The 133,722-nt window shown below is 41.5% G+C and overlaps 3 protein-coding genes across 6 annotated transcripts in view; 2 read left to right on the top strand and 1 right to left on the bottom strand.

Moving 5' to 3' along the window:
• Nucleotides 1-13,009: 13,009 nt before the first annotated feature.
• Nucleotides 13,010-59,920, bottom strand: col5a3a (collagen, type V, alpha 3a). 3 transcript variants are annotated; one of them, XM_089018256.1, is made up of 67 exons: nt 59,457-59,920; nt 46,064-46,231; nt 44,159-44,372; nt 42,235-42,397; nt 37,764-37,886; nt 36,348-36,713; nt 35,385-35,492; nt 35,203-35,316; nt 35,048-35,101; nt 34,912-34,953; nt 33,944-34,006; nt 33,701-33,775; nt 33,502-33,585; nt 33,362-33,418; nt 33,199-33,252; nt 33,005-33,058; nt 32,876-32,929; nt 32,389-32,442; nt 32,130-32,183; nt 31,543-31,587; nt 30,178-30,231; nt 29,866-29,910; nt 29,687-29,740; nt 28,818-28,862; nt 28,451-28,504; nt 27,385-27,429; nt 27,144-27,197; nt 26,457-26,501; nt 26,291-26,344; nt 26,087-26,194; nt 25,748-25,801; nt 25,443-25,496; nt 25,307-25,351; nt 25,102-25,155; nt 24,906-24,950; nt 24,717-24,770; nt 24,380-24,433; nt 24,162-24,215; nt 23,974-24,081; nt 23,618-23,707; nt 23,460-23,513; nt 23,214-23,321; nt 23,018-23,125; nt 22,747-22,800; nt 22,486-22,539; nt 22,299-22,406; nt 22,176-22,229; nt 20,721-20,774; nt 19,826-19,879; nt 19,708-19,761; nt 19,491-19,598; nt 19,354-19,407; nt 18,962-19,015; nt 18,823-18,876; nt 18,676-18,729; nt 18,474-18,581; nt 18,328-18,381; nt 18,117-18,170; nt 17,950-18,057; nt 17,730-17,783; nt 17,604-17,639; nt 17,172-17,225; nt 16,817-17,090; nt 16,438-16,550; nt 16,296-16,364; nt 15,985-16,218; nt 13,010-15,086 (listed from the first exon to the last, which is right to left on the bottom strand). In XM_089018256.1, exons 1-67 carry the CDS (start codon nt 59,530-59,532, stop codon nt 14,940-14,942), a joined length of 5,523 nt encoding a protein of 1,840 aa, XP_088874382.1. In that variant the 5' UTR covers nt 59,533-59,920; the 3' UTR covers nt 13,010-14,939. The 3 variants fall into 3 exon arrangements, with proteins under 3 accessions (XP_088874382.1, XP_088874383.1, XP_088874384.1); XM_089018257.1 differs by having other exon boundaries at nt 36,348-36,710; XM_089018258.1 differs by lacking the exon at nt 36,348-36,713 and having other exon boundaries at nt 59,457-59,919.
• Nucleotides 59,921-66,598: 6,678 nt separating this feature from the next.
• Nucleotides 66,599-75,756, top strand: rdh8a (retinol dehydrogenase 8a). 2 transcript variants are annotated; one of them, XM_089019182.1, is made up of 7 exons: nt 66,599-66,949; nt 72,009-72,170; nt 73,153-73,332; nt 74,508-74,601; nt 74,706-74,889; nt 74,961-75,043; nt 75,106-75,756. In XM_089019182.1, exons 1-7 carry the CDS (start codon nt 66,712-66,714, stop codon nt 75,275-75,277), a joined length of 1,113 nt encoding a protein of 370 aa, XP_088875308.1. In that variant the 5' UTR covers nt 66,599-66,711; the 3' UTR covers nt 75,278-75,756. The 2 variants fall into 2 exon arrangements, with proteins under 2 accessions (XP_088875308.1, XP_088875309.1); XM_089019183.1 differs by having other exon boundaries at nt 66,601-66,949; nt 74,961-75,756.
• Nucleotides 75,757-122,360: 46,604 nt separating this feature from the next.
• The window catches only part of notch3 (notch receptor 3), a 33,976-nt gene continuing 22,614 nt past the window's right edge, over nt 122,361-133,722 (top strand). The window contains exons 1-6 of the mRNA XM_089018174.1: nt 122,361-122,672; nt 123,280-123,352; nt 130,909-131,051; nt 131,123-131,458; nt 133,303-133,425; nt 133,496-133,722. The exon at nt 133,496-133,722 is cut by the window's right edge and continues 7 nt beyond it. Coding sequence (XP_088874300.1) covers nt 122,612-122,672; nt 123,280-123,352; nt 130,909-131,051; nt 131,123-131,458; nt 133,303-133,425; nt 133,496-133,722 — 963 coding nt within the window. The 5' untranslated portion in view covers nt 122,361-122,611. The remainder of the gene's footprint in view (nt 122,673-123,279; nt 123,353-130,908; nt 131,052-131,122; nt 131,459-133,302; nt 133,426-133,495) is intronic.

The following is a 133,722-nucleotide window of genomic DNA, read 5'->3' as shown; positions in this document are numbered from 1 at the left end:
TTAACAACAGCTGAAGCCGTAACAAAGCACTAACATGGAAAAAGGGAAATGCTGCCCCCTTGTGGAAAATAAAAAAACACTGCCAGGGGCCATGGCCAGCGCTTTATCGGCACTCAAGCATGAAAAAAACAAAACCCGGACAAATGGCGCTCTGAGTCATATTTTCAATTCTCGAATAAATTCGTGAAAGGCAATGAATGAGTTAAAATACATTTCTAAACATGACACTTATAATATGAAGACAAGGGCCAGTACTCCGTCCGTTGCTATGCAAAATGCTTCATTGGCTGTTCATCATTTTGGATGTGCAAGCAACTATGGCAATGTCGCCAGTCAACTTGTCATTCAAAATTTTGCCTCCAAAGGAGGCGTGTCCTAGTAAGTACACACAGTGGCAAGGCGAGTTAGTTAGTCTTTGTGCACCTCTGTTTTTTTTTTGACACTGTAGGTGCTTGTTAGTATTCTCCATTTTGTATTTGGGTGTTTGAAAAGGTCCAATTTTGGCTTGGAAAAAAAAACCACACATTCTTTATGTACTAAAAATCCTGCCAGTCAGGTAAAAGATCTCATATCCTAATGTAAACTTTTTAGGGAAAAAAAATAGATCACATGTTGAATTTAGAGCAGGGGTGTCAAACTCATTATTTGCCGCAAGTCATATTGTAGTTACAGTTTCCTCTCCAGGGCAGTAATAAATGAGGAAAACATAACAATGTTTCATCTCCTCCACATATTACATACAGAACAGAACGCACAACAAATTAATGAATAACTAGTTTTCAAATTTGAAATAAACAAATAATGACTGTTATTGTGGTTTACATGGGCCGAATAAAATGATGTGGCGGGCCAGATTTGGCCCCCGGGCCTTGACTTTGACACCCGTGATTTAGAGCAACATGTTTTCAGTCAGATTTGTCAAACAATGGACAGCAAATGATAGCGGCTGATCAGCCCAAGAGGTTGCGAGTGTTCAGTTGTCATGGCGATGTTCATTCGAGAGGCTCACGATGAAGTCGGGTGACGTCTTAATTGATGTTCCACGGCCTTTCCTGTGGTCATCTGCTATTTTCTGTGCCCGGTGGGGATGCGATTGTTTAAAGGACAACCGACACCATTTTTTTGTTTCCTAACTGACATCAGAAAAACGTTTTACAGCGTCTAAAATACCCAAAACACACAGGCTGATATTTTTAGTCAAATGCAAAACACGAATAAAAATGACTTAAAGTGTCCCAAAACTACTTCAAAATGACCTCGTAGATGGCGAGTTTCAGAAGGTCCCGCCACCTTTTTCGTGATGTCACGCCAGGACGTCTTGCCTTGCTCTAGAATCAAAACAAGGGCTTCAGATTCGGAGAAGATGCTTTCTTGTTACTCATCCAGTTATGCATATGATTTAGATAGTTCTGAAGAGGAAAGCATAAATGTTTGGAATCGATTAAAGAAGTCCTCCCATATCAATTCGAGCCGTCAGGACTCCAATGTAGCATCCCAGAAAATGCGCAAGATGGCGCCCAAGCTCTGTTGGAAATGGGCTGATTTGTCTACTTGGAGTTTGTGTCAACTTGTATCAAATACTAGTCTTGGTGCAACACACAACCATTCACCATCGCATTATTTATGTGTTTTCCTTCTAATGTCCCCATCAACACGGATCAACACGAAGTTTTCAGACCAAAGTACCCAAAATGCATTGTGTGTTGCTTTCTCGGTCAGGGGCGTTCCTGACGTGACGCCACGTCAGGAATCGTCACCAACTCGAAAACAAGACTTCCTGAATATTCAGCGCGAGCCTTAAAATGTAAAATACGCTTGTCCTTTAAGGTTCCTGTGTTTGGTGATACAATCGCAATTCTGCTGCTATTCTGGTGAAGCAGTTTTTTGGTAAGAGAATGAAATCAAAGCAGTTTTTCTATTCTTGCCTCTCCTCTGCGCCCCATGTTATATTGTCGAGCCTTTGTTTGCATTTTAATTGGATGAAAATATAATTTAAAATGCAGCAAAGGGAGGAAGATGAAGAATTCCGCGTTGCCCGAGGCGGGACAAACTAGCTGAAATGTATTGTTTACATTTTCTTTCCGCTCCATTGAAAATTGCACCGACTTTGTTTTTTTCATGCATCTGCTGCTATGATTTTTTTTTTGGGGGGGGCGACCGGGGTTGGGGGACAAAAGGTTTGGATGCATTACAATGTTTAAGAATGTCAACAGTCGGTGTCTCATGGTTCTCTTACACTCATGTTGATCCTTTCACATTCATATCACATCTCCATTTTTTTTCTGTCCCCAAACATAAGGACTAACCGGATACAAATAATATTTTTACATCATTAAGAGATAGTGACTACAGCGCCTTCTCCACAGAGCCCAATCTGCAAACATTCAAGCCCATTATGAAGTTAAAGACTGCCACTGATGCCTTTAATTACAGAATAAATTCTTTTAAAAACACAGCGATTCATAAAAGACTCCAGAGATTATTTGTCCTTTTAGTTTGCAGCCCTCCTGCGGATGATTAAATACTCTCGTTTGCCTCTGCGCTGACCAATATCTCGCAAACAGCACTCGCGATTAAGCACAGACCTAGCCGGAAGGCAGTGCCGACTCAGCACTTGTCAGCTGTTGGTGTGAGTGGATGAAAAGGCTCTTTTTATTTTTCCAGGTTCTGCTTTTGGATTATTCTCATGGGGTCAAAGTGTCACAAAAGGACACGAATCGGATTATGTGTGATAAATCAAGTTTGTTGTCACCACTATACTGCTTTAGCAAACTTAGTTTCATGGATGCTTAGTCTTTGTCAAAGCCAGATGTCTAACACAACACTCTGCGTGTCCAGAAGCAGCTGTCGTCTAAGGATCGATAACTGGTGCTGTTTTTTTAATCTTTCTCTATTTGGGATCGAGTGGATCAGAAACTTTAGTAATATTGACATATAAATTCTCCAAAAATGTTAGCCAAAAGTCAATTGTATCCCTCAAAAATTGACACGCTCACCTTAATTTAAGTAGTTGTATATTCCATAAAAGACACTACACTGTTAACACAAATGCTAACAAATTTAGCCTGTTATGCTATGATTCAACACTCATACACTCTACCTACATTTGAATCCGTCAAAAATCAACAGGCTCATAATTTGGTCACTTGAAGTAGTTGTATAATCCATAAAAGGATACAACACTGTTCAACAAAATGCTAACGAATTTAGCCTGCTAAGCTAAGGCGGCTGGCTCATTCTAATTCTACACTTATATAGTCTACCTAAAATTGAATCATTCAAAAATCAACAGGCTCGCCTCTTGGTCAATTAAAGAAGTTGTATAATCTGTAAAAGGATGCTACACTGTTAACCAAATGCTAACATACATAGCTTGCTAAGATAACGTGGCTAGCTTTTTCTGATTTTACACTCATACATTCTACCCACAATTGAATGCGTCAAAAATCATCAGACTCACCTTTTGGTCAATTTAAGTAGTTGTATAATCGATAAAGGGCTGGCTACACTGTTAACCAAAATGCTAACAAACTTAGCCTGCTAAAATAAAGTGGCTAGCTTTTTCTAATTCTACACTCATGCACTATTACTTCCAGTTCACTCTTCTGACTGATTGATGTTGAAAGTCAGCCATGTTATAAAATTCCACACAAAATGCCCGCAATCTGAACCACTATTGATATCCGGAATATACTCTATATCGTTTTATTTCCTTGACTTTTACAGGACACCATGAAAAGTTTACGCGCATCCTTTTTTTCACACTCATACAGTACCGGTATTTATATTTGCATCCGCATTGGGACTCTTGAATACACGATTCACGATAAATACAGTATTTATATGTCCAATCACCCAACCAGATCTGTGAAGACACACACTGGAAGACCTTCATTAGCTAGCAGGGAAAACCTCTCTTTCAAGAGCTCCAGTGCAATTATTCCGTGGAGTCAAGCATGTCTTTGCGTGTCGACGCAAATTACTACCACCCCCTCCCCACTCTAACTCCATGCCCCCCCTGCGATTTTGAGATCCTGATATAGAGATACAGGAATCGCAGCACCACTCCACAAGACACAAGAACCGTTATTTACACTACTTGGTGTGCGCTGCCATTTTCTTATAGTTAGTCTGTACACGTGGCTCTCATTTTGTGAACAGATGGAATTGCTTGGCAGGGTCGAAGAGTGACAGTTGCACAGTTTTGTCCACCTCATGAGAAAAAGTTAGCGGACAACAGGGCAGACAACTCTGAAAATTTGCCTGCCCGGCCATAAAGTGGCCTGCCCCATTTTTCACGACTTGAAATACAATAAGACGACTAATCGCAAAAAAAAATGTTGCAAACTATTAAGGTTTGTTTTTTTATTAAGGATGTACCTTTCACAAATGCACGCTTGCTTTATTTATCGTAAATATCCATTGCTGATTATTTTTCTCCAGTTAGTTGTTTGACATAAACTGTTCATCATTTTCCACAATTCAATGTTTGAGTTGCGTCATCTGCTACAAGTCACGTGAATTCCTCTTTCCACGATGTTTTTAATGTGAGTGCAATTTCTAAGCGCCTTTCAAAACTCTCAAGTACACTTTACAGTCTGGGGAGAATTTACGGTTACGTTTTGTAGCGTCATAAATTTTGTTAGGTTCTTTTGAATCTTTTTTTCTGGGACTGATGTTCTGTGCATCTACTTTGGAAAATAATACGCAAATGCACGACCTTATAATGCTCGGGAAAGACGGATGCATGAAGCAGGCTTCTGATTGGCTGCCGTGCCGAGTTATTGTGGTTTACATACGACAGTTTGAAATTTTGGTTCAGACTTTAGCATCATGGAATTTCACAAGTTTGATCTGCTTTCATGGGCCGAATAAAATGTTGTAAAGGGCCAAGTTTGGCCCCCAGGCCTTGAATTTGACACCTGTGACGTAAAAGTTTGGCATTGCCTTTATACACACCAAATGTGTTAAAATCCCTATTTTGAAGCTCCCCGACTCCCTTCACCATTATTCCTTGACACTGAGGTGCCTCAAGACGGTGGCGCAGCGCTACTTTTGTCAAAGTGAAACTTTTAAACTCACTTCCATTGTTTGTTTGTATCAAAATGGATAGCTTATCGTGTTATCAGGTTACAGGGTGAATGAAAGGGGGTGAAGGGCAAGAAGAAAAGCAAAAACTAGGCTCAAGCTAAAACCAAGTCACAATTCCCAGCATAAAAACAACTTTGATATGTCTAGTCTCTCTGTTTGAGTTCCCCTTATTAGATCTGAAGACCTGTCCTGTCTGCTAATATTCTTTTTGTGGCTCGTGAGATGACAGTGACTCATTCAATGTCTGATTAGCTTGGACTGTCGCCGTCCTCTAGCTGGCAGGACGGTTGGACTGGCAGGAAAGGTTGAAGTGCCGACGTTCAAAATGGATTCCACTATGCATTACAATTTTCACGTTGATTTTCATCGTGAGTGCTTTCCAGATACTTTTTTTGGGCGGGGCGGTTGTGTTTTGATCAGGTGTCAGCAAATTTAGGCGTTTTATGTTTTATTTGGCTTTTTATGGCGTGCCAGTGGAACATTTTAAGTGATCAAATGGCGTGTTAACAGGCGCACTATCTGCGTGTTTATCTGTATTGACCGCCACACTCTTTCCAATTGCTTCTTGGTTTCCATTGTAAAGTGTTTTTGCTTTATTTTAATTGTGTTGTCCTTTCTTCTGCAAAATAAAGATTATGTCCTTATTTTGGTGGAGAAAAGATTTTGGAAGGACATGAAATGTATTTTCTGTTGACTGAAAGGCAGCGATTCAATACACAACAAAATATTGCAAGAATACGACAGCGTGAAAGGTAGACGTGGAGTCTTACAGAGAAGGTTACAGAGTCTCACAGAGAAGTTTCAGGATTCGTCAAAATATGAGACTCGCTTTTGGCGTTCCGCAGCAGTGGGCAAGCGGATTATAGTCACTGACTTCTTATTTGTTTTAGCTCTGATCCCTGCAGTCGGGTCCCAGTCAATTTGAAAGCCAGAAGTGTGACAGATGGCCGGTTATCTGGACAGAGTTAGCGGCAATGGGGCGACACGGACAGAGCAGACTGTAGAGATTTATCCACGTGTCACTTCGGGCCACACACACAGAGTAAATTTCCCACCAAACTGCTCTGTGATTATGAAATATATCAATTGATGGATTTGCTCCCTGTAGGTTATTGATTACCTGCGTGGACGGGTTTTAGTTTACATTGACAGCAGATTAGATTTTCGGAGGGGAGGGCGTAGCAACAATTTTACAGTGGATGATTGAGCATATACTTTTGTCAGAGTTATTCGCTGGACAAAGGCTCGAACATAGGAAGACTGTCTTTTACTGCTGGCAGGGGACGCAATCATTCGTGACCGACGCCCAACTTCTGCAGCCATCTGCCAAGCTATTTATTAAGGGTACGGTATATGCAAATTTAAGTGATACATTAGTAAAACATAGTCTTCTTGATTCCAATACCACGCCCCTAGACGCCCCAAGCACTAATAACTATAAAACAACACAATATAGACATTTAAATCGGTTGCCCTTTCCATGAACTGATAGATTTGTAACCTGGCTAATGAGCTCTTCCTGTGAAGGAGTTGATCAAGTTCTAAATTAGTCCAAGGTCAGATATCCTACATGAAGATGACAGTTTAACAGGCCGTGTCTGTTCACGTCAGATTGACCCCAGATCCTCTGTGCTTCCATTGTGGGCCTTGTGTTCGGCGGCATGAAATTATTAAATATGATAACTTCTCTTCTGTCTATTCTCGATCAACTTTCCCAGATGTTCAATCACCCCCAAGCGAAGTTTGCCAACTTAATCCGAACCACTGCCAAGTTGGTCAACCGGCACAACATTTAAACCTTCCATGCCACCTGCAATCTGATAACACAACAAGCCGTCCCACCGCGGTGACCGCAACAAGCATCGATTAATGGTCAGACCTTAACAACTTGCTACCAGCTCCTCTGTTACCATGGAAACATGTTGTTGTCATGCATGACCAGCACACCTATGTATGCCAACAGAGGGCTGGAAGGTACGAGAATAGAATAAGAACAGAGATGTCGTGGATTATTGGCATGCTTTCTGCTCTCAACTTGTGAGGACGAATTGATGCGGTACAGTGAAGGAGAGTGGGAGAGACTATTAATTGCAGATCTGATATGAAAGTAGAGATGGCAAGGGTGTGGGTTCGTAATACTCACACTAAACCGTCTCAAGTACCTTACATGCGGCCCATGTATGTGCACAGAATATATCATCCAACTCTCCTGTGTGTGCCTCTCAGGCTTCTGGGGTAACTGCGATGGAAGCGGCTGGAAGGAAAGAAATACAAGTGAGTGAGTGAGACGAATCTATGCGATGCACAGTACATGACTATTTTTATTTATTTAAAGAGAGAATTCTGATTACTTTTATGTCTCCCAGCTACAGAGGCTAAATAAATGAACTTGTTGGGTTCTTGTGTCCGTGCATAAGAGCGAATCCAGCACAGGGTGGATGCATGGGTTCATTTGTTGGAGTTTTAATCCCCTTTCCCCATCTGCATTTTTCGGTGTATTGTAAGGGCAACCTTGAGAGTGCAATTTTGATTATTCCTTAACTCATTCATTGCCAGGCGATGTCCAAAAAGTGTGTTCACTCTAGTGCCAGGGTTTTTGTCATTTTCACTCGAATTCCAGGACCCACAGAATATTGAGTTTTAGAACGACATAAAAATGCAATGCCGCGTAAGAAACCGTAGACTGTTTTCTTTCATCAGAAAAAAAAAAGTTTATTTCAAGCTTACTTGATTGTAGAGTTATCTGCATTGAAGGTGGGGGCTCCTCTATAAAAGGTAAATGCTGCCCCCTCGTGGGAGGGAAAAACATTGCCAGAGGTCTGACCAAAGCTTGAAATGCAGCCCCCGTTGTGAATTTGGGGAAACCATGGGACAAAAACAAAACACGGCCATATCAAGGCTTTTGGGTGCACCTTATACACCGGAAAATACGGTACTTATTACCAACTATCACAATCGTCCGACTTCTTACAATTGACGCCACCTTGTACACGATATGTATATGAAATTTTCTCTTTATTTTAGGGTTGTTTTAGTGGAGTTGAGGCAGACAAAAAATGGCCGTTAATCTGGAATTTCACGCCTCTGCCAGAGGCTTCCTCTTTTTATTTATTTATTTTTACGTTCATTTCCAACACTACGGCAGTCAGCTTCTTCGCAGGTGATAGCCACAACGTGCTAATAATGCTAATCGGGGGGGAAGAAGGCAATTTGACGTACTGGCTATCGAACGGAAGCGAGAAGTCACATTTGTACAAATGCGTGTGCTCGTTTATTTTGTATGCTGGTTGGCGATAACGAGCAGCTGTCGGGCCACTCACTCAATCACTATTCATGAGTCGCGACGCTTTTACACCCCCCTTTGTCTTTAAACGCTCACCTCAAACCTTTTCTGTCATTAAACACCCGTAACGTAAAGCTACACGGTTACACATGTGTAAATCGAACCGTGACATATACTACACGCGTCGGTGTTAACACAAGAAAAAAGGACCCGTCGCCCTAGTAGAATTCCGATTGAAGCCGTAAAAAGTGGATATTCGGCAAACAAAGCATTCAATCAGCACTTTGCCACTTTTTCTTCACCGGGTGTAGCATACGAGCCCGTTTGGGAGTCTGCAAGAAGTGATTTGTCTGATGCGTCTTTGAAGACGAATGAGGAAAGACGACAGTTTTACTCAAGAACTTGGTTTCATAGCGTCGCCGGAGGAAATGGAAATGTCAGAGACTTCTCAGTCAACGGCCCGTCGTCGAGTTGACTACGAGATACGAGTGTGAGTTTCTCCCCAAGCGATGTTGAACTTATGATACGAATAATACTGTTTCATTTGAATAATGCTGTATTAATGGCGCAAAGCGAGGTTCCCCAGGCTGCCAAAAAAACCTTCGTTTGAACGATTTATTATAGTCTTGTCGTTGAATGTTAGGACTTTTAACTCCGTGTCTCAGACACAACGCTGTTATTTTGTCTTCATTCTTACTCTGTGTGCGATTTGTTTGAACTGTTTCACGCCTCCCCTAAATAAATGACATTCTAGACTAAATAATTCCCAATTTTTTTCATCATTATTTTCACTCAAATTACAGAACCTACACAATATTGAGTTTTAGAACTACATGAACATTCATTTTAATACTGTCTTATTTTAACAGAAAAAAGAGTTAATTCTTAAGTTAGATGGGTCCGGAGTTCACTGAGGTTGAAATGGGGGCAGGTATACCAAATACAATACAATACTATACAATACAATACGTATACATATTGATTTATATTGCACTTTACCAATAGCTAAAGCTGTCTTAAAGCGCTAATATGGAATAAAGGCAAATGCTGCCCCCTTGTGGAAGGGAAACAATGTTGCTAGAGGTCTGAACAGTGCTTTATCGTCAGCCAAAACACAAAAAAAACCTAAACCTGAACAAATTCGGGAATGGCAGCCAATGAGTTAACATATTTGCTGTTGTTTTTAAATTACAGAAAACCAGAAGAGTCCGCCACTGGAATTTCATCAAACTATTTGCAGACACAATTCCAGGTAAGACAAGTATTTTTTTTTTTCTCTTTGGGAATTTAACGTGACTGTAGATTTGGAAAATGCCCAAATATTGAGAAGCCTCATCAAGGACCATTCATAACAAGTGAAAATATCTGTCAAGTAAATCCCAAGTAGTATTAAAACATGACTTTTCATTCCCGAGACATTTCTAATGCATCACAAAAATTACTCGGAGTGAATCTCATTAGATCCATCTGAACAGATTCCACCACGATAATGAGCATCTTTTGATGAATGATGAATGTGTTTTGCATCCTTGCCCCCCTCAGGAGCCTACTTTTTCTAAGTGGGCTTTTATTGGATGCCACGGTTGCCTTATAACTGACCTCTTATCGGTTTCACTGGCCTTTGCGAGCGCAAGGACAGGAAAAACAAAGACCTCGTGTTTTGGGGTTAAAAACAAATTCTTATTTACCACATGCTTATCTCTGGTTTGATGTCTATGTGAGCAATTTGCTGTCATTGGAACTGAACCGTGTTGGGGGGTGTTATCGATCTTTTGTTGGAGCGGCCATTGAGGAAAACAGGAAACTAAGGGAGAGGAAATTAGAGGAGGAGAAGGAAAGAAGGGGCGTACAAGATGGCTGTTTGATCAAGTGCGGGAGGAGTGTGAATGTTCATTAGCCCTTTCTCGCTCTGGATTTATCAACAGCTGCGAATGTCGAAATCGGTCCAAAGTCATTCTTACAAGCTTCTTCCCTCTTTTGCTTTTCCAATATTCCCTCTAATATCTCCCACACAATGCCAGTTTGTGACAGCCGATCCAGCTTGGAAGTTAAGCCTCACTTTCCTTTTCTTGAGGAAAAGCTTTGCTGTCTGTCCCCTTCACTGGTCTAAATGATTCCCTTTCCCGGATAATCGACCTGTGGCTGAGTACACACGTGGACTCGCACACGCGTCAGCCGCGTGGAAAATCCAGTCTGCTCGTCAATAACGGCGAAAAATTGGATTTAAGTAAAGAGTTCTTTTAAAGTGAGATGAAAGCAGGCATCTCAGTAGTTACGTAAAAGTAAGAAGAGAGAGAAAAATACTTGAACAGATTAACTGGTGAGTAATTTATAATTATTTTCCAACTCGGCACATCAGCTTCAATTGGAGAAAAAAATATCGGGTTCTTCATTATTGTTAAATTTGTTTTAACATTTATGATTCCAGTTAGTTGTAATATTTTTTTCAGAGCAAGGCTGTTTTGGTGAGGTTGTGTATTTCCAAATATGAATTGGATCGGATTAGCCTTTATTAGTCTCACAGTGGAGAAATTTACATTTCACAGCAGAAAAGTCATGAAAGCAAGAGTAAAGGAAAGGAAGAAGTAGAAAAACTTTCCCATTTTTATTTTACTATGCTTAAAATATCTTGTTTTTCTCTCCTTCCACTCCCCTCCATTCCATCCCCTTTCAAATTGCTACTATTGACGGCAAATTTCCCCATTGCGGGACGAAGAAAGGTTTTCTGATTCTAGAAAAACAAAATACAGGAGCTGCTGTAAAGGCAGCCACTTTCGCGGTGCAATCTTGAAGTCAAAATAGCAACTATAAAAACTAACTAACAATGTGACACAGACAGTCATTTAATTTTAAGCACTTTCTGCACCCTCTTTTTTGTATGAAGATGTTTCAGATGAAAGAGAAGATCAAAGTGTCCTTTTCACCAGTGGAATCTGAGATGTCATGGTTGAATGTGTACGTCTGCTACAAGCTAAATGTTGAAATCAGACACGAAGCTTTAGCATACATTGACGAAAATAGACTTACATCTCCCTCCCCACGTAAATCCGCTTCAAGTCCAAGCCGCGACAGTTCCACATAATTTATAATTCTTTTCAAACTCGGTGCATGAGCTTCAAATAGACAAAAAAATAAAATGGGAATGTGCAAATCAGCGTTGTAACACCAAGTGTCGGGTTCTTCATTTTTGTTAATTTTGTTTGAACGTTTATGACTCCAATTGGTTGTACTAATTTTTTTAGAGCAAGGTTTTTTGCAAGGTTGTATATTTCCAAATATGCTTGTTTTTTTTGTGTCGTTTTTATTTGGATTATTTCTCTGCTGGGGCTTGAGTGGAAGCTGAGAAAAGAATCGATTTTCATTTCAGTCTTTGTAAAGCAGTTTTTTTCTCCAGTAAAAGACAAAAAAACTATTAAAAAAAAATAATCGAAAGGACCAATGCGGTGGAATTGGGCAATTAAATGAAAAATTTCTCCATCCCGTCCCCTCACGTGACCAATTTTCTTTGTGTGTGTGCGTGTCTGTGTGATTTACAGGACCAATTTATTCCTACAATGGTTAAATCTCCAATTGTTGCCTTGAAAGGGCATTGTTTTTACTTTTGTCCTTCCAACCTTGGACATTTTTCGAAAATCGCTCTCTTTGAATCCATTACGCCGTTTTTCAGCTTCCATCTTTGGTGTTCGCATTTTTCACGTGGCAGTAACGAATTTCAAGGAGTCTCTCGACGGTTTGAAACGCGCAATCCAACGTGCCTAAAATGCGAGACGGAGCGCAAACAGAAGTGCTGCTAAGTTATGTTGTCAGCTCCACACCGCAAAATATAGACCGCTCCAGTTTTTCGGCAGTGGACAGCAATTCACAATTGATTTAGATGTTAAATTTTTCTATTTTTAATTGTATTTTATTTATTGTGTTCTATTTGTAATTGTATTTTATATTTGGTATAATGTAGACGAAGATGGTCGTTGCTTTTGCCAAGTTTGGTCTGGTTGAAATAGTTCAAAGGGAACCGGAGGGAGCACAAAATAACGCGTTCTTTTTCTCTAGTTTTTGAAAGTGTGTGCCTTGATTTATTGTGTGGATGAAAGGGAAAGCCTCTATAAAGTGAGTGTGTGCTGTGTCTGCAGATAAAAATGTGAGAATGTAGCGGGGGGAGCAATTACTGTATGTGTAAACCAATGATAAATGAACGGGTGGTATTCAGAGGGGAAAATATGATTAAAATCGTATATTTACTGATTTTAAAAATGTGTCATGAGATAGAGCGGGGTGCTTTTGTCATTTATGACCTTTCTCTTCGTCTCAGTTTAAACCGGCCTCCTCCCACATCCCTCTGGAGGACGGAAACGGGCTAATTGAAACAAAACGCAGTTGCGGCGCACAAGACTGCGGACGTTCTCTGGTTGGTCATCTTCGTCTAGCGAAACTGTCTGGCAGGTCAGTGGGCAATCACTCAAATGCAGCCTTTTCCCCTTCGCCTTTATTCACGGCATTTATTCTTCTTCTTTTTTGTTTGTTTGTTTGGGTGACGAATACATTTATTTTGGGTTCAGGATAACATTGCTAAAACCAATGAATTTTTTGTAATTTTGGAAAATTACACACAAAAATCAGAGGAGGTGGAACACAGAGTAGGGTCATCGGACACATATATTTAAAATTATCCAGGCTAGATGCACGGTTTAACATCCCACAATATTATACAGCACCATTTATTCATTTGAAGACATTAACATGGAACGGTCACCTGATGTAACAATGAACTGAGATGCATATAGTGAAAAAAAATGCTCTGCTCAATTTGATGCAAATGTGACGTAAAAAAACAGTTTATATCATGCAACCAAGGAATGAAATAAAATTGAAGAAATTCAACCTTTTTTTTCAGTGTAGGCATGGTTAACTTATTGGCTGCCAGATGTGCAAAAATGTGTCCACTCCAGTGCCAGGGTTTCTATCATTTTCACTCATATTTCAGGACCTGCAGAATATTGAGTTTTACGACTACATAAACATTCAATGCAGTGTAAGAAACCTTAGACTCTCGCCTTTCATTAGAAAAAAAGATTTAATTCCTAAGTTATATGGGCGTGGAGTAATATGAGGTTCAAGCTGCCCCCTTGTGTTAGGAAAAAACATTGCTGGAGATCTGACCAGCGCTTTATCGCCACCTCCTTGTAAGAAAAAACAAAACCCCAACAAATTTGGGAATGGCGCTACACGTCATATTTTCAATTTCCCAAAAAATTCGGGAAAAATGAGGTAAGTTTGGCCCGACCGATATATATTTTTTTCCAGGTTGTTGCCAATTTCCACAAGTTTGTTTTTGGTCTTGTAAAGCTGTACAACTATAAAAGCATTAAACACAGGCAGGTTTTAACTTGAAAGGTGGAGGGGGGGGTTGATTGTGATTATCTTTGTTGTATGTTGTAACATGGTTAAAAAAAAATCTGCAAAAATACTGTCGCTAATATCAACCGATTAAATCGGTCAACCCATGAATCGGTCGGGCTTCAGCTCAGTTTCATACTTAACAAATAGTACAGCGCAACTTCGATGCAAGAGTGGAGTTTCCCTTTCGAGCTACAAACCACACACTGAGCCGAGATGTCCCCAGAGACCTCCCTGTGAAATTGGCACATCACTCATTGTGGCAGCTCCATGTGTATCCCGAAAAATAGTTCGTATGCCAAGGTAGAATTTTCATAAATGTAACGTTCGTAAACCGAAAAGTTTGTAAGCCAAGGGGTTTGTAAACTGAGGTATCACTGTATATAATAGCACCGCCAAAGAGCAAATAACATGTTCATATTCCAACATATAAATAAAACGGAGAAACAAATGCCTGCGAGTGAGGCTCGAAGTTGCATGACATGTCGCTTAGTATAAAAGAAGCATGGCGGAGATGCCCGCTTTTTTTTAACCGGCCTGCTCTTAATTCTTGCCTTGGATTGTCTTCATATGAGTTGACAATAACAGTACATGTGGAAGTCGCTGTCTGTTTTATGGAGAACTCACGTTTACCTACTAAATGCTAATCACGTTTAGCAAACTGCGCTTAAAGAGGAAGCGAAACGATTGATCACTCTCGCGCTAACAGAAAATGAAGAAAAGTACTCGTGTAGAATGCTCGGATAGTTTGACGAAACGATGCAATTTGTCGATATGAAAAACCCCGGTGGCATGCAAATAAATGTATCTGGGGACTCAGTGCTGGTCTTTGAGAACATCGGGTAGCTCATAACCTTGCGTAGGACCATTTGGAATGATAGCCGAGTGTATAAAAACAAAATAACTAACACACACAAAAAAACACAATCTAATATAAACACATCTTATTTTCCCTTTGGTGCTTTGTTTCAACTGACGAATGTTGTAAAGCCAAAGGAATTCCCAACGTAAGCTCTAAAGAAAGTCTTAAATAATATACAACATAATATAACAATAAATATTGCTGTGGGGCAGTGGCAAAACTGCTGTTCCTTTGTTTTTTTTTTTTTGCAGTGTTCAGTTGTCTTATTTTTGTAATTTTGCTTTTCTCTTATTGGTGGTGGTTTTCTGTTCAGCTAGCGAAACAAACGCGTCCAACTTGGAATCCAAACTTTTGGTTGCTGTTGCCAAAGTCTGTTGCTGACACATCCATAATGGGCAACAGCTCAGCCGAAGGGGAGTCTATCTCCAGAATGGTACTTTCCTGACCTTTACGTACCTGAAAGAGAAATGTCAAAACAGTGATTATGTGACCTATGAAATAGTTTTGTCAATTGACATATGTACCCTATTTTCTGGCATATAAGGCGCACCTTCAACAAATGACATATTTAAAAACCTTTTCCATACATTAGGTGCACCGCATTACAGTATAAGGCGCACCTTGAATGATTGACATATTTTAAAACGTTTTTCATACATAAGGCGCACCAAATTATAAAGCGCATGGTCGGCTTTTGAAAAAAATATTTTCTTTTAGGTGCGCCTCATAGAGCAGTAAACACGGTAATTCCATTTTGGTTTGCAAGATATACAGAGTCTGACACCAGTCATGAAGGGGTGTGCATTTCTGCAATAATAGATAGCTCAATGTGTATCTTGATGCACAGAGTCTTCTTCATTTCCTTTCGGCTTTTCCCTTTAAGGGGTCGCCACAGCAAATCAGTGTCCTCCATCTTGGGAGGTTTGATCCGCATGTTTGTTTTGGCCAAGCTTTTACGTCGGATGCCCTTCCTGACACAACCCTCTGTATTTATCCGGGCTTGGGACCAGCACAAGAAGACTTATATCCCTTTGTGGCGACAGAACAAGCAACTTGCTCAGTAAAAGTCTCCCAAACACAAAATGGTCATCGGCACGATACAAATTCAAGACATTTTGACAAAACACTAATTGAATCATAATCACTTTATTTACCGCACTGTCAATTTAAAACACAGTCCTATTTTTGAACAAAGAGAGAGAAACAAAGTATTTTTCTGTCCGATTAATCGACAAAATAGTGAAGATATGATTCAATTAATAAGAATTGTTACCCTGTATAACACGAGCAACCTTTGTCAAAACCCGATGGATAATTTAAAAACGTCATGTAAAATGATAATCCCTGCACCGACCTGGCATCCATCGTACACTGCGTAGATGAAGGAGCTTTTGGCCTGTGTCAGCTCTTCATCATTGCCGGCGCGGAAGCGTACAGCGTGGCGGTAGGAGTGCGACGAGATGTCGTACCACCCCGCCGAGTTCTGGCACATGTATGTGAAGCGCTGCTTGGCAGTGGCGCTCAGTAGTTTGAGGAACGTCAGCTGGACCACTTGCACGTTGTTGCCGTCCATGTCGTTGTAGGAGAACTGGCGGGTATGTGCACATAATCATTAGTTGTGATAACAGAGCGATTTGAGCTTAAGTTAGCATGTCCAATTTGTACCTTCCTGCCTCTTCGGTATTGACTGTACCAGCCTCCTGGTTTTTCTTTGCTCCATCCCGCTAATTTCACCTAAAAGGCAGGGAACAATCATAAGTTGAGTTGCTTCGGCTAGCAAATACGGTTTGCGCTGTTCCAGACGCACTATTTCAATCTTCTCGTCAGGGTCCAGGCAGGTTTCTCCGCCAGCTGTGAAGTTGCAGTAGACCTTGAGGGCATCACGGTTGCACCCTTCATTAGGATCAATCCAGTAGTCTCCTACCACGGACACACAGATGAGTTGGAATGGATTGAAATATTATTCAAACCTAATAAGCAGACTTCCAACCATATATATATGGTATATATATATATATATATATATATATATATATATATATATATATATATATATATATATATATATATATATATATAAAACACGAAAAGACATAATAGTATTTTGGGGGGCATATAGAACATAGGTCTTGAAAGCTTTTGAAGATAAAAGACAGACTAGCAAGGGAAACGAGGTACTGCCTCACCATCTTTGAAATCCGACTGAACCATCATGAGCTCCTTGCAGGTGCGTGCTGGGCTCTCGAACGTCCCTAGCGGCCTCCTCATCTGCTCCACTTCAGTTTTCATGGATGAAAGCGTGGCAAAGACTTCTTCCATTCCATCATCTTCCAAAGTCTGATCTGCTTGCAAGTAGTCTTCCATATTGATAAGCTGCTCCTCCTCTCTCGGCGAGTTGCGTCTTTTCTTTTTCCTGCCCTCCCGGATCGGCAACGGTTGCACCACTGTAGCCGTGGGTCCCTATAGGGTTTAATCCCAATAATGAGAGAAAATAAAGAACTCGTCCACGAGCCCATGATGCTACTTATCACATGTACTGACTGGAGGTCCTGGAAGGCCAATCGGGCCAGGATCACCTCTGGAACCAATGGCACCCTGCAGAACAGAAGAGGCAGAATATCACGTGACAATTATTTGCCACCTGCAGGCTGTGTTTTACAGCGCTCAGCTTTATCCAGGCACACATATCTGCTCCTTGACCAGATTATACAGCTATGTGCATCTGCAGTCAGTGTTTTCTTTCTCTCGACATAGTCTAGCATGTTTAAAAAAACACAGACAATCCTATTACAAGGAGCCCAATGGCCAAAATACATACAAGGCAGTGTGCTTGCTTGTACAGGGATTTATTTGTTTTTTGGTAAACCCGGTGGGAGGACTGATGATCAGATGTGCCCCTTGACATCAATTTGGTTTCTTGTCCGGGGCAACACCTGTCTAGCTGCTTGAACAAAAGCACTCCTTTTGACTCACCATATTGCCCTTGGAACCTTTTTCTCCTCCAGCACCCTAAGAACAGAGGAATAAATGTGAAATCATAAGTAACTGTTGCATTTCAATAGATAATAATTTAGTACATGTTTCAGCAAATGTACTTACTGACAGACCAGGTGGTCCTGGGGGTCCGGTTGGACCGGGTGGGCCAGTCACACCCTATATATATATATGATAGAAGAATGTGCTTTGAGGCAACTTTATTATCATGGCTGATTCCAACACCATATATTTTACACGGACATCGGCTCAGTTAAATATTTGTATCTCAAACTGCTTGTAGCTGAAGGCATCATCTAATATCCAATGTTACAACTGTTCACACCTCATCTCCTTTAGGCCCGTGTGTTCCATCAATACCAGGAAGGCCTCGATCCCCCTTCTCACCAGGTTCTCCCGGATGGCCTACAAGTCCAAGTAGCCCACCATGACCCTGCAGGCAGACATGTGGGTCAACTTTGTCCTCCACAGCATGGACAAAGACGTACTTACTTTTTCTCCATCTATTCCAGGGTCCCCTTTCAATCCTTGAAGTCCCGATGGTCCCTGTGAACAGTATCAGACACTGTACTTAGATTGCTCCATTATGCAGATTCAAATTAGGGAAACGTATTCAACCGGGCATCACACCATTTCCCAGAAACCATTCTGAATTGCTTCTCAATTAATTAGCTCCTTTCCTTGCTCAATTTAAGGCACTCACCATTGGCCCAGGTGGTCCGGTTTGTCCCTGTGGACCAGTTAACCCTTGCTCACCCTAGAAGCCAAAAGAATACATACAAAATACATTTCAAGAGAGATGGGACCAGACTATCAACTGTTTTCTGCCACATGCAATTGTGTTCTGACCGGGGGGCCTGGGATGCCGTGAAGTCCGTCTGGGCCAGACCTCCCTGGTAGACCTTGCGCCCCCACAGGGCCCGTCTTACCCACTGGGCCCTGGCTACCTGTTGTTCCCTAACGAGCGATAAAAGAGACAAAAAATAGACTCGTAAATTAACTCAACATATCATAATCGATGACCACTGAGAGTAAAGCCATCAATGCTCACCTTGGCCCCTTTCATTCCTTGCTTGCCTTCAAGTCCTGAGGCGCCCACATGACCCTGAGGTTGCAAATTCAATAATGTTAATGGAAAGAAGACAGAACTTGTTTACCATCCATGCACATACAAACGCGTATGAAACATTAATCTCACCCTCCGACCCGGAGGTCCTGGAGGACCTGGCTCTCCAGAAGCTCCTGGGGGTCCCTGCAGGTGATGATAGTAATGTGATTACAAAACGTAGGTGTGACAAAACACAGGTCCAAGTTAATGCCTCACCCAAGCAACTCACCGCTTTCCCTGTTTCTCCATCATCACCTTTAGGTCCAGGCCCACCATCTTGTCCCTAAATACAAAATATTTACATATAACTGATTGCAGGAATCATCACGAGAGGGTCTTCTGTATTTGTATGTGACTGTTGAGCACTACTAGGAGACAATTTTTATTCGAGAGGAGTGTAAATTGTGTTGTATAGCAATGTGGAATCCAGCTTTGTGGCACAGAAACATCATAATAAAGTATTTGTTGCAATGAAGAGCCTATGATAAATTGCCCGATTAGATATCGGAGGGGGTTTATACTGCGTCACTATGGTAGGAATTCAGCATTACCTGCTCATGCTTTAAATAGAAAGAGTACTTTGTTGTTGATATTGTCAATCGAATATGTACAGTTGCTTACAGTGACACCAGTTTCACCAAGTGGTCCCACATCTCCTGGGAATCCAACAGGGCCCTAGGGAGGCAGTAAGACAATGAGGAACATGATTGTTTTACTTCATTATATCGATGGCAATGTGGTAAATCAGACAAACGAACAATATTGCCCTTCGGACCATCCTCTCCCGGTAGTCCTCTAATTCCTGGAGGTCCTGACGCACCAGATGCTCCAGAGTCCCCCTTCTCTCCTATGTCTCCTTTAATGCCCTGAAACATCCACCAAGTGTGTCATGAAAGGTTTTAGAGAACTAAAGAGATCTCATTTTAGAGATCTGAAATGAGAGTTAGGGTTTAGGAAGGACCAGTATTGACTCACAGCGGTGCCAGACTTTCCAACTGGTCCTGGATTACCGGCCTCGCCGTCCTCACCCTAGTACAGAAAACATGCTGGGAACGTGTCAGGATTTGTGTTGTCACTAATGAGACATGCAGACCTTCTCTCCAGGCGGTCCAGGTTGACCAACTCCCCCTGGCATTCCAGCTGTGCCCTGAAAGATAAAGCATCTATAAATAAGAATCCCGCTTTAACATTTGGATTTGATGTCCCATTTATTAGCAGACCCTTCTTGCTAAAAAGGATACAAAATGGAATGCTCGCGCTGGATTCCACTTGAGCATGTATCAGTCCATTTATGGATGCACTTGAATGTTGAATAATTGAGCAGAGCAAGAACACTGTACTCAGATGGACAGCCATTACCCGGATAAATATAACCGCCTCTCGGGGTTGACAGTCAAGCAGTTGTAAATGATTCATGAAGCATCAAATGTAACTGTCTGTGGGACTCTTTATACTGTGTGAATAATTCAAGTATCACAGGTAGATTGGGGAAGCGGATGTGGTCAAAATGACAATACCACAAACTGTACAGTTGAATATTTAGCAAGGTGTGTTGTGTGAACACCCTTTTGGTTCATTGGGGTTGAAAACCTTTCTTCAGTTTTGTTCATATTTTGCAATTCATCACTTGCCTTTTCCAGATGTAATTTTCTTCTGGCATCTTATAGTTACAGTTAGTTTGGCATGTCGTTACCAGCCTGGTAATCTTTTTGGTTTGTTTTTTGTTGCTATGACATAAAGCAAATTTGTATGCAACTCAAAATGTGTAGCATTAACCAACCCATTCGAAAAGTCAGGACTACAGTCACTGAACATCCTTTCTAGTGCAGTGTAACAACAAACTACTGCCTTGCACAACTCTTGTAATGAATATCAGTGCTTCCATGACCAGGATATTCTGTTTTGAGGTTTTTATTGTCTGAAATAAGAGAGAAGTGTTTCAAATCTGCTACAGGGAGGCAAAAACTAAAGTAGGCGGGTCCATCTACCTCAGCACCTATTGGCCCATGGGGTCCTCTGGGTCCGTGCTGTCCCGGGGGTCCCTGAGAAGAAAGAAATCATATGTTTTCATCTGTGTTTTATTTCAGAAAAAAGTATAGCATCAATCAAACTACATGTGTGACCTTACTCGAAGAGCACAAAAATTCACCCGGGTATCATAACATTAGCGACACGATTCACATATCCAGACAAGTCATTAGCTTCCCCATGCAGACTTTTTCTCATTTGCCCACTCCGCCACTATCTTTCTCTTTCTTCTTGGTAATAACAAAGCTGTTATGAACAGGACGATATTCCCTGAGCCGACAGTCAGTCAGAACGTGATCGGACTGCTCAATGGCACACTGGAGAAGTGCGAGGCAATGAAAACCCCCTCCTGTGTTTCCATTGAGTAAACATAAGTACAAGTGTGATATCCAAATGGAAGGGGAACTGGCTAAATATGAGATGATACATGCGTCCATCCAGCAAGGACATACCGGTGACAAGTCCAGTTCTGTAACAGTCCGACATACATGAAGGTATCGCAAGTGTCCTTGGCAGCCTTCTGCTCGGTGGCTCTGCCTTACTGTTTTGGCTCCATGTCGCCACATAATCTGGCTGTGGAAGATGAGTGGCCATAGAAAATCTCACGGAGCGTGTGTTCATGGTTGGCGGTGCACTGAGATGACTGTCACAAAGGAGGATGCTCATTAGTCAGCCAAGGCTGAGGCTAATCTGATTAGCAGCTGTCACGGAGTCTTCCTTCCTTCCTCGCAGTCAGCGGGCCGCCTCTTCCTTCCACTCCATTGCTTGGCTGCTTCCTCTCTGTCACTCCTATCTCATATTTTCCCCTCACTTTCACCAATGTGAATCCGACTTTCATTCAGAGAGAGTCTTTCTGCATCTGTATTTTACTCGTGGTCACGTTTGTTACTATCCATAGAGGCTTGGTGTCTAGTGAAGTCCTGTTATTTCCAAATAAAAACAGATGTACATTGATGAAGGGTAAGATGCTTTACTAGATCCAATTTAAGTGATTTTATGAGATTGTTGTAATGTCAACACATGATTGATATTTTCATGGTTACACCCGGGTGTCATTTTTGCAATGTTACGCTGATGTCGGTGCTCACAACAAGTAGTAGTTTAAATTGTGAAGATATTGGAGGAGGCAGACCTGACCTGTTTTCTCCAGCATTGTACCTTTTTTTATTCAGGTAGTCCTGTGCGGTGTCCGGATAGATCAGTGAAGCAAAAAGCATGCCATCTTGCATCAAGTCTGAACAATACGCAGATAAATCTACCCCGGCTAATGCATGCTGCAAGGTCACACAACCTGTCATTTGTCATAATTTTTTTTTCCTATATCAGAATCTTTTTGGATATCATTTTAATCCACTGAACAGGCAGAAGAAAAGATGTCACACCCCAAAAATATTCAATCCATTACTTGTACTCACCAGAGTGCCCACGTGCCCAGTTTCCCCTTTCTCCCCTGGGAGTCCTGGCATTCCCTGCACAGATTTAGATCTGAATTCATGATTGTGTCTTTAGTACGGAATTGTTCGATCTACTGTCCTTACCTGGAGGCCTGTGGGACCAGTTGCTCCCTGAAAGCCTCTCAGTCCTTCATCTCCTTTAGCTCCATTCATTCCCTGCTGCCCACGAGGCCCCGGCTCCCCATCTGCCCCCTGAAACATGCCAAGACGGATCAACACTGCGAGGATCCAGGCATATTCTTGCGATATATTGTTCGCCGTGGTGCCCTACAATCGTTCCTGGCCGGCCCACTGGTCCTTGAATGCCAATAGGTCCTGGGGGTCCCTAAAAAGCAGAGTGACTATTAAATACTTTCACTGAAGACATGATTAAAAGCCATCTGCTCATTATACCGACAAGGTGCATTGTACAGACAAACTGTTATCATAATGAATTAGCCCAAACCAATTATGGGCCAGGATGTCATCTGTCTCCCCCTGACGCAAGGCTCTTGCACAATATTGAAATTATTGAAATGGGATTCACACTTACTGATTCTCCTTTGTCTCCCTTGCTTCCCTTCTGGCCGGGTCCTCCTGTCTCACCCTACAGTGACAGATGAATACAGGATCTTCATTCTCAGAAAGAAGGCTGGTGAAGTAATTACTTTCTTATCCCTGGAGCTATTCAATATTCAGATTTTTGTCATAGGGCTAATTCTAAACTCTGTAAATGTTGAATCTTTGTTGTTACCAACCAAGTGTAGAGTCATGTCAAACGGGGCAAAATGCAACCTTGTGTCTAGCAGTTTAATGTTGATTACCTTGTCTCCGTCCTCTCCTGGAGGCCCGAGTGGTCCTACGGGTCCCGGAGGTCCAACGGGTCCTTGTTCCCCATCATGGCCAGCTGGTCCAGTGGATCCTTTGTCTCCCTTGGGATAAAGAAAGTGCACATCATTGTTTGTTATACGCATCAGATCAGAGTGGCAGTATGTATATTTGTAATGTTTGGGGACTTACTGGTTCGCCTTTCTCTCCCATTGGTCCCGCGGGGCCCACACTGCCTTGCCGCCCTGGCAGCCCAATACCACCCGCTGACCCAGCAGGCCCCCGCTCTCCGGTTGCACCCTGGGGGAAGTCATAAGAGATAGAGAAATGATGTCGTTCAAAGTGGATGTTACATTTCTTGCAATGTACCAACACATGTTAAGTTGGAGAAGCTCTAAAGAAACGGAATTAAATGAACAAGCCCAAAAGCCGACTTACAATGAGTCCCGCAGTTCCGGGTACACCCTCTCCTCCTTTTAAGCCTGCAGGACCCTGGGGAAAAAAAATGCAAATAAACTTCACAATCGAGTGCTTGTGATTTCAGCATTGTGACATCAAGCCAAATGCAGCAACATTCTGCAGAATGTATGCAATACCGGTGCCCCAGGCATGCCTCTGCTTCCCCTAAATCCCTGGATCCCTACAGGGCCACTCTTTCCTTGTGCTCCTGGCGGGCCCAGGTCCCCCTGAAAAATCACATTAACGCACAACACAACTCAAATGAGTGGACAACGAAAAGCATCTGAGTCATCAGGTCAATGCCATACTGACACAAAAAAAACCATACACGTCTTTTCTGTGAGATTTCTTTCTGTTACTACTTAGAAAATTCAAAGCCAGTATCCCTACAATTAAGATAATCTTTCAAAAGTATTGACCACGTCCTTGGACAGAAAATGAAAGAACAGGACCGCAAATTAATTATTATCCTGATAAAATTAAAACTACACACCTTTGCTCCCTCCTTTCCGGCCGATCCAGGTAATCCTTGCTCGCCCGGTGGACCAGGTGAGCCCGGATGACCCCGGTCACCATTTGGCCCTGTTTCACCGGTCTTGCCCTGAAGGGGAATTCGGAGAATTTCATTGCTGATTTGAATAGGAAAGGGGAAGTCAGGTATTAACGAGTAAATCCTCTCACCTGTGGTCCGACAACACCTGGAGGACCAGGGGGACCATTTTTGCCTTGGAATCCCTGATCAGAAAGAATATTTAGGATGTCAGGACTTTTGCATCGCCCATTGTGTTATAGTGACTCTATATGACTCTGAGCTCTTTAACAATTTATTGTTGGAGTCTGAAGGTAACGATATAAAGCTTTCATACAATGCAGATGTCATGAAATAGAAAATGACTAACCGGTTCCCCTCTCTGTCCAATATGACCTGGAACTCCATCTTTTCCAGGTGGACCCTAAACAAATAGCATCTCTTGTTACCGTTAAAAAGACTGAAACAGAATTACAGTAAAGTCTCGTTATATCGATATTCAAGGGAGTCCGAAAAAATATCGATATAACCGGGACTATCGATATATCCGACCCTGTTTGCATGTAATTTTCTCCGTGCGTGCATAGAAATAGTATCGATATAACCGGGACTATCGATATATCCGATATCGATATAACGAGACTTTACTGTAATTCTAAAACGGTAACATAAAAGAATAACTTAAAATCACTGAAATGACTTCTCACATTTGGTCCCTTTGTTCCAGTTTCTCCGTGCATTCCTTGTGGGCCTTGGGGACCCTAAGTAATAAAATCCAGCATCAATAAAATTTAGAAAGCAATTGCAGCCAATCATTTTGTTTTCTGGAGGCTGTTCAACTCCAGTTTGACACAGGAGTTCAAAGCCAAGCCATTGGCCATCTGTCAAGAAGTTACCTGTTCTCCAGGGGATCCTTGAGAACCATCTTGTCCGGATGAACCCTAATGACCAAAAACTTGCTCAAACTTGCTTTATATGTGATCATTTCTAATTTGATAATTCCAGTACATAAACATAAAGCTATATTTTTGACAACGTAAGTTTGAGGAATATGTGTCTTCGTTTCGTTTTGTTTTTCTAGAGCCGCATCACCTTTTCTCCAGGCTTCCCCGTGGGACCTTTTGCTCCTCTTCCTCCTCGGGCTCCCTGTCGGCAAAAACAAAAGGCTAATAAGCATGTGAATAATTTATTTCAGGGTGGGAAAATGCGGAATACGGAAATATATGCCGCCCCCCCTACAATCATATGCTAATTGTGGTCATCTTGAATCAGGTCATCATGGTGCATAAGGACTCACGTTAGGACCTCTTTGACCTCCAGATCCAGGTTGGCCAGCTGGACCCTAAATTCCGAAGTTAATATTTTTTACTGCGCCTACATTTTCATCTTCAAAGCAATAGGATTTGGATTTCAATGAATGGAAGTCCCCTCACCCTTCGTCCTTTCTCTCCTGAGGATCCTCCTGCCCCAAGAAAGCCAATGGATCCCTGGGGAGACATGTGGTGGTTAAACAGTCAAGTGACTCATTAGTATATAATTAACAAATGTATCAAATTAGAGTTAATCTGATCAAAAACGCAACGTTAAATACCCTCATTCATCAGCATGTGATGAATACACGGGCATGAAGACCCATTAATCGAATAGCCAATTTGAAGAAGTCGTTTATCATCATTTTGAGTTGAACCAAACAAGGAAAGGTACGGACGAGGATAACACCTCATCATCAAGTGATTACCTTTGACCCTTGACGTCCTGGGTATCCAGGCAGTCCGGGGACTCCGAGGTGACCCTATGAAAAAACAAAAGTAAAAAGATGGTACTTGATTAAAAATATAAAGTCAGATATGATATGTTTTGGGTAAAAATGAGTACAACCTAATCATGGACCTTTTGGAGGACAGCTTTTGGTCATCAGTTATATAGTTATATAGCCTGAAGCTACGGAGAATCTCTTAGTTTTATGTCTGACTTGAACTAAGAGTTGCTTTAAACCACATGAAGTCTTTTTTTTGTGAAGAATTGTTCATTATCTTCCAAACTGCTGCGTGGTGTGAAACGAGTTGGTTTCATATACCTTTTCTCCAGCAATCCCAGGAGGTCCGAAATCCCCCATGGCTCCCTGTTGGCCCTTTAAGCCTTCTGTTCCATCTTCTCCACGAGGACCTGGAGCCCCACTGTCTCCCTAAATGGGCCAAAAAAATAAACTTTTGTTTTGTAAAATTTTATAAAATAAGTGGGGAAGACTGGTGGGGGGGGGGGGGTAAAAGGATGGTCTTACACTGTCTCCCTTGAGGCCCATGTCACCTTTGAAACCAGGGAAGCCATCTTCTCCCTAATGAGGGCGCATGTGAGGTCTTTACTGATAACTGTGTCACTGGATTCTGGTCATGAATCTGGATGATATTGGCGAACTGGTTTCAAGCAAGCAGACCAAAGTAACTCACCTTTTCTCCTTTGCCACCCTTTAGGCCTCTGATGCCATCTGCTCCCTTCAAAAAACAAATTGATATATTTTTAACTCATTCACAAAATGTTTTCGGGAATTGAAAATATGATAGCGCCATTCCCGAATTTGTTTGGATTTTGTTTTCTTGTTTTGGTGCTGATAAATCAAATGTATTATTATTAGTATTATTATTATCATTTGCAAGCTATTTGCTATCTATTAGCTCTGGCTGGCTAGCTGGCTATCTAGCTAGATATCTATTCACTATCTAGCTGGCTATCTAGCTAGCTATCTATTGGCAAGCTATTAGCTAGCTAGCTAGCTTTCTATCTGTTTGAGTTATTCCGGGTTGAGTGAACACTGGCGCGTGTGGCTGCCGCTGCTCCCCCATAGAAAAACTGATCCAGTGACTGTAAAGTGACCTTGAGAGTTTTGAAAGGCGCTTAAAATGTTGTTACTATTATTATTATGATGATTATTATTATTATTATTATTATAATAAAGCGCTTGCCATGGGCTCTAGCAATGTTTTTCGCTTCCACAAGGGGCAGAATTTCCCATTTTTCTATTTTTTTTTTTTACATTTCCTTAGTTTATTTGAACTTTTTTTGTGTGGAAACATGACTTTCATCCAGTGGCGGTGGTCGAATAAATAGCACAGTCATGATTGCGGCCATTATCATACCTTGACGCCGCGGGTCCCCGGATACCCAATCGGTCCCTGGACTCCTGGCATTCCCTGTATATGACATATCATATTTACAGCAGCGATCAGCGTTTTAATGAGCGCAGCATTGCTATGACGTCCTATCCTGCAGGTTACAATGAGAATGACATTTCCAAGTTGTAAATAAGGTGAAGACACAGAATTTGTTATTTCTGGGCGGAGACGAGCGCGAGTGCGGTTGTGATGTGCTGTTACCCACTTCGGTGCCTTTCTCTCCTTGGGGTCCTTCTCTTCCTGGGTGACCCTGTAGCAAGAGAAGGGATGTAAGCTAGAGTTAGCTGCATTGTAAATAAATAGTTGTTGCACTGCTCCTGCGTCTGTAATATATTCCACCAGGTCAATTTTCCATTCCACAACAATAAGTCGCTCTAGAAAGGTTGATTTTTGTGGTGGAAAAAAGTACTAAATGAGTACAACTCATTCGCTGCCATTCCAGAATTTATTCGGAGATTGAAAAATGTGACATGGAGCGTCATTCCCGAATTTGTTCGGTTTTGGTTTTTCTTGCGGGGGTGCAGATAAAGCACAGGTCAGACCTTCGGCAATGTTTTTCCCTTCCACTAGATGGCAAAAGTTCCCTTTTTTCAATGTTAGCGCTTTGTTCCAGCTTCAGCTGTTGTTAAAGCACTATATAAATCAATATGTATGTTTTGTATTGTATTTTGGACAGCTGCCCTCATTTCAAGCTCATATAACTGCGGATCCATATAATTTAGGAATTAACTTTTTTCTGATGAAACAAGAGAGTCAAAGGTTTCCTGCGCTAGATTGATTGTTTATATAGTCCTAAAACCCAATATTCTGTGGGTCCTGGAATTCAAGTGACAATGACAAAAACCCTGGCACTGGAGTGGACACATTTTTGCACACTGTTTGGCAATGATTGAGTTAATGTTGTTTTGTTGATCAGCAGTTTTGTAACGTCCTTGAATGGGATTCTTTATACAAGAGAGGCCAATTCTGGGGACATTTTTTTGTTGTTGTTTCCTCGAAGTTTTTTTTTGTTGCGTTACGATAGTTTTCAATAACTTTTCAATGACACATAGTTTGCATCTCCAAGTTTATTTTCTCCATATCCAAAACAACATTTTTGTCTTGCTCCCATGTGGCTCCATTCGTAGCACTGATCACTCAATGTGGCACGTGCCTACTTGACATGTTTTATCTCCATACTTGACACCCTTTCATTGCCTTGAACACTATCACTGTCCATTAATGCACAATAGTTACATCCACGGATGCAGTATATCTTCCAGTGTACTTACAGGTTGTCCATCAATGCCCGGTAGTCCTTGCATGCCTTTCTTCCCTTGCGGACCCTGCATAGGACAGAATTGCATCACACATGCAATAAATCAATCAAACACACAAATATTAACAGTGACTCGGTCCCGGTATTTTGCTTTTATCATTCCAGCCTCTAGACGCACAAAGGCCAAGGCCGTCCTTAACGACAGTGCGCATGTATATTTTTTCTTTGCTTTCATTGATTTCCTGTCTGTATCATTCCTGTCACACACGGAGTCAGCGCTAGTTGACTTGTTCCGTCCCCTCCCCGTGGGCGAGTCAGGTGACAGCTCGCAAGGTCACACAGGTTTGATTCTGGGAATAAGTGAGAGGAAAGCAACTCACCTTCTCTCCTGGCAACCCGATGGGACCCTGGGGTCCAGGCAATCCCTGCGATAGAGCAAAGCATCAGTTAGGTGAAATGGGGAGATGAGCGGAGAGATTTGTGTGGGTATGCGAGTCCGGAATTTGAAGTAGGAGGTGTATTGAAATGGAAAACATGTCATTTTACCGACATGCTGATTGTGGCATTGGTCAACAGCAAACTAAAACCCAAGATGATTTCATGTGCCCCTAAATGTATATTGCTGAATTAAATTATATGTTTTTATGAGTATTTTTGCTTGGTGCGTTTTAAGCATTGGTCAGACCTCTGGCAGTGTTTTTCCCTCCCACAAGGGGGCAGCATTTACCTTTTGTACAGCTGCCCTCACTTTCAATGCAGATAACTCTACAACTAAGTAAGCTCGAAATAAAGAAGCTGTTGTTAAAGCGCTGTATAAATCAATATGTATGTATTGTATTTTGTACAACCGCCCCCATTTCAAGATCAGATAACTCCAGACCCATATAACTTAGGAATTAACTATTTTTTTTCTGCTGAAAGAAGACTGTCTAAGGTTTCTTACATGGCATTGAACGCTTATATAGTCCTAAAACTCAATATTCTGTGAGTCCTATCATTTGAGTGAAAATGACAAAAACCCTGGCACTGGATTGCGCACATCGTCTGGCATTGAATGAGTTAATTTATTTTTTCCTTTTTTTGGGGGGGTAAAACCTTCATTGACTGATACATTGAAATATATATATATTTACCCATTCCTGAAAAATTTGAGCTGAGCTCGATAAATCGAACATATTTTGCATTTTAGCTGTGAATAAGGCTTATCAAAATTTCAATGAACATCTGGATTTTTGGTAATTGGCAGTACCAGTGGTCCAGGATTTCCTTGTTGCCCCGCAGGTCCTATTTCTCCGTGTGGACCCTGAAAACAAGCATCAAAATAGATTTTTAAAATAATAACTGTTGTAAATTAATCCAAAAAAGTATTATTACAATGGGGGGGAAATTAGTTTTTAGGATCTTTTTGATTCAATATAACAGCCTGACCTGGTTCCCCTTTGACCCCTGGGCACCGTCTACTCCTTGGACACCCTAAAGACAGAAAAAAAAAATATATATATATATATATATATATATAGTAAAGTCTCGTTATATCGATATCGGATATATCGATAGTCCCGGTTATATCGATACTATTTCTATGCACGCACGGGGAAAATTACATGCAAACAGGGTCGGATATATCGATAGTCCCGTTATATCGATATTTTTTCGGACTCCCTTGAATATCGATATAACGAGACTTTACTGTATATCAATCTTTCCAAATATGGTAGTAGCAATATACTGTCGACTTACCTGCTGGCCATGTGGTCCCGGTGGCCCTCTTGGCCCAAACAGACCTCGTGCACCCTGCATGCATAACACCAATTCATTTGCGGATATAATGACAGGCTGCGAGGAACACCGCTCTGAAAATCTGAAGCCACTCGAATGTAAAAAGAGATAACGTCACATTTGTTTAATCTTGTATTTGCACATGTATACTCGGGTGTTTTTTTTAAGCCCCCCTCTTCCACCTTATTGGAAACTCTTTGTAGGCTGGCCAAGCCACCTGTTCCAAAGCCACATCTGTGATCCCCCGGGGACGTTATTGATATGGAAATATAATCATTGCGAGCATGATTTTTATCTCTTCGTTCTGCCTATACCTCTTTCTCCGCAAACCCAATTTCTGCCTGGCATTTGTCTCTGGTTGTCACCCCTCCCACGTAACCCGATATTTTTCATTCTCACTCGTGAAACAGACTGTAGTTTTAACACAAATCTTCAAGCGTGTTTTATGGCGCTTTATTTCCTCGCCGTGCAGAGTGATGAAGCATTCGGAGCGATAGCCGCCCGCTGAGCTCAAAGCTCCAACTGGGAGAAAGATAGAGTGCAAGTCAATCAGCCACTCTGTTTGCCGCAGAGATGCGCAAGAGAGATGACACGGTCACTACAGGCACTCCCTAGCATCTTGGTTTTTTTTTTTTTTTCATTTCCGCCAAGAGGCACTTTGGAGCGAAGATCAACTAAACTGATAAGATTTTATTTAATTTTTTACCAAAAGCTACCTGTCGTTTTTCAAATAGATTTCATGACAAAAACACTACAGCAAAATCTACAAAACCTTTCCTTCCATGCCCCCCTCTTTTTAAGAAGAGAAAAAACACATACTAACACTTTATCATATAGATATACAATCGAGAGAGAGTTAAATAAAAAAAATAACAATGAAATAAATTAAGACAATCGAAATTAAACAAAAATAGACAATACTAATTTAATAGATAAAAATTGCCAAATGCATAAAAAATACACTCCACCCAAATACAACAAAAAACATGTATACTTATTTTGGGAACTTCATACAAAAAGTGTTGGAAATGTATAAAATAAACTGGAAACACTAGCAGATTATAATTGAAAGGGAAGGTCAACATTGCATTTCTAACCTTCTCAATTGGGAACAATATTTCTCCTCATTATGCTGCAAGATTGACGTACTGCTCTCAAGTAATGTAAAGTAATGTAAATTTCTCCACTGTGAGACTAATAAAGGCAAATCCAATCCAATCCAAGCTTGTGACCATTGACGTATTTCTTTCAGTGTCACATAAGAACAAACTGTCCAATGCAAGTAGGAGTCACTGTTGATTATAATTGTGTTTCTGCTTGACTCACGGGTTCACCAGGTTGCCCTCTCGGGCCAACAGGTCCAACTGGTCCCTAGCAAACACAAAGATCGTAACATATTTTCAGCATCTCAAATCAATTAATACCATACGTCCTGACATAAGTACTGTGTCATTATCTATTTATCTATCCAGCTATCTCGATAGCTAGCGCGATGGCTAGCTGTCTGTCTGTTTTATCTAGCTAGCTAGATAGATAGATAGCTAAAAACAGACAGCTGCCTCGCTAGGTAGGTAGCTAAAAACGGATGGATGGATGGATGGATGGATTAGTTGATGGATTGATGGGTAGGTAGGTAGGTAGGTACGTAGATAGATGTTTTTATGCATCCATCTGTTTATATTGTATCACATCAACTTGTAGCTTTTCTCTTTGTGTTGTATTTAGGAATACTGTAACTTAAATTCAGAGCATGCTGCTTTGGTGTGTGGTGCTGTCGGATTTACACACTCTGTCTTGTTGATCGATTGTATCACACTATTCGGTTTCTTTTAACAATGTGAGATGGAGAAAGAAAAGAAAAAATAAGCTGCATGAGGCATATTGTCGATTTGGAAGAAATAGTCTTTTCTCACCTTTTCTCCTGGCTCTCCGGCTGGCCCTTGAGGACCAGGCTTTCCTCTGTCTCCCTATGAAGACACAAAATGGTCAAAGCTGCAGGAGAAAAATGTTCTCTCCATGGGAGTGATGCTTTGAACAGATGCTACCCTTTGTACCCCACTATGCTAGATTTCACAAGTGGGGAACAACAACAATACGCGAAGTGAATATAGATTTTAACCATTCAATAACGGGCACTGTGTACAAATCTCGTAAAAGGATCAAAGAACTCACTTTGTGTCCCTGGTTTCCTGGCAGTCCTGGTAGGCCATCAAAACCTCGATCACCCTGGGAGGTCATAGCGAAAGTTTGTCAAACTCTTAATGTTAGGACCACATTGCAGTTTGAGTTGGGTTATTTTGTAAAAGGTTTGAGCTTCATGATAGGTCTAAAAAGTGGAGATTTTCTTCTTCATGATAGGTCTAAGAAGCGGACATTTTCTTCTTCGTGATAGGTCTAAATAGCTGACATTTTTGCTCATTGTCAGAATCAGAATCATCTTTATTGCCAAGTATGTAGAACACACAAGGAATTTGTTTCCGGTGTCATGCAGTAAGTGAGTTCATGTAGATGATGAAAATAATTTGGATTTTTTTCCTCTAGAATTTCATTGATTTAGACGAATACCTATTTCTCTTGTGCTCAGCCTAATCCTCAAAATAATTGCTGCCATGAATATTCTTTGCAGCCCAAATAGCATCAATGCACTGTGATGTCTTACCTTCACACCAGTTTCACCTGGAGCTCCACGTCCTCCATCTGTTCCAGCGTGTCCCTAAATGAAGCATGAACCAGTTATTTAAAAAAAATATCATCTCACATGCTTTTATATTTCCATCTCATAGCTTACCCTTTTTCCTGGTTTTCCATTACTTCCTTGAAGTCCTGGTAATCCTTGCAATCCCTGTTATGGACAAGATAAATGTTCAAATGAAGGCATTGAAGCAAGCGAGGGAGCTCGATGAAAGGAAATCAATCCAGCGACAATGGAAGCGAGTGGCAGATGGACGCTTGCGGTGAAGATAAACATGTCCCGCTCATTACCGGAGGTCCCGGGTCGCCAACGTTTCCTTTGTGGCCGCCCGGTCCTGGGGCACCCTGTCAAATAGATAAGCAGCAATTTATTGACCCATGAAGTGCCATAAAATTGAACATTGGTGCTTTGTTAAAGCTTGTACAGCACTGTGTCAGGGTAAATTTGGCTTACCAGGGGACCTGGTCGCCCTGTGAGACCCCTTGGACCCGGAGGTCCATTCATAGACAGCTATTAGGGAGGATAAATAGCTTGAGATCCTGATCAATTTCGCACACGGCATGATGATCAATATACAAGATGAAGAGATATACCTGAGCCTGTTGAATAATAGCTTGCGCTTGGGCCTCCTGGGGGGACACCGCTGGTCCCTTTTGGGAATCGAATCGATACTGGAACTAAGAGGAAGAATAAAGTCAAGGAGAGTCTACTCGGATTGAAAAGACGCTCAGTCAACCAGCCCCCCCTTGTGGTTAATAGTGGTGAAGGAGAAATCTGTGTTAAGAGTCTTACTGGTAGCATCAACAAGGTTCCTTGTGGACCTGGAATCCCGTCAACTCCAGGGAGGCCGGGACGTCCGGTGGGACCCTTAAAGTACACGACAAGCAGACGCGTATTTGATGAAACGCAAAAAAATCAGCCCGTTGAAGCTGAGCTGTTGTATTCTCATGGGTGTTTTTTTGTTGTTGTTGTTTTTCTTGAGGGGGGGGGGGGTCGGTGCTCAAATATGATCCAAACATGATACGTTCCACTCACCACTTCTCCAGTGTCACCAGGAGGTCCTGGGGGCCCGATTGGTCCAGCTGGACCAGGAAGTCCCTGTGAGAGATAATAGGATATTGTCACTTTGATTCACGTACATCCAGTAGTCATTTATGCAAAGTTGTGACTTTTTCTTAATTATACACCGTATGCAAATTAACTCATTCACTGCCAGACGTGCAAAAATGTGTCCACTTCAATGCCAAGGTTCATGTCATTGTCATTCAAATTCCAGGACCCACAGAATATCGAGTTTTACGACTACATCAACATTCAATACAGAGTTAGAAACCTTAGACTCTCTTCTTTCATCCGCAAAAATAGTTAATTCCTAAATTATATCGGTCTGGAGTTATATGAGCTTGAAATGAGGGCGGCTGTCCAAAATACAATGCAATGCATACATATTGGTTTATATAGCGCTTTAACAATAGCTGAACCTGGAACAAAGCGCTAACATGGGAAAAAAAGGGAAATGCTGCCCACTTATGGAAAAGAAAAAATGTTGCCAAAGGCCATGGCCAGCGCTTTATCAGCAGCCAAGCATGAAAAAACAAAACCCAAACAAAATTCGGGAATGCCGCTTTATGTCATATTTGCTATTCCCGAATAAATTCGTGAATGGCAGTGGATGAGTTAAGGAGACTGGTGCTAACACTATGCTAATTGTTAGCCTCACGTGGCTATGGTGTTTCACATTATAAGCTAACTTTAAGGTCGCGGAAGCGTTTTGGTTGTTTTAAAAATGCAACATATTATTTTTGTTTTCTGTTTATTTTGACAAATGGCCTTCAGTTTTGCAGTTTCTTTGTCCAATTCTATCTTTCCCTGTCATGACTTTTCTCTTGCTCAGCTAGAAGAACTTGAACAAAAAACAACAACAAAGTCTCATTGTTTATACATGCCTGTCTTTCTTTATACCTTTACATTTATAAATGAACACAGAACTGTACTCAACTCACCTCCTGTCCTGGCAGGCCTGCCGGTCCTTCCACTACCGCCCCCTATCAACAAAATCACCCAAATGTCACCTCATTTGCATTTTTTTCATATAGCCAAAGCCGCGATGCTGTTCCTGCAACGCTTGCGGCAGCTCACCGGCTCAAATACACCAGGTTCACCCTTTTCTCCTTTCTCAGTCGGTTTTCTTCCCTGTGGAAATAAAGTACAGTATCCAAATACAAAATTGTTTGAGCACTGGAGGGATGGCGGGGGTCAGACAACTGTCTTCAAATGCGTGACTGTCGATTTACCGTTCCTTGCCATGTCTCGGCTCCTTCTCGCAGTGCAAAATCGTAACCTTCGTCGTAGATTTCATACTCCTCATACTCAGACCTTGTTTCATTGTAGTCGTCGTGTTCCAGGACCTGTTTTCAAATTCCATTACTGACATCGATAGTGAATGGAATATATTATGCATGTGCGTTCCACCCACCTCTGATTCTGTAATATTTGTGCCCGCTCTAACGATGGAAACGGCTAGGTCGTCAACGAGGTTACCGTAAAGGTCATCCACCTCTGGGCTATTCGGCAGTTTCGATTCCTGCACGTTAATTGTGAGATGAAATGTTAGCCGTACAATAGGCTAGCGGGCGTAAAGCCAATTAGAAGTGTGCGGATGTCTTCGATTCACGGCTGTGAGGCAGAAACAGCGGTGGAAAATGAGTATGCGGCACAATTAGGCGAGTCGTGACATTTTTTTTTTTAAGAAAGCTGCTATGCTAATGAAGCAGAGCATAGTCGACACATTATACTGTACATCCGAGGGATGGGCATGAGACTATATATATATATATATATATATATATATATATATATATATATATATATATATATATATATATTATTGAGCTGTTAAAAGAATATTTTCTATTGATGGGCTGAAAGAGTCGCTCATAAAAAAATCTTTACTGTGCTTATGACTTTTATGTGAACTCCGTATTTCTTGACTTGAGTTCCAGTGAATCCACTAAACCCTCCAATTAAAGGTTGACGATTGCCTATAAAGGCCACAGGGTAGACCAAAGCACTAGTGAGTGTTTTTGGCAGTGTGTCATCTTTCAGAAAGACCAAATGAATAAGCGAGTTTTTCAGTTAAGATCGATTCCAGAAAAATCTCCAAATTCTTATCCCATGCCCATCCCTTGAACATACCATGCAGATCACTCCTGGTGAAGCAATTTATGTATGCATAGCTTTGAGTGTTCCAAACACATAGTCAGAAAGCCTACTGAACGCTCGAGCCGCTATCGGTGTCATAAAAGTTGCATTCGGGGATGGGGGAGGTTGCTGATGATGCCGGCTGGTTAGTGGCGAGCAGCTGGAGAAATGTGAGATTAGCAAACGGGGAGTGATTGGTTACAGTGGCCGGAAAAAAGGGAGCTGTTAACTGGTCTACCTCAACGTGAACTTGGGCTAGGCTGTCTGGTGAAGGGACTTCCATTGAAGGGGTCTCCACAAGGGGCACGTCCTCGTAGCTTTTAGTGGGACCGACTGTTTCCTCGGCACGTTTTATGTCCATAAATGACTCTTGGGAGAGATACTCGGGCGACATGGTAGACACGCTAATGAAGCCGTCCTCCAAAGTTTCCTCCTCGGGATTTTTCGTGCGAGATCCGTTCTTCTTCTTCCCCTTGCCTTTGCCCTTCCCTTTACCTTTACGTTTGCCTTTACCTTTAGAGCCCTTGTCTCTCTTCTTTTTGTTCTTTTTGCCCTTCCTGCCCTCCTTGGCTTGCTGTTCTTCCAGATGGTCCGGTTGGGACTTCTTGTCATGGAAAAAGGGGATTGTGAGGAAAATATCGGACGACGGGAGAAAGAAAAGCACAATGTAGCAAATCACATTAAAATGCCCGTATAATATATCCCTGTGTTCCACGCACACGCTTAAAATATTTCTATACAAACAACAATCTTTTTTTTCTCCTTAAAAACAACATTAGGGATGTGATTTCGATCTAAACCGGGTCAGCATGTGCAATGGGATGCTATACAGAAGGGAATGTTTTGGCATTCTGAGCTCATCCCAGAGCTGAAATAGTTTGTGTAAAAGCCAATTGGATGACTCTCAGCGAGACGTTCAATTTCTGGATCGCTTTCATTGACCAGATTTTGCGCAGACGCACACAGCGCAAGTGTCCGTGAGAAGTATGTCATGAGCTTGACTTGGCTGATTTCATTGCCTGTCTTGCTCAAAATCGGTTTGCTTCATCTCAGCTGGTATTCCCCCCTAAAAAAACAAAGCGCCACTTGCTTGAAAGGAAATGGCTTTCATTTTATTGTCTGAATGGTTAAAAACTATCTATGTAGGTCAACTTGTTTAAATGTAACCATTTTTTACATTTGGAATCAAGTCATACACTTATTTTTTTAAGTAGCAAAGACACCCCTAAAGTAATGCTAATGGGTGTTGGTGGATATTAAGTCATGTCCTGGAATTTGAGTGACAATGACAAAAACCCTGGCACTTTTTTTGCACGTGTCTGGCAGTGAATGCGTTAATGAATAAGTACTTGTTTGTACTTGTACTGATATTGTGGTTGACATGGGACAATTTGAAATTTTAGTTCGGACTTTAGAAAGCATCATGGAATTTCACAAGGTACATTTGCATTTGCGGGCCGAATAAAATGGTGTGGGGGGGACATCAATGAAATTATCTCCAACTTGTGCGGCAGTGTATGAGTTAATGAAGCTGACATGACTTCCAAGTCTGCTCTTGCAAACAAAAATATCGGTTGGCATTCAAAGTATCCTCACACTGTTTATCTCGAGTTGTTAAATTTGGGATATCTTCCCGATGAGATACAGTACTGACCTCGTGAAGGTCCACATCTTGGCCAGTTTGGTGCAAAGCAGAGTCGCAGTCTCCCATATAGTTGCTACAGTAAGCAGCAGCAGCTTCAGGGTCATTGTCAATCAGCAGTTGTTGAATTTCGCCCTGCAACAAAGGCAAGAAAACATGTCAAATGTGATGCGCAACGCAATATGGTGTCCCGATTGTTACTTGTGACCTGTTCATATCTCACTTACTCTCATATACTTCCCTGGACATATCAGCAACCATTTGCGAGGAACTAAATCCGATTTACCTGCATGATGTTTTGGTGGTTCATAACTCCATTTTAATCTCGTTAATTAGGCTTTAGCAGCCAGGGGTATCACCTTACAATGCGCTGAAGAGGCCTTGTCAGCAGTGTGTGCATCCCCCATCGCACCAAAAGAAATCTTTCTGAAGTATTTTGACAAATTACTGTTGAAGCACTAATTTGCGCATTAGTACAGTGAGCATGAAGGTTATCCAAATTGTTTCTTTTCTTACAGTTTTTGGCCACAGGCCCACGGAGCAAGGGCACTTTATTTGCCCTGTTCCAGCAAACTGCAGTCATAGTGAGGGAAGGTAGGCAACAGGGAGTAAATCCACTCTAATCCAATCACAATTAGAGATCAAAAGCAAAACTCTCACAGAGAAGTTTTCCTCTTATTCTTAGCCGGCGGGGTTTCTCTCCCCTGCTGAAGTGTTGCCCTCGAAAATCATGCGCACTTCATCATTCCCCAATTAAGATCTGGCAGCAACGTCAGAGGCGAATGCCATCTCATTGCTCTCCTATGGAAAGTCGAAACAACATGAAAACGACTTCAACTATGGTCATCTAATAAACTGGAGTTTATCTGAGTTGAAAGTCATCATTTAAGCATTCAACACGATGAGGCAAACTTTTAACGGTCTATAGAGTTCTCGGTCGATGAAGTGAATTGCTGCTCACCATCCATTACTGTGTGTGAAAGTAAAATGAACAGCATCCATCATAATCGCTACTGACGTTCATTCACAATAATGAGTATCCTTATTTATTCATTCAATTTTTCAATTAACATCAGGTTCCTTGAGTATTGCGAACCAATCGTTGCCTTTCCGCGCCCAATGCAACTATTTGGTGGTATCTAAAATACCGTTCCATGAACATGCTAAAGCAAATGCCATGGTGCGAACCCAGACATGGTGCTAAGATTGTTCTTTCTCTCCCTTGACAGATATGTTGGGTGACTGAGATATTCGTAAACTTAATTTGAAAACAAAATAAAATGCTGGAGGCGATCAGCTGGGCTACACTGCTTTCTGGCTGGGCTTTAGCACCTGCTAACCCAGGTGTAGCACACGGTAGCACACGCGCTGTGCTAACCTGAGCTAAGTTACCAATGGAAAGTTTTTTTTTTCTGTGTGTTTCTGTTTATTTGTTTATTTTATTGGGGGAAAGCATATTAATGAACACAATACAATTCATCTTGATTTATATAGCGCAAATATAAACAGTGTAAATGTGTCGGATTTAGCATAAATGCTAGTTTTCAGCCTTAGTCCCAAGGCAGTTTTTTTTAAGTAGTGTCTCACATTTGGGTTGAATGATTAAAATTATCAATAGTATGGCAAGATATTTGTTGATGTGGGAAAAAAAGGTAAATTATGTGTATCTAAAATGGATGCCATTATAAACAGAATAATTCATGCTTATTAAAAAAATTTGAGCTATAGTTAATTGAACTATCATTGTTCATCCTATGTTGGCATTTAGCTTTTTTTAATCGTGTGTTAGCACCAGTATATCAGCAATAAACAGCATCACTCAATGTGACGTGAGATGCTACTTGCATGCACTTTTTAAACAGACCTTAACCTATGAAGTCTGCCTCGGTGTGCTAAATCAACAGTTCAGCAACCAAGCATCGGACTGTACGTGTGTGCCAGAAACATGTTTCATTTCCAGTCCAAGTCAAGGCAGAAGAGATGGGATTTTCCCGACAAATAAACACGTTTTATCTATCTATCTGTGTGTTAAGAGTCACATAAATAATGGGCACAGCAAACCACAAATAAGATCAAGTAGCTGGTTAGACATTTTAACGTTTGCTAATCACTGGGGTGGGGGGTGTCAATCTGGAAGTAATAGAGACATTTGTGGCTCAGCAAAAGTCCCCCCTCTTTGGTCTCACGCCACACAGCTCCCACGCTGGGAGTACTGGGCCGGAACACTGGCCTCCTCCCACAGAACTGGGGCCTGGGAACAGTGGTCCAAGGGTTAGCCCTCTTAATCTGCAGTCCCCTGGTACCAGCATTGCTCACGCTAATGACACTAATGCCTTAATGTACACAAACAGACATGTATACTAATGAATTTGCAGATATATACCAACGTTGAAGAAATCACTTCACTTAGTTCGATGCGAGCGGTAGTGTTTTGATGGATGAAACCAAAGCTACAGTAGATATTGGGGATGGTTGAAGCATGTGCAAAACATTAAATCATAACATTTTGGTGAGAATCCAAATAAAAGTGTGGATGCAATCGTTTATTTCCAATTTTTGGCTTTAAAGTCCACTTGCATTGGGGCCAACTAGGGCATTATCCAGATGGAGCTGCACCTGCAGAGATGATGTGTATTTTTTTGACATTAGCAAGTGAAACGGAAGCGATATATTTTTTTTTTTACCCTGGTGGTTGTTTGTCTTTTGCGGGTTGCTATTGTAGTTGTCATCAAATCAACATTTCATGGTTCGCTTACTGTGTTGAGCAAAAAAAAAAAAAAGGTGTCACCGATTTCCACAGAACTGAAACATGATTTTTGCCACTTTCCAGGGAATAGACCTAACCCTTCAAGTAGGCTGTAAAAAGACCTACATAATAAAAATTAAATATCTATACCTTTGTCTTTTCGGACCTTTGTGGTTCCTTCGACCACTGCCGTATATTCTGATATTCCATGGAGTGAATAGTAAAGTGGGCCAAACTGGACGCTCCCACCAAGTGCTCGAGCACCAACGTTTCTGATTAGATGTCATTTCTTCCCGTAAGCACCGTTTTTTCGTGTTCCTGTTTTAAGTGAGTAAACTATCTAGCTAGCTATTAGCTATAGAGCTCTCTGGGTGGCTAGCTACCTGTTGGCTATATATTAGCTATATATTAGCTGGCTAGTTAGCTTTCTATCTATTAACTTCTGGGTTGAGTGAACGCTGGCGCGTGTGGCTGCCGCTGCTCACCCACAGAAAAACTTACCTGTGACTGTAAAGTGACCTTGAGTTTTGAAAGGCGCTTAGAAATGAAACGTGTTATTATTATTATAACTATTATAACTTTGAAAACAAAACTGTTACATCATAAATTCTGAGAGTCGAGCTAGCTATCAAGCTACCTACGTAATTGCTATCTGTTAGTTATCTATTAGCTAGCAATTAGATGGCTATTAGCGGTCTAGCTGGGTGACTAGATATCTACTGTGTTAGCTATCTATTAGCTAGCTTCCTATTTATTTGAGATACTTCCGGGTTGAGTGAACGCTGGCGCGCGTGGCTGCCGCTGCTCACCCACAGAAAAACTTACCTGTGACTGTAAAGTGACCTTGAGTTTTGAAAGGCGCTTAGAAATGAAATGGATTATTATTATTATTATCAAATCACGTTAAATATCATTTTCTGTACATTAAACTGTCATCTTTACTAAGGCAATTTGTATTTTCTCAGAAAGCTCTTTTAATTCCTCTGGATTTTTCGTACCTATTGATACAGTCTCTCCAGTATCAGTCTCTCCAGATTTTATACTCTCCAGAGTATAAAATCTATACATGCTGTCTTCCCAAAATAATGGGTGGTACAACAGAACTTTTCGAGTCATCGCACTGTGATTTCTTAGCGCAGATAAATTCACCATTCAAGGAGATGATATGATAAAGCCGTTCGTGCTTCGGAATATCTGCTCCTCGTTCATTCCCTCTTAAACGCTTATTTTACCTCTGAAAACACTTTGTTCCTCCTACGTTTGATTGACATGAGACCCACGACACCCTCTGGCCTCTTGAACTATAAATTTTCTTTCAAATCGGATCTCCAGTGGCTTTGAAGCCGCTGCGAAAAATGCCACTCTGTATCAGATGCTTTGCGATGATGAGCTCTTACGGCTGCAAATTCGCACTAGACATACCGAGTAAAAGGCAATGAGGTGACTCTGAGGTTCAAAACCCAGCCCCCTTTGTGAGTCATGCTTGCATTAATCTTGCATTAATGCATGTGCCAGACGGATTTCATTCATATATTCTGATATTCTCCCGAGTGACTCATGCATTAAATCAAGCTAATTCATTTTTCAGTCATTATGCGGCAAACATTAGCCCGGTAAATGGCCTTTCACGATCCGACATTCAAAATGTTCTCTCCCTCTCCTGGAACTTCGTTTTTCTCCAGTCCAAACCGACATGTTGAACCATCTTTTACAAACAAACTAATAGGAGGACTTTACCTGAAATACACCTTCATCCAGTAGTCGTGATCCGAAGACGACAATGCCATCCGTGCTGACGGTGGTTTCGTCCCCTCGTGTAAACTTGAGCGTCTCGACCTTGTGACAGTCCAAAAAGAGTGTGACGGACTGGCCCTGTACGCTATAGGCTATCCTGTGCCACCTGGAAGAGCAAAGAAAAAGATATAAACGTTGTTTGCATTTAAAATGTGATTTGTTGAGGATATTGATTGATCTAGCTAGCTACTTTTATGGTGGAGTTTGATTTTTTTGAAACCGCTGGCAAGATTTGAATGAAGTACTAAATTTGTAGTCAGGGGAATGTTTCTTGCTAGCTTCAACAAAATCTCAACATTAGTAATACAAAGCTAGCATTAGCACTGCAAACAACCCAAGTTTCGTCACGCTAGCTGCCTTGGTAGCATGACTTATTCGTTGAAAGTGTTATAATTGCACTAACTGTTAGTTTAAAGTTTATTTTTGGGAATCTCCAAGTTAGTGGAAGTCAACTTTTAAATTCTGCTGCTTAAGTTCAATACCGCTACGCTTCAGTTGACTAATCTTGTGTCCAAACATGATGTCAATGGCGGAGTCTAGCTAATAGACACCAAATGTCTTCAAAGTGGTGCCAATGAAACACATTTTTCAAATTTCAGAAACTGACAGTGGCTGACTACACATCCGCAGCCCTTTTCACATTTGTTCACAGTGCTATTTTGGTACTCAAATTAGTCATTCTTCCAAAAAACAAACAATAAATAAATAAACAGACTAGGGTATGGCTAAATCTATGACTTTTTTTTGCCTGGCTGAATCATCCTGCTGTGGCTGAAGAAAGAGAGAAAGAGACACCTATCCGAGAAAACACAAAAAGGTCGATGAAACACATTTTAATTCATTCACTGCCAGACGATGTGCAAAAATGTGTCTACTCCAGTGTCGGGACTTTTGTCATTGTCACTGGAATTGTAGGACCCACAGAATATTGAGTTTTAGGACTACATAAACATTCAATGCAGCATAAGAAACCTTAGACTCTGTTCTTTCATCAGAAAACAAGAGTTAATTCCTAAATGATATGGGTCTGGAGTTATCTGAGCTTGAAATGCAGATGGCTGTATGAAGTACATTGTATATATTGATTTACTGTATATAGCGCTTCAACAACGTCGCTTTAACAACAACTATGACCAGTCAATCCCAAACCATTATTTAAACATTCGGAAATTTTAACATTGCATTGCAGCCGTGAGACTTTAAGCCGCGCATGACCGTCCCGTGTTGTCATGGATGGCTTTAGCATCTTATTTTGCCATGTTAATGAATACGTTATTTGTCAATAACACACTGTTTAAAAATAATCATGTCCTCATACTCAGAACTGGATTTGATTAACCGGTATAATGAAAAGAAATAACTCATTCACTGCCAGACCATGTGCAAAAATGTGTCCACTCCAGTGCCAGGGTTTTTGTCATTTCCACTCAAATTGTAGGACCCAAAGAATATTGAGTTTTAGGACGACATAAACATTCAATTCAGCGTACGAGACCTTAGACTCTTTTCTTTCATCAGAAAAAAAAAGGTAATTCCTAAGTCATATGGGTCTGGAGTTATCTAAGCTTGAAATGTGGGCGGCTTTACAAAATACAATACAATGCATACATACTGATTTATATCGTGCTTTAACAACATCTGAAGCTGTAACAAAGCGTTAACATGGACAAAAGGCAAATGCTGCCGCCTCGTGGAAGCGAAAAACATTGCTAGAGGTCTGACAAGCGCTTTCTCCCCCCGCAAGAAAAACCAATACCCGAACATATTCGGGAATGGCGCTCCACGTCATGCTTTTGAATTCCCCCAAAAAATTGTGAATGGCAGTTGAATTAGTTAATGAGATGTCCAATCGCTTGAAAATACTCACTCTCCATTGGCCATGTTGACGTCCTTGAACGTGGGATATGTTGTGGGCTGCCTATGTGCCCGGCGGCCCTGATACAGGAAGACGGGCGAAGGGCCCACTTCAAGCCCCAGCTGCTGTACTCCGTGCTCGTCATATACGGACAATAGAAACGACTGCGATCCCTTTCTGGCTCGCACGGTCGCCAACAGAGAGAAATTTACAGGGAATGTGGACTCTGGAGAGGAAAGGCTTCTAGGTCAACTGGCAGTTATTTACTTTAACCACATAAAGTAGGGCTGAACAATTAAAGGACAACCGACAAGTTGCGTCCATAATTTGTAAAATCACTTCAAATGACTTCTACTGGGCGCATTTTACAAAGATTCCAGCACATATACTAATTTCATCTGTGCTGTATGTCATGCATATTAGCATATTTGACAATGAAGCTGACTTGGAGTAGACCTATAGTTTACGTTTTAAGACTCGCGCTGAATATTCAGGAAGTCTTGTTTTCGAGTTGATGACAATTCCTGAAGTGACGTCACATTAGGAACGCCCCTGACCGACAAAGCGACACACAATGCATTTTGCACGCTTTTTTTCCTCTGAAAACACAGTGTTGATCGCGAAATTAGAAGGAAAACTACATAAATAACGCAATGGTGAATCGTTGTTTGTCGCCCCAAGACTACGAATTGCGGTAACACCATAAAGAAGGTGTTAAGTTGACACCAATTCCCAGCAGACAAACCAGCCCATTTCCAACGGAGCTTGTGCGCCATCTTGTGCATTTTCTGGGACGCTACATTGGAGTCCAGACGGCTCAAATTGATACGGAAAGACTTCTTTAATGGATTGCAAACATTTATGCTTTCCTCTTCAGAACTATTTGAATCATATTCATAACTGGATGAGTAACAAGAAAGCATCTTCTCACAATCTGAACTCTCTTAAGCCATTGTTTTGATTCTGGAGCAAGGCAGTTTGTGGAGCAGTATCCTGGCGTGATGTCACGAACAAGGGGGCGCGACTTTCTGAATCTCGCCATTTACGAGTGCATTTTGTGGCAGTTTTGGGACACTTTAAGTCATTTTTATTCGTGTTTTGCATTTGACTAAAAATATCAGCCTGTGTGTTTTGGGTATTTTAGAGGCTATAAAGTTTTTCTGATGTCAGTTAGGAAACAAAAAATGTTGTCGGTTGTCCTTTAAGCATATTCAAAAAAACATTCTGGTTTTGTAATGAATGCCGAAGATGATTAGTTTGGTAAATTAACCAACGTAATTGCAGACTTTAATCTTAATTCCATGATTCATTTGCCAGATTTAGGCCAAATATTCCCCAATAAGACACTTTATATATACAAACACTCCCCAATTTATGAATGAGATACGTTCCGAATGGTCGTCTTCAGGTGAATTTGTTCATAAGTTGCTTCAGTACTATATTTTGTATGCAATGTATGTTTAAGGATTATATAAGTCTATTTATGGCTTGTATAAATTACCTGTATTGATCTGTACTGACAAACATTTAATAAAATATATGTTCTATAAAGATATGTACAACTGGAGAGAAGACTACATATGTTACTACAAAAATGTTTGTATGTAGCGTTGTTCGTAACTCAAATGTTCGTAAGTAGGGGAGCGAAACCCAATAGTGTGTATTGTAATAGATTGATTTACAGTATAGTCTCGTTATATCGATATTCAAGGCAGTCCGAAAAATATCGATATAACCGGGACTATCGATATATCCGTCCCTGCGCGCATGTAATTTTCTCCTTGCGTTCATAGAAATAGTATCGTAATAAGCGGTACTATCGATATAACCGATATCGATATAACGAGACTTTACTGTATTTTCATTCTTTTTCAAAATTGTTCAGCCATAATACCAAGTAATGAAAAGAAAATCTACCTGGGAAAAATTGTTTGGTCGGCGCACTGAGCTGGACTTTCTGGTCTATTTTATAAGCCTGCCGTGTTCCCGCTACACCTTGATGGCTGCCGCAGTAACCGGTGTGCATCGACACTCCTTCCATGCTCTCTGACAGTCCAAGCACTTGAAGAACATCGATAGGATGAGCTGAGAAAAGATAAAAAACAAGATATGATGAGTACCGTTACACTAGGTTGCATGTACGCAAACGAGTGCCATTGCAAATCAAGCTAGTGGCAATTGTAAGCAAACCAATCCCGTCAATGTCAGCATGAAACTCTCCCACTGATGCTGTCTCACTGTTCAGTGCCATGTACCGTCGAGCCAAAAGAGCAGGATCGGGTGAGGCATTGAGCCAGTCTTAAAAGTGCACAGACTTCCTGCTGCCTAAGAATTGGAAGAGGCAATCTTCCTCTGAGTTTTGCTGGCAGGTGGCCGGGTTTTGTCAGATGTTGTTATGGGATAGTTGTACTCCGCCAACCTGTTGCGGCGCATCTGCCAGCTGCGTGAGCATCAAACTTGGAACACTTGTGTAGCAGAAATAAGCAATATCAAGCCTTTTTTCCATTAATCCGTGTTTCTCAAACTTTATTGGGCCAAAACGTATACCGTATTTTCCGGTGTATAAGGCGCACCGCAGTTTAAGGCGCACCCTCAATGAATGGTGTATTTTCAAACTTTTTCCAGATATAGGGCACACCGGAGTATAGGGCTAACCTTAAATGAATGAAAGGATTTCCAAATAAAATATATACATCTACAAAATTTTTCCAAATATGAGGCACAACATACTATAAGGCGCTACAGTAGAGGCTGGGATTACGCACCATTTTTTTCTACTGGGAAATGGAGTCAGGAGCTGCGAGACCTGTTGTGTCTCAACAATGACACAACCAGTGAGTTCATGGCGTATGAAAAACATTGATTAAAAACAGAAAAGGGTAAATAACACAGCGATATATTTTCTTATGTCGTTAGAATTTTAGCGTTCTGTATTATGTGTTAGCATTATACTGGCTGACATTCAAGTAAAATATGTGTATTTTTCAAAACACAGTGTGATATTTTATTTAACAATGAACATCAATTGGGCATGCAAAACAAGAGCTTTAAGCTTATTTTTGAATAATTGATGTCCTCAAACCACCTCATGCTCATACTGTAAATTTGCTGGCAAGTTCAAGCGAAAGAATTGGCCTACCCGTGGGACATACTGTATATTGAAAAACTTGCATCAAGGCACCATTGTACATATTTATTGAGTTACTTCCGGTTCGAGTGAACGCTGGCACGTGTAGCTGCTGCTGCTCACCCACTGCAAAACGTATGGCTGTAACGTGACCTTGAGAGTTTTGAAAGGCCCTTAGAAATCAAATGTATGATTATTATTATGAGCATTCAATTGTTATAACTGTCATGAGACATTCCTGGCATTCAGTAAATGCATGAATAAAAGCATAATATTCATAAAAAGAAGTTAATTTAGCTACATTGAATTCTATAAATTGAATTGGAAGAATTAAAACCGTTTATGTAACATAATTTTATGTTGCAATCCAATTCATTGTGCTTCTCCTCCTGTTATGTCTGACTTGGCCACCGGGTGGCAGTATAACACTCTACATTCAAGCAGACCCAAAGAAGACCAGACTTGTTTTGCTGTTACTTTTATGACGTTTTGAGATTCTAATCAGTCTTCTCAACTCTTGCGTAAAAACGTCTGTTAGTTCTACGTCATTTTTAATCGACCAGGACCCAAACTTTCATTCATTTCATTTTTTAAATAATAGTAATAATACATTTCATTTAAAAGCACCTTTCAAAACTCTCAAGGTCACTTTACAGTCGCAGGATAAGTATTTCCGTGGCTGAGCAGCGGCAGCCACATGCGCCAGTGTCACTCAAACCTGGAAGTAACTCAGATAGATAGAAATCTAGCTAATAGATAGCTATTAGATAGCCAGTGAGACAGCTAGCTAGATAGATCTATAGCTAATAGATAGCTAGCTAGATGGCTAAATAGCCAGCCAGATAGGTAATAGATAGAAAAAAGATAGCAAATAGATAGCCAGCTAGGTAGCTAGCTCGATAGCATTTTTCTATAATAGTTATATTTGTATTTTTGGAGGAATAAAAGTAGAAGAGGTCAGATTGTGTTGTGAAATTTGTAGCATTATTTTTTTGTAGCGATATTTCCTGACAACCATCGGAATCACGATGCACTGGAACTGAACCCTCAATTCCAAACATGTTATTCCGTTCCAGAAAATTGCTTTCTTCACGCCGCGGACTGGCTAAAATGACCTTTCAGTCAGGCCTTAAGGCACCAGCTGTTGCTTTGGCATGTAAATGCATTTTCATGCCAATTCAGAGCTTTGCCTCCTGCCAGTATTGCAAAGAAGCAATAGAGACCAGGAACACGTTGGCGCGTAGCATTGTAAAACATCTGAAGTTAGCCAGCTCCAGGCGAATTTCCCTAACCGAATGTATCATTCGCTCTTCCTCCATATGGCGTGAATTTGCCTGAGAATTAGCGTGTTACATTTCATGGCATTTGCTCAGCAAACAAGTGTCTTGGAGAGCTCACAATCCCACAAACGCAACGAAGCATAAACGGTGAATCCAGCCAATGAGAAAACGGGTCGAGAAATAGAACATGAACACCTTATGCTTTGCAATCAGACCGCAGCAGCGATACATATTTATTTTTCTTGGGGGTAAGCATCGTTTAAAATGTCATCCGACTGTCATCCGGGAATGTTGATATTCAGCTGGTTTATTAGTCCAATCCACCCCCAAGTGAGCTTTTTGTTGCTCAACATTCGATTCTTGCAAATCAATTTCCCCTTTGGGAAAGAAAAGTTAAATGCATGTAATTGAGTAGAAGGTCGAGTAGCTCATTCAACGATCTGGTCAGCCAAGCGGAGAGATTTTAGGGTCACATTTGTACCGAATAGTACATTGTCTTGCTTCCGCATCTCCGAATTGTCTCATGGAAAGCCCTCCACGTCTTTCTACACGTGCATGACCATTGAACCGTCGTTTATTTGGAATGAAAATTGGATTGGATTGGATTAGCCTTTAATAGTCTCACAATGGAGATATTTACATTTCTCAGCAGCAAAGCGATGAAAGGAAGAGGGGAGGAAAGGAAGAAGTAGTAAAACAAAATACAGGACCTGCTGTAAAGGCAGCCATTTTCGCGGCGCCATCTTGAAGTCAAAACAACAACAAAAAACAAAATAACAAATAATGTGACACAGACAGTCATTCAATTTTAAGCACTTTCTGCACCCTCTTTGTTGTATGAAGCAGTTCTTGATGAAAGAGAAGATCAAAACGTCATTTTCACCAGTGGATCAGGGACGTCATGGCGGAATGTGCATATCTGCTACAAGCTAAATGTTGAAAGCAAACATGAAGCTGTAGCATCCATTGACCAACAGAGATTGTCTCACATCTCCTGTCCCACGTAAATCCGCTTCAATTCCAAGCCGCGACAGTTCCATATAGGCTTCAGCGCTCTGCACTGGCAGAATGCCGAAAAAAGCATAGTCAATACAGGCGCAAAAAAAGCACAATTGCCCCAGAGCTGTCAAGCGATGACAGTCAAATGGCAGACTAAACCGCGTCCAAGAAAACATGCCGTTAGATTTCTAACAATTCGAGTGCTCTGCAACTTTTGACAGCAGCGGGAGAAACAAAAATACATCTGTGCCGGATTGTGCCGATTGTTCCAAACTTATCTCTTTTCCGCATCAGGGGAGGAAGTGTACTCCTTGAGTCTGATGGAACGCCACTCTGATTCTTTCAAAATATCCTCAGAAGTAAAATTTGCTGACAGATGGTTCATTGGCAAGTATGACAATCTGTCAGCGCTGGCTCACCTTGAACTACATAAAGTACAGATGCTCCCCTACTTGCAAACATTCGAGTGACGAACAACGGTACATACAAAATGTTGCTCTCTTTCTAACATATGTAGTATTCGCTCCAGTTGTACATGCACATATCTTTATAAAGCATGTATTTTAGTAAATGTTTATTTTTCAGTACAACCCAATACAGGTTCCTTGTACAAGCCTTAAAGGACAACCGACGCCTCTGGACAAGTTGTGTCCATAATTTGTAAAATCGCTTCAAATGACTTCTACTGAGCGTATTTTACAAAGATTCCACCACATATAGCTATATTTTACGTTTTAAGACTCGCGCTGAATATTCAGGAAGTCTTGTTTTCGAGTTGGTGACGATTCCTGACGTCACGTCACGTCAGGAACACCCCTGTCCGAGAAAGCGACACACAATGCATTTTGGGTACTTTGTTTGGTCTGAAAACTTCATGTTGATCCGTGTTGATGGCGAAATTAGAAGGAAAACACATAAATAATGCGATGGTGAATCGTTGTGTGTTGCACCAAGACTACTATTTGATCCTAGTCTACACAAATTCCCAGCAGACAAATCAGCCCATTTCCAACGGAGCTTGGGCGCCATCGTCTGCATTTTCTGGTACGCTACATTGGAGTCCAGGCGCCTCAAAATGGAAGGACTTCTTTAATCGATTCCAAACATTTATGCTTTGCTCTTCAGAACTAAATGAATCATATTCATAACTGGATGAGTAACAAGAAAGCATCTTCTCCGAATCTGAAGCCATTGTTTTGATTCGAGAGCAAGGCAAGACGTCCTGGCGTGACGTCACGAACAAGGGGGCGAGACCTTCTGAAATTCGCCATCTCTGAGGTCATTTTGAAGTAGTTTTGGGACACTTTAACACATTTTTATTGGTGTTTTTGCATTTGACTAAAAATATCAGCATGCGTGTTTTGGGTATTTTAGATGCCATAAAACGTTTTTCTGATGTCAGTTAGGAAACAACAAAAAATTGTCGGTTGTCCTTTAAACATACTTATATAAACCTTGAAAATACTTATATATGCCTTAAACATACATTCCATAGAAAATATACACTGAATCAACTTACGAACACATTCAACTTACAAACGACCATTCGGAAAGTATCTCGTTTGTAAGTTGGGGCGCGTCTGTACATTGCTTCTTTGATTTTCCTCGAGGATTTTTATTTCTTTCCCTCAGTATGTGTGTGTGTATTGCCTAAGACTGTTGACCTTCCGACATGTTGAAAACTTTGAGGTACACCAGTTACAACGGTCGACCGCTTATCATGTTATTAGTTTATAGGGTGCATGAAAGGGTTAGGATAAAGAATGGGAGGGAGTACATATGTTAAATGCTGCAGCAGAAAAAAAAAACTCTTTGGGGAAAAGCAAAAATTCCAAGAATGGAAAAATAAGTTGCAATCGTAGTCTCACATCTCATACAATCCGTGCAGGGGGATAAAAAGACATTTCACACCCAAGTGTGCAGAATAAACTGAGACAGATTTTTGCAAACATGACATTGGGGGTGCGGGTGGGGAGCTTGGAGGGGGGGTTGGGCGCTGTCTGACTCGGAATGAGAAGCATACAAATTATGCTAATGGTTTATTGGACGCTCTTTACCTGAAAAAGCTCATTGTTGACTTTTCTGCTCTGTGCTTTGCGCAGTGCAGCGCGCATTTGGAAATATCACAACATCCCTATGGAGTGACGGATTGTTTTGAAAATGGCAGAACAAGGTCAGAGAACATGGGAAAGAAGCTCAAGCATTCATTCATTATCATCTATAAGAATTTAGGCCGCATATTTGGAAAATCGTCTCTTTGGTTTAGTTTGTTATTGTCAGTGTTCAGCGGGCCAAAATGCTACGCAATGGGACGATTCCGTTCCGGGTTTGTCACTTGCTCCTCCACGTGTCTTGAGTCATGCATAAATATAATGTGATCTCTGTGTTTGTGTCCTAAAAACATCTTGGAAACATCCTGTTGTGACTCACACCACCTCCACATCCCAGTCCCCCCCCCCACCCCCCAAAAAAGGCCTTGTACAATGTTCCACTGTAAGATGTGAGCTATTGCACGTGGGAGCGAGTGAGGGAATTGAACAAGAAAGCAAGCCAAGAGGAATCTGTGCAACGGGAGTTTCCCATCGTTTTTTGGACCGCACCCTGTATAAGAGCAGAGGAGCGGAGGAAGAAAAAAAAAAAGATGATTGAACTTCGATGTGGTGCTCGGAGATGCATATCTGTGTCAGATTGGGATTTGCATGACAGTGGGTGGAGCAAGATTCGATTTTCCGGATTTATGTTCCAACAGACAGCTTGACGTATGGAAGGGAGTGTGAGTCTGAAATATGACAACCCCAGAACTAATCAAATCAAAATACGTATTGGTCAATCCCCGACATGAACTCATTCGCTGCCATTCACGAATTTATTGCTGATAAAGCGCTGGTCATACCTCTGGCAATGTGTTTCACTTCAACGAGGAAGCATCATTTCCTTTTTTTTTTTTTTTTTTTTTTAGTTTATTGTGGTTTCACAGGTCCATACAGTCAATGAAAATAAAAAAAAAATATTACGCTGGAATAGTTCCATTTTAAAATAACCAAAACTAGGTGAGTAATATAAATCATGTAAGAACTCGTAATGCATTCGATAATACAACTGTGTATCAATTTTTTATAATATAATAAAATGAAAACAAAGAAAGAAAAGACAAAAAAATGAATGGGGTTTGAAATGCAGGCTCAAATAGGACGGAGTAATTTTCCTTTTGTAAAGCCACCCGCACTTGCACCTCATATTACTCCAAACCCATATAACTTAGGAATTAACTCCCTTTTTCTGATGAAAGAAGAGAGTCTAAGGTTTCTTACGCTGCATTGAATGTTTATATAGTCCTAAAACTCAATATTCTGTGGGTCCTGAAATTTTTGTGAAAATGACAAAAAGCCTGGCACTGCAGTGGACACATTTTTGCACATCGTCTGGCAGTGAATGAGTTAAAAAAAAATGAATGAATGAATGACCTTCAAGCAGGTAATGTCAATGCAAAAGGGAGAAAATGTGAACTTGGTGACCTCGTGGACATTTGAAGCTAATGTTAGCATTTCCTAAGCACATGGTCAATCTTCACTGAGCAACATGAATCAGTTGACTATTTGACTTTTTTATTATTACTTAGTAAATACTGAATAAATAACCTGTTATGGGCAGAACAACTATTTAAAAAATACATAATACATATTTAAATTTTATTGACCATGCATCTTCACTGTCACACTAATGATGATAATAATAATAATAATAATAATAATAATAATAATAATAATAATAATAATAATAATAATAATAATAATAATAAATTTTATTTCTAAGCACATTTCAAAACTCTCAAGGTCACTTTTCAGTCACTGGATTAGTTCTTCTGTGGGTGAGCAGTGGCAGCCACGCGTGCCAGCGTTCACTCAACCTGCAAGTAACTCAAATAGATAAAAAACTAGCTAGCTAGCCACTAGTTAGCTGACAGATAGCCTACAGATACCCACCTAGCTAGCTAGCTACTAGAGATCTAATAGAAAGCCAGCCAGCTAGCCAGCTAATAGATAGCTTGCCAGCTGGATAGATAGCTAACAGATAGCCAAAAATAATACATCCTAATTTTTGTCAGGCTTACTACACACTATTTGGGAATTTGCTGGCCTGTTTGTTGCCAAGATGGGAGGGTTGGCTAAAGGAGTTTCTTGGTGATACACCTGACAAATATTTCGGTAAAAGAAAGGAGAAGACACCCAACCAGCTGCGCATGGAGAGCTTTTATATTTTTAAAATCTCCCCAATCGGCCAAATCACAGTGCAGGTGTGCTTCCATAATCCAAATAGCCTATCTCAGGAGCCATTTTGACCGGGATTTAAGTTGACTGTGACTCCCTCCACAACGGCGCATCCCAGCCTCTGATAGTTTCCCTGGGCCTGCGCCCCTCTGCGAAATTACTAACATCAAGTCTAACTCACCCATGCGCACAGATATGCCAGATTTTCGCCTCTCTCCAAAATAGGGCCCATTTGACACACCGAATCCATGCGCATCCAATAAAAACAAGCAATAAAAAATGGCTAACAAGCTAATTTGGACGCTAGTTTGCTTGAAGAAGGCAAAATGAGTAGCAAGAGGTTATGACACGCAAACTGGTCGCTTTGGGGTCTGTTTTTAGTTACCGCTGACATCGTCGAACCATGTCGAGAGGTTGAGGGAGGTCTGGGAAAGATTTTGAACCTATTCTCTGCGGATACACTTATGATGTCCTGAATACCAATATGAGAGTGGTGATGAAAGCAAACGTCAAGATCATATTTTATTTGTTTACTTGTTAAAAGCGTACAACTTGTTCTTGGAGTCGATGTAGGTCAAGCATTACAGGCAAGTGGTGATGATTTCACTTTAAATGAAGCAGAAATGTAAATTCTTAAACATTGATTCAGGGTTTTGATGCAACAGCATGACAGATAGCTACACTTATGGATAATATCAAGACTGCATTCTTCACTTTTTTTTCACGACTCATGTTTGTTCACTGGACGATGGGCCGGCAGGCCAAAAAGCTGTCGGACCCTTCGAGAAAACACCTGCCCCTCAAGGCCTGAACATATGTTTCTACTTCTGCTCCCAATTTCAAAGAAATCATATCTGCTTCAGCCACAGTTTCCATATATTAAGTTGCCTTAAGTGATGTTTAGGCGTGGATGCCTGCACCTCAAAAATGTTCTAATACACCTTTAAACAACATGTGCATACATGACCAGTCAATCCCAAAGCGTCATTTAAACACTCTCGTAAATCTTAACATTGCATTTCAATCACGTTGTCATGAATGCATTTAGCAGTAGGCATCTTATTTTGCCATGTTAATGATCACGTTGTTTATCAATAACACACTATTTAAAAATAATGATGACCTCATACTCAGAACTGGATTAGAGCAAAATTAACTCATTCACTGCCAGACGATGTGCAAAATGTGTCCACTCCAGTGCCAGGGTTTTTGTCACTTTCATTCAAAATGCAGGACTCGCGGAATATTGAGTTTTAGGACTACATCAACATTCAATACAGTGTTAGAAACCTTAGATTATCTCTTTTCATCAGAAAGAATGAGTTAATTCCCAGGTTATATGGGTCTGGAGTTATCTGATTTTGAAATGTGGGTGGCTTTACAAATACAATACAATGCATACATATTGATTTATATAGCGCTTTAACAACAGCTGGAGAAGTTCGGGAATGGCAGTGAATGAGGGGGAAAAATATGGTTTTGACACATATATGCCTTATATTTTTAAAAATGTAATATACAGGTAACATTCGACTTACGACCGAGTTCCGTTCCGACCAAACGGTCGTAAGTCAAAATGATTGTAAGTTGAAATCCATTCAAAATGTCTAATCGAGACTCAGAGGCTAAATGACTCGCAAACTCCCCCTCTTAAAATGTTTAAAATAGGGTCTGGAGGTCGTGGTCGTAAGTACGGGTGGTCATAAGTCGTGCCGGTCGTAAGTCAGATGTTACCTGTATATATGTCTATATTTTTTAATGAAAACCAACAAACATGCTCTAAAAAATATTTTTAGACTAACGCCATTAAAAAGTCCTCATGAAACTATTTTCTGAATAATCCAAAACTATTATAACCCTGATCGGATCTCATTCAAGTGTACCCAATGAAACGGCACAATGAGAGTCTGGAAAAACTTCCATTCCTCCCAAGTGTGACATCATCAGATTTCAAAAGCAAATCCAAAGACAAACTATGAACCAAACTTGAAGGCATGCATGGAAACAAGCACGAATGACTTTCGTGAAACTTATGGAGGGTATCAAAAACTGACAATGGTTCTGTGATCTAATCGGGGGGGGGGGGGGCTACCAAGACCTTAAAGGAACTTTTGATTTGGATTCTGAGCAACTTGTCCCATGGACAGCTGCTCAGATGCTCACAGATGTGTAGCCTGAGGTTGCGGGACAAAAGCATTCCTTGTAGCCAGATGTGCTACCACACATCAAGACTTAAAGGACAACCGACGTCTCTGGACAAGTTGTGTCCATGATTTGTAAAATGGCTTCAAATGACTTCTACTGAGCGTATTTTAATAAGATTCCACCGCATATAGCTATAGTCTACGCTTTAAGACTCGCGCTGAAAATTCCGGAAGTCTTGTGTTTGAGTTGGTTACGAGTCCTCACCCTACGTCACTGAAGGAACGCCCCTAACTGAGAAAGGACATACCTTGCATCACCTCAATGCATTTTGCGGTACTTTGTTTGGTCCGTGTTGATGGCGAAATTAGAAGGAAAACACATAAATAACGCGATGGTGAATCGTTATGTGTTGCACCAAGACTTCTACAGTGTATTTGATGTTCGCTTACAAAACGTCCCAGGAGACAATTTCCACGGAGCTTTGTCGCCATCTTCTGCCTTTTTTTTTGGGTACTGTGAGTACTAAAGAGTGTCACTACATTTCTCTCCAGATAAATCACAATGACTGGAATCAATTCTTTAATCGATTGCAAACATGTATGATTTCCTCTTCAGAACTGTTTGAATCATATTCATAACTGGATGAGTAACAAGAAAGCATCTTTTCCAAATCTGAAGCCATTGTTTTTATTCTCGAGCAAGGCAAGACCACGAACAAAGGGGCGGGACCGTCGGAACCTGGCTACTTCCGGGTTCAATTTGAAGTAGTTTTTGGACATTTTAAGTCATTTTTATTGGTGTTTTGCATTTGAGTAAAATATCATACTGCGTGTTTTGGGTATTTTAGATGCTATAAAACATTTTCCTGATGTCAGATAGGAAACAAAAAAGTGATGTTGGTTGTCCTTTAAAGCTTCATCTGATTATATCAAAAGACTCGACAGACATTCTGCATGGGGCCTACTGTTTAATATGAGTGACTCCCCTTTTTTTTAACCTGACAAAATTACTGCCGTACTGAGAAGCCAAGAGATGAGCTAAGTCTCCATGACAGCATATCTGTATGTCTATTTTATACTGTCACCAGGTAACCAAAGCGCACATAATGACCGGCCTAATGGACATTAAAGATGAATATACTGTATTGTCATATTTTTTTCACAATGAAAAACATTTGAAAAAAATTACTGATTGACCAAAAGGGTCGATGAAGGTGCCCAATTCTATCTCATATTACTGGGGCACCTTGCAAGTTTAATTCCTTTCATGCCCCTAAAATCATTCTGACGTCTCTACTCTTCTTTGAACTCATCAGTGCGGCACCGATATTCGTCTTTCTACATAGATGGCATTACTGCAAGTACCGTATTTTTTGCACTATAAAGCACACCTAAAAGAAAATATTTTTCAAAAGCAGACCATGCGCCTCATAATCCGGTGCGCCTTATGTATGAAAAATGTTTTAAAATATGTCATTCATTGAAGGTGCCCCTTATACAGATAACGTCCAACTCGCGACCGGGTTCCATTGCGACAAAACGGTTGTAAGTCAAACGGTCGTAAGTCGACATGCATTCAAAATGGCCGACAGAATAGTATACAATGTCAATCTGTTGTTTTTAAAGAACGTTTTCTATTGAATACCATTATATACCAAACTGCTTACAGTTCAATTATAAATCTGATAACTTTTAGTGTCATTTTTATCATTTTATATTATCAATTTTTATTACTGCATCCTTCTGCTGACCCAAATACGCGCGACTTCCCACGCATGTGTGCTGTTGCGGTACTATTATGTTTGTGTCTTTTAAATAGGCATGCTGTGATTCTTTGTTTTGTTTTTGGTTTAACTTAAACTTGAACTGCTATTGAACAACCTGAAGCTTTTTTTTGGTTTTTTTTTAGCTGCTTGTTCACAACTTTTGCTGCAGTCAAGGGCCTTGACAGCTCATATCTTAAAGCATTCACAAATCTGGTCACCTGTGTCATAGATCACTACTATATTTATTTGCCCTTAGAGGACTCCTTCATGCCCCCCCACCCCTGGCTTTGCATTGATCCGGCCTTGATTATAAACCCTTCGAGCGTTGACGAGGACAAAAAAAATGTGCCCAAGCTGCATGTTTGTCAATGAAAGAGTCTGAAAAAAAGACTGAAACAGTAGCAGCGTGCTCTATTTTCGCCTTTGCATAATTGCAACCAGAAGTTAGTGAGAAATAAAGAAATAAATAATATAGCCCAAGTGAAGCAGTTTAATAGACCCATGCACGCACGCCACATATCCATGCGAGGAATTTTAATCTACTCCCTTTAAGTCAATTGTTCAACTCTTTCACAAGCCAACACGAAACTCTTTCGCAGTCAAGCGACACGGCTCACAGGCACACGCCAGCGTGACATCATGCGTTTGCGCAAGCGTACACCTGACCCAAAACCTGCACCAGGAAGTTACGGATTGCCATCTTAAGAATTATGCCATTTTTAAAAATTGTGTCATTTTTTTTATTTATTGATTGCTGTGAAGGGTTAACAATGATATACGCAGCTGTAAAGCAGTTTAATTCCTTCAGCGACGTAAATCTCAATTTCAGGAGACCATGTTTTTTGTGCATAAAACATCACCAAATATTAATAATATTAATAATATAATATTTTGACATGTTCATACATTTCCATTGACTGAAGCGATACTTTGTATGTGTTCATATTATACGTTTTTATTCAGACGATGGTTTGAAAAGTTAGTGTGCCCTGTGATTGGTGAGCAACTGGTCCAGAATGTCCCCCACTTACTGCACCAAAACAGCTGGGATAGGTGCTAACACGCCCCGTGGCACACCAAGAGAGATGTTCTTATGTTTCAATGTTAATGTTGACCTTAAAATTGGTGAAAATAAAACACATTACAGTTTGTTTTTGTAGCATTTTACAAATGACATGCTCTATTATTACGTGATTATCCACTTCATGCCGTAAAATAGTTTAAAAGTGCTTTAAAAAAAATTTCAAGACATAGAACGGATTAAACATTTTTACATCGATTATAATGGAAAGTGCTGTTTCAGTTTTCAAACAAATCAGTTTTCGAACAGGTTTCTGGAACGGATTTTGGTCGAAAGCCGAGGTATCGCTATATTTTATAATTTATATTTATGACATACTTTTTGTTCTTCTACTTCTCCCCTTCATAATTTTCCCCCTTGAATGGGCCCTAGGATGGCTGACTCCCTTTAAATGTTTTTTTTTTATATTATTCATTTATATTTCTATCATAAAGTTGCTTGTTCTGGAGCCACAAGGGGACATAAGCCAGTGTCTTCTTGTGCCGGTCCCAAGCCCGGATAAATACAGAGGGTTGTGTCAGGAAGGGCATCCGACGTCAAAGTTTGGCCAAAACAAACATGCGAATCAAACCTATGAAGATGGAGGACATTGATTCCCCTTGAAGGGAAAAGCCGAAAGGTAAAGAAGAAGAACCGATACTTTACCAGCTTGAATGGCACTGAAGTGCAGTAGAATAAAAGCCAATAGCCGTGCTGTCCCATTCCTTAAGAAGTGACCCATCTTCCCGAATCTTGAGGGGACCCCCCCCTCCCCCTCCTCACCTACTCTTTCTCGATGCAAAAAAAAAAAACACTTACTAAGCTGCCATACATGTGCAGAAAAAAAAAGTTTGGAGAAGATAAAATAAAAGCCAGATTAGTTGCTTCCACTGGTAAGACTGTTGGAGAAGTTGTTTTGTTGTGGTAGCTCCACTCCGAGGCTTCTCATTCAATTTCTCCTCCTCGCCATCACTCCCTCTTTCAGCTCCCCTCCTCCCCTCCTCCTCCTCCTTGTTCTTGTTCTCCCTTGTCCTCCCAGAGGTGGGCGTCTCAGAGAAGCAAGCTAAGAGGAAGCCCTTGTTATTAACTTAGATGATCATTAACTTCTGAGGTGACCTATTTTGCTAATCTAGTTCAGTTGTGTGCTTGGTTGTTAGATCTAATTCCGTAAATGCTGACAAGTCATTCGTCACCCCGGCGATGGGGTGTGGGGGGGTATAATATATCCCATAATATCCCGCATTGTGAGTCTGCCAGCAAGGGAAAAAAAAGCTTTGGCGTTCTTCTCATTAGATATTTTTCTTCATGATGACATGACTAAAAAATGATCGATGACTCAGCTTGGAAGTCAGCACATGTGATGCGTTCAGGGGAACCGCAAAACCTGCCTGCAGAGGATTGAATGCCGTTTATTATTTACACACAAACGTCGGCGCACCTTGAAACAAAAATTGCACGCTTGTCGAAGCGTATCCGACCGCGCTGAACAAAACTCTCCATTTGAACAGAAATTGGCTTGGAGTTGCAAAATGATATGACATCGCACGTCATCAATTTGTCTTTTTCGTGTGTTGAAGCTCGCAAAATGTGAGGACACAATGTTGTGTTACAAAAGATGATACATTAAGATGACCTACCACAAAATATATGACACGTAATATGTATAGTACTATATACTAGTGCAGCGGCTTCTACCGGAGAAAAATGTCTTGTGTGTTCTGCATACTTGGACAAAAAAGAGCATTCTGATTCTTATTCTGATGATGCAATGAATACATTAAAAGGTCAACTTAGCAATAGATGTGTTCCGATAAATATAATGCTGTCTGAAACAATGAAATCTAACCTGCGCAATAAATACACTTTGTATGTGTGTGTGTGTGTGTGTGCGTGTGCGTGTGCGTGTGCGTGTGTGTGTGTGCGTGCGTGTGCGTGTGTGTGTGTGTGTGTGTGTGTGTGTGTGTGTGTGTGTGTGTGTGTGTGTGTGCGCGCGCGCGCGCGTGTGTGTATGTGTGTATGCGTGTACGTGTGTATGTGTGTATGCGTGTAGCTATGTATGTGTGTACGTGTATGTATGTATGTCTATATATTTGTGTGTGTGTACGTGGATGTGTGTGTATATACAGTAAAGTCTCGTTATATCGATATTCTCGGGAGTCGGAAAAAATATCGATATAACCGGGACTATCGATATATCCGACCCTGTTTGCATGTAATTTTCTCCGTGCGTGCATAGAAATAGTATCGATATAACCGGGACTATCGACAGTTGTTCAAAAATACACAGCGAAACACCGAACAGCGGGTCAAATTACTTTTGCCAAAAATCCAGATCGACCCGATTGGTTCGAAGGTAAAAAAAAAAAAAAAAAAAAAAAGAATTGCTCCTGATCATATTGAGACAGACCTGGCGTGTCTACAGAAGGACCACCAAGCCCCCAATGCCGGCAGTCTCTCTTCTCACAGGCAGCTTTGCCCGCCCAAATGCGAGCGCTGCACATTCCTAGTAGCTTTTAGCAGATAGTTATTAAGAGTCCAGTGGACAGTCTGAACCCCGGGTGACAAATATTTGTTCTGTGTACATTAGTCCAACTTGTGCCTAATTTATTTGTCAGGTCCACAACAAATGTATAGCAACGGAGCTATTCATCCCGTTTTGTGTCAGCAGTCCGCCACCTTTCATAAATCAGACCGCTGTTGATGTAATGCTGTAGAAGTACACTTCAACCTGTTAGGGCCATTTTTTAACACATTCTTGAAAGTCAGACATTGTAAAATGCAACAGTCACCGAAACTCCAGATGAAAAGCAAAAAAAAAAAAAAACACAAAAAAACGCAAGTTTCAAGTTAATCTTTATTGGAATGAAAAAAAAGTGCCCTCTCTTGGAATACATGGAGGAATTAAAAGTCTGACAAATCAAGATTTTCCTGCCTCCACATTCAAAACATGAGATTAGAACACAAGAACGACGATGGAATGGTTTGTTTAATCAATACATAAATCATGCAAATGATCATTATAACCGTGATAGTACGCTATTGCTAAAACTACCCTGGACATTTTCTACAGTGGTGTAAATGCTTTTGAAATATGGCCAACATCAATAATGAAGGAGGCCCCTTTTTAGTAATTAATCAGCAGAGACCAACAGAGCCTGTTTGTCTAAGCACAAATCATTTATGGCGTTAAATTAGACTTATGGACTTTTTTTTTTTGCCGCTTTTTTTTTATTACTGCACATGTAAACAGAAAAATGACAAATGCCAAAGATAGTGTCGCAATTTGCAAGGTGGTGGTGGACCCCAAAATGCAGGCAGTCGGGAGGAGGACGGTGTGGTTTGACAAATTGTATTAAATCAAGTCAGCAGGAACAAAATCTCAAACAACAGTCATTACAACAAAAAAGTCCAAAGTAGCAAACAAAACCATGATTAAAACATGACAAGCCGAAAAACACCTGAGAGGGTAAAACAAACAATGACCCGACACCGAATGGTCGTGTCGTTAGTCCTTTTAACTGCCGCTGATTAAAATGACCAAGACCTGTGCAGCTGCTGCCGTTACCCTACAGTGCCACCCGTTGGTCAGAAACCAAAACGTAACAGATAGCTGCTGTTGTTCATCGTTTTATCACCAGTCGCCCGTCTGAGGTTATTTTATAATAATAATAATAATACATTTCATCTATAAGCGCCTTTCAAAACTCTCATGGTCACTTTACAGTCACAGGATCAGATTTTCTGTGGGTGAGCAGCGGCAGCCACACGCGCAGCGTTCACTCATCCCGGAAGTAACTCAAATAAATAGAAAGCTAGCTAGCTAATAGATAGCTAATAATAATAACAATAATACATTTAATTTATAAGCGCCTTTCAAAACTCTAGCTAGCTAGTTAGACAGCTAAATAGCTACTAGTTAATATTGCAATGGTCAGTTAACTCCATTAGGGGTCGCCAGACTTGAGTCACTCTCGTAGCTTGTATCAGTTGTGCAAATGCAGTTCCTGCCAGGATGTTTCTTTTTGGTATTTTTAGACTATATAGGAGTAGTGACGCACTTTTAGGCATATGTGAGGCGTAGTTTAACTTTTTATACCATCGTCGAGTAAACTTGAGGAGCGTCTGGTATTTGGCGGAGACCTTGTGTGTGTGTATGTGTGCATGTGTGTGTTTTTTTTAAGAAAAAAAAAAACATGCCAGAACAGGACAACAGGCAAACAGCCAGAGAAAATATGCATGTGAAGGAAAGTTCAAGGAGGAAAAAAAAAGGATCGACCGACATGCGAGATTTCATTTCGAAATGAATTATATCTACGCTATATGCTCGAGGCTGTATTTTTTTTCACCCCATCATTCTTTCAAATCTGATTTAAAATCGCCCCCCCCCCCACCACCACCATCTTCAATGTGTTACATAATACTCGAAAGGTGGAGCTAATAAAATGTTTTTATGATTCTAGTCTGTGTTCGTTAGCTATTAATTCGCCTAGAGTATGCGTCTAGAGTTATATGAGCTTGAAACGAAGGTGGCTGTACAAAAGTCAAATGCTGCCCCCAGAGATCTGACCAACGCTTTATCGGCAACCCCCCCCCCCCCCCCCCCCCCCTCCGGCAAGGAAAACCCGAACAAATTCGCCAATAGCACTCCACATCATATTTTAAATTCGTGAATGGCAGTGAATCATTTAAGGAGAATAGTGCGAACACTATGCTAATTATTAGCCTCACGTGGCTTTGGTATTTCACATTATAAGCTAACGTTAAGGTGGCAGAAGCTATTTGGTTGTTTTGAAAACATATTCTCTTTGACCAATCGCCCTTAATTTTGCACTTTCTTTGTCCAGTTCTATCTTTGTCAATGAATGAGTTAATCCTAGTTTGATTAATTGTAGATTATTAATTACTTTAGTTTGTCTGTTCATTTGTTGGTAATGGTTTTCAGGAGTTAGCCAAAAGAATATATATATAAATATATATATATATTATATATATATATATCGATATATACCCTGTTTATGTAATATAGAAATATATATATATATATATATATATATATATATAACGAGACTTTTTTTTTTTTTGACCGGCCAGCAAGAAGTCAGTTTGAGGACAGGAAAAAAAACTACACGTGCATCCTCAATCCCGTCACAGGAAATTGAGAATAAAGCTCTCAAAAGAGGAGTGCAATGTGATGGGCTGCGTGGGGGATCATCAGATAAGGAATAATATCTCTTTTAAAATAAAAGCTTTGGATGAGTTGAGGCCCAGAGCTTGCCGGTAAAGTAATATTGTCTGAAGTGGCGCTGCAAAAAAAAAAAAAAGGCTCTCGCTGACAACGTTGCTGCTCTTTCGGTGAAATGAAAGGAAAAGATGAAAGTCATGAAGTGGTCTGCTCGGACAGTATTTACCTGTATGGACTTGTAAGCGCTCCTTTTTTGTCTGGCCTGATCATTCTGGTGTCTTAGTCGGTCAGTTCTCTGAAATTCCACAGCGGCAGCTTTGGGGGATGGGGGGGGGGGTCACAAAGTGGCCCGCACCGCCTCATCATTTCAATCCACACCTGTCCACTTTCTCTGCGTGCAAAAGAATGCTAGGAACGTCACTAATCTTCTCTCCAAGGGCTTATCATGAGCTCCTCCACTCGATTTATCTGGAAATCTTGTTGAGGGATGGACAAGTGGATTGTTTGTATTCCTTTTTTTCATGGGGAGGGTATATGTTAATTTTACATTGGTTTATAAAATATTTTTTTGTTTGGTTTGCAAGGTGGTGGTGGTGTTGGACCCCAAAAATGCTGGCAGGAGGGAGGGACAGGGTGTATTTGACTAATTGTATGAAATAAAGTCAGCAGGAACAAAATCTCAAACAACAAATTCATAAAAACAGAAAGGTCCAAAGTAGCAAACAAAACCATGAGTAAAACATGACATTGTGAAACAAACCTGACAGGGTGAAACGAATAATGACCCGACACTGAATGGTTGTGCCGGGTGTCCTCTTAACTGCCACCGATTTAAAACGACCCACACTGGTGCAGCTGTAGGTGGGGCCCCTACAGTGCCACTCGTTGGTTGCAAACTGAAACGTGACAATTTTGTGGAATTTCTCCCACCTTTTGCCCAACTCCCATCATTCTGTGGGCATGTCGATCTTAAAACGATGCACAGAAATTGAACGGAAAGTTTGACGTTTCTAGTTTGAAGCTAAAATATTTTCACGGAATTTCAAAACAAACTCACATTTGAGAATTTGAGTCCCCAAACAGAAGTTTTTGATATGGGCGATAAGTGAAGCGACGCAAGGGTAACAACTTCTTAATTCTTGACAATCTTTTAAGTGCCGTATTTTCCGATGTACAAGGCGTACCCAAAAGCCTTGATTTTCTTCAAAAGATGACCCTGCACCTTATACGCCACAGCAGGTCTCACAACGACTGTGGGCAGCCACCGACTCTATTTCCCCCTGTGTAGAAGTAATGAATCTTGAGCTCAGCTGACTGTTGTCACAATAACGCAATCTTGATCGCAAGTGTGTTGATTGCTTTCCGCACATACGTGTGTTACATGTCATCATTTCTTTTCACATGGCAAGGCTGAACGTGTCCCTCCGCCATCAACCCGGATGGCGTGGTGAGTTCTTGATGGATTCGCATGGCTGTGATCATATCTCCTTTCAACTGTATGATTGAAACGAGCAGCTGCTCCCCAAAAGTGGAGGCTACTTTTCACCTCCGGAGAACGTAAACATCACCCGGCCTTCATACCATGTCCCCTTCCGGCGGCACGGGTCCATTACGTCATTCCCTGCTGTGGCCAAATAATGACCGGAATGCATTTCACACTTTTTTTATCATCTCCTTTTCCAATCTTGGATGAATCTCTCATTTGCTGTCATCACTGCAACCATTTTGTGGTCACATTGCAAAACTTAAAGTGACTTAAAGTGGACGACGTCACGCACAACATGCTGTGACACACGGCGTACTCACCCCTCGTAAACTTTGACCTCACACGGTAGACAAAAATAACAAGTCTGTTTGAGTGCTTATCAGATGCCCTTTGGCCCCTTTCAACATCAATCACTGTTGAAATGACGGAATGTAGCTCATAGTGCCAGCAGAGCCTGAAAAAAAATACCTACCGCTGATAACCTGGATTTGATTTGTTGTCAAATCCCCCTTCCCACTCTTTTATTGCAGTAATATATTTTTTTGCTGCATTCGCTGAGCTTGTGCTATCCCTTCTGACCACAAGATAGCAGCAAAACCTATCAAATAACTTATTTGAAAGTTAAACACCAGTCGAATCTATCGAAATGCGTATTGTGAGACGCTTTAAAAAAAGCTGAATTTCAGGAGATGTAAAATTGTTGAACCTCACCATAAATTTTGGAATTTACTCATAGATGCAATACAAGACATACATATTGATTTATATAGCGCTTTAAGAACAGTTGAAGCTGTAACAAAGCAATTAACAAGGACAGTTATTTATATACAGGAAATATATATCGATGACGAGGATGATTTTTTTTATGGTGGAATATTTAACATGATATATTTTAATGACGAATAATTGTGTATTTTTTTTTTTTTTAAGCCAGATAAAATCTTAAAATTTACGGTTCGTATCGACGTCACAGTGGTTGTGACGTCACCCGGAAATAAATATCCGCTATAAACAAAACAACGTGTCGATACAACCCTGTTTAAAAATTGTCACTTTATGTCCCGCTTTGTAATCACTTAAGCACTGCCCCCTCTGTCACGCGCACCTGCGCACGCGCGCACAAACACACCCTACTCCCTCGACTCTTTTTTTTTTTCGGGGTTGAAGCGTGAGGAATTACTGTAACTTGATTTTTAAACAAGTAAAGCCTCGCGTGGGCAAGCGCCGGCTTCTGGAACATGTGACCGCATTAGATGCTCACATGGCCGCCGCGGCGGCGATCCGAAATTAGTCCGGGGGGGGGGGTGGGGGTCGAGCGAGCAAAAGCATCCGGAGAAGCCGAAGAACGCCGCGAGGCGCCCCAGCCGCGACTATCCGCACTCATCATGGCGAACGACGGGCAGAAAGTTGTGCTGATAACCGGCTGCTCTTCCGGCATTGGCCTTAGAATCGCCGTCACGCTGGCCAGAGATGAGAAGAAGCGTTACCATGGTAAACATTTCTGTTACGTTCCCCCCTTCTTTTTTTTCCCAACCGACAGCCACTGTTAGCTAAGGAAAACTAGTACGTGTTTACTTTTTTTTTTATTTGTCCCTTCGGTAGATCTGAATCGTGTCACCGAAGCTCCTTTTTCCGCACTTGGCGTAGCGTCCACGCGTCAATATGACCCCCCTGTCCCCCCATTTTTTAATTCCGTCGCCCCTCAGTTTTCTGTCGTGCTTGAACCATTATCATGTAAACATGCCTATTTCTTTCTCAGGCCCTGGGTGAGCGGGGGGTTCGGGGGGGATTGACTTTTTCCAGGCACAATCGTAAAAAAAAGTATTTTCACTTCTCTTTCGTGTTACTTCTCTGCCATGACACCCCCATAGCACCCGTATTTTTGTTGATCATTGTGAGCGTATGCTTCCTATTTAAAATTGATTTTTTTGTGTCGCTCTCTCTCTTGTTTCTATTTATAATTGTATTTTATTTATTGTATTCTATTTGTGATTTTATTTTATTTATTATAGTAATTATGCTTGTCTGTGACTGTAAAGTGTCATTGAGAGCTTTTAAAGGCGCTTAAAATGTATTATTATTATTATTATTATTATTATTATTATTATTATTATTATGTATCAATTTCTCACTTAATTGATTCTTCTTGTGCTCTTCGATGTCATCAACACATCCTTTTTTCTTGACGAATTCAGTTTAATTTTCACTTTGGGAAATGGGAAAGCAGTTCCAAAGGATGATTGAACATAGTAACATATTTGGCTAGCTTGTTAAACATCGATGATGACATCATTGTAAAATCGATAATAATAATAATAATAATAATAATAATAATAATATACAGTAAAGTCTCGTTATATCGATATTCAAGGGAGTCCGAAAAAATATCGATATAACCGGGACTATCGATATATCCGACCCTGTTTGCATGTAATTTTCTCCGTGCGTGCATAGAAATAGTATCGATATAACCGGGACTATCGATATATCCGATATCGATATAACGAGACTTTACTGTATTTCATTTATAAACACTTTTCAAAACTCTCAAGGTCACTTTACAGTCACAGGATAAAGTTTTTCTGTGGGTGAGCAGTGGCAGCCACACACGCCAGCGTTCACTCAACCCGGAATAACTCAAATAGATAGACCGCTAGCTAGCTAGCTATTAGCCATCTGTCCAGACAGCTGGCTAGCTATCAACTATCTATTAGCTAGCCAGTTAGCTTTCTATTCATTTGCGTAGCTAATAGATAGCCAACTAGCTATTCAGATAGCTAATAGATAACTAGCTAGATAGCTGCTGATGTCACCTATTATATGACTGTTTTGTGTGGATTTTTACATACACGATTTTGTCACGCTTGCCTTTCTATGCCGACATCGTCCAGATTTTGCATTTTGACGCAACATGAGGCAACATGTCGCATTTTCACACTCTACTCTCAGTCCATGGACACAATCGTTTTTCTTTTTGTATTTTTTTTAAGTGAATGTCCTCGTCCTTCCCAGCAGTAGCTGCAAATTCGTGTTTAGAAGTGCATGTTTATTTTCAACCACGTAATGTCTCCGCGGTAACAATATCCTCCATACTATTTTTTTTCCTTTATACCGCAAATTAAATGAAAACAATCACAATTCCGTTCCGAATATTTTTCCACCACCCCTTATTGTGGCCTTCCTTTGTGTGGTCGCCCTGCGAGCAGTGGAGGTGACCCAATAATTTCCCAAGACCCTTTGGGAAAGAAGATTAAATGTTGCATTCAAGCAAGTGCTTAGTTCACTAAAGACTGAGCTCGACCCGGTAGAGACCGTCGTGTTTGGAACACAGTGCGGTTCGTACAAGAATGTTAAAGCGGCCCACCACTAATTCCTGCAGGAGCCCCGGAGAACAATGGCCCCCTTGTTCGTTTCACAGCCAAACATACATTTCTTCGCCTGCCCCACAGCCTTGAAAGCGTGCATGAAAGCATTTGACTTAACTCACTTGGTGTTGTGACATGACACCCGAACGGTTTCTGAGTACTTGCAGACGCCGATGACATGACAAAGCCATGTCCTCAATCTGCTCACGGGCGATAATAGTTCACACCGTAACCACTCCAGCAGTCTATTTCGGGTCTGTTATGTGACAAGAGCCGCATAACAGCAGCATTCAGACACCGTGCTGCGAAAATGACTTCACAAGTTCAATCTACGTTTCACGTCAACTGTTTATTTTAGCCCCAAGAAATGAAATCTAGCTACACGGTGCAAAATATCTCTTCACAGGAGGATGAGGGTGTTTGTGGTGTCATAACTGCTAGCAGTTTTTCGACGGCGCCTCACCTCACTCATCCCCTATGCCCCCCAAGTGTCTGCATTTGAATCTGAAAGCTCCTCGTCACAATAAATAGCCACCGAGAACCCATATTCCGCGTCAACAAAATAGCAGCGCCAGCTAGCATTGCTAATTTAGCAGCCACAAAATATCCTTGCTAGCATTGATTATTTAAGCCCATAAAATAGCTGTGCTACCATGGCTAATTCAGCATCCACAAAATAACTAAGCTAGCATTGCTAATTTACCATCCATAAAACAGCAGCGCTAGCATTGCTGATTTAGCGTCCCCAAAATACCAGCGCTAGCATTTCTAATTTAGCGCACACAAAATAGCTGCACTAGCATTGCTAATTTAGTGCCCACAAAATAGCTGCGATAGGATTGCTAATTTAGCATCTACAAAATACCAGCGCTAGCATTGCTTATTTAGCACCCACAAATAGCTGCACTAGCATTGCTAATTTAGCATCCACAAAAGAGCAGCGCTCGCGTTACTAATTTTGCATCCACAAAATACCAGTGTTAGCATTGCCAATGTAGTGCCCACTAAATAGCTGCGCTAGCATTGCTAATGTGGCAGCCACAATCAGAATCAGAATCATCCTTATTGCCAAGTATGTAGAACACACAAGGAATTTGTTTCCAGTCGAACACGCTGCACTACTATCATCATCAAAAAATTGCAAAGAGGCACTATACAGTTCAATTTGGGCTACTGTTCAAAGAGTTAATGGCTTGGGGGAAGAAGCTGTTTAAATGTCTGCTGGATTTGGTGCGCATGGATCGGTATCGCCTGCCTGAGGGGAGTAGCTGGAAAAGGTGGTGGGCAGGGTGCGGAGGCTCCAGTATGATTTTCCGCACCCTAGTTTGGACAGTCAAGACAATATAGCTGCACTGGCATTGCTTATTTAGCACCCACAAAATAACTGCACAAGTATTGCTAATGTCGTATCCGCAAAAGAGCAGCACTCGCGTTGCTAATTTAGCCTCCAGAAAATACCAGTGATAGCATTGCTAATTTACCGTCCACAAAATGGCTGTATTAGCATTGCTAATTCAGCATCCACAAATGAGCATCGCTAGCATTGCTAACGTAGCATTGCTAATTTAGCATCACTAAATCAACATTCCCTCAAGTCCCCCGTAAAAGGAAAAAAAGTGAGTAGGAACTCCCAGGTAGTCACATATTTTTTTTGTGACACATCTGTCAGTTGGCCAATGCTAATCTTAGCAGCTCTGCTTATCTTTTAGCTGTGTGTCACAATGCTTCCGTTGTAGCCTTCTTGACGATGGCAGGTTTTGGGGCAAACTTGTCACATCGTCATAGGTCGGGGAGAAATTGGTCATAATCAGGCATGTTTTAAAATGGCTTGTTGTGTCTGGATAAAATAAAGACATGTTTGGCCTTGAACTAGCATGACAGGGAAGAAACTTGATGTTATTTCAGTTGTAAGAAACGCACACACAGTTTTCCTCTCTTCGAAACAGCCAAGTGGATGGATGCCGTCGCTAATCATGTGACCCCTGTCATCATTGTGGGCTAATGTGTCCCCGGCGTGTAAAGTTCAACCCGAATCAGCTCCGTGTCCTGTTGAGGCATTCTTGTCGCAGGAACTTTGACCCCTTACGACTCCTTAATGTGTGCGTGTGGAGGAAGTTGCATAGCGGTGGCCTCTCAGATCAAAGGGCTCAAAGTCCTACGCGACACCTCTGCTGTTGGTCATTATTGTTAACTAGCCGCCATAACGTGAGCGACACCTGCACCGTCTAATGAGATACAGTGATACCTCGGCTTACGAACGCTTTAGCTAACAAACCTTTCGCCTTACGAACGTTAAATTCGCGAGAATATAATCTTAATCTTAGCATACGAACTATTTTGTTTGCGAACGAGCCGATTTTTGGAGCTCCTGAAATGGCAGCCGGCTTTTTTTTTTTTTACCCCCCTCTCTTCCCCGCCCCAGTCTTCAATTACAGCCGCGCGTGATTGGTCAAGATCCGTGGTAGAGAAGGGAGGGGACACACGCAGCAGGGGGGAGGGGTTACAGAAACAGAAACACACACACGAAAGAGAGATGACAGAGCTTGAAACAAAAAAAACAAAAGTGAAATGGTGAGAAAATGGATAGAAACAGTGAAATTTGGACTCGTTTCAACTTTATTGATAGTTCAAAGGCAGAGTGTAGACTGCAAGGTTAAAATATCCCATCAATCAGGCTCCGGAGCTTCTTGAGACACTTTATGCAAAAAGATATCCATTCCATCAAGCCATCAACGACCATCACAAAGGTAAATAAAACTACTTTATTATATAATACAGTTTATTTCTTTAATTATAATACAATAGAACATTTATTATTGGATTGGATTGGATTTGCCTTTAATAGTCTCGCAGTGGAGAAATTTACACTTCACAGCAGCAAAGTTATGAAACATACAATATACATAAAATAAGGTATATTGTGTGTAGTTTTAAGGCTTTTTAGTTGAAAATTATGTTTTATGGGGACCTGGGAACGAATCATTCTCATTTTAATGGTTTCCTATGAGAAATTAATGTTTGCAATACACACTTTTCGCCTTACACACTCTTTCTGGGAACCAATTAAGTTCGTAAGCCAAGGTATCACTGTACAAGCAAAAACAAAACATTCCACACATTCTAAATTTAAATATAAAATCGACAAAAAATGAAAATAACACTTGTGTTGTTCTTCCCCTTTTTAGTCATTGCAACCATGCGGGACCTCAAAAAGAAGAACAAACTGGTGGAGGCGGCGGGAGACGCCTACGGGAAGAACTTGGTGTTGCTGCCGTTGGACGTGTGCAGCGACGAATCGGTCAAGCAGTGCGTCAACAGCGTGAAGGACCGTCATATTGACATTTTGAGTGAGTCACACTTACAGAATGTCCCCGTTTATCGTTTGAGTCGATCTGATCAAGTCATTCCTATTTTATGACCCACGAGTAAGTAGAACAGCTATAAAGTTGTCACCTCTGATGTAACTGGGGATTGTTGTGAGTCTATTTGGCAAAAAAAAAAAAAATCTTGAATCCTATTATAGCGCCGACACTATGTTGCAATGTTCAAATCCTTGAAGCAATCGCCTGTTCAAAAAAAAGCAGACAATAATACTCAGTCATATCTTCTTTATCCTCTGCGAAGATTGAATCATATTAACTCATACACTGCCTTTCACAAATTTATTCGGGAATTAAAAATGATGTAGAATGCCATTCCCGAATTTGTTTGGGTTTTGTTTTTTTTTGTTTTCTTGGGTGCCGATAAAGCGCTGGACATGGCCTCTGGCAATGTTTTTCTTTTCCACAAGGGGGCAACATTTCATCTGTTGTTTAAGTGCTATGTAAACCAATAGGTATGTATTGCATTGTATGTTGGACCGCCACCCTCATTTCAAGCTCATATAACTCCAGACCCATATAATTTAGGAATTAACTCATTCATTTCTGATGAAACAGGAGAGTCTAAGGTTTCTAACGCTGCAATAAATGTTTATGTAGTCCTAAAACGCAATATTCTGTGGGTCCTGGAATTGGAGCGACAATGACAAAAACCCTGGCACCGGAGTGGACACATTTTTGCACGTCTGGTAGTGAATGAGTTAATAACAAAAGTACATCATGTGCTCAAGCTTGAGCGTGTATCAAGCCTGCTTGCATCTTGCACAAGGTCCAAAGCCCCTTCACCTCATTACTCAAGCCCCACAAGTGCTTTTATCAAATCAGTGCGTCTAACACTGCCCTCTGGCGGTAGTCTCAATAAAGACCACCACAAAGCTACAACCAAATCCAAACTAGCATCCTTTTTTTTCCTGATGTTAAACAGTGTGTATGTGTGTATTCTTGACAGTCAACAACGCCGGCGTGGGCTTGCTGGGTCCTGTGGAGAGCATCAGCATCGATGAGATGAAACGAGTGTTCGAAACCAACTTCTTCGGCGTCGTACGCATGATCAAAGAGGTGATGCCCGATATGAAGAAGAGGCGATCCGGACATATCGTGGTCATGAGCAGCGTCATGGGTCTTCAAGGTGGGTATCCGTTGACCCTTTTTTTTCTACGCCTGGCACCGCAACGCGCAAGCAGCCGGCAACGCGTACTACAATTTTGGCCAGTCAGCATGTCACACACTCGCACAGCAATCTACTGCGTGACTACACTCGATACAGTAGTTATACAGCTTTTTTCCTTCGGCATCCGCCTGAGTCCGAGCATGTTTCTCAGGTGACCTCTTCTGGTCGTTAGCAGGGAGAGCGATTTTTTTTTTTTTTTCCATAGCTGTATTCTTTACGTGTGTTTTCTTTAACCCACTATATAAAATCTAAATATAAAATATCAATCAATAATATGAAATATAAAATGATAAAAACGACACTAAAAGGTAAGTACAAAATTTATAAATGAACTGTACAGTAAACAGTTTTGTATACATTACAGGTATAGTTATACACTAATATTAGCTACCTGGCTAGCTCTCTAGCTGGCTATCAGTTATTTATTGGCTAGCTAATCTCGCTATCTAGCTGGCTATCTAGCTAGCTATCTAGCTGACGACCTTGCTAGATATCTATTTGATATCTATTTCCAAACTAGCTATCTAGCTGGCTAGCTAACCAGCTATCTATTAGCTATCTATCTATCTAGCTATCTATTAGTTATCCATTAGCCAGCTAGCTAACTTTCTATCTATTTGAGTTATTCCAGGTTGAGTGAACGCTGGCGCATGTGGCTGCCGCTGCTCACCCACAGACAAAAACTTATCCAGTGACAGTAAAGTGACCTTGAGAGTTTTGAAAGGCGCTTATAAATGAAATGTATTATTATTATAAAAATCCATAATATGAAATATAAAATGATAAAAATGGTAAATATAACATTTATAAATGAACTGCACAGTAAACAGTTTTGTATACATCACAGGTACAGTTATACAGTAAATAAAAATTAATATGAAATATAAAATGATATAAATGACACTAAAAGTTATAAATGAACTGTATACAGTTTGGTATATAATAGTATTCAATAGAAAACGTTGCTTAAAAACAACAGCTTGACATCGTATACTATCCTGTCATGTAAACGTCGCGTCGGCCATTTTGAATGGACTTACGACCATTTTGTGGGAACGGAACCCGGTCTCAACTCGGATGTTACCTGTATATGTGCTAAGCTAAGGGATATTGTCATTGGTTATTATTCCCAGGAGTAGTTTTCAATGACGTTTACACTGCTTCCAAGTTTGCCATGGAGGGTTTTTGCGAGAGCATGGCCGTGCAGCTCATGAAGTTCAACGTCAGGTAACATCCGTCAACTCTTTTGAATGCCATTGAGGTGAAATTTCGTCAATGTGGATCGTAACGACGAACGCTTTCTCCCGCGGTATGTTATCTTTTCTCATTAGGTTGTCGATGATCGAGCCCGGTCCGGTGCACACGGAGTTTGAAACAAAAATGATGGAGGACGTAGCCAAGATGGAATATCCGGGCGCCGATGCCGACACGGTTCGTTACTTTAAAGACGTTTACCTGCCGTCATCCATCGACATCTTCGAAGCTATGGGTCAGACGCCGGAGGACATTGCTAAAGTGAGTACCATTTTGGATCATGGCATCAAATTAAATGGCTAATCGTGACGTTGTTTTCACTCCCCCTCCAGTGCACTAAGAAGGTGATCGAGTCAAACAGCCCCCGATTCAGGAATCTGACAAACAGCTTATACACGCCCATCGTGGCCCTGAAGTACGCCGACGAGACCGGCGGGCTTTCGGTCAACACTTTCTACAACCTGCTCTTTAATTTAGGACCTCTCATGCACATCACCATGAGCATCCTCAAATGCCTGACGTGCAGCTGCCTGCGCCGACGCACCCTTTCGCCCAACTGAGGACGATCCATCATCAAGCCCGGGTACTGGAAATCAGACATTATGCAAAAAAAGGCACCTTGATTCAACAGTGTACATGTAGTACATGAACAGATACAGAAATATATTTTATTTGACTATAATAAGAGACAGAGCTTTAGGGATGAACTTGAGGAAACGCACAAAGCCCCCCGGACGCTCGACAGGAACGGTAGACTCAGGTGAGACGCGATTTTTAATTAAAAATAATAATAATAATAATAATTCCAAATGATGCTAACGCATAGCCTAGCATAACAAGAATAAATCATCACATTGGTCATAACTGCTGTGTAATCAGAATGTTGATGAATTTCGATCATGTTGCTTTTTAAAAGGCAGATCACGTATGTCTTAAATTTTCATATTAATTTTTTATATATGTATAAAAAATAAAATCATGATTTACCCATTCGAAGCATATTTGTCCCAACGGTACTTCCACCTTACTGTAAAGTTCGTCTTCGACCGATAGAGGGCAGTATTTCACAACCTTTCCCCATGAGAGTTCCCCGGCATGTCGACATCCATAAATGTGCATGTTGAACAATAGGGGCACTATAGGACATTTTACAAGACGTGAATAGCCACAGGAAGAAACCAAATATGGTCAATAAAACGGAATCTGCTCATATGAGGAGGTCGAAGTTTAAATAATTGTATGGGAATCGGTTGATTTATTACCTTTATTGACTTTGCAGTTGAGGATTAATTTCCGGTGTATAAGGTACACTCAAAAGTCTTCAAAAGATGAATACTTAATTAACTTAACTCAATTAAGATGCACTTGTATGTGAATAAGGCCTGAAGCTATCTATCTATTGTTTATTCGTTACCTAGCTAGCTTTCTATCTATTTGAGTTACTTCCGGGTTGTGGCTGACGCTGCTCACCCACAGAAAAATGTATCCTGTGACTGTAAAGTGACCTTGAGAGTTTTGAAAGGTGCTTATAAGTGAAACGTATTATTATTATTATTATTATTATTATTATTGCACCTTATATGTGAGGTAATATTGAGCCAAAACAGGTCTTGCAAATACTGTCAGCAGCCACCAACTCCATTTCCCCCATTGAAGTAGTGCATATCCCCCGGCTTTATTGTAGTGGTATAAGGTATATTTGGTGTAGTTTTAAGGCTTAGAAAATTGTCTTTTATGGGGACCTGGGAACGGATTATTCTCATTTTAATAGTTTCCTATGGGAAATTAATTTTTGGGATACACACTTTTCGCCTTACACACTGTCTGGCAACCAATTAAGTTTGTAAGCTAAGGTATCACTGTACTGGGAAATTACGGTACATTTTCAACTCCTTAATATTTTTTTAATGATGACATAAAACAGCCTATATTGTGACGGGTGAGTTGGCTCCCAAATATTTTTAGCGCATGTAAAAGTACTTTTTCAGCATTTGGTGCGTTTGCACAAGCTCATTAGCATGCGTTTGCGAATGCGCACGACCGTGGGCCGGGTTCGTGATCTGTTGATGGATATAAAGAGGTCACGGCCCGCTACCCCATCAAAACCCCCGTTCGCCTGCTCGGACCCCCACCCCCTACTGCCGCCCCTCTTCGGGCGCGCACCCCTCTTTGTGCCGTGTGAGAGAATGTGACCTGGTTCCCATCCCCGACGAGGGGTGCGCCCTAATGACGGCCTCCTCAGACACAACGCAGAGGCTTCCCTCGGCAGCTGGCCCCCTTAGCCAACCAAATCGGGACTTGGCTTCCATTTTTTTTGTTCTTTTAGTCCCGATCGTGACACCCTATGAAGACCCCGGGGCTCTAAATGTGACACACGCCCGCCATCACGACGAGAGCATGGCGCAACCGGTTGCAGACCTGTTGTTTCGGCGTACCGTACGATAAGCTCCCTCGCCTCTCCGTATTTGTGTGTGTCTTCATCAGAGGCGACAGCGCCCCACAATGGAACAAAGGCGCTGTCAATCACAATCAAACGGGTGTGTGCGGGAAAGGGGGCGAAATGGGTTCTGCCGCAAGACGAGTAGGATGGAGTGGGGGATGGGGGCGGTCTTGTTTGTCCCAAGTGTTCTGAGGATGCCAGGACGCTGGAGGCGAAGGGCAAGGTCCCATAAAGGGGTGGATAGGGAGTGGGGGTTGGATTTGGGAAAATGGGAATTCGGACTGCCTGAATGGAAGACCTGTTTACTAATTGAATTAACACAAGAGACGTGGAGAAAGTCTCATTGAAACAGTTTGCTCATCAAACTTATTGTTTCACTATCAAGAGCCTAATTGCAACAGAATGAGGGCAGCGTGTCACGTTGAGTCCCCCCCCCCCCCCCTCTTGTCACCCCTCCTGTCACATGCCCAAAAGCGCTAAACTGGCTCAGATGAATGTGAAATTGTTTACCGGCATGGCCACAAAATGACAAGTGAAGCCTGCATATTTATTTTTGGCATGCCGGCAGAATATTAACTCATTCACTGATATGGGTCTGGAGTTATATGAGCTTGAAATGAGGGCGGTTGTCCAAAATACAATGCAATACAGATGCGAAGTATGAACAACGGTACGTACGAACATTTTTGTAGTAACATGTAGTATTCTATCCAGTTGTATATTTACATGTCTTTCTAGAGCATTTATTTTATTAAATGTTTATTTTTCCAGTACAAACCAATACAGGTTACTTACTTATATAAGCCTTAAAGGACAACCGACATCACTTTTTTGTTTCCTAACTGACATCAGAAAAACGTTTTATAACATCTAAAATACCCAAAACACGCAGGCTGGTATTTGTAGTCAAATGCAAAACACCAATAAAAATGTAAATATCAAAGAGTTGTCACGGTGTAACATACAACGATTCAGCGTTGCGTTTTTTATGTCTTTACCTTCTAATTTCGCCATCAACACGGAACAAACAAAGTACTGCAAAATGCATTGAGGTGATGCAAGGTATGTCCTTTCTCAGTCAGGGGCGTTCCTTCAGTGACGTAGGGTGAGGACTCGTCACCAACTCAAAAACATCTATACATACATATTGGTTTATATAGCCCTTTAACAACAGTTGAAGCCGGAACAAAGAGCTAACATGGAAAAAAGGGAAATGCTACCCCCTTGTGGAAAGGAAAAAAACATGATTTATTGGCACCCAAACATGAAAAACAACATTCGGGAATAGCGCTCTATGTCATATTTTCAATTCCCCGAATAAATTTGGGAATGGCAGTGAATGAGGTAAATTGGGCACGACCGATATAATATATTTTTTCCAGGTTGTTGCCAATTTCCACAAGTTTGTCTTTGGTCTTGTAATACTGTTCAACTACTGTATAAAAGCATTAAACACAAGCAGGTTAGTTTTAACTTGAAAGGTGGGGTGGGGCGTTTGTGATTATCTTTGTTGTATGTTGTAACATGGTTAAAAAAAATTAATAAATGGGCAAAAATAAAATAAATAATAAACGTGCACGCAATTGGCCTACTCTCTTTTTATTGTTGCTTAATCCACTTTCCGTTATCGTCATTTCACTTACCCCTCCCCCACTCCACTTTGAAGGAGCTCCTTAGTTAAATCTAGTTGAGAGACTTGCTACAATAAAGACACAAGATCAGGAATTTGTGAGAAATGGGCTCAGCTAGCTCGGACTTAGACGAGGGCAAAGAAAAAGGCTGGCAGCATTTTGGGATGGCGGCTTGAAAAGGAGCGGCTGTCTAGACGAAACGCTTGAGTCTGATCCCGGGTCAGTCCGATTCAAGGATCACGCCTTGTACTGATGGCCAAAAACGTTTATTATGGAACACCGTGAAAACTAAAAGACATTTAAAACATCTCTCGACATTACTATAATTTGTTCGTTGGAAATGGGCTGAGTTGTCTGCTGGGAATTTGTGTCTACTAGTATCAAATAGTAGTCTTGATGCAACACACAACGATTCACCATCGCGTTATTTATGTTTTCCTTCGAATTTCGCCATCAACACGGATCAACACGAAGTTTTCAGACCAAAGAAAGTACCCAAAATGCATTGTGCGTCGCTTTCTCGGTTAGGGGCGTTTCAGACGTGACGTCACGTCAGGAATCGTCACCAACTCGAAAACAAGACTTCCTGAATATTCATCGCGAGTCTTAAAACGTAAAATATAGCTATATGCCGTGGAATCTTTGTAAAATACGCTCGGTAGAAGTCATTTGAAGTGATTTTACAAATTATGGATACAACTTGTCCGGAAGCGTCGGTTGTCCTTTAAACAACTTTACAAAACAACGTGACCAAATAAATTATATTTTTGTTGTCATGCCAATGACTTAATATTGGCGCCAGTTACAACAGCAATCTTGCTTTCCCTTTTTTTTTCGCAAATTGTAGATTAAAATAGCATCTGTAAAAAAAAAAAACAATCTCAACTAATAGTCGAGCTTTAAGTGTAAAAAAAAATCATCACCTTCACTTCATAAAAGCCGGCTCGGCTATGCATTGAGCTAATATAGACGACGAGGTGACCTCTATAAATCTCCCTCAAGTCAAAACAAGGCCAAGTTGACCTGCGACGTCAATGAAAGCAAAAAAGGCGGCGGGGAGAAACAAAACCAAGCGCATCCATCTCGCCCAACGCCACTTGTCTGTTGGCTTCTGTGCGGCTTTTTGCCTCTTCTGTGCGCTGACCTCTGGCATGGCGAGAAATGGTTGCCGGGAGCATTATGGGGGAAGGCGATGGGGGGCGGGGGGGATTGTTGGATGTGGTTCTAAGTCCAGACGCTCATTTTGCGAGATCATTTTTCAAAAGTGACGCGTCGTACACATTGTTTGTCACGGCCGAAATACAGACGCTTCCCGACTTACGAACATTCGAGTTACGAACAACGGTACATACGAATATTTTTGTAGTAACATGTAGTATTCTATCCATTTCTACATTTACATGTCTTTATAGACCATATATTTTATGTAATGTTTATTTTTCAGTACAAACCAATACAGGTTACTTATACAAGCCTTAAACATACTTATATAAGCCTTAAACATACATTCCATACAAAATATAGCACTGAAGCAACTTATGAACAAATTACAAAATATAGCACTGAAGCAACTTATGAACAAATTCACCTTACGAACGACTGCTTGGTACGTATGTCGTTCGTAAAATGAGGAGCGTCGGTACAGGTTACTTGTACAAGCCTTAAACATACTTATACAAACATTAAACATACTTTTCTAAGCCTTAAACATACATTCCATACAAAATATAGCACTGAAGCAACTTACGAACAAATTCACCTTACGAATGACCGCTTGGTACGTATCTCGTTGGTAAGGTGAGGAGTGTCGGTACAGGTTACTTGTACAAGCCTTAAACATACTTATACAAACCTTAAACATACTTTTCTAAGCCTTAAACATACATTCCATACAAAATATAGCACTGAAGCAACTTACGAACAAATTCACCTTACGAACGACTGCTTGGTACGTATCTCGTTCGTAAGGTAAGGAGCGTCGGTACAGGTTACTTATACAAACCTTAAACATACTAAAGGCACTTATAAATTATATTTATATTATAAATGAAATGTATTATTATTATTATTATTAAACCTTAAACATATATTCCATACGAAATATAGCACTAAAGCAACTTATGAACAAATTCCCCTTACGAACAACCATTCGAAATGTATCTCTTTCGTAAGTTGGGGAGGGTCTGTGCTATTGTTTGGCGAGCGTGATGTGATTAGCTTGCTCGCTTTCTCCTCAGACCAAAACACAAACAATCTGCTCTCAGATTCCGCAGCTGTGATTAGCGTGTGTGCGTGTTTACCAGCCTTGCGATTCCTCAACAAGGGAATTACAAGTCATTGTGCACGGCTGGGAAAGAAAGCCATCCGATACCGAGTAATGCGACGCTGCACTTTTATTCTCAACGATGATGTCATTTTGGTGTCGTTTTGCACATGAAACTTTTGAAAAAAAAAACAGTTCATCAAGTTCATTGCATATGCATCTGCGTCATCGCATCATTCGCTTGTCCAATTGAGTCACAGTAAACGTACATACCGTATTTTTTGGTGTATAAGGTGCACCGGTGTATAAAGCGCACCCCAAATGAAGGATGTATTTTCAAACTGTTTCCATATATAAGGCGCACTGGGTTATATGGCGCACCTTCAATGAATGACAAAGGTTTTCTAAATATAATATATAAATACAGTGATACCTCGGTTTACAAACCCCTTGGCTTACGAACTTTTCGGTGCACGAACTTTAAATTTATGCAAATTTTACCTTGGCATGCAAACTTTTTCGGGATGCACACGCCACAATGAGTGATGTGTCGTTCGCGAACGAGCCCGTTCGCCTAAAAGAAAATGGCAGAAGGCTTGTTTTGGTCCATTATTCCCCGCCCCCAGTCGTCGGTTAAAGCCACGTGATTGGAGGTGTTGAGGTGGTTTAAACATTAAAGAGACAGGCAGATGACAGAGAGTGACAAAATGGATAGAAAACAGTGAAATTGGGACTCGTTTCAACTTTATTGATAGTTCAAAAGCAGTGTGTAGACTGCAAGGTTAAAATTCCCATCAAAATTCTCCACAAATAACCCGCACTAGCCATCAGTTCAATTTAAAATGAAAAGACAAACAAGGGAACCGGCTATTAATGATGTTTCTCATGTGTCTGCTTGCATCTGTTCCAATATCACAACTTCCAAGATGTACAACCCAGAGCTCCTTGAGACACTTTATGCAAAAAGCTATCCATTCCATCAAGCCATCAACGACCATCACAAAGGTAAATAAAACGATTTTATTATACTGTACAGTTTATTTATTTAATTATATCATAGCACATTTATTATACATAATACATACATGTATATATATACATAAAATAAGGTATATTTTGTGTAGTTTTAAGGCTTAAAAAATTAGAAAGTAGAAAATTGTTTTGAAAAATGTTTTATGGGGACATGGGAACGGATTATACTCATTTTAATGGTTTCCTATGGTAAATTATTTTTTGGGATACACACTTTTCGCCCTACACACTCTGTCTGGGAACCAATTAAGTTCGTAAGCCAGGGTATCACTGTATGTATTTTATTTTTTTGCGCAATGCGAAGCAGTGCATATTTTTTTATTGTGGCCTCCGCTGCAAGCGGGATGAAGGGAATCTTTGTGCGCCGCGTCCATTGATTTCTCCCCCACCCCCACCCCACTCCCTCAACCCGCCTCCCCCCCCTTACTCTGTCCCCTCATCAAAACAAAAGAATGCCTCCATCTATTGACCGTGAAAAGATGTTCGTCGATTTGTCCTCAGTGAAGAGAGACGTCTTTGTTGGTTATCTCCATTGGTGAGCCGCCTCCATTTGGCTGCGCCTAATCAGAAAACAAACACTCCTCTGTCGTTTTGGCCGCTCTCCCGTTTACCCCTTATCTCCCACAACCCCCTTTACGTCTGTCGTTTTAACAACACTAAATTAGATTCCAATCATTTTTACTTCTATTTTTTTTTTACATATCGGAATGCGGTATGTTTGTTTCTGCTTTTATTTAATTATGTATTTATTTATTTTCTCATCCGCTGATTAACGACATTCTAAATGACTCCCTCTGTCGCAAGCCCAGTTTGGTTCTTTTGCCAAAGCGAATTCCTCCACGTAGGAAATGCCGCAACACGAGGAGTATATTTGACTCAACATCTTGAAGTTGTTCGAGATTGTTTGATTAAAAAGGAAAAGGAACTAAAAAGTTGCATCTCAACACGCTAAATCCCGTCATCTGTAGCCAAAGACGGATAAAACGTCAAGCTGTTTTACGCCGAAAATAACGAAGCGAGGAGGGGAAGACGCTAGCTGCTTATTTTCAGGATTGTTATAGTCAGTGACTAACTAATTTATGTTTTGAATACGACCTCGTGGATTGGATTATAAATCTAGCAGTGGAGAAATTTACATTTCACAGCAGCAAAGTGATAAAAGTAAGAGGAAAAGAAAGGAAGAAGTAGAAAAACAAAATACAGGAGTTGCTGTAAAGGCAGCCACTCTCGCGACGCCATCTTGAAGTCAAAACAACAACAAAAAAACTAAAAAAGACACAAACGCATTCAATCGTAAGCACTTTCTGCACCCTATTTGTTGTATGAAGCAGTTCTAGATGAAAGAGGAGATGATCAAAGCATCCTTTTCACCATTGCTCCTAATTATAATAATAATAATAATAATAATCATCATCATAATAATAATAATACATTTAATTCCTAAGCGCCTTTCAAAACTCTCAAGGACACTTTACAGTCACGGAATAAGAACTTTTTTTTTTTTTTTTGTGCGGATGAGCAGCGGCTGCCATTCGCGCCAGCATTCACTCTACCCGGAAGTAACACAGCAGCAAAGTTATGAAAGGAAGAGGAAAGGAAAGAAAGAAGTAGAAAAACAAAATACACGAGCTGCTGGAAAGCCAGTCACTCTCGCGGCGCCATCCATCTTGACAAAAGAAAAGTTACATTCTTTAGCACTTGGTGTACCCTCTTTGTGACATGAATCAGTTCTAGATGAAAGAGGAGAGGCTCAAAGCATCCTTTTTAGCAGCGGATCAGGGACGTCATGTTGAAATGAGGACGTCTGCTACAAGCTAAATGTTGAAAGCAAACACCAATCTGGAGCATCCACTGACAAAAAGAGATTGTGTCATATCCCTTCCCTCGTAAATCCACTTCAATTCCAAGCCGCGACAACTTCCACATCACAGGCGCAAAAAAAAAACTGTCCAGCGATGACCGTAAAATGGCACTGACATTCCTCCCAAATCAAAAACAGTGCTGGCATATTTGGACATCCGCCGGCCACAATGTTAGGTATACCTGCGCCATTTCTACAGGAACAGCTTTTCACACGTACAATCGAAAAATGTCCACTCCCACCCAAGCGGGTTTGTATTCCATTTTAATCGCAAGGTCTTTTCATCCCATTTCCACCCCCCACCCACACCACCCCGCCTTTTCCCCTGACCTGTGCAGAATAGACAAGCTGTGACATGTAGCAAAAGGTCAAAATGGGTTATGAGTCCAGTACAGGACCCCACTCACAATCACCCACACCCCTGAACATAAGCCAGAAAAGAACACAGCCATGTTTTTTGCTCCTCGGTGGGAAAAACGTCCCCTGGAATGTGACTCGGTGAGGACTTGTGTGGGTCCTGGCTTTCTCCGTCACAAGGCTTCCCCTCATGTTTCTGTGGGAAGGTCAAAGGGGGGCACCGGAGTGGAGTACCCACACTCTGTAGCACATAAAAACTGATGTTCGACGAAGGAGGGAGCCCCGAGGGCAGCAGTGAAAACAAGTGTCTACACATGCGCCGCCACCTCGTCTGGTTACGGCCAAAACTTCATAACGTGTCAGAGAAAGAGTTATGAGAGGAGCGTTGGGGATTTCAGATGCATTGCGGAGAAGAATGATGTGATACCTCAACAGCTGTCTTCCCGTTCGTGCGCTCCAAGGTGTTTAAGCACGCATCCGAGAACATGATTCGTTTTTGTTTTTTTTTCCAAAGTTGAAAATGGAGCGTGTGAGGCTAGGATGATCTTCTCAAAATGTTGGTCGATTTTCTCGGCTTTGTTTACTTCCCGGTGGATACGGCGACAAAAGGCTTTATGTCTTATGGTGTTACTGTCAACATGCAGTTTGGCTAAACCACAGATTTTGAAATAATGAGGCAAATGAAACAAAATAAGTAGCCATGTAGCTTAGCTTCTTCTAGCTTAGCTGTACAGTGATACCTCATCTTAACAACTTAATTGGTTCCCAGAAAGTGTGTGTAAAGCGAAAAGTTCGTCTGCCGAACATTTATTTCCCATAAGAAATCATAAAAATGAGAATAATCCGTTCCCAGGTCCCCATAAAACATAATTTTCTACTAAATAAGCCTTAAAACTACACAAAATATACCTTATTTTATGTATAATAAACGTGCTATTGGATTGTAAGTAAAGAAATAAACTGTACTATATAATAAAGTCGTTTTATTTACCTTTGTGATGGTCGTTGATGTAGTTGCCTCTTGATATCCGAGTGAAGTTGCTGTGCTTTCTCTGCGATAATACCCTCACTCACTGTTCCCTGCTAGCTGCTTTTTGTTAATCCAAATCAACAGAAGTTTTTCAACCTTTTCTATTGCCTAAGACAACACAGAAACACACTTAGCCATACGTAGCAATGGTTTTAGCATACTGGTACTGGGACACTAAGTCACACAAATGTACACCTTGTTCATTTTTTTTCGATGATCTCCTTCTGCTCGACCATAATTTTCTTTTGTGTTCTCTTTGTTTTAACACTAGCCTATGGTGGCTTTTTCGGTCCCATACAGGAAAAAGTACTCCACTCGATAGCAAACCACGTCTGCACTCAAAGGGGGTGTGGAAAACTACTCCGCCAGGTTTGGTGTTCATCCGTCGAAAACTAGTTTGTATGCCAAGTTTATATTCTCACAAATTTAATGTTCATAAGGCGAAAAGTTAGTTAGATAAAGCGCTTGTAAACTGAGGTAACACTGTATATATGTATTGTTTTTACAGTTTCCTTAATCTAGATTCTCCGTGGAACTCACACTTTGGTCTTGGTCATACAACAGACATGCTTTGGCGAAGGACTCTCCGACTGCCGATTGGTGACGAGTAATGGACGAACACCTGCAGAGATTTCATCAATCAGGTACGGCGACATATGCAAATCATTAAATGGTTTAAACGGGGAATATTTTCTGTCACCTGAACGCGTTTTCTGAATTTTCTGAAAAGCCGACAGTACGCCTTAAATGTGGATCAATATTCAGATTTTTTGGGATGTACTATTTTAAAATGTTCTATCAAGCACTTTGTTACACTTGCAGCATATAAATCAACCTGAATTGTATTGTATTCTCTTTAGCTCCATGTAGTGGATGCATAATGCAACATCAGACTCGATTGTAGCTTATATTCTATGCGCTGTATCACGTGGTGCACCCTATCTATCGGTCAGATCAGTACCAGTCCAGAGGTGAGCACCAGCATTCTGGACCAACTGGAGACTCTTCATGGAGGATTGGTTTGACTCCAAAGTAAAGTAAAGTTTCAAGGTGGTCATGAGAAAAGGGAGGTTTTATTTTAGCCAGCTGCCTAATATGAAAGAAGCTGGATTTAACAAAAGCACCAATTTGTCGGTCACGTTTAAAGACTGTCCAGTTTAAAACCTCAGTTTGAGACTGTTGACTTCAGATAAGGAGCCAGGGTTAAGGCAGGGATAAGGCTTCAGAAAGACTTTATGATCTTCTCATTCACCCAGGTCATTCTTTTCTCAGGATATTCAATCGCAAGTGGACTGCTCAGTTTGTCTTCAAAGACAAAAAAAAAAGAAAAGGAACCAAGGAGCCATCTTTGGCTCTTCGAAGAGGAACCAAACAGACGCACTTGCGATTGATTCAATGCCCTTTGACAGAAATGACTTGGATGGATGAGAAGATCCACCAGCACATTCCCACAAACATGGGCCCATCTGTAATGATTTGAAATGTTCCAGAAATCCAGGTGCTGGAAACTTCGGACTACTGACTTTCGCGCCGAAGTGGATGGATTAAGTGTTTTATTCCGACATCCTTTGGGGCAGGAATACCCGCAATGCCGTACAGTGCAAATTTCATCTTCCTACAGACGACAGATATTTCTCCGTTCCCATCAGACCGAAACGCGTGGTTTCTTTCCCAAATCTATCAAGTCAATCTTTGGAAGATGTCGTCAACGAAACATGGGAGACTCTTCCCTCATTCTGACCTATTCGCCCCATTTCCTCGTAAAGGCACAAGTCCGCACAGGAAAATAATAAACAGATGAGTAGGATGGGAACGACTTGCTGCAGGAGCTGCCACGCTCTGAAGCAAGCCAGGCAGCCTCCGGGGTGGGGGGGTGGGGGGTCTCAAAGCCAGAGAAGAAGAAAGTGAAAAAAAAAAGCGGGACAGGCCTGAGCTTGATTACTTCTTGCATCAGAAGCAGAACCTGAAATACTTGACAGAAACTACCGTTAGCTGTCATTCGCTTCCCACAACTCACGGGCGGCTACACACTGCTTGGCACAAGTCTGGGCAATAAAATAATAATAATAATAACGTGAAAGTGAGAACGTACTTCGACACGGAAATCTTGTGGCTCGTTCGCACAGAGGGGGGCGGTGTTATATATTTGCCGTTTGCCTGCTAAAAACAATGGTGTACTTGCTACGCAATGAACTACGGGTGATAAACATTTTCATTTCATGCTCCTTGGCCTACACGCTCACCCAATGAACCATAAACACTTAGGCCACTTTTACCTGAAGGTTTACCTGATCTGTTTTGTAAACAAAGTGTAAATTGAACAACATGCATCCAGACTCTGTTTGTCTCTCTCGTTCTCTTCCTTCTCAAAGTTCTGGCGATGCCTTAAGCAAATGAAATCCAGCGTTGCCTCCCTTCTCCGTTTTAGAAGTCGCGCTGACAGCTCCGAGAGAAACGTGCCAACATGACTAAACGTCTGCAGATTAGAAGGTTGAGGAACTTGGGATGACGGTCTCTTGTGCCAACTGAACATTTCGCTCGGTTCCCGTTCCAAATGCCTTGCCTGAATTTGCGACGGATTACCTCCCGTAGAAAACCCCCAATGGCAGAAGTATAGACTTTAGCTAGCATCACGGAAGTCGATATGTTTGATTTGCTTTCGCGGGCCACATACAGTGATGTAGTGGGTCTCTCTGGGCCTTAGGCCTCGGACACCGGTCTTGGAGAGACATCTGACATCAGGCCTTGGCTGACATAAGCCCGATTTGTCACTCTGCGGGAATGTTGGTTGAGTGACGCGATCAATTTCGTCATGTCAGTGGCACCGTAGTTGGAGACGTTCGCTACTTGTCGTGTTTAGTCACAGTTCCGCATTTGTCATGGAAGTCCTGTTTTTCAAACACCGCCATGGACTTGATAGAACACCCGACTGGCGTACAAAGTATCTTTTTCGGACTTATATCTGTTTGTTTTTGTGTCTTTTTGCGCCGGTAGACATGATGAAAGCTGAGGAAAGAGGAAAGTAGCAGAAGAAAAACACTGCAAGAAAGCGATGATCAAAGCCGGAGGCATCAAAGGACAGCGGTGACACCGCAGTCCCAAATAAAGGCGGCGAAATCGAGTGCGTCTGGACTTGATCAGCGTCTGCTTGTGTGAGTCATTCTATTGTCTACTTGGTCTGCTGCGTCGGAGTCGCTGACCTTTTTGGGGGTGTTTCACTTCTCTAAGTTACATCCAGTCAGACATCTCCATGGGCCATCCATCCATTTTTCAATCCACTTTATCCTCGCAACGGGTGCCTATCCCAGGACACCCTGAACCCCGCCCCATGCCAGCCAATCGCTGAGCATACAGAGACAAACAAATATTTGCGCTCACACTCACTCCCAATTTGGATTTTTAAAACAGCCTGCTGTGCATGTTTTTTGAATGTGGGGGGGAAACTGGAACACCCGGAGAAAAAACACCCTCAGGAAGTGGCAATGCAAATAAAAGTAATTCACATAAATTACTAATACAGTAGTAGTAGTTTACTACAATAGACTAAAGTGAGTGCGCGAGCATCTTTTTGGAACCAAAGAAAGTCTAGAAATCGTTTTTCTAAATTTTTAACCCACATTTAACTCATTGACTGCCAGACATGCAAAAAATGTGTCCACTCCAGTGTCCAGGACCCACAGAATATTGACTTTTCGGACTATAAAAACATTCAATGCAGCGTAAGAAACTTCGACTCTTTTCTTTCATCAGAAAAAAATAGTTAATTCCTAAATTATATGGATCTGGAGTTATCTGAGCTTGAAATGGGGGCGGCTGTACAAAAGGTAAATGCAATGTATACATACTGTTTTTTAGCTCTTTCACAACAGTCGAAGATGGAACAAATTGTTAACATGGAAATAAGGGAAATGTTGACCCATTGTGGAAGGGAAAAAAACATTGCCGGAGGTCTGGTCAGCGCTTTATTGGCCCCCCCCGCAAGGAAACCCAAAACCCGAACAAATTTGAAAAAGGCGCTCTACATCATATTTTCAATTGACGAATACATTCGGGAATGGCAGCGAATGGGTTAAAAACATTTACACTTAAAACAAAATGAAGTTCAGTTCAGCATGCGACACAACAACGAAATGCTGATGCACCCTGTTTACTTTGAAATCTGGTATCTTCCACTGACCCAAATCGCTTGACCTCATAAACCTTCTGAGCTGATATGAACATCATTGAGCAGGAGCATCATTCTAAAATCATTCCCCCAGCTACCACAGAGCCACTTCTGAGAAGCGATCATTTAGGAAAGTAGTGATATTATGATAGTTGAGAGTTGTTGTGGCCTGAGAGCGGTCAGTGTCGGGGAGGTGAAAGCTGCGTCCTCAGAACAAGCCCATGTATGGTGAAAAGATGCAGAGCGCCATTCCAACGACCTTACTTTAGACTATTTTGAGGCATTTTGAACTCTCCCACGCAACAATTTAGGGGGTTACTTAATGTATTTCTTTTGTGATATTCTTTCCTCTCCATTGCGAAAATCCCAAGAGAGGGACTCGTCCGGTTGTTTTTGGCCTGTGAGCTTCAACTCGGTAAGGGGGGTGTGACTGGAGCCTGTACACTCATTCAATTGGACATTTTTACATACTACTGTAATTACTGGACTACAGAGTGCACCTGATTATTAGCCTCACGAAGTACTATATACTATACTAAGTAGTATTTTTAAAGGAAAAACCATTTTGTACATACATAAACCACATGTGCCCTAATTGAAACATGGCATGTTTATAAAGAAAGACGTTACACAGAAAAAGTTTGAATAATACAGTGATACGTCCGCTGACGGACGCTTCAACACTAAATTCTCGAGCATATAGTCTTCGCTGACGAACTCGTTTTTTTGCGGACAAACCAAACCACATTGTCAAACAGCGCCACAGTGGTTGGCGGACTAGTTTTCGTCACCCCATTTCTTTGAGTGCAGACGTGGTTTGTTATCCAGTGTAGTACTTTTGCTATTATGGGAACGAAAAAGACCACACCACAGGCTAGTGTTAAGCCGAAGAGGGCACAAAAGAAAATTACGGTCGAGCAGAAGAAGGAGATCATCAAAAACACGATCGAGGTGTGCGTTTGTGTGACTTAGCGTCCCAGTACCAATAGGCTAAATCGACCATTGCTACAATCCTTAAGAACAAGGAAGCTATTAAGGGTGTTTGTGTGCTAAGGGTGTTTCTGTGTTGTCTCAGCGACAGTCTCAGACAATAGAAGAGGTTGATTTGGATTAACGGAAATCAGCTAGCAGGGGACCGTGTGAGTGAGGGTATTATCGCACGGCAACTTCACTCGGATATCGTCAAGAGGCAACTACATCAATGACCATCACAACGGTAAATACTGTAAAACGACTTTATCAGAATCAGAATCAGAATCATCTTTATTGCCAAGTATGTAGAACACACAAGGAATTTGTTTCCGGTAGAACACGCTGCACTAGTATCGTTGTAAAAAAAAACTGCTAAGTGGCACTATACAGTTCCATTTTGGCTACTGTTGAAAGAGTTCAAAGAGTTAATGGCTTGGGGGAAGAAGCTGTTTAAATTTATTATAAAGTACAGTTTATTTCTTTCATTAAAATACAATAACACATTTATTATACGTAAAATAAGGAATATCTTGTGTAGTTGTAAGGCTTATTTAGTAGAAAATTATGTTTTATGGGACCTGGGAATGGATTATTCTCATTTCAATGGTTTCTTATGTGTGTATGTGTATATATAGATAGCTTATGTTTCCTGACTCAAATAGCTAGCTAGCTAGCTATATTGCTTATAGCTAGCTCTCTAGCTACTTATATAATATTGCTGGAACTATGCCTGCTATCCAACCTAAGAGGCGTATTGTATTGCAAAAGGTGTGTATGCATCACTAATCTTCCCCTCCCACCCCCACCCCCATTCAAACTTGGCTGCGGATCACAAACTGAAAATTACGATGGTAGGCGGGGGCGTGGGAGAGACCCCAGGGATAAAAACTTGATTCTCACAACCCTACTGCAAGGAAGGCCAAAAAGTGAGCTTGTCATTTTTTTTTTCTTCAATTCTGATTGTGGGTGTGACACCGAAACTTACATGCACAAACAAGTTGAATCCGTTTTTAATCCAAAGTATGGCTGGCTTTCATTCTAAAGAAGGAGTTAGCCGGCAAAATCAACAAGCGCTGACGGAAACGCTGCGCCCGAAGCGCCGTTTGGAGCAGCGTGACCTCATTTGGCTGACTTGAGTGAAATAAGTGCACCAAAAGCTTAAATGTTTGAACATAGTGATCCTCCCAAGTCAATAAGTGGTGTTTAAAATGCACTTGACGGCGCTCGCGTGGTTGGGATGGAGCGTGTAAGTGCTTGTCAGCGACGCTGGGGATACCCGTGACCGCTACCCGCAGGCCCTGACAAGACGCTTAATTGATTATTGAACGGTTTGAATTTGATCTTGGAATAGTGCAGCAACGGTCGCATCACTAGATTGTGCAAATAATTCATTCTTTCTTTTGTTCTTTTTTTTTTTTTTTTTTTTTTTTTTTTTCTTTTTTTCTTTTTTTTTTTTTTTTCTTTTTTTTTTTTTTTTTTTTTTTTTTTTTTTTTTTTCTTTTGTTCTTTTTTCTTTCTTTTTTCTTTTTTCTTTTTTTTTTTTTTTTATTTTTTTCTTTCTCTCGTTCTTTCTTTTTATTATTTTTTTCTTTCTTTGTTTCTTTTTTCCTTTTTTCTGTCTTATGATCTTTATTTTATCTTTTTTCTTTTTTTCTTTTTTCCATTTTTCTTTTATTTCTTCATATTTATTTAAAATTTATTTATTTATTTATTTACCTCTTTGTTGATTAAACCGTGTATTTTTTTACTAATAAATGTGCTTTTTTATTTGCTTGTTTATTTATTTATTTGCATTTTCATGTTGCTTTATTTATTTATTTATTTATTTATTTATTTAATAATAATCCATTTCATTTCTAAGCGCCTTTCAAAACTCTCAAGGACACTTTACAGTCACGGGTGATTTATTTACTTACTTTTTATTTGCTTGCTTGTTTGCTGATGTATTTGTTGATTTATGTATGTACGTATGTATTTATTTATTTATGGATTTATTTGTTTATTTATTTATTTATCTATTTATTTATTTATTTATTTGTTGTTTGTTTGTTAGATTGTCTATTTATTTTTTGTCTATTCACTAATTTGTTTGTCTTTTTATTTGTTTATGTATTTGTTCATTTATTTATTTGTTTGTTTATTTATTCATCTATTTATTTGTTTATTTATTTATTTTATGTTCCCCACTATATCACCATTTTAACAAAATGTCATCCATCTTTTTTTTTTCCTAATTGCACTTTAAATAAATTCCGGAAAGTTAGATTATAATCCGGAAACATTTCCCGAATCATCAGTGAAGAAAGAGACACGGCACGCCCGACTGTTTATACTGCACGACGCGGTCGAGGCCGACGTTTGAGCCGCATCAGCAAACCACATCTGAAATTTGGTGAAAGCTCATAATTAGACAAGCTCCGATGAAACCAGCAACGTTTATCCAGCTGTATTCTAGATTTGCGTTCTGGCCCGGATGTTTCCGTTGGATCTGTCACGCTGACCAAAGATGTCTTTTCTGGCCCTGGTGCCTTTTTCCGCATGAAGTCACACACACACAAAGCCCCATGCGGGCCTTGCACACGGCAATGCAGATAAGACGTGTGGAAGTAGTGTCAGCTTTCTGATGTGGAGTTTATCACAGAGAGGCCCGCTTGATAGCATAGTTTTGTTGAAAGTGCAACAATAACCCACCTATCACACACCGCAGGGATGATGATTAAGGATAAACTGTCACACTATCTCACAGAGATCAAGTTCCATACCGCAACGTTTAAAAAAAAATACAAAATATTCTTGGGTGAGGTAACTTGAAAGTGTTCCTTATATAAACTGAGCAAAGTGTGAATTTTCTAATTAGGGAATGTAAATATTGTTTGAGGTTCTTTTTTTGTCATTTCCGTCACGATTGAGGCAAAAATAACAATCCATTTTTTTTTTAATTTTTATGTTTGAAGGCATTCTTGCTATTAAGTCTGTGAAGGCTCTCAGTTATACAGGAGTGGTCCATCGATGAAAAGGTTTCTTCAGATGTCATCTGTACTTTTTTTGGAGGTGTCGGGCGCTTCGTTCCTCATCCGAAGAGCTTCGTCAGCGAACTAAAGTTGTGCTGGTAAATCTGGCCCTAAAAAAAAATCTTATCCCATTCTTATCCCATGACTATAAATGTGTCCTTGAGAGTTTTGAGAGGCGCTTAGAAAAATTATTATTATTATTATTATTATTATTATTATTATTATTATTATTATTATTTGTCTTACTATTCTATTTGAGTTACTACTGGGTTGAGTGAACGCTGGCGCGTGTGGCTGCCGCTGCTCACCCACAGAAAAAAACTTATCATGTGACTGTCAAATGACCTTGAGAGTTTTGAAGGTATTATTATTATTATTATTATTATTATTATTATTATTATTATTATTATTTATTATTATTATTATTATTATTATTATTATCCCATCTCAGAGGAGCTCTGTGACAAGTGCGCAAACCGTGACGTCACGGTGCGTTCATATCAAAACAGATCATCCGTAAACCGGAAGCACGCCGGATGCACTCTATTTATATTGAATTGTTTGAATTGGCAAAACGAATGTTGCGATAACACCCGGAACGAAACTCCATTTTTAATGCGATCGAGGGGTTATATTGGAGCAATTTTCATTCCACTTGGTGTCATTCTAATCGGAATCACAAAACTCGAACTAATTGAAAACAGAACTCAAGTCATATTTCTTTTGAATGGAAACTTTTGATGCGAGTTGTTGATGCCGGCGCGTCGATTCTACCAAATCCATTTGGAGGGCAGCTGTGTGGCAATGACACTTAGCATCCAGCTGGCTCCAAGTCTGGGAACCAACATGGAGCGCTAAAATGCACTTTGGACCATTATAAGACGAGGCATGATCTCGCCCTCCCTTCTTCTCTCTCGTCTCTCTCTCTCTTTCATTTCTTTCAAATAGACAAACACGCAGCAGATCACCCCCGACTCCTCAATAAAATCAGCGGCTGTGTTCCGGGGCTTCTTCCCCTTTTCAAAATTACAGTGCCATGTGGTGCAGGATTCCCACATGAAAAGGAGCAGCATGCGGCAAAAGGGCTGCATGTTGCGTTTCCTGCAGATTAACTTTGTATGCGTCGCTCTTTTTATTGTGACAGACTGAATCAATCTCATGTAAATAAGTATGCGTAACCTTTAACAAATACACGCCCCCGATCCCCCTTTCGCCCCCCGTTTGTTTTGAGCTAAAAGTGAGAGAAAATCCGCGAGTTGATGTAAACTTCCCCTGCTCGCTCGCCTTCCCGATGGCGCCTGAGCTTCAGTGACTTTGACTTCCCACATTTAAGAGTTTCTAAAAAAAAAAGCATGTCCAAATTGCAACCATAAGTTTTCCTCCTCCCACGCTCTTTCAATTAGAACGGGGGTCTCGTACACTGAGAACATTTCTGTTGTGGGGTGCAGTAAAAAAATGCTTATCTTAGACAAGGGAGAAGAGGCGGCAGTGCCACTGTATGGGATGCGTGTTAGCAGAAAAACAATAGGGGTTACGGGGGCCGTGAAGGTCACATCCTTGTCGATAATAATAATAATAATAATAATAATAATAATAATAATACATTTAATTTCTAATCGCCTTTCAAAACTCAAGGACACTTTACAGTCACAGGATTTTTTTTTTTTTTTTGTGCGGGTGAGCAGCGGCAGCCATTCACGCCAGCGTTCACTCTACCTGGACACAGTAACACAGATGCAAAGGGAGAGGAAAGGGAAAAAAAGGAAACAAAAAGGGGAAAAACTCAATAACAAATAATATGACAACACAAAGACACATAGTCATTCATTCTTCAGCACTTGCTGTACTCTCTCTTATGACATGAAACAGTTCTAGATGAAAGAGGAGAGGATCAAAGCATCCTTTTCAGCAGTGGATCAGGGAGGAATGTAGCCAAATGGCCGCCCACAGCGTTCCTTCAATGAACGCCATCTGGATTTGTAAACAGAGATCTTCTCTGTGAAATATGATGCATCGTTTTTTTTTTTTTTTTGGGGGGGGGGGCGATTAGGGGGTCGTGATTTTTTTTGCCTATACCCAACTTCAAAGGAACACCCTTGACAGATGTGACCAACTTCGAACCGTCGCCACTGTGATGAATCCAGAAGTGTGCGTGTCTGAAACGTAATACACCCATCTGTACCAGGGAGGAGGGGGTTCTTCTGGGGGTCCCGCCTTTGCTGCGGCGCATCACGGCAATCGCTGTGTCAATTCATAGTAAATCCTCTCAAAGGATTCACTTCCTTCCTGTCACTCATTCACAATCAGAAGAGACCACTTCCATCGGGGAACGGCAACATCTGGCTGTTGTGGACCTCAAAACCGCTAAGTAGCCTTTCAAAGAAGAAAAAAATATATTTAGATGAGAGGGGCTCATGTTGATTTCGGTAAACATGGCTGGACTGATGTGGAGGTCAAATAAGCTAGCGGGGGGGAAAAAAATGGTATGCTAATCATAGTAGGCGCTATGCTACTATGCTGCTTATCAGAAGATAAATGAAATAATAATAAATAATAATAATAATAATAATACTTTTCATTTATAAGTGCCTTTCAAAACTCTCAAGGACACAAGGATATTTTTTCTGCGGGTGAGCAGCGGCAGCCACACGCGCCAGCGTTCACTCAACCCGTCATGTAAAGATGGACAGAATGTGACATGATGACAGGAAGTACGAGAAAATAAAACAATGTGTAAGAAAATAGAAAAAGATGTTTAAAGTAGGTTTGTATAAAGAATTGACCTAACCCCCCCCCCCCCAAAAAAAAAAAAAGTGATCCTTGTAAACATTGAGTTCTCAGACATAAAATAAAAACTAGCTTTTTTTAAAAGACTTTTTATTGTAGAAAAATACAGGAAATTTAAAATCAAAACACTGTTTTTTTCACCCTAAAAATAGTTTTGAATAATTAACCCAGTTCACATTTAAATGTATTTAACTCATTCACTGCCAGACGATGTGCAAAAATGTGTCCACTGCAGTGCCAGGGTTATTGTCATTGTCACTCAAATTCTCGGACACATAGAATATTGAGTTTTAGGACTACATAAACATTCAATGCAGCGTAAGAAACCTTCTCTTCTTTCATCAGAAAAAAAGTTAATTCCTAAGTTATATGGGTCTGGAGTTATATGATCTTGAAATGAGGGCGGACGTCCAAAATACAGGCTGACCCAAAAAGATGCGTACCCATGAAAATGTCAATTGTGGCTTTGATTAAAATGAGATTTATTTCAAATTACAACCACGTATTATTTAGTTTATGGAAGACCATTCACCAAATTTTCAGCTATTTCTATCAATTTTAAGTCAATTTATGGCTTTCCCAAGATGTGTTCCAAATGTCCACCATTTCGTTGCAAGCAAACCTGTACTCATCTGACAGTTGTCAATCACTTTTACAAAATTGACAGAAATAGCTGAAACTATGGTGAATGGTCTTCACTTCGTCACTACCTCACTTTACATACGACACTACCTCACTTTACATTCAGAAATTACATGTATTGTCTGTTGTTAATTGTATGCCTTTTTTAGCCACGTTATTAGTGTCTTGCATGCTGGGTCCGAGAGGACATTAATTTAATCTGTCCTGTATGTCATGCATATTAGCATATTTCACAATAAAGCTCACTTTGACTTGGACTTGACTTTGACTTTCCATAAACTGAATAATGTGTGGTTGTAATTTGAAATAAATAGCTTTTTAATCAAGGCCACAATTGAAATGTACACCCTGGACAATACAATACATACATATTGCTTTATACAGTATAGCACTTTAACAACAGCTGAAGCTATAACAGAGCGCTAACATGGACAAAAGGGAAACGCTACCAGAGGTCGGAATAGCGTTTTATTGGCAGTCCCTGCAAGAAAAACAAAAACCTGAACAAATTCAGCAATGGCTTTCCATGTCATATTTTCAATTTCCAAATAAATTCGTGAATGGCAGGGAATGAGTTCATCTCATGGAATTGCTTTGTAAATCCCCTGATATTGTTGTTAACGTTATGTTGTTCCATGACCAGTTTCTCAGGATTGGAAAAAAAAAACAATATTTTCAAACCTGCACATGTTAAGGCAGAGAAAATTAATAAACTGCCTTTTCAAACGGGCCTCTCGTTTTGTCCTTTTACTCCTTTTACCGGTTTTTGTGATGACAACTATCTTTTAACGGAAAATGAAGCGTGAGTGCAATAGTAACTGAATTTGAAACAATTTGTTTACTCTTCACTAACCATCAAGTGAGAAGAAAGATTTGAGCGTAAACCATCAAGAGAAGAAAGGAGCGTTGAGAAGAAAGGAGCGTTGGCGCACAGCGCCAATGCCATATGTGGAACTGTCGCGGCTTGGAATTGAAGCGGATTTACGTGGAATCAGGAGATTTGAGACTATTACATTTCGTCAGATCAAACCTTCGGACGCAAAGTGGGCAAAGTGTTCTGTTTCGAATGGGAGTACACTTCGACTTTCATCAGAAACAAAGAGTTAATTCCTAAATTATAAGGTCTGGAGTAATCTGAGTTTGAAATGGGGGAAGATGTACAAAATACAATGCAATACACTCATATTGTTTTATATAGCGCTTTAACAACAGCTGAAGCTGGAACAAAGCACCAACATGGAAAAAGGGAAATGCTGTCTCTTTATATAAAAAAAACATTTCCAGAGGCCATGGTCAGTGCTTTATCGGCACCCAAGCATGAAAAAACAAAACCTGAACAAATTTGGGAATGGCGCTCTACGTCATATTTTCAATTCCCGAATAAATTTGTGAATGGTAGTGAATGAGTTAATTCAACTTCCCGCCTTATTGTCGTTCCCGATCCATTTCACGACTGACTTCTTTCTGTGACTTGAATTGTTCAAGACTCCGAGGAAAACGACCGCTACAAGTGTCCAGTCCTCATTATATGCCACTATCGGCATGCGTGGGCTGCTAATCAGATTGAGAACCAGTTGGCTTGTGTTATCTGGCCACGGTCCACCAGTCCGCCCATTCTGTGTGTTCGCAGCGGGGTGGTGGTGGGGGGAGGGGGGGTACACTTTTCCATGCGGTCATAAAGGAGAAGTGGCGTTTTGGCCTCCTGCAGCACTGTGGGAAAGTGCAACTCCCGTTTCCTTTGCTTATTTAGACCAATCGGGTTATACATTGATATTTGTTAGGACTGCCCACAGGCCTAAAGTCACATCGCTTTTGCTATTCTCTCAAGAGTTGTGAGGCAAAGGTGCTGGGGGCTAGTTTCCATTTAAAGGACAACCGACACTGTTTTTTTTGTTTCCGAACTGACATCAGAAAAACGTTTTATAGCATTTAAAATACTCAAAACATGCAGGCTGATATTTTTAGTCAAATACAAAACAAACACCAATACTTTCAATAATGCTGCTGTGAAATGTAAATTTCTCCACTGCGAGACTAATAAAGGCAAATCCAATCCAATCCAATAAAAATGAGTTAAAGTGTCCCAAAACTTTAAAATGACCTCGGAGATGCCAAGTTTCAGATCCCACCCCCTTGTTCGTGACGTCACGCCAGGTCAGATTCGGAGAATATACCTTCTTGTTACTCATCCAGTTATGAATATGATTCAAATAGTTCTGAAGAGGAAAGCATAAATGTTTGCAATCGATTAAAGAAGTCCTTCTGGATCATTTTGAGGCGTCTGGACTCCAATATAGCGTCCCAGAAAATGCACAAGATGGCGCCCAAGCTCCGTTAAAAATGAGCTGATTTGTCTGCTGGGAATTTGCGTCTAGTATCAAATAGTAGTGTTGGTGCAACACACAATGATTCACCATCACTTTATTTATTTATTTATTTATGTGTTTTCCTTCTAATTTTGGCATCAACACGCATCAACACAAAGTTTTCAGACTAAGCAAAGTACCCAAAATGCATTGTGTCGCTTTCTCGGTCATGGGCGTTCCAGACGTGACGTCACGTCAGGAATCGTCATCAACTCAAAAACAAGACTTTCTGAATATTCAGCGCGAGTCTTAAAACGTAAAATATAGCTATATGCGGTGGAATCTGTGTAAAATATGCTCAGTAGAAGTCATTTGAAGTGATTTTACAAACTCTAGACACAACTTGTCCCGAGGCGTCGGTTGTCCTTTAAGAGAGGGTGGGGTGGGGGGGAAATGTGGTTGATGAGGTATTCGGTCTTTGATTATATAAAAACAACCAAATTATTTTTCTTTGTGTTGCTGCTGACTCAAATGTTCAATGGCCGCAAAAATGATTGAAAAATTACACATCATATCTTTGTGAATTAAGACTTTATACCAGAACTGTTTTCACGACAAACGTGTGGCATTTTCAAACTGTGATATAAACAAGTCGGCAAAACGTCTTCATCAACTACAAAGGCTTAAATGCAAACAGTCAATTACATTTGACAGAAACGAACCTCGGGTTTATTGTTTCTTGGAACTGCTCTGAAAACGACAACAAAAAAAACAACAATAAAGCTGAGTTACAATTTCTTTCAAATAATTTATGACACCTCAAACTGCTACTGACTTTTGAAATCCAGGATTCTTGAGCAAGTCGCATTCCTGGACGGGCCACAGCCATGTTCCGTTTCGCTTTATTGCAGGCCCCGCTGAGGTCGGAGCGCCCGCACAGCCGTTCCATTGTTTTGAGAGAAAGAAGTGGGATATGACTACGGACCGTCTTGGCTCAACTTCAGATCGGAGGCACAGCTGCAGAGACAGCGGTGAGGCAAAGTCCAGGCTCTAACAGGTGTTGCATTAAACCCATTCTGAAACTTGCCCTCACTTAGCTTAGCGCTGATCCCTTCTTTCCAGACGCTCACGGAATGCCACTTTCATGACACGCTGCTCAACTCAACGCTGATGTGTGACCAAAGCATCAAATCTCCTCACGGTCTGTTTTTGAGGGAAACCATCAAAACAAACTTGCTGAGGATCTCGCTAATGAGTCACCATTCCATGTGTGTGTCGTCTATATTTTACATTTTAACCCTCCAGGTTTTGAAACATAAAGCAAGAACAAAAACGTTTTTAGCGAAGTTCACGCGTTCCTCGGATCCACGATTTGGACGCGGTAGCGGCAGCTGTCACTATTCCTCTTACAAAAACCTGCTGCACTACGATATTACACTTCTAATGAGTGATTAGTGTCAGATATCTGGTTCTGGCCTGCTTGCGATACAGTCCCTCACTGTGGGAAATCACCCGATCCAAAGGCTCAGTTTAGAGTTTCCGACAAACCAAAGAGGAAGACTTAAAGGACAATCGACACCTCCGGATAATTTGTAAAATCACTTCAAATGACTTCTACTGAGCGCATTTTACACAGATTCCACCGCATATAGCTATATTTTACGTTTTAAGACTCGCGCTGAATATTCAGGAAGTCTTGTTTTCAAGTTGGTGACGATTCCTGACGTGACGTCACGTCAGGAACGAAACTGACCGAGAAAACGACACACAATGCATTTTGGGTACTTTGTTTGGTCTGAAAACATCATGTTGATCCGTATTGATGGTGAAATTAGAAGGAAAACACATAAATAACCCGATGGTGAATCGTTGTGTGTTGCACCCAGACTACTATTTGATACTAGCTGACACAAATTCCCAGCAGACAAATCAGCCCATTTCCAATGGAGCTTGTGCGCCATCTTGTGCATTTTCTGGGATCTACATTGGAGTCCAGAATTGATACGGAAGGACTTTTTTAATCAATGGCAAACATGTATGCTTTCCTCTTCAGAACTATTGAATATCCATAACTGGATGAGTAATAAGAAAGCATCTTCTCCGAATCTGAAGCCATTGTTTTGATTCTCGAGCAATGCAAGACGTCTTGGCGTGACATCACGAACAAGGGGGCGGGACCATCTGAAACTGGCCATTTCCGGTTTCATTTTGAAGTCGTTTTTGGACACTTTAAGTCATTTTTATTGGTGTTTTTCATTTGACTGCATTTGGCAGCCTGCGTGTTTTGGGTATTTTAGATGCTATAAGACGTTTTTCTGATGTCAGTTAGGAAACAAAAAAATGGTGTCGGTTGAACTTTAAATGAGTATTTTCTATTTCGTATTTGACTAAAACTCTTTCTTCTTTGTATTTTTTAGCAGTCGTGTAGCCACAGCAGAAGCTTGTAGCTGGCGGGGCTGGTTTGGGAAAGGAAACTCACAATCACTGGTGGAGATAAAAGGTATGTACAGTATGTGCTTTCTCGGTTCCTTTACCTCCGGTTTATAACACCGTAAACTCCTGGTGCCTGTGGCTCATGGGTTGAGTCACGGGTGATGAGGGCTGTTTGGCGCGATCGGCAGCCAATCAACAGCATATTGGACAAGCGCCTTATTTCAGCTGTTTGACCGAAAGAAATAAAATCCGGCGTTAGCATTAGCCACGCTTGAAACCATGTTCTTCTGACGCTAACAGAATTTGTTCCAGTGTTTTGTGATCTCGGCCGCAAAGCCAGCGGGTATGGCGGCCGTTCGTCTGTGCGACGCCGGCAGCATCTTTGCTAAGACAAAAGAGAAGCTTGGCAGGCTTTGCTGGGCCACGGTGATCAAACGAGCATGGGTTATTGGACCTCTGTGGCCTTTTTGCGCTGTCCTCATCTCAGTGTGTGTGTGTGTGTGTGTGTGTGTGTGTGTGTGTGTGTGTGTGTGTGTGTGTGTGTGTGTGTGTGTGTGTGTGTGTGTGTGTGTGTGTGTGTGTGTCGAAAAAAGTCAAAATTTGCTTTTTCCTCCAGCAAGGGGACCACACACACACACACACACGGTCACCAACTTTAACCGCCACAAAGAAAAGCGAGAACAGTTGCAGAAGCTCACGAGTTGACTTTACACATGGATATGAACACCCTCCCCGCCTCCCGCCATCTTGCTTCATTTGGGATGCACATTGATTTGAAACAGATTCCAGTATTTACTCCTCCCTTGGCCACGGCCTCTCTTTGCTTCTTTCTTTTGTGCCTTGACACGCGCTCTGAGAACATTGTCACATTGCCTTCCCATGGTGCCACCTCTGGTATGTGTGTTATAGAAAGTTTACAAACGCCAAGGACCTCATGGCTGCTTGATAAGGATGGATGCCAAACGCCAAGGTTGACGGCTGGCATTCCGGTTACTGAATAGCCTTCACATGCATTGTACAGACCAAAAAAAAATTGTGGGGAGACACGTTTTAACCTTTTCGGGGACAGCGGTTACTACGGTGCATAGCTTATCATGTTATTAGGGAACATAGAAGGGCTAATCGATGAAAGGATTAATTAGGCTTAGTTGTTTCCGCAACAGGAGTTTAGTTATTCATGATTCTGTAGTGTTGTTTATTAACTTTACGGCTGTATGCGTCCAATATTCCTCTGCTCTTGGGTTAAAAAAGGGAAGGACATAAGTGGAAATCTCCATGCAAAAAAATATTTATGAATAAAAATTGTATAAAAATGGTTTTAAGACTACAAAGAAAATATGCATGCCGAAACACAATGTATTTATTTATTTGGTTGTTTGTTTATTAATTTATGTATCTAGCTAGTTAGTTGGTTGGTTAGCTAACAAGTTACTTAGTTGGGTCAACAACTAAATGGTTAGCTAGTTAGTTTTTGTTGTTAGCAGGCTAGTTAGCTACTCAGTAGCGATTTGTTTATTTGTTTGCTTGTTTGTTTAGTTGTTTAGTTAGTTGTTTAGTTAGTTAGTTGTTTAGTTAGTTAGTTAGTTAGTTAGTTAGTTAGTTAGTTAGTTAGTTAGTTAGTTAGTTTAGTTGGTTAGTTGGTTCAGTCTGTGGTTACAGTCTGTGACTGTAAAGTGTCCTTGAGAGCTTTGAAAGGTGCTTGAAATAAAATGTATTATTATCGTAAACAACTAAGTTTCTAGCTAGTTAGTTGGTTGATTAATTAACTAGTTTGGTAATGTCTTTGTTAGTTAGAAAGTTAGGTGAATAATTAGTAATTAGCGAGTTAGTTAGTTAGTTCATTGATAAGTTGGTTAACTACCTACCTAGTTAGCTACAGTCAGTTTATTTCGGGTGAGGGGCTAATAAGATGCAACACTAATAAAAAAAATGAAAGTAAATCACAAAAAAGTCTCTGTAAGAACATCAAATTTCCCCCTGATTAAATATAAAATCCCACCTGAATAGAGTTCAAAACAAACCTGCCAGAAAAGACTCGGAAATTGCCCCACAGAGGAAGATTTTTCATTTTCACTTCCTGCCTCAATATTTCTGCCCGCTGACCTGAGATGTTGTTCGTTCAGCGCCGTACACTTCAATTTTAAACACAATATAACAGTAGGACGACGCGGACGGAGGTTTATTGCTACTCGGGTTAGAGATAGCCATCATGTTGACATGGCTGAGTGGAGTATTACGTAGGTGGAAGATCATCTTATCCTTCCATCTCCTTATGATTCCCGAAACGCGCTTTGGAACACCCGCACACATAGAGTATATGTAGACAAATGGTCAACTCCTGTGCTATGCTAACCCCCCGCCCCCTTCCATCCACCACCCCCACATGCCACTTTTATTTCCCTCCCTGTTTTAAGTGATTAACCCACCGTTGGCTCCTTTGCTCCCACATCCTGCTATCTGTGCCCTTGGTTCCCACACCAATACGGGAGGGGAACGTAGCAAAACCCGACAGAGACGAGCTAAAAATCGGGACCATTTTTGAGGTTTTGTGAAGATTTTTCTCAGAGGAAATTATTTAAAATAGGCAGTCATTTCCATTTGAAAAGAAAAACAAAAATGGTAGCGTGTAAATAAGCATAAATTCAGGTCTCCTTGGTTTCAAAGTGACTGTATTATAAGACTGTCGTTTATTTGTCCGACTTCAACTTACTTTTCCGCTCTGGGACCCTTTTTTTTTCCTCTTAAAAAAATGAAAAAACAAGACTAATCCTTGTTGGTCAGAAGTTATTGTTAGCCTGCCAGCAGAACACAACTACAAAGTATTTTAATCGCGGGAAGACACGAACGAGCAATATTAGGGCTAATGTCACGAAGCTGAAACCAGATTTTGTTTTGCGAATGTTTGCGCTTAATTTGTAGCATCTTCACAGCCACTTTTGTTTGATCCCAAGACTGCAGTGGGCAAATGTAAAAATTCCTTTTACCGCCACAGGCTACCAAATTAGTGCGAAACGGTCACTTTAATTGCACTGCACCTTTGACCCTCACTGCCTCACTTGTTTTTTTTTTTTTTTTTGTAGAAGCAGTCGGACAGCTTGTTCCCGGGTTGACCTTGCTACTGCTCATTTTGGTGACGAAAACGAGGAAGTTCTCACACACAAATAAAGGATTTCCACGCATGTCAACCAAGGTCAGTGAACACTGTTATCTATTCCGCATCGATCCGGGTCGAAGAAAGACGATTTTCCCACACGGTGTCCCCATCACTCAAGGACCGAGCGTTTATTTTGTAACCCAAAAGTTGTCCTTGATTATCTGCCGCATGGGGCATACTTGGGTTGGGGGGGCAATTCAACTCGGAAAACATTACCATGTGTAACATGCCAAGCTGAGTCACACAAGGCCAGAACCAAAATACTGTTTTTTGCATATTTATGTGTCATCAGTGGGATTAGATCGCCTTGAGGTTTGTTCTTTTTAAAACATGTTCTTTGAATCAACTATTCTGCCCAGAAACAGAGTGGATGAAAGAGGATTTGTTGAAATGGAAATACACAGCTATGGAGATATACTTCCTGGATGAATGTTGTGGGTCAATTTTCAATTATGCCGGGAAGGGTAAATGGAACCCACTATTTGCAGCGAAGATCTTGAGTATTAATCTAAATAACATTTATGAGGACAGATCGTGCAGCCCTCCCCCTGGCGCAAAACAACCATTCTGGTTTCATTCAAAAGACGTTTTATCATCTTCTAAATCAGGAAGTTGTGTGTCGTAGTATGAAGACTGACCTGTGTGAGGCAGCGTGGAACTGCGGGGTATCAATACTGTTGGTAAATAAAAACAGGAGAGGAAGAATAGTAATAAAAGCAGCAAGAAAAGATGCGAAGCTAACCGCTAGCTAGCTAGCTACAGATATTGTCCAGTTTCACCTCACAATCGCAAGTGTCTGTGGATGAGTTTCTTTCTCAGGATATTTTTTTATATACTTGACGAGAGTTAGGCCTTTGCTAACTATGGGATGAGAAGTACTTCAAACCAGCCCGATTATCATACCTGTCAACCGACCTTCATTTGCCGTATTCTGTAGGATTTGTGCACATTTTTAGATGTGTACGGCATACAAGAACGTTTGTACGGGAAACGGAAAAATTGTTAAATATAATTTTAACATATTTTCCATTCCATTTTCGTCATTAAATATTAGCAGTTGAGAGGTAGCGGGGGGGATCGAGCTTACATAGTGCTGGACGAATTATGGAATCAAGACGCGCGTGCCTACAAACCACAAACACCACCATTGTACCCACCTTTGAATTTTAAACAAATTCTCTCCAACCACCTTCAATCGGGAGAGAGCAAGTTACGTTTGTCGCAAAATGAGCACACATGGAAATATTCAGGGCGAAAGTAGAACCGGCATGCTTGACGCAAACAGTTTTTGTTTTTTCGTGGAAGGGGTGGGGGACTTCAAATGAAAGCCAATTTGCATTTTAAAAAAAGCACTGGTTGGACCCCATCCAAGGGAGAAGAATTCCCCAGTAAACGAGAAGGTGTGGATCTGATTTGTGACCCCCGTAGTCCTGCGCCTCCACACTGACTCTGATTGCCCTTTACCCCCCCACCCCCATACCCCTGGGGGCTGCTCTTTTTGAGGGTAATATGGGACCGCGGTTCTTCCGCTTCCCTGTTTGTCCTACAGGGGTTCAGCGAGTCGCGAGGCGGAATTAGAACAAGCTGTCGAAACAGTACATCCTTTGGTTGTGTGGGTCAAAGAGACCCCCCAGCCCTAAGGTTTTCCAAGTATATCTGGGAAGGCCAACCTTGAGATTCGACATCGCGACAAGACATGCTCGCCAGCAAACATCAAACCAAGAACCGGTTTATGTGCGTTTTGTCTGGTACATTCCTGCAATTGTCAAATGAGACAAAACATTGTGAAATGTGAGTGTGTTATTGCGGTCGCATCTGCTTGCGATGTGTGTCGTGATGGATGTGGGGTGGGGACAGGGGGAGCATTTATGCGCAGCAAACACGGGCAAGGTCAAATAAATCAACGTGGCATCCATCCGCCGGTTGGAGTTAGCTAGCCGTTCCTATTCATTAGCTCCCACAACAGAGTCCGTGGTGTAATTAAGGAGGTGGCACACAGCACAGCGCGGACCACATCTGGGAATCCTGCAGGCTCTTCTTGTCTTAACACGTCCTCCCGCCCACACCAGTTGTGAGAACCTCAAAGCCGTAAGCGTCACCGCGCGGGGGGAAACTCTTGGCCAATTGCAACTGCGCATTGAAGACGGAGAGAATTAAAGTAAAATACAGTGATATTTCAGTTTACAAACGCTTTAGCTACCGAACTTTTCGCCTTACGAACATTAAATTCGCGAGAATAGAATCTTGGCATACAAACTAGTTTTCGGGAAACACACAAAGAGCGCCACTATGGTTGGCAGGCTAGTTTTCGGCGGAAGAACACCAAATCACACGCCGGAACAGCGCCACTGTGGCTGCTGGACTACTTTTTTACACCCACTTTCTCTGACTATACGTGGCATATGTGGTTTGCTATCGAGTGGATACTTTTGCTTTTTTGGGACAGAAAAAGACCCCACCACAGGCTAGTGTTCATCCAAAGAGGACACAAAAGAAAATTACGGTCATGCAGGAGAAGGAGATCATCGAAAAACACGAACGAGGTGTGCATTTGTGTGACTTAGCGTCCCAGTACCAGAATGCTAAGTTGACCATTGCTACGTGTGGCTAAGGGTGTTTCTGTGTTGTCTCAGCAAAGGTCTCAGGCAATAGAAGAGGTTGAAAAAAGTCTGTTGATTTGGATTAACGAAAAGCAGCTAGCAGGGTACAGTGTGAGTGAGGGTCTTATCACCGAGAAAGCACGGCAACGTCACTCGGATATCATCAAGAGGCAACTACATTAACGACCATCACAAAGGAAAATAAAACGACTTTATTATATAGTATATTGTATTTATTGAATTACAATACAATAGCACATTTATTATACATAAAATAAGGTATATTTTGTGTAGTTTTAAGGCTTATTTAGTAGAAACCTGGGAACGGATTATTCTCATTTTTAATGGTTTTCTATGAGAAATTAATGTTTGGAAGACACACTTTTCGCCTTACACACACTTTCTGGGAACCAATTATGTTCATAAGCTGAGGTATCACTGGATAATACATATTGATTTATATAGCGCTTTAACAACAGCTGAAGCTGGAACAAAGAGTTTAACATGGACAGCTATCAAATACAGGAAATAAAACAGTCACAAAGATAGTAGAAAGCGCCAAGGAGTGAAACCACGATCAGGAGCGAGGCCATTTAAAGATTTGAAGACAAATAATAAGATCTTGAAAAGAACTCTATAGGGATGTATAGGATGTGAAGGGATGCCAGAGTAGGAGTTACAGTATATGCTTCCTCTTACGAGTACCAGTCAAGAGGCGAGCAGCAGCAATCTGGACCAGCTGGAGACGCTTCATGGAGGATTAGCTGACCCCAAAGTAGATATGAGACGCTTCATTCCATTGTTTCAATTTGCTTTTTGGAAGTCGGTCTAGTCAATAAATGTCTGAATGGACGTCAAGTGAGTACCCTGTAATTTTGCCTCCACGCTTCCCCGTCCGTCACAGGTGTTATTTCACCAGACGCTCACGTCCGACCTTAAGAAAGTACATCTGCTTGCTCAAATGTGATCCATCCATTCCTCCTCCCCCTTCCTCCTTGCCCTCCTCGTCTTCTTCCTCGCCCCGACCGACTTTGATGGTTGAGGGCTTGCAGGACCTGACAGCTGCTCTTAAATTAGAGTGTACGAGAGGACGCAAGGCCATGAAGGAATGTCTGGATTGCCTCCGCTGCCTTTCTCCTTTCCACGGCTCGTTTGGAGAAGAGACGAGGGCTAATACCGAGTTTGTTTAAGGCCACTGTATGGGGGGGCTGAAGTGCATTCCTGAGTTGATATATTCTAAAAAGTTATTCAAAATGCCCCTTTGGGGAATTTAAGGATGAACGACTGTGAGTTAAAAAAATGGACGTTTCATATTTATAATATTTTGAGGAGACTTGCCAGGCTACCCCGCGGGTAAGATCTCAGCCTCTCTCTTGTAGCCTGAGCCCACTTCCTGTATTAGTTGCCTCGGAGACATGACCAGGTCATTGGGAGGGGGTCGAAGCGGCCAAGGGGGCCTGGTTGTAAAGTTGCTGCGACAATAAAGTCATCCATTCAGGAGAGATTAACACAGCCCGAGCCTTTGAGGATACACCCTGGAACAGATAAGACAACTTGAAGCCGCGGGACGCCTGCGCTAAACACAACACAAGTCAGACCAAGACGGAAAGACCAGCACCATAAAAAGTCTCCATGGGAAAAAAACCCATACATCCAAAATTATGAAAATTTGGTTAGGATTTTAGCAATCATCATGGAATTTCACAAGTTTGATTTGCTTTCGCAGGCCGAAAAAAATGATGTGGTGGGCCCGATTTGGCCCCCGGGCCTTTACTTTGACACCAGTGGTCGAAGGTGTCTTACGCCACATTAAATGTTTATGTAGTCCTAAAAGTCAATATTCTGTGGGTCCTGCAATTTGAGTGAAAAATGACTAAAACCCTGGCACTGGAGTGGATACATTTTTACACGTCTGGCAGTGAATGAGTTAAAAGATTCCTTTAAAAAAACTAAAACTACCATTCAACACAATTTCAAAGAAATTAATGAATAACTAGTTTTCAAATTTGAAGCAAAAAATAATGACCGGTATTGCGGTTTACATACGACAATTTGAAATTTTTAATTCTGCAAGTTAGATTTGCTTTTGTGGGCCGAATAAAATGATGTGGTGGGCCAGATTTGGCCCACGGGCCTTGACTTTGACACCAGTGCAATATAGAGTTGATAGATTTTTAATAATAATAATAATAATAATAATAATAATAATAATAATAATAATAATACATAATACATAATAATAAGATATTTCATTTTAAGTACCTTTCAAAGCTCTCAAGGACACTTTACAGTCACAGACAAGCATAGGTACTATAATATATAAAATACAATCACAAATAAAATACAATAAATAAAATACAATTATAAATAGAAACAAGAGAAAGAGCTACACAGAAAATGTGATTTTTTTCACCTGTGGAGGCTTTCTCAGTCTTCTATATACACCTCCACACCCGCAAAAATGTCAGATTAAGGGAAAATGCTCAGTTGACCCAAGGTGAATAAATATAAGTGTAAATGATTGTACGTCCCCTGTCATGCATGCATCATAATATCTCGAATACAAGCATGGATGCAGCCCACCGTAATGCCGATTTTCACTTCCTGCCACCATGGACTGGATGGTTATTTTCTTCTTTGTGTTTTTAATAAAAGTGGAATTACCGCAAGCCCCCTCCCTCACTCCTCAGGCCCAGAGTGGAATGTCAGCCACTATCAGAGAAAGCCACTATCGCTCTCCTTTTTTCACTTCGACCAAGTTTTTCCCTTAGAGAACTGCTACCTGGTCCAAAAATGCACTTGATCTTTTGCGGCCCGCTTATTAGAAGCTAAATATGAACTCATTTGCTGCCAGACGATGTGCAAAAATATGTCCATTCCAGTGCCAGGGCTTTTGTCATTGTCACTTGAATTCCAGGACGCACAGAATATTGAGTTTTAGGACGACATAAACATTTAATACAGCGTTAGAAACCTCAGACTCTCTTCTTTTATCGGAAAAAAATAGCTAATTCCTAAATTATAAGGGTCTGGAGTTATATGCAATGCAATACATACACATTAGTTTATGTATAATAATACATATTATTATACATAATTTTATTATTAATAATCATCATCCATTTCATTTCTTAGCGCCTTTCAAAACTCTGAAGGTCACTTTACAGTCACACGATCAGTTTTTCTGTGGGTGAGCAGCGGCAGCCACACACGCGAGCATTCACTCAACCGGGAAGTAACTCAAATAGATAGAAAGCTAGCTAGCTAGCCAATAGATAGCTAATACATAGCTAAAAGCTAGTTAGATAACTAGCCTGCCAGCTAGATAGCTATATAGTTCATCGATAGCTAAATAGATAGCAGCCTGCTAGATAGCAGATAGCTAAGTAGCTAGCTAAATAAATCAAGAAATATTCAGACTAAATTAAGATTTTTTCCCCTTTAGTTATTCATTTAACAAAATCAATTTTAAACAGCAGACGATAGCATAATTGCTAACGAGATGTTTGTGTTAGTTTTGCCACTAACGAGTAACAAAAAAAACAAACTCATAAATAAAATATTTATACTCAAAATTATTTTAAATACTTTGGAAGGCAGTCTAAAATTGCTTAAAAAACAAATAAATAAGAATATAGCGCTTTAACAACAACTGAAGCTGAAACAAAGCGCTAACATGGAAAAAAGGGAAATGCTGCCCCTTCTGGAAAAGAAAAAAACATTTCCACAGGCCATGGCCAGCGCTTTATCAGCACCCAAGCATGAAAAAAAAAAAACAAATTTGAGAAGGGCGCTCTATGTCATATTTTTAATACCCAAATAAATTCTTGAATGGCAGTGAATGAGTTAATACCAGGAGAACTTCACTAGGTTGACATTTGCAGCCATGTGAAACAAGAATTAGCTCATATTAGCATTGCGGTGAGGATATCACATTCAGATCATCTATCAGTTCCGCACCGGCGTGGCTGTGTGGGCTGTTTCGAATCATCTACAAACACAGCGGTCAGCAACCCTTAAAGATATTTCCTTTTTAGCCCTCAGGCCAACAGCACTTAAACCATGTCAACCACCAACACTTCCCTCTTGTCCCACCCCGTCTTATTCCATTACGGCTTCCCTTATCACTCAAGTGGGCTTCTGGGCCGCAGGCAGGAATGCGGCATGCTCATTTAAAGGACAAACGACATCACTTTTTTGTTTCCTAACTGACATCAGAAAAACGTTTTATAGCATCTAAAGTACCCAAAACACGCAGGCTGATATTTTTAGTCAAATGCAAAACACCAATAAAAATGACATAAAGTGTCCAAAATCTTCAAAAAAATGAGCTGCGAATTGGGCATTTTCAGAAAGTCCCGCCCCCAGTTCGTGACGTCACACCAAGACGTCTTGCATTGCTCGAGAATCAAAACAATGGCTTCAGATTCGGAGAATATGCTTTCTTGTTACACATCCAGTTATAAATATGATTCAAATAGTTCTGAAGAGGAAAGTATCAATGTTTGCAATCGATTAAAGAAGTCCTTCTGTATCAATTCGAGCCATCAGGACTCCGATGTAGCATCCCAGACAATGCACAAGATGGCGCCCAAGCTCCGTTGGAAATTGGTTGATTTTTCACCTTGGAATTTTTGTCAGCGAATATCTAATAGTTGTCTCTGTGTAACATACAACTATTCACCATTGGGTTATTTATGTGTTTTCCTTCTAATTTCGCCGTCAACACGGATCAACACGAAGTTTTCAGACCAAACAAAGTGCCGCAAAATGCAATGAGGTGATGCAAGGTATGTCCTTTCTTGCTCAGGGGCGTTCCTTCAGTGACGTGACGTGAGGACCCGTCACCAACTCATAAACAAGACTTCCGGAATATTCAGCGCGGGTCTTAAAACGTAAAATATAGCTATATGCGGTGGAATCTTTGTAAAATGTGCTCAGTAGAAGTCATTTGAAGCGATTTTACAAATTATGGTCACAACTTGTCCGGAGACGACGGTTGTCCTTTAAATCAGTGTACCAAACTCCGTCAACCAAAGTGCCCTTTTTTTTTTGCTGTGTATCATCTGCCTCCCCCTTTTTTTTGTTTAAACGTAGATCCACAGCTGCTGTGATCCGTTAACTCTTGATTAAAATTCTTTGGCTCTTCTCCGCAGATCCACTAAAATGAAGTAGGGATTAGAATCACACACGTAATCTCACACCGCTTCAGTTGTCTCGGATAAAGAAAGCAGCCGGTTGTCATGACGTGTTGCTGGTGTGCCAGGAAAGAGACCTGTTGATGTTAGTTATGACTCATTTAATTTGCAAAGTATTGGGCGATGTTCGTAAAATGTGCCACCTTTTGGCAGTTTCACACTTTTCATTGTCAAATTTTAACCTAGGGAGGCGAAAATTGACTTGACTTTGACTTGACTTTTTTGCTCCCTCTGTAGGGAGCACACTTACCCTAGAAAGGTGACTCTTTGTCTCACCACCCTTGAGCAAGGCACCAAATTTACAGCAAATACTCCCACAGGTGAACGAATGTCCATTCGTGTGCTACAGTACGTTGTAGTTCGGTGGTCAAACCATTTGGACTTTTGGCCCAAATTTGCAAGAGAAATATTAGTTTACAGACGCTCCCCAATTTACGAACGATATACATTCCGAATGGTCGTTCGTCAGGTAAATTTGTTCGTAAATTGCTTCAGTGTTTGTATGTTTAGGTTTATATAAATATGTTTAAGGCTTATATAGATATGTTTAAGGCTTGTATAAGTAACCTGTATTAGTTTGTACTGAAAAATAAACATTCAATAAAATATAGGCTCTATAAAGATATGTACATGTACAACCGGAGAGAATACTACATATGTTACTACAAAAATGTTCATATGTACCGTTGTTTTTAACTTGAATGTTCGTAAGTAGGGGAACGTCTGTACATTAAATGAGATTAGATTAGATTAGATTAGATTAGATTAGATTAGATTAGATTAGATTAGATTTTATTATTCTCACACTGGAGAAATTTACATTTCACAGCAGCAAAGAGATAAAAGGAAGAGGGGAAGGAAAAGAGAAGTAGAAAAAGAAAATACAGGAGCTGCTGTTAAGCCAGGCACTCTTGCAACGCCATCTTGAAGTAAAAAGAATAATAATGCACCCTCTTTGTTGCAAGAAGCAGTTCTATATGAAAGAAGAGATGATCAAAGTGTCCTTTTTACCAGTGGATTAGGCATATCATGGTGAAATGTGCACGTCTGCTACAAGCTAAATTTTAAAAAGCAAACACGAAGCTGTTGCATCCTTTGACAAAAAGAGATTGTCGCACATCTCCTGTCCCATGTAAATCCGCTTCAATTCCGAGCCGCGACAGGCAGACATATTTTCTTCTTCTACCCTCCCCCTCCACAATTTTTTTTAATCCAAAATTTGAACCACTGTCTTTCTTGTTATATAGTATATACTGTATAATGTTTTTGTAAAGTAATATCAAAGAAGAACAGAATCTACACAGGAAAGCAAGCTGGCCAAGTTTGGACTGCATCAGCATCACCAATTTTAATCCACACTTTTCCAGAAGATTGATATGGCGTTATGTGATTTCGCAACCGAGGAGTCATCAAGTTTGTTTGGGTTAATCTCTCAGTTGAACTCAGTGTGCATGTAGTGGTAGATTTGTTTGATGGTAGTACTCACGAATAGGAAGCTTTTGTCATAATTATACCTTAGGGGTGCACTTGCATTGTGATTGGGTGGCGGTTCTTTGGATTACGCACAAACCCAGGGTTAGTTTTTTTTCCCCCTGGTTCTTTTCGAAGGGACGGATGATCCCGGCTCACATGGGCTTTGCTGGGACACGTAAAGGTGCAGGTGGGGGCAGGTGGGGGCAGTTGTAGGTGCAGTCTTTCTCACCTCACTACCGTGGGAGTGTGGGAACCATGTCGCTGTCAGCAGTGCGTGAGTAACAAGTACCCCGGGGGACTGTGTTGTAATCTTTTCGAACGCCTCTGTGCTCCTGCTCTTCGTGGCACACAAATACACACACACACACACACACACACACACACACACACACACACACACACACACACAGACCATCACATACTCATGCCAATCAACGTGTGTTGGCAAGCCGCTATTGACTCAAAAACAAAATGGCGGCCTGTCTTGAGCTTGCCGTGGGATCGTTGCAGTTTTGAGAGTTTTTGTCTTTCAAAGATCACACTGTAAAAAGGAAAGGCAACTTTTTATATACAAATGTCATATACAAAGCAAGTCTTTGTTCTTCACACAAGCGGAAGCCTAACTTGGTGTCCGCGTCACAGACATCCCATTGAGTTTTGATAAAAAAAATGGACATACAGATGCTCCCCTACTTATGAACATTCGAATTATGAACAATGGGACATAAGAACATTTTGTAATAACATGTCATATCCTCTCCAGTTGTACATGTACATGTTTTTATAGAGCATATATTTTATTAAATATATTCTATTTATATTTATTTTTCAGTACAAATCAATACAGGTTACTTATACAAGCCTTAAACATACGTATTTAAACCTTAAACATACAAGCCTTAAAGGACAACCAACACCTTCGGTCAAGTTGTGTCCATAATTTGTAAAATCACTTCAAATGACTTCTACTGAGCGCGCTGAACATTCAAGAAGTCTTGTTTTCGAATTGATGACGATGCCTGACGTGATGTCGCCCTGAAAACTCGGTAACTTGTCTACGTGGTTTTATGAAGACACAATATGGACATATGTAGTATTCTCTCCAGAATGAGGTATCAGTATAGAAAATTTGAGGGATACATGGACTGATTTTTAACATATTGTGATGTGAGCAAAATGTTTTTTTTCAGTTAAAAAAAGTGTATTTTATGTTCATTAAAACATGCATGTACTAATACCGAGACATTAATTTCATTCACTGCCATTCACAAATTTATTCGAGAATTGAAAATATGACGTAGAGCGCCGTTTCCGAATTTGTTCGTGTTTTGTTTTTTCATGCTTGAGTGCCGATATAGTGCTGGCCATGGCCTCTGGCAATGTTTTTTTTTGCCACAAGGGGGCAGTGCTTCCCTTTTTTCCATTTTAGCACTTTGTTCCAGCTTACTGTATAAACCACTATGTGTGTATTGCATTGTATTTTGGACAGCCACCCCCATTTCAAGCTCATATAACTCCATACCCATATAATTTAGGAATTAAGTCTTTTTTTTCTGATGAAAAAAGAAAGTTTTTTAACGCAGTGTGAATGTTGATGTCGTCCTAAAACTCAATATTCTGTGGGTCTTGGAATTCAAGTGACAATGACAAAAACCCTGGCACTGGAGTGTACACATTTTTTAACATGTCTGGCAGTGAATGAGTTAAAAACATGTTTTTTTTTTCCAAATTGTGGCAAGCTTGATGTTCTGTAGTCTACATGTAACACACACATAATAAGAAAAAAAACGAAACAGGTCATTTCACAGTCAACTGAGCTGTAGAAGTGCAAATAATGGAGGCTGGTGTCCTCTGCCGCCATCTTTGTGAGGTGATGCAAAGGAATGTTCTAATACGGGTTTCATAGAGTGGTGCGAGTTGGGGCTCTGGTGGGTGGGGTGAGGTTTTTTTTTTTTTGGGGGGGGGGGAGCTAGTAGGCTGGCAGCTGTTCGCGCTGTGCAGGGGCCCTCGGGTCCCGGGCCGACCCTAATGGCCAGACCAGCTGTCCAAGTCCAGTCTGTAGGGGCGTGGGGCTGCGGGGAGGCGGGGAGGGCATGAGAACGTCCACCCCCCTGTCCTGCGGGGCGGGTCCCTGCCTTGTCTGCCCTCCTCTGAAACGGGGGTGATTGATGGCGCGGGGTTGACACGGCGCTTCCCCAACAATTGACTCGAGAGGGGACGGGATGAAGGGCGAGCTCGGGACCCCTCGGCGGCTTTCTCCTGCCGTTTTCACAGGCAAATGTGAGATCAGTCGCAGTTGTAATTCACTCATTTTTCTCAATATGGCTTTTATTTGACATCTTGACTGCGGCATATGCTACTTCAAGCACCTTTTTCAGCGCCATGGCTGTGCAAGTTTACGTGAATGTTTGGCTGCTTTATTTGTCACATGACTGTATTATTGTTCATTCCCCCCCCTGTCCTTTTTTCCATCCATCCATCCATTTTCCATACCGCTTATTCCTCATTTGGGTTGCGGGGGTTGCTGGAGCCTATCCCAACTGTCTTTGGGCACGAGGCGGGGGACACCCTGAATTGGTTGCCAGCCAATCGCAGGGCACACAAAGACGTACAACAGTCACTCTCACATGCACATCTAGGGACAATTTGGAGTGTTCAATCTGCCTGCTATGCATGTTTTTGAAATGTGGGAGGAATCCGGCGGACCTGGAGAAAACCCACGTGGGCCGAGGGAGAACATGCAAACTGCACACAGGGAAGCCAGAGTGGAACCCGAACCGGGAAATCCCTGCACTGTGAATCCAGTGTGCTAACCACTCGACTAGAGGGCCACCCTGTCATTTTTTTAAATCATCAAAATATCCTCCATGAGTGCAATTGACTGTTGTCAACGTTCTTCTGTGTAAGATCTCAGTCATACAGGGGTGGTCCATCGATGAAAAGGTTTCTTCAGCCGTCATCTGTACTTCTTTGAAGGTTTTGCGCCTCATCCGAAAAGTTTCATCAGCGAACTAAAATTGTGCTGGGAGTGCTAGCCATATATATATCCCTAATGGACAGAGGTGACGGTGCCAGACGTTTGCTTTGATAGGTCACTGCTCTACGGTTGGGGGGGGAGCAGTGAACTGTCTGTCTGTTTGTACTGTCTGATTATGTCTCTGATTGCCCCATTTAGTGAAGGGTTTTGTTGTTTTACAAAAATTGCTTCCTTTACTCCCCTTTCAAACCATCTAACGGTGTTAACGTTAGCCTTCTACCTAAATCCCCTCATCCAACCCCAATCTCCTTGATCCAAACAGGAAGTTCACGGTTCCGTCATGGGTGTCCAGCGACTGATCCTTGAGCGTGTGTTGGGTCATCAGCATCGGGGTCTTACTTACACACAAGTGACCTTTAGCACTAAACCCCCGGGATCCTCCCTGGTTTCCTTTCAGCACGTCGCTGGCACCACAGTCCTCCCTGAAGATTTACAGGCCCTTCGAGGGGCAAGAGGGAGGTAGGGTATGGAAGCGGGAGGGGTAACACCGTCCACTGTCCGGCAGCTGTTCACAGTGGCTTTAAGTCACTATTTCACACAGAAAGGCAGCAGCGACTTTCCGAATACCTCCAGCTGGCCTGTCTCCAGCATAGTCCGTGATACATTCCTATACTGAGATGTCTGCTCCGCGCGCCAACTCTCACTAAACTGGCAACTCAAATTGCCATGGACCTACCAATGAATCTCAGTACATTGTCACCCTCCGCCCCCATACCGCCTCCATTTTGGGCAGAATAATCTCCATCCACAGGGTAGCAAACTATTTTTCCATTTGGATTTGCAACCCCATACTCCATTGATGGATACCATTCCAAGACTCTGTCTGTGTCATGATGAATAAGCTCCGAAATGCACAGAAATATCACATAGGTAAAACATTTTCTTTCTCCACCCCCACCCCCTCTCGCTTCAAGCTCCGTCCCGGGACATGTGTACACATGGAGGATTTAATAGCCGTTTAGAGAGCTTGTGAGAAAGTTAAACACGTTTTCCCACAATCCGAAAGAAGATTCATCATTCACACGTGTTTACTTTTAGACAAAATGACCCAGTCGCTCTGCGTGCTCGTTTCTGTGTGTGTTTGTGTGTGTTGAGTAAGTGGATGGGAGGGATAGAAAAAAAGAGAGCGCGGAGAAAGTGGAAACAAAAGGTTAATGCTGATTGTTTCAAATTGACAAATTTATTGTTGTTGAGTGTCAGAGCAAGAAAAAAAACAATAACAAGAAAGAACTTACTAAGCTACATAACTTCAGTGAACATTTCAGTACGTATATCGAAATCTGAATTGGTACAAAGGCCACCGAGCTTTAAAAAAATGGATGGATGGATGGATGGATGGATGGATGGATGGATGGATGGGTGGATGGATGGATGGATGCATGGATGGATGGATGGATGGATGGATGGATGGATGGATAGGTTGCTAACTATCTGGATAGATCGAGGGTGGCTAGCTTGCTGGATCGATAGATAGATTGCTAGATACCTAAATCGATAGATAGATAGGTTGCTAGCGACCTGGATCGAGAGATAGATAGGTTGCTAGCTACCTGGATCAATAGATAGGTTGCTAGCTACCTGGATCAATAGGTTGCTAGCTACCTGGATCGATAGATAGGTTGCTAGATAGCTGGAGCGATAGATAGATAGGTTGCTAGCTACCTCGATAGATAGATAGATAGATAGATAGATAGATAGATAGATAGATAGATAGATAGATAGATAGATAGATAGATAGATAGATAGATAGATAGATAGATAGATAGATAGATAGATAGATAGATAGATAGATAGATAGATAGATAGCTAGCTAGCTACCTGGATCGATAGATAGATAGGTTGCTAGCTAGCTGGATCGATAGATAGATAGGTTGCTAGCGAGCTGGATCGATAGATCACATATGGTCAATATTGAATAATTAGCCATGCCAACTTGTAACAACTTCTTTTCTGCTGTAGATTTTGTATGCTGGTCATACGTAAGTTAAACGCCGGTGTGAAGGGCGGCACGTTTTCTCTCCAACAAAGAACAGGAATATAAATCGCTAAATTGACAGGATTGTCGGTGTGATCAGAGAGTTCCCAACACCCCCCTCATGCCGGATTGCGGGAAATTTGTCACCAGAGCTTCCACTCACACACACCTTGACTGCAGTCTAAACAAACCCCCCAATATTTACTGTTAGTTTGCGTGTGCGTGAGAGAGTGCCAATAAATAACTCGGTCGTTTTATAATTACATTGCTGTTTGCCGCCTTGAAGAGAAATAATGGAGGCTGTCCTGCTGCGTGATGGAGTTCTGTTTTCATTTGTAGAACAATACAACAATGGAGGACAGATCACATTTCCACCGGGAAGACTTAGCTCCTTTTCTATTGATGACATTAGAGAAGGAAGTAAAATGTTCATATTGTTTCTTCCGTCAATCAGTGAAATCTGTGCAGATTTTGCAAGGTTCAATTCCGGCTCCGGTCTTCCTGTCTGGACTTTGCATGGGTTTTCTCTGGGTATTCTGGTTTTCTCCCATGTTGTTTCAAAAACATACATAGCAGGTTAATGGACAACTTGACATCATCCCTAGGTGTGATTGTGATCGCAAATGTTTATTTATGTATGTGTGCCCTGTGATACGCTAGCAACAAGTTCAGGGTGTCCCCCGTCTACTGCCCGACAACAATTTGAGATAGTCTTTATTAGATAGACGTTAGGTAGAATTTTTTTTGCAATTTTCTGCCATCCATCTTTGATGTCCGCGTCCGACTTCCCGAACGTTTCCAATTCCGATTTGGCTTTCAACACCCATAAAATAAACATTTGTGTTTTCTGCACTATAAGGCGCACTTAACAGAAAAGACTTTTTTTTAATCTGATCATGCGGCTCATAATCCACTGCACCTTATGTATGGAAAAGGCTTTTAAATATGTGATTCGTAGAAGCTGCCACTTATAATGCAGTGTACCTTATGTATGGAAAACATTTTAAAATATGCCATTCATTGAAGCTGCCCCTTATAATGCGGTGCGCCTTATGTATGGAAAATGTTTTTAAATACGTCATTCGTTGAAGGTGCGCCGTATAATGCGGTGCACCTTATGTATGGAAAACATTTTAAAATATGCCATTCATTGAAGCTGCCCCTTATAATGCGATGCACCTTATGTATGGAAAAGGTTTTTAAATATGTCATTCGTTGAAGGTGCGCCGTATAATGCGGTGCACCTTATGTAGTGACAAGATTTTTAAATATGAAATTCGTTGAAGGTGCGCCTTATAATGCGATGCACCTTATGTATGGAAAACGTTTTTAAATATGTCATTCATTGAAGGTGCCCCTTATAATGCGGTGCACCTTATGTATGGAAAAGGTATAAAATATGTCGTTTGTCGTTATATTCCAGAAAATACGGTATTTACAAAAATCTTAAATCCAGAGTCAACATTGCACTTGAATGTTACTCCTCCTCCAATATTTTTCCCGCGCACCTTTGAGAGACTGGGGTGAGTTTTGCCTTAGTGTGTATTTAAGTGACCTAATCCACCTCTTAATAACACCATCACGTTGCTTATGCAAATGTGGAAGACCCTCTTTTCTTCGCTCTCGCTTGGCCGTGGAAGCTAATTCACGCTCCATTCCTAGGTTAGCAAACAATGGTTGCATAAAGTTTAATGTTTCTGAAAATGTGTGCTTTGAAAATTAATTAAAGCACCACGGCTAAGACACAGTTGAGGCGTTAACAAGCAGCAGCATTTAATATCTTTATAAGAGTGTGATTAAAAAACCCTTTCTACCATTATTTTTTTTTTACTTGGCGTTGATCTCATGCAGAGTGCAATAGGAAGCAGGTGTCTCCAAAAGGCCATTAAATTCTTTTCACCGATCCCTCCGGATGACATCACTTCACTAACGAACTTCACTCTCAACCAATCCCTCCGTATTCACGGCTTTACCCACGCTTGTAATTTATTCAAGGCCGCTTCGAATGTGGCGACGGTGGGATGTGGGATGGTGGCATCGGGGTAGTGAGTTTGAATATTAGTGCGCCGCCCTCCCCTACGGGGGAGAAACTGTGTCATAATGCCGGACTTCTTTTATGATTCAAATCAAGGCTATTGTCTCTCGGGAGACCGCCGAACAAGCAAGGCTCTATACAAGGTGCAAGTTGATGTGAAGTGTGTGGAAGGGGTGTTAAAATGAGGGAGGCTTGGCCTTTTTATTTGGCTTTTTTGTTTTTGTTTTCGGGGGGGGGGGGGGGGGGGGGTCCAGCAACATTAGCCCAGAAAGCAGTCTTTTCTGTCTTGCTCAAACTGTAAATGCGATTAATCAAAACGATCACTGTAGTTTTAATAACTCATTATATTTTTTTTTCTAAATTAACTAGCGCTTGCTTTCAATGACAATAGCACCAATAACGCATGTTAAACATCTTCGAGCCACTAAAAGCATAGATAGAGAGAGGGAGAGAGACAGAGAGTGAGTGAGAGAGAGAGAGAGAGAGAGAGAGAGAGAGAGAGAGAGAGAGAGAGAGAGAGAGAGAGAGAGAGAGAGAGAGACACACAGGAAGACTGAGAGAGAGACACAGAGAGGCAGAAAAAAAGAGAGAGAAAGAGAGAGCGGCAGACAGACAGACAGAATCAGAGAGAGAAATGGAGAGAGACAGAGCGAGACAGAAACAGAGACAGAGAGAGAATGACAGGGACAGAGAGAGAGAGAGACTGACACAGATAGACAGACAGAGAAAAAGAGAGATGGACAGATAGAATCAGAGAGAGAAATGGAGAGAGAGACAGAGAAAGACAGGGACAGAGAGAGAGAGACTGAGACAGACAGAGAAAAAGAGAGAGGGACAGACAGAGACAGAGAAAGAGACAGAGACAGACAGAGATAGAGAGAGAGACAGGGAGACAGAGAAACAGAGACGGAGGGGATAGAGAAAGAGAGCCAGTAACAGAGAGAAACATCCAACAGAAACGAGAGAGTCAGAGAGAAAAGAGAGAGAGAAAGAATGAGAGAGAGAGTCCGAGAGACAAAGAAAGAGACAGAGACAAAAGGAGGGAGACAAAATGAGAGAGAGAAATGACAGAGAGAGACATGGCAGAGAAAGAGAGAGAGAGAGAGAGAGAGAGAGAGAGAGAGAGAGAGAGAGAGAGAGAGAGAGAGAGAGAGAGAGAGAGAGAGAGAGAGAGAGAGAGAGAGAGAGAGAGAGAGAGAGAGAGAGAGAGAGAGAGAGAGAGAGAGAGAGTCCGAAAGAGGGAGAAAGTCAGAAAGAGAGAGCGAGCGAAAAGGCGGAGTGTGTTGAGTGTGCTGCTTCAGCTATTATCCGAGCAGCCAAAAGTTTTTCAAAGAATCTCAGTCGTGAAGGATCCGCGGCGGTGGTTGAGCTGCGGAGGACTTTTTTTCATTTTTAGCACCAATCCCACCTCTTTCTTGCGGGACTTAACGGAGGCTTCCTTCCCGGTCGACTTTATGACAAAGGAAGCATCGTGGTCACCACACTTCGGATCCTTCTTTCTCACGCCAATTTGATACCCCAAGGATGTATTTGTACTGAAAGAACGACACAAAGTGCCGGAAAGTATTTTTTTCCTGCGAAATGGAAGGGAATATTCCGTGGATTATTTTGTCTTGTTTATTGCTAACGCATCTTTCTCAAGGTAAATAACGCTTTGCACATTTGCCCGGACATGTCGAGATGTGGTCACCTGCGTTTTTTTAGACATTATGGTAAATTTTGAAGTCCTCACGTTGAATTTATTTCCGTTTTAAACAATATAGTGTGTCGTAATTCTGTGAATGCAGCGTTGTGAAGTACGACCACTTGTTTGAATGTAAATTAAGTTTTTTTTTATTTAATGCTAAACGTTTACACAATACACTAAACGTACTAAACTACGCTAAACGTGTATACAATACACGTTTAGTACTATTAAGCTAACTCGGCAATATTTTAAAAATGTAGATGCACCAAGGAAGATATATTGTATATATATATTGTATATTATAAGTTGAAATGAGTTTGAGGGATACATTAAACGACTACACACGCACACACACTCCTTTCCCAATATGTCTTAAAAAATAAACATGTTCGTATTAGAAATATTTGAAAATTGGGATAGAAACCACAAGCTGCGTGGCTAAACTCAGATAAGAAGCGCGGTGGGGGTCACACCAGTTCACCTCCCTTGTTGCAGTCTTGTCTCATTATTTGGAGATTTGCTACATGGGTTTCACATAAGTCATTTATCACATCTCCCACAGGTTTCCGATGCACAGATAAATCCAGGCCGTGTGAAAACGGAGGGACATGCATAGAGTCGCCCTCCCGATGCATGTAAGTGCAATTCATTCGATTTTGGGTCATTAAATGCACTTTTTGGGCACTGGTGTCATTTTTTTTCAGAAGACATCCCATTATCACTCAGATAAGTTCGACTTTTAAGTCAACATCCCATAAAAGTAGCGCTACATGTTGTAAAGCATGAGCATCAGCAAGCCCCCGCACGCCTCTTCTGCACCTGTTAAACGTCTCCACAGAAACTTTGGTTTTATTTGTGTCCCATTTTAAAAGCTTAGTTTAATTGAAGTGTCCTGATTTACCGCTTGCTTTGGGGCGTCTTTTGACATGGATAAGACTTTTGTTTTTCAAATCGATGAAGGAAAAGGGGGGTGGGACAGAAAAAAAGGTTTGTGTGGGGAAAAGCTGCGACAATAGTAAAGTAAAGTAGCCTAAAGGGTCTTGCCTGGGGGTCACTAGTCCTCTTTCAAGCCTCTTTTGTTGTTTTTTTTCAAGTGGGGAAATATGTTTAAGTGTCATACTGAGAAGATAAAGGTCCAAAAAGAAACTGTCTCCGCCACCTGCTTCGCTCCGAAAGGCCAACATTTTCGTGGAACGAGAAGTCAGGCGACACATGAGCAATAGTTAAGAATAATCCTCATTTTTTACCTCAGTCACCAAAACTGGACTCACCAAAGTGTCACTTGACCGCATTGCCGAGCCACATTGGCAGCAACCGCCAGCCATGTTTTATCAGTAATTTGCTTTTGGGATGTGGCCTGAGTGCCATTAAATTGGTCAATGTGTAATTTCACGTAGCCAGAAAAAAACTATGAATGAACTAAGACGTTTTTTTCCCCAATGTTGGTTTAATGAGAACAAAATAGAATGATTTAAAAAAGTGTCTCTGACATGAATTATCAAACTTGAACAGTAGTGAAACAGAGAGTTGTTGGACCAGTTGGATACTGAGGTCACTCACCACCCCCTCAACCAAGAGAAAAGAACAAAGATGTACATGAGTAGAAAAGATCCTTTCTTCTTCTAGATACCTAATCCAGGGTGTACAAAATGGACGCAGGAAAGAAAAAGCCGCAGAAACTGGTTTTAATTTGGATGTCTACCTATAAATGTGATTTCTGCTAGTCTTGATTTGTACATTCAAGACCCTTTTAGTCCAAAAGTAGTTCCAAACTTGAGATCTTTTGTTTTATCCCAAGCGCCATAGATACTATAGCGGTACATATATGGCAGCTGTCTTTGTTACTCTCCAAGATAGCGGTGTATCTAATGTCCCATGAGTCCATGATGTCACGCCCTATCAGTTTAGCGGCGGCGCATCAAAAGAAGTTTATGAGTGTTCCGACTTCCTGAACAGGTGAGTCACGAAAGGAAGCAAGGTCAGAGTCCAATTCTTTCTAACTCCTTTTTAACGACAAAACAAATGTATTCAAACTATGTATTTAAATTGTTGGACGTGAAAATAGTATCACAAATTTCAACATCAAGACCATTTTGAATTTTCAATCTGTCTTTTTATCATTACAACACCACACAGACAGAGAACTGATGTTATGATTAGCATTAGCATGCTGTTTCACATTGAATTTCACATCGGAGCTCATTGAAGTTGTGTTATGGCGCAAAAATTCTCCAATGAAAACGGAAAAGCAAATATGTGATAGTGAAAGCAAATATTTTCAGTCACACGCAGCCCAGCTTTGGTGGCGGCAACGATATGAGCGCAGGAGAGATAATTGAGCCGATTGAGTGAGTGTTGCTCGGAGATGATCCAGCTGGAGGAGATGGACTTTTAGGGAGGGGTGAAGAAGTGTTGAGGGGTTCGGCTGGAAGGAGGGGCGGGATGTGCAGCGTACAGGACAGCTGGTGGATGTTGTGATGGTAATCCGGCGAAGTCAGATCTCAACAATGAGACAGCACAGGGCCAGGTGCTGGTATTGTGTAGCATGCCGGCCCCCATGCTGTGGAGGACAAGCTTGCAGAGTAGCGAACTTGCCCGCTAGCTTGCTAGCGCTTGTTATTCTTTCAGAGTGACGACGAATACTCACTCAGTCGCCACATGTTGACATTAACCTTTGTTGGACAGCTTTGATATATGCTGGGAACTCAACAATCCCCTCAGTGGTTGTTGAGCCACCAGGTAGAGTTTCATAGACCTCACTCATATCGGCTTTGAGACGCTGTGAAAAAATACAGCTCTTGCCCCTTGGATAAAGAGCTAGCAAGCACTCAAGTTCATGTGGCAGCTTTATTTATTGACTTTATTATTTTCCAACATCAATCACAGTTCTATATGAGATGTGTATAAAATTATCCAGACAGAAAAACACTTGTCAAGCCGGTTGCGGCCCGCCCCCATGTAGAAGCGCTAGCGGGTGGCGCGTTTCATTTCCGAACGTGTTGCCTTTGGCCTCCGTTGCCGAGTTAGCACATAAATTGTAAGTGTTGTGTCGTGACCCTTAAACTACTCCCAGGCCTTTAAGGCATGATGAAAGAACACGTGTACTTTGATCGAGCGCAAACATCATGGTGCCTTGGATGCTCCTGTCTCGTAACATGTTAATAGCTTTTTAAATAATGAGCTGGTTTGTTTGCATTAAATGAGAGTATTTTGATTTTGTTGCAGTGACCTGACCAGCTCTTCCGCTGCACTACGCAGCTATGCTAGGTCACATTTTCCACTATCTGGCTAGCTGGACACAAGGAGGGGTGACTATGTCTTTGTCCACTGCAACAACTAGCTAGCGAGGCAGTGTTTTCTTTGGGCATCTTTATGGCGGATTAGAAAAGGAATGCTGGCTAAGATTGCTCCTGTCTTTCTGGAAGTTACAGGGTATTGTCCATTCACCCTGGAAGCCGATTCAGGAATGCCATCGACGGTCTCATTGAGGATTCTGATCGTTGGAATGTTTGACTTGACAATTAGCTGCGAGTCACGCCACAATGGATTGACCAACGCTTTAGCTAAACGATTTTAAAAGGATCTAACTGACCATTTTGTCTTCATCTCTTAGAGGGAGGATGATATTTGTATATAATTGCAAACAGGGAGTTGTGGTTCCCAGGCCCGGCTGGCCAGGAAGTTCTGCCTTCTGACCTTTGTGCTCCACGCATCCTGTCTAATCACAGCGGCTTACCATCAGGTTCACTCCGTGTGACAGAATCAATTACAATATCTGATTTCTAGCTTGATTTTTGTTTTCCGAGGTAAAGTTTATCCCTGGGTCTTGTATCTTGTCACTGGTATCAGGATATGGATGTGTCTAGACTGTGTTCAAGGATCAAATCCTTCTCCACTTGTCGTACACTCAGTTGTAGTTAAACAGTGATGTAGGCCTTCTGAAGTGGAAATGATCTCCTTTCTTTGTGTTGTGTTGAAAGGTCCAAGGAATTCTGGACAAGGCCTTGTCTTTTGTGGTGAAAGGGGGAAAAGTTCTGATCTGAATTTCAAAGTTTTTTGTTGTTGTAGAAATCTGGTTTCGCTTTGGTGGTTAGTGGGGAGAGCTGTGGTTGTGTCTGATGCAGAATATTTGGAAAGACCTTGGCCTTGGGATGCATGTCATGTGGTTATTGCCGCTATTTTAAAAATGTCAGCGAACTGACTGCCTCCAAAAAGCTCTCAATGCTTGGGGCGAACTCCACCGAGTGTTGCTGCAATCGATTGTAATTGAATGTCATCCGCGGAGTCAAAATTCAAACAACTGATATTTGCCGGCTCGTGTTCCCATGTCGAAAATCTCAATAGGTTGTGCGTCCCGCGTCAAAATTTGTTGAAACAAACTGCGATAGGCCACTTTCAAAAACCGAGCGGTCGTGTATCGCGAGCTTCCTGCACATACAGCGGCCGTTCCTCCCAAGTGCTCAAACCGTCCTGACAAAAGCCTTCGTTCCCAGCGCCCCCTTTTCTGCACGTCCCTCTCTCCATGGGATACTGTTGCCAGGAGACGACCTAGGCCTGTTGGTCCATGGAAGCCCAGACCTGAAAGACTAGCTGCTTGGTTCACTGCTCTCCCCCACCCCCCACCTCCTACCACCCTTGCCTCCCTCCTCCTTCCAACCTGATTATACAAAGGACTTCTGACTACTTTAGCGCTTTTATTTGGGGTCCGCAAAATACTCCCTACCATCCCCCTTGCTCCAATGTAGCTGTTTGCTGAGAAAGGGCTGCTGGAAGGAGGGGGATATGTGGATAAGCTAAAGTTGGCAATGTCGTGTCACGATGGTCTTTCATGGGAGAATAAATGTAGCTCCCACTTGCACCAAAGAATAATTCAGAGTTGAGTTTCGACTCAATCTCAAAAGTGAGAAGATGCCAACGGCTTTCTTTTCTCCAGGAAATGACCTCAGAGATGGCCAGCCGCTTTCATCCATGTTTTGTGGTGCTTGACTGCAAAGTAAGGTCTTTGTTCACAGGTGAGTCGCCCTCTGACCCGATGGCGGCGTATCTGCTATTGTATAGGAGAGCGGGGCTCAGGTTACCCCTGCTTCAATGAACCAGAGAGCAGGAAACCCGGCATTGGGTTCCAACAGTGATAGTGCCTGCCCCCATAAATCAAACATCCATCGCCGCAGAGATATTCCAAATGAAACTTCTCTCTTCTTCCTTTGTTAAAATGCTTTCTTCTTCTTTCCCCTTGCAATTCCCCATTTGGATGTCGTCCTTTGCGGGTTCATGCTACTGCGCTTAGCGTAAGTTTTTCTCCTCTTTTGTCTTCAGGCATGCCGTTGTTTGCATGATGCATTGCAGTGGTGCCTTTGCGTGAACAGATTGCCGAAAAAGAACAGTTAATGCATGTAGTTCTTTCAGGCCCTGTGTCTCTTGAGTCCTGTGAAGTGTTTTTTTCTGTGTGAGTGTGTGTATGTGTGTGTCCGTCCCGTGAACAAAGCAGTTGTTATTTTGTCTCAGAGAATACCAGAGACTTAGTGGGTGCAACGACAGATGTGGACAGATGCACGGTGCCGGGGAACTGCAGCTGGCAAAATCCCTCATGTTTTCACACAGTGGAAATTAGCCACCCCGACCGTCCGTGCACCACGCCACTCAAAAGCTTCTTCGTCCTCGTCATCTGGCGTACTCTTCCTCAAAGGTCAGAAGTCAACACCCGAGGGTCTGGTGCGTAACAGTAGCCGGCACCTGCCGTTGGTAGGCGTCTACAAAAGCCAAAGTGGAAGCCGAAGCACGCTTGCCGACCTTCCCAGAAGTTGTGGAATCCTTGGAGTCTGATAAGGGGTTGTTTAGGTGTCACATGACATTATCAGTAGAGTTTGTGTCTTACGGGAGAGGCACGCCGACCATGAGTCAAACCTAGATGAAAAAATGTGTGTTTCGACGGGCAAACTGAAAAAAAGACAAACAAAACGGGATTCAACCTTCTGTGTTGTACATTTGGGTTATCTTCGCTTCTGGTAACAGGCCCTCACCCCCAGTCGCCTTCTATATGCCACATTTTTTTTTGTCCTGATCCCCGAGATTCCAGACATAGTTAATTTGCCTCTAAATAAACCCAGCCAAACCATGACAAATAACCATGGGTGCTGAGGGGTGGGTGGCGGGTGATTGGTTGAGTGTCAGGCTTGCTCTTTCGTCTGTACCGTTACCAAGACGACGGCAATCCTGCGTTTCGGAGCGAGTGTTGTGTTTTCAGAGAAGCAGACAAGGGATTACAGGAAATATGACATGGCATTCCCTCTGGACAAGACCCCCCCCCCCCCCATCCACCCAACGCACACTCACCCACTTCTTCGTCCACCAGTTGCAGCGTCCGGAGACATTCTCCCCCTATAGCCTAGCCCCACCCATCGCCCTGTAGCCTGAGGTGCATTATCATCACAATCAGACGGGGGACCTCTGACTTTTAACCTCTCAGCAGTGAGGGGGGAGGGGACAAGCTGGCGTTTTTGTTAAGGGTAGGGGGTAGTAGTAGCCAGCCAACTCCAGATTCCAATCTCACAGCCTGTGCACTGGTTTTCAACTGTAAATTGTTGGAATGTTTGATACAGCTTTTTTTCGATCAATACCAGTATTCACTCAACGATTACTCAACAAAACTGAGGACCAATCACACTTGCGCTTTGGCTGAATCTAATACAATGATGAAAAAAATATTTTCTGATGCGGTTGATGATTTATTGATGTGTTCAACGGCAGTAGTGTACTAGCAAACTCTGCCATGGAGGACTTATTCTATGTCAGATTTTGTTCATCTTTAGTATCGGTGTCAGATATCCGCAGACTCCACGAGTACCTGGGTCATTGGCTCCACCGACACTGATATCAATACTCTCGCACCCCGATGAAATTGGACAACGTTGGTTGTCTTGGTGCGTCATTTTTAAAATTTCAACGTTGAGAGTATAGTGGTTCACATCGATGACTTTCAAGCGGTCCCCTTCGACTCAGAACCTCAATTACAACAACCTGTAATTGTCCGGCCATCAATCTTGATTTGCTATCAATCTCGATTTGCCATCCGCTATATTGGTCTCTGCCATTGGACTGCACTTTCCTCTCATTTCTTGTGCCGGAACCTATAGCTTCGCTTTATGCTATTGTCTTTCTTACACCGCAATGCCACTCAAACCAAACCAGATCAAAATAGTCACACTCTAGAAAGGCTAGCCTACTTCCAACAAGCACCGCAAACAAAAAAAAAGTTTGTTTTGTAAAGGAGCGCGCAGTAAATTGAGTGAAATGACGCCTGGACAAAAGAGAACAGAGGGAAATCCATTGTTGCTTATGCCCTGGGGTTCTTCTCTCGTGAAAGACAATCCACAGGCTCGGGGGTGAACCAAAAATCCAGCCCGTCACTGCTCTGTCATCAGCATCAAACGGCCTGTTTGAAGAAGGCGCTTGTCCCGAGCCGGAGGTTCCCCTCTCGGTGTCGGGTGTCTAACTCAAACGAACCTCCCCGGTTAGCACAAACCTAGTCTGAACTTTCAACGGCCCATAGAGAGCAATCATATACTCTTGTTTCTATGTTGAGATGTTTAGGTTAAAGGCAAAAGCAAACAAGTGTCTCTTGGATGTGGACAGTCTTGTCTCCTCCAAATGTCACAGCTGCTTTTTCCTTTTTGCTCAACACATGCCGAGTTTTTCACATGTCGGCACTGGGGTGGAATCATTTTTGGCTTCCTGTCAACCAACGCTTGGGTGTGTTCATATATTCTTTCGAGCCGACTTGCGGAAAAAGCCGTAACGGTGGCGGAATGTTAGCTGACGCTGGAAAAAAAGGGGTCTCTCCAGCTGGAGAGGACGCAAATTGTGGCGTTTGGTAAATCCCGACCTTCAGGATATGGCCTGGCTCCGTTTGTGAGTTCATCACTCATTCCCTAAAACCACATTGTACTTTTGAAGGAACCGTCCGCTAATAGGAAATAATTCCAGGGCGTAGACGCCAACCTCACACCACAATGTGACTCAGGAAGGAGGTGTCATGGGTTCTGAAATCCCAGATGTGGTATATTAATGAAGCAAATGGGTACCGGCTGGATTTGAAGCTTCGCGAACCGGCTGCATTTGAAGTTTTGCTTCGTTGTTTGTTTTGACGATTTGCTCAACGATGTCACTCTGAAGTGTGAATCCTTTTGTCCAGATGCCGTCCAGGATTCATCGGTCCGCTCTGTCAGCATCATGATCCCTGCCACCGATCGCCATGTCTTAACGGGGCCGCTTGTAAGAGCCAAGTGGTCAACGGTATCCCGCAGTACAACTGCGTGTGCCAGAGGGGATTCAGAGGTATGCCACGTTACATTTGACAATTCAGAAAGATCAACTCGAACCCGAATGACCACATCTTCAATTTTCAGGCCATGATTGCTCGCTCATCGACGCCTGCGCCACGAGTCCTTGTGCCAATGGCGGCCGCTGTGCCAACTGGAACAATCACTACAACTGCTCCTGCCCGCCTGGCTTCCAGGGAAAAAATTGCCGCAGTGACGTGGACGAGTGCCGCAAACCCGGCGCTTGCCTTAACGCTGGGCTTTGTATCAACACCCACGGATCATTCCGCTGCCAGTGCCCGCCCGGGTACAGTGGGCGTACGTGTGAGGTGTCCACCCAGCCATGCGCCCCTTCGCAGTGCCTCAACGGAGGGACCTGTCGCCAGACCAGCGATCATTCCTATGAATGTGCATGCCTGCCAGGTAGGGTAAAAATCGACACGTTGGTATGGTATGCAGATACATCTCAAGATCTTTATTTCATGATTTCTCTTTTAAAATTATCCCCAAAAAATTAGTGCAGCGTGACGATTAAGAATACCTTTCAGTTAGCAGTGCATGAAACCCCAAAATTCCCCAAGCCCCAAAAATTATAATTCTCCATGAAAAACATTCAGAAATAATTTGGGGGTATAAAAAGTAAGGAGGAATTGCCCTCTCATCTTTTCATTTTATGATTTTTTTCATCCATGCATTGTCCGAGTCGCTTATCCTCACAAGGGTCGCGACGGGTGCTAGAGCTTATCTCAGCAGGAGGCTGGGGACATCCTGAACTGGATGCCAGTCAATCGCAGGGCACACAGAGACAAACAACCACCTGCGCTCAAACGCGCACGAGGAAAAATTTTGAGTCTTCAATCAGCCTGCCATGTGTATTTTTGGAATGTGGAAGGAAACCGGAGTACCTGGAGAAAACCCGCACAGTCCTGGTGAAAACATGCAAATTAAACTGCCTTGTTGACGCGCTAACCACCGGGTTGCCCCTTAAGTTTTCTAAATTCTTTTCATTTATTGTTTTTATTTTTTTTTAACTCATTCACTGCCAAATGTGCAAAAATGTGTCCACTCCAGTGCTTTAGGTTTTTGTCATTGTCACTTGAATTCCAGGACCCACAGAATATTGAGTTTTAGGACTACATAAACATTTAATACAGTGTTAGAAACCTTAGACTCTCCTCTTTCAAGAGTTAATTCCTAAATTATATGGGTCTGGAGTTATATGAGGTTGAATGAAAGCAGCTGTCCAAAATGCAATGCAATACATACATTTTGGTTTCTACAGCTGAAGCTGGAACAAAGCGCTAACATGGAAAAATGGGAAATGCTTCCCTCTCGTGGAAGAGAAAACATATTTCCAGAGGTCTGACCAGTGCTTTATAGGCACCCAAGCATGAAACAAAAGAACAAAATCCAAACTAATTCAGGAATCTCTCTGTGTCACATTTTCCATTCCCGAATAAATTTGTGAATGGCAGTGAATGAGTTCAATTGAGATGTACCTACACGTTTTAATCTTACTTGGATCCGTATATTTTCTTAAGTGTAACAAATGGGTGGGAACCGTGCATGTGTGTTTACGCTGGTATGGTGTCACCTGATGTAGCTGAGCCCATGGTTGCTATCCCGCCTACACAAAGGCAAACCCAATTTTCAGCAGGCCCACTGGAGCTGTCCCACGTGGGAAAGCCTCGACGTTGCACACATGCAAGCTATCACTATCACGGAATGGAGGCCCACTGTTTTCCCAAGACGGAAGATTTTTTTTCCCAGGACTGATGACGTCATTCCGAGCATCCCTGCCGGGATTGACTTCTACATCACAGGTCGGCTTCCCGCCTGCTATTTATAGCCCCCGATGAGAAACGGGGCGGAGGCGGTGAGAAGTCGAAGGAGGCCGTCCGCCCACGCTCCTCCACCACCACTATGTCCACAACTGAAGGAATTTACTTTATGGACCTCATGGCTTGCCACTCGGGAGCTGACAGGAAATGTCTCTTGCCAGAAAGGAAGTCATTGAAACCCGCAAGATTATAAAACAAGCAAAGGCAGTGGGGAGCGCAGGCCGTCATAGGCTGTTGCCGGCGTCGTGTGGGAACTGTCATGAGTGGATGTAAACAGTCGGACACCCCTCTCAACCTTTTAACTGCCTCGTGCCGCCCGTAGTGTGGGAAATGTGACTTGCGGCGATTAGTTCAAGTGATGATGTTACAAACGGGGGTGGCGATTTTCTGTGTTGGCTTGACATAACCCTTTTCTCTCCTTTTCAGGCTTCGAGGGACACAACTGTGAGAATAACGTGGATGACTGCCCGGGCCACAAATGTATGAATGGTGGCATATGCGTGGATGGAGTCAACACCTACAATTGCCAATGTCCACCCGAATGGACAGGTACAAAACATTGGATTTCAAGAAAGCTGGACATGTCACCTAATGACACGCAATCACCTCGCCACAACAGGCCAGTACTGCGCTGAGGACGTGAACGAGTGTCTCATGCAACCAAACGCCTGCCACAACGGGGGAACGTGCTTCAACATCATCGGGGGCCACACGTGCGTCTGCGTCAACGGTTGGACAGGCGATGACTGTAGCGAGAATATCGACGACTGCGCCATCGCCGTTTGTTTCAACGGAGCCACCTGCCATGACCGAGTCGCTTCATTCTTTTGCGAGTGCCCGGTCGGA

The sequence above is a fragment of the Hippocampus bargibanti genome, linkage group LG17 (genome assembly GCF_051943395.1).
Source record: "Hippocampus bargibanti isolate YZ-2025 linkage group LG17, ASM5194339v1, whole genome shotgun sequence".
NCBI lineage: Eukaryota > Metazoa > Chordata > Actinopteri > Syngnathiformes > Syngnathidae > Hippocampus > Hippocampus bargibanti.
Note: the sequence above shows the minus strand (reverse complement) of the source record. Positions and strands in the feature narration are given on the sequence as shown.

What these genes read in the sequence shown, in the direction of transcription:
- rdh8a (XM_089019182.1), top strand. Translation starts at nt 66,712, where the DNA reads ATGCTCACATGGCCGCCGCGGCGGCGATCCGAAATTAGTCCGGGGGGG. An exon ending in CTCATGAAGTTCAACGTCAG is followed by an intron (nt 74,602 to 74,705) that starts GTAACATCCGTC and finishes TTTTCTCATTAG; the next exon opens with GTTGTCGATGATCGAGCCCG. An exon ending in ACGCCCATCGTGGCCCTGAA is followed by an intron (nt 75,044 to 75,105) that starts GTACGCCGACGA and finishes TCTTTAATTTAG; the next exon opens with GACCTCTCATGCACATCACC.
- col5a3a (XM_089018256.1), bottom strand. Translation starts at nt 59,532, where the DNA reads ATGGGTCACTTCTTAAGGAATGGGACAGCACGGCTATTGGCTTTTATT. An exon ending in AACCTGGTGTATTTGAGCCG is followed by an intron (nt 34,954 to 35,047) that starts GTGAGCTGCCGC and finishes TTTTGTTGATAG; the next exon opens with GGGGCGGTAGTGGAAGGACC. An exon ending in CAGGTGTTGTCGGACCACAG is followed by an intron (nt 24,082 to 24,161) that starts GTGAGAGGATTT and finishes ATTCCCCTTCAG; the next exon opens with GGCAAGACCGGTGAAACAGG.